The sequence below is a fragment of the Camellia sinensis genome, chromosome 8, assembly GCF_055761805.1.
Source record: "Camellia sinensis isolate YWXY chromosome 8, ASM5576180v1, whole genome shotgun sequence".
NCBI lineage: Eukaryota > Viridiplantae > Streptophyta > Magnoliopsida > Ericales > Theaceae > Camellia > Camellia sinensis.
In genome coordinates this window covers 8269106-8397545 of record NC_138968.1, presented here as the reverse complement: position 1 = coordinate 8397545, position 128440 = coordinate 8269106, and the positions used below count along the sequence as shown (strand labels likewise).

Sequence of the window (128440 nt, the reverse complement as noted above, 5' to 3'; positions counted from 1 at the left end):
ATTTGCCTCGGGTAGCCATGGCTGTGGTTAGATCCAGTTTGAGAGGACGCCCTAGTTGTTTAGCAATAGTATACAGAACCTTGTCTTGGAAGTATTCAATCGGAAGCTCCGGAAACCTAACCCACACAGCGGTTGTGGTTTCAAAAGCTTCCGATGCCTTGAAATCAGGCTCCCACTTGCGAACAGTTAGATAATGGTCGAGGATAACCCACGGTCCACCCGAATAAACATGGGCACAGTCCTTTTGAGAAGAAAATTTGAACAAAAAGTAGTTGTTTCCCAAATCTATGGCATTGAATTCATCTTGTAGGGCCCATAGATTTCGCACTTTTGTACAGAGTAATCTGTACCCAATGGTTTTGCCCAGAAGTCTAACAATAAGTGAGTTGGTCCAAGGTTGTCGTATTTGTTGCAAAAGTTGCTTTGGAAGAAAAATTCTGGGTATGCCTTGAGGTACTGCCTCTGGTATGTCAGTGTCCCTCTCTTCCGCTTCCTCCTCTGGGGAGATTGTGTCCATCACGTCATCAAAGTAAAAATCTTTGCTACTAGGGGCTGCAAGTGCATCCTTAAACGATTTGGGCTTAGGGAGGGCAAGGGTGTCATCCTCAGGGGAGGGAGAGATTTCACAAGTGTGGCCTGGGCAGTGAGAAAATGGTGGAGCAGAAGTGGAGGCATCAATTGTCTCCATAGCTTGAGCGCCCATCTCGTCCTTGTCCTTGATCTTTTTGGTGCTGCGAATCAAGTGATCTTGTTCTTCAAGAGATTTGCTGTGTGGATCGGTAACACTGGTCTCCATGACTTGTTTTCAACATTAGATAATTTGGCAAGATATACATTCTGCACAAGCAGTGACATTGAATAATATGGTTCATGTAATATTAAACATAAATAATTGAGTAAAATTTTATTGATAGTTGGATTCTTTAATATTTACAAAAAAAAAAAGAAAAAAAAAAAGAGAGAGAGAATAACATTGAATAAAAATTTATTGGTAGTTGGATTCAATAATATTTATAAAAAAAAAAGAATAACATTGACAAAAAAAAAAATTTAATAGTTAGATTCTTTAATATTTAAAAAAAAATTAAGAAAAAAATAGAAGAATAACATTGAGTAAAAATTTATTTATTCTTTAGTTCGTATAAGTCCAAATTTGATAATAATGCAAGGAGTATTTGTGGAATTTCACATGGTTAATCTCATCCCTATCTCTCAAAATAAACATGAATTATTATTAGTCTATTGGTTATCAAGCAAATACAATTTTTCGTAATCTCCTCACTAACAGTTCCCTCACTAACAATCTCCTCCATCCTACCTCTGAAAACAAATGGGGCCTTATAGCTATGCATTTGATGATAGTACCAACACTTTCACTTGCAAGGCTTCCAATTATGCCATCATCTTTTGCTCCAATCTCGCTTCTGGGTACGTGAATCTTCAGTTTTTTTTAAAAAATGTTTGAAATTTGAACCTATCTTATAAATTTAAACTTGGTGGGGGTGCACTACAATGAATTTGATCCACTAATAATATTATAATAACCACATTTATGCATTACCATATGATATGTTTTTACTATGTGGGTGAAAGATAGTGGTGTGCCCCGTTAAACCAATATAATAGTAAATATAATTTGATACATAAATACTATCATTATAACATTATTATTGATCCACAAATTTCAAATTCTAAATGAGTATTTTTTTTTTTTTTTTTGAGTTAATTACTACTTCAAAAGTTATAATCAACCATTGCACTTTCTAAATTTTTTTTCCTTCCTAATAGGGAAAAATTTAACTTGGCATGAATGCAGGAAGAAGAGATCAAATAGTGCAATGCCAATACCAGCTCCACCAATGGTCCAATTTCAACACACTATTAATATAGAGATCTCAAACATGGTTTCTTCCTCAAACATTCTTTGGCCCAGTCCATTAATGTCAATAATCATTATAATACTCCTCTCCTTAAATTTGTTCTAACAAAAATAATGTTATATAAACAGAATTTGTATATAAAAATTTCATCTAGTATGATATGTCACTTTTATATTTATACTTATTTGTAAGTTAAAATGTCTATCATGGTTCGTAATTATAAGAATACTATTATCACATTATTTTGGTCTTAAATTCTATTTGTATATCATTTTTCTCAACTAAAACATGTATTTTCTCAGTGCATTGTTCCAAGATTCTTTTCTTTAATGCTGTAACCAAAAAAAATATATTGAATTTTTAATTTTGTTTCCAACAATAAGAATCTCACTCTCTTAACAATTGTGGATTATAGAGTAGCATTAAAAACTTGTAAAACATCCCCCCTAGATTTACCCATGTGATAACATGGATCTTATTATCTTTTAAATAGATTAATAAATGATATGCAACAGTATAGTTGGTCGGTCAATATGGTGAGTGTTTGAAAAGTTATTATTTTAGTTTTTAACTATTTTAGTTGGCTAAATTGTGTTTGGAAAAATTATTGAATTTTTTTATAGTTTGATGTGATATTTGTAAAAGAAAAAATAAAATAATTATGAATTTAATGTGATATTTTGTCTTATTAACCATTTTATCTTTTTGTAAGTTTTAACCCAAAAAAATAAAAAACAAAAATCTAACTTACCAAACACCCCATAGTCATTCCCTTCTGACATACTTTTTATAGGCGCTTTTTCCTCTTTTAGGCCTAAAGGATGAGATAGGGGATTGGGTTTTTGATCTTTGGCCTAAACTTCGGGCCTATTCCAGTCAACCCAACTTTATGATTTTTAGGTCAAGTTTGACATGTTCAGGAAAAGTTAAAAAATTAAAAAATTATTCAAAAAATTAAAAAATTAATACTATTCACCAAAAATTAACAATTACGACTGCACAATTCTCAATCTTAATTTTTTCCTACAAACTAATTTTTTCAATTTTTTATTACATATTTTTTCATAAAAAGTCAAAAAGTTAACCCAAACATCTATATTTTCTTCCTCAATTTTTTAGTCCAAAAAGATAAAAAGTATACTTATTTAGGACATTCCAAACAACCCCTTACTCTCCTATAGCTCCAGATATCTTAACAAATTTGTTGAGATAGTTCATTGGCTATTTAATAATTTTTTTTTTTTGGACAAATTTAGCTCCACTTTTGCCTTTTTCTTTTTTGGGTACTATTCATTGAAAGAATAGATAGTAAAAGATTTTTTTAATAAAATAGAAGTTTGTAATAGAAGCATGGTGTATTTAAAGAGAGAGTTGTATAAAAAATATTTTTTAAAAAAATTAATTATAATTTAACAAAAAATTTGTTGAGTCTTATTTTTTGTATAAAGGATGCCAATTATCCAACCAATTTATGCCTAATCAAAGGCAGCCCCAGGTCTCTTATAACTTAGAAATCTTCTTGACATAGTCCAAGAATCAACCTTTTTTTTTACTTCTTGGCCAAAGGTGTCCGACATAGTTGCCTTGTTTCAGTCCACTCTTTAATGCTGCATTTAGTTGAGAAATTTCGAGAGGGATTTAAAAAAGAAAAAGAAAAATATGTGTGAAATTAGGTATATTTTATTCACATTTCACTTAATTTTTTCTTTTCCCTTTCCAAATCTCTTCTCAAATCTTCTAACCAAACACAACCTAAGAATTTTAAACCCCAAAACCCATTCCATTTTTGGAGCAAATACATCCCCACTACACATTCCACCCTTCCTTGCTGTAACAAATGAGGATACCATGGAAACTGATTGGAATCTATTAAAAGCATATTTAACAATTTTTTTAAAAGAAGGCAGTTGATTATTATAACTATTCTCATTTTATTTAATTTGTTCTAACAAATTAGTTAATACAATAATTATTTTAATATTAAGATAGACTCTTTAAATAGTTTGTTTGAATGAATTGGTAAAATAGAGAGTGATGTTAAAATATATGAAATAAAAAAAATGGCTAGATAAGCAAAGTGTACTTTTTTCTTTTCTTTTTTTTAAATATTTTAGCTAGTTAAAAATAAAAAGTAGTTTTGAAGTTTCTCCTAGCTCAATTTGTAGGAAGTGGATTTGAATAGAATTTCAAAATCCACTCTAGGTAGCACCAAAAGACTGATGCCGATCGACGTGGTATACTTGAGGCGATTTCATTAACGCTAAACTCCAAAAGATTGATGTCGATCGACGTGCACCGCAGTCACTCCATGAACCATTAGTATTCAGCTTTTTGGAGTTCATGCATTGGCTAGGGTAAGGGCAATTTGTTAATCTGATCGACCAAGCATCTAAGCCCGATGTCGATCGATCTGTGCCACAGCCACTCTATGAACCATTAGTTTTCGACTTTTTGCAGTTCATGCATTGGCTGGGACAATGGCAGATTTATTAATCTAATCGGCCAAGCATCTAAGCCCGATGCCGATCGATCTGTGCCACAGCCACTCCATAAACCATTAGTTTTCGGTTTTTTGCAGTTCATGCATTGGCTGGGGCAAAGGCAGATTTATTAATTTAATCGGCCAAATATCTAAGCTCGATGTCGATCGATCTGTGCCACAACCACTCCATGAACCATTAGTTTTCAGCTTTTTGGAGTTCATGCATTGGCTGGGGTAAGGACAGATTTATTAATCTGATCGGCCAAGCATCTAAGTCCGATGCCGATCGATCTGTGCCACAGCCACTCCATGAACCATTAGTTTTCGACTTTTTGCAGTTCATGCATTGGCTGGGCAAGGGAAGATTTATTAATCTGATCGACCAAGCATCTAAGCCCGATGCCGATCGATCTGTGCCACAGCCACTCCATGAACCATTAGTTTTCGGCTTTTTACAATTCATGCATTGGCTGGGGCAAGGGCAGATTTATTAATCTGATCGGTCAAGCATCTAAGCCTGATGCCGATCGATCTGTGCTTCAGCCACTCCATGAACCATTAGTTTTCGGTTTTTTGCAGTTCATGCATGTCACGACCCAAACCCGCCCCTATGGGTTTAGTACCGTAACCGGCCAGTAATTCGAGATTACCGAAGGCCTGCTTAACAGTAATACAGTAAGACAGAGTACAGGGGCTTGGCGGAAGCCAATACAATAATTAAACAATATCCAATGAGTTGTGACAGTCTGTATGCCAAAAAGATTTTTCATGCATTCATACATTCACAACAGTACAGGCTATACAAGCATTTACAGACATTCAGTACAGGGACCTAATCCCTTGATAACAGTACAAGACAGTGGATAACAGTCTATACAGTAATACAAAACAGTAACAGGGACAAGCGGGAGAGAAAGACACCCCAAGCCATAGCATGGCGAACTCGGAACCTCGCAGTAAGGCACGGTGGTTGGCTTGACAAAACTGGAATAACCCTGACGCCTCTAGCTTTGATCCGGTGCCTGTACACCTACATATATATATGAGCAGTGAGCTAAAGCCCAGTGAATAACATAAAGCGTAAAGGGGTTTAGAATGAATGTCCTTACAGTAATGAAAACAGTTCATTTCAATCAGTATTTCAGTTGCTCAGTACAATAAACAGTCATATGTGGTACATCCACTAGCATATCAGTAACAATAGGTCTTAAAAGACCGAACAGTAATGATGGCCATAAGTCAGTAAACAGTAGTGGCTCCACGAGGGAACCGACAGAGATCTCTGTAACAGTAACAGTAAACAGTAGGTGCTAAGGATGCCACAGTACAGTTCAGAAATAAAGGACATACATTCATTCAGTAAATATTACCAGTTCAGTAAACAGTTCAGTTCAGTATTCAAAAGATAATCAGTTGAACATATCTTTACACAATTGTTACTCACAGAGTTCTGGGCTACAGTAGGTTAGAGCGTCTCCTCGAAATGCCAACCCTATACAGTTAACAGATTGAACACACTCTAAGTTTCACAGTTGGGAAAGGTAATAATTAAATCCCTAAATTTGCCTCGGTGTGTTCTACATCTATATCCTCATTAAGATGTCTAAAACTAGGCCTAAGAATGCCTAGGATGAAATGAGGATGCAAAGATGCAATTAGAAAACATTTTCAGAAATTTCAGTGAAACAGGGTCCCGCTCGAGCTCAGATTTCCCCGCTCGAACATACAGGCAACAAAGGTCCCCGCTCGAGCGTCCATTATACCGCTCGAGCGGACCAAAAAGTACTGGATAGGGGAAATCCCCGCTCGACGCCCGCTTGAGCGTGTCACCCAGTCCTCCGCTCGAGCGCCCAATACTCCGCTCGAGCAGACTGTTCTACAGTGCAAGATGCTGGAAGCTCGATTTTCCCGCTCGAGCGGACGACTGAAATCTGGAAATCCCAGATTCGAGCTCCAGGTTCAAAACCAAGCTCAGATGCATAAAATTCGATCCTCTTGGGCCAATTTTCTGGAAAACTCTTTTAAACACATAGAATACCATGTTTCAAAACTCAATTTAGGAAATCAAAGCCCAAGGGTGTTTAATTCAAACCCAATTTCCAACCATTCTTCAAGAACAACATTCAAACATGTCATGCATGAGTTTTAAACCAAATTAAAGCTCCAAAGCTTGTTCAAATGAGCTCATTTCTTTTCAAAACCAGATGAAAACATGGTCTATAACAACAATATGAGCATGCATGTACTAATGTCCATGTAATCAACCTCAAAATGCAACAATACTAACATGCATGCATGAATTATGCTCTATTTCAACATACTAGAACTAATTCATGGCTCAACTTTCAATTTTGACATAAACCATGCAAGAATCAAGCTCAAATACATCAATAAAGGTTGAATTCTCTTACCTAAGTCTTGTATTTAGGATAGAGAAGCTCAATTGTACAAAACTCCTTCAATTCTTCAAGATCTCAAGCTAAATCAACAAGAACAATTCTCTCTCTCTCTAACTCTCTTCTTTGGTCGTGAGGCAACACAAAGGCTGATGAAATGTTGTTTTAATCAAATGCATTAAGTGTAATAAGCCTCAAAAGGTTTGAGGTAGTGGGCCACTACAAGGCTAGTTTGGTACATAAGTCCAACTTGGCCAATTAGCTTATTTTAATCTAATTTAATCATACCGAATCACTTTTTCAATGAATATACCATAAAATTACATAAATTATGTTGATCATAAAACACCAATCAATTTTGGATTCAGCCGCCGATAAGGCCTTCAACTTACAGTCTAAACATATAAGCATGAACAGATAATCATACAGTCAAACAGATAAGATGCAATCTAACTAACATATACTCAATCAATTCGGTTTCCAATTTCAGTCAGCCAGTTCCGTAGTTTATTCAGTTCAATTATCAGTCATAATCAGTCTCGGTTAACAGTAATTAGCAGTTAATCAGTCATTAATCGGTAGACAGTATGAGGGTTGTTACAATGCATTGGCTAGGGCAAATTTAGCAATCTAATCGGCTATTCAACGAGGATAAATTAAATTACCTAGTTATCTAATTGGCAAGTATACATGAACGTTTTATCCAAAATAGCAAAAAGCAATACCATTCATCAATAGCAAAATTAAGTACAAATAATAGCAAAGTACAAGAAAAATTTTCATTAGTAAATTGGGCACAAATTGTAACCATTTTACATGTGAAAATACCTAACAAAAAACTTAAACTGTAGCAATACATAGAAACTACTGAAGCAAAAAGCTGTAACAAAAAGTGTCGCCCTAATTAATTCTCGGAGTCAGACTCCAGCGGCTCAACATCCACTTGCTCGTATGGAATCAGCATAGGCAATGTCACATCAGCAGCAGTAAGGGTTTTGAGCCAGCCGTGTTTGAATCCCCGATTTTCAAATTTGGGGACTTCTTCCACATAATTGTCTAGAGCGGCGCTTTGCCCGGCCTCGTACGCTTTGGAAGCCTTGGAGTCGGCTTCTTCCTTTGCCTTCTTCAATTCTTCTAATTCAGCCTCCAGTTTGGATATCGCCCCTTCGGCTAACTTGAGCGCGTCTTCACTCGCGTCTGCCCTCTTCTCAGCGGCCAATCTCAACTGGTCCGCATGTCGCACCCTCTCCATCTCGGCCTCGGCCCTCGCGGCTTCCATTTTTGCCCTCGCCGCTTCGAAATCGGCCCTGCTCCTCTGGCCCTCTACCTCCGATTGTAAACGTCCGAGTCGTTCGACGGCGTCATGCTAGCGACAGCCTATCTCGGCTATTCTCTCGACTGTTTGCAAAACAGAAAATTAAAACCAAAACAATATTTGCATAAAAGGGAAAGACAAGGTCAAAGTATATACCAGGAGAGCCGATTAAGCAGCTAGCGCTATTGCCAGCAGATCCGGCTCCGCCCGAAAAGCCGCCTTGTCAGCCAGCAATGAGACGGACGTAGCCACTCTGAGTGTGACGGCTGGGTCTTTAATTGCCAAAGCATCAGAGGAGATCGGCGTGTTTTTTATCTTCGGTTGAATGAAAAAAGGCACAATCACATCTGATTCCTCTAAACGAGGTCGTTTGTTGGCACGGTTTTCTTTTGAGCCGGCCTCGACCTCAGCAAGACGCTTCTCTGCCCTTTGCTCAGCCTCTTGATTAGCCTGCACAACCACCTCGGGCTCGACACTTCGGTTTTTTATCATTTCCTCCTCAATAACAGGCAAGGAGGGCTGAGATTCGGCAACAGGCAGGGAGGGCTGAGATTCAGCGGTAGGTGGCACTTCAGATCGAATGGCCTCTGCTCTTCATCGCGCGGCCATCCTTTCCGTGTTTTTCTTTTTAGCAAGTTGTGTTAGGTTTAACCCAGCCATGTCTTCGGGGTATGCGCTGGGAAGGTCCTCTAAACTGTTAAAAACGTCGTCAAATGGAAGGTCCCCTCGGCCCGAAGTGGACGAAGGGTCGGCTGAATTGAGGTCGGCTTCCTCAAAGGCCAACTTCAAAGCCTCGTCTACTTCCACTTTGGACTGATCTGACTCGGCAACCTCAGCTACTTCTGCCCGCTCTAAATTGGACCCCTCGAAACCAACTTGCCGCAAGTTCTTGAAGTCGGTCAAAATAAGAGCGGTAAAAAACTCTTCACCCTTCGGAATTGGGATGTTTTCTGCCACCGGGAAGGTCGTATATGTCGGCTCGTAGTGAAGCAGAATGTGGGCTGCCCTCTCCTGTTTCTGAAGACTCGGACGATCGAAATATTTGAACGCGACTTTGATTTCTGAAAGAACGACGTCGTCGGCTGAAGTCAGGACTTTCTTTAAATCGTTTCCTGCACAAGCAAAACCATGAGGTCTCAAACTTGAAGCTTTATAAATATAACAAAAAAAATAAACACAAGAAGATATACGGCCACCTGGTTTGCCCCTCCATCTAGGAATAGGATCGAGGTGATCCTCGCCTTCGCCGAATTCCCAGTTACCTTGGACAACGACCATAACATCATCGACTCGCTTCCCATAACTGGAAAGCATAGTCACTAATTGATGGTCGGTGTCCTTGGCCCTAAAGACATAACGTTCATGCCGACCAGAAGACTTGGCCAAGGCATAACGATGCTGAATAGCAGGAATGACGAGGTTAATCCTAAGGCGACGGTTTAGCTCTATAATCCCCATTATGATTCTAAAAAAGTTGACATTGGGTTGGGAAGGGATTAGACCCCAATGGCAAAGCACAGCCCTAAGGAATGGGTAAAGGGGAAAACGGACTCCACCCTCTGCGATTGATAGGAGAGGGAAGACGATCGTGGTTTCATCAGCCCTCTCCATATTGAGGGTGTCGTCTGTCACGAGTGACAAACGGACGTCATCAGGAATGGAAAAATGGCGTCAGAAGCCAGAAATTCGATCCGAGGAGAGGAGATATTTTAAATGTTTTGCCATTTCCTTCAGCCTATGGGAATATGCTAAACCAAAAACAAACCAGAGAAAAGGATTCAAAGCAGAGAGAGAGAGAGAACTTACAAAAGACAAAGAGGATAGTGAAGGAAAGGAAGTTGCAGAGGTAATTCGGAAGGCAGTCCAGAGATGAGCACCTAAATATGTGTATGTATTTGAAAAGACGTCGAAATTTTAAATCACAATAAATAAAAGTGTACGATGGGGCGAGAAGTTGAAATGATAACTGAGAAGCGTATGCTCAGATATCTGCGTTGGAATGAGGTCAGCTGCCGAATTTCAGCTCTGACTTTTCGAGTTCGAAACCAAACACGCCAACCAACTGTCGTTAGTGGAGTGCTTGGGGGGCAATTATGGGGGCCGAATATTAGGAGTCGTAAAGAGGCCGAAGAGTTGAACTTGGAGAGTCGAAATATATATAGCACTCAGCCCCATCTCGCACGTTCAAATCCTACCCTATTCGGCCAAATAACCGGTTGAGCAAGGGGCCGAGTGAAAAGCGGTTTGCTACAAAAGAAGCCGAATGGAGAATTGAAAATGGGCCCAATCTCGAGGCCCAAGAAAGAAAAGATAAAAATAGAAGAACATCAGCCAAAAAGAGTATGAGAGAACTAGTATGCTTAACTTAAAATACAAGCAATCAAGAGAGTATACACTGACTTATCCGTCGGAGTGCTAATTCTGGCACCCCTAACCGGAGTGTTCATTCCTTTTCAGGTGGCTAGCTGAGAATCACGAGCGTCCCCCAGGATCGAAAGAGTATTTCCAAACCACTTTCCCACAATTACATATTTAAAAATAACAATAATCTCAACATTTATTGATTTCTCCCAATTCACAAGCCTTTTTGACTTATCTCATAGTTATTGTAACACATTTTTCAACTTCTCTCATACACTATAGTTAGTGATAGGATTATTAAATTATTTTTATAGAAAATCTAAAAATAATAATTTGTATATTAAAAAAATATCTATATCTATCTATATATTATATAAGGAAAAGACTTGTGAGAGTTCCATACTCTCATTCCATAATTGTTAATTTTTGTAATTTTAAAAATATTTAAAAATAATTTTATTGGCTAACCAAATAATTATAGATTTCAAAAAAAAAAAAACCTAAAATTTTGAATTGCAAGCTCCTAAAATCTCTCTCTCTCTCTCTCTCTCTCTCTCTCTCTCTCTCTCTCTCTCTCTCTCTCTCTCTCTCTCTCTCTCTCTCTCTTCCCCCTCTCAATATTTCTCTCTTTTCCAATCCCATCTCATAATAAAGTAACTATCCATAAAAAAAATAATAATAAATAATAAAAAAAATTAAAAAAACACAAATCTCATCTCATAACAAAGTAATTATATATTTAAAAACATAAACATTATAGATTAAAAAGAACATAAAATCAAAATTGCTAATTTTTGTAATTTTAAAAATAGTACTATTGGTTAACAAAATAACTATAGATTAAAAAAAACTAAAATTGCTAATTTTTGTAATTTTAAAAATATTTAAAAATAATACTATTTGCTAACAATGTAACTATAGATTTTTTTTTTTTAATTTGAATTACAAGTTTCTAAAATCTCTCTCCTAATATTTATCTATTTCCTAAATCTCATAATCTATCTGTACTGTATATTATATCAAAGTGATTTTTCATCTTAGAGGCCTTAAGTGTTTTAAAACCTTAAATCTAATTTTTTTTTAAAATATATAAATTTCATACAATTTTCTCTCTCCTCAAATAAATCTAATGAAAAGAAAACTCTCTCACCTCCCATAAAATGTATACTATTAAAATATTTCGCAACTGATCTAATCTATATAAATCTAAAATTAAGCCTAACATAAAATAAAAATTAAACCTTATATCTAGATTCTTTCTCTATTTTATAATTAAACACAATTTTATTCCCAAATAAATTTAAGCATATCTGTACTATATATATAATTTTAGAAAAATCTCATAATTTATTATTTTTTATAATGATTCCATGATTTATAATTTAGAAAAGAAAAGATGACAAAAATTATTCTTATGCACTTGATGTTGGCCGAAAGGTACCACATTGAGGCTACTTAAGTTACATTTTTAGTCTTTCAATTTTATTTATTTGGTGGAGATGATGTGTTTCATACACTTGTACAGATTTGGCAGGAAATATGAAAATTCAATCAAAAAGGCGCGCGAAAGCAGATTCTCCGTGCGGGAAGTGAAGAATCCGAGCCAACCAGACCACCGCACATGCGGCCCACATGGGCGCTCGAGCGGCTCACCTAGGGATGCGTGCACAAAATTTTTGGTCTGTTTTGCTGAGAATAAAAGACAGAAAAATAGCCAAAATTAGGGTTCGAAAAATTAATTCAGAGAGAAGGGAGGCTAGGGTTCTAAAAAGGTGATTATTCTACCAAAGCTTGAAGGACACTTCCATGGAAGTTTCTTCCTCATCTTCTTCCTCTTCCCACTCCTCCATGAGTGGCTAGTCGTCTTTTCTAGGGTTTTGATGAAACTCTAGCCATGTAATAGGATTTTTCATTAGCTTTAATTGTGAATTGGTTTGAATGGATGTATGGATGATTTAGAAGTTTTTAATATTTGTTTCTTTCATCTCTTCAAGCATTTTACTCTCTATGATTGTTTAATGCTTTGCATACATTAGTTTTCTTTGTGTTTGTATTCAAAGTACGAGACGAGTCATGCTATGAGAGACAGGTCGTATTGCTACCATAGTTAGAGCAAACGACTCGCACTACTCAGGATGATTCGTGCCTGTATGTTGAATGCGATAACCCTCTTGATCAATATTTCAAACTTATAGTTGTGAAATATTGGGTAGTTCAAACCAAATCGCAATGGTTGGCCAATGTTAAGTCTCATTCATGTTGTTAGTGGTGAATTCTCTGCCCTAGGATTTTTTCCCAAAAAATTAATATCTCAAACCCTAATTTTAATTGTCAGTATAATTCCTCAATTTCATTTAATTGCTATTTAGTCATAAAATCAATCCGATTTTTTTAATCAAAATTAATTTAGGAATTTTGCGATTGAATTAATCTAATTTCACATTTGTCCCTATGGATCGATACCTGGACTTGCCATTATTCTAATAGAATTTGGTATAGTTTAGTGATTTATTTTTGGTGTGTGTAATGACCAACCAAATTTTGGCGCCGTTGCCGGGGACTTCTGGCGAAATTAGTTAATTTAAAGTTACATTCTTATTTTAATTTTTAGTTTTGGATTTTATGCTTTCATGTTGCTAAGTGCGCAGAGCGTTTGAAATTAGAACTATCACTAAAGTGCAAGCGGAGTGCAACCAAGCTTTAAAAATAAAAATAAAAACAAAAACCGCAGCACTAAAGTGCCTAAACAGAAGCAAACACTCGCAAGCAAAGCACCAAAGTGCTAAAAAGAAAGACAAAAGCTCAATTAGAGGTTGGAGACAACGTCTACACGTCAAGCACCCGCAAGACGAGTAAAGCGTTTTTGTTAAACCGCTGTAAGTATTTCTCCTTTTGGTATTTTGTTTTCGTAACTTAGTGCACAGAGTCGAAACTTTTTGTGTGTGTGTGGGTAGTGTATGCACGGGCGCCATTCTTGTCGCCCTGAATTGTGGAGTTTGGACCTTGAACTAGAAAGGACTCTTAGGAGACTTAGGGCCTGTACCCGTTTTCCTAGGCTTGAATATTCATATTCATACATTGAGCCATTAGAGATGGCAAATCCAGATGTCCCGAATGTGCCTAACCGGACCCTTAAGGATTATTTCACACCCACTGCATATACATCACCATCATGCATCCAATTACCCAACACCACTACTGCTCATTATGAGATTAAGTCCAGCACCATACAAATGCTCACATCATTCCATGGACTAACTCATGATGATCCTCACAAACATTTGAATGAATTTCTGGAAATTTGCTCAACAGTGAGGATCTAGAATTTCACAAATGAGGCCTTAATGTTGCGATTGTTTCCATTCTCATTAAAGGATAAAGCCAAACACTAGCTAAATTCCTTACTTGCTAATTCAATCACAACTTGGGACCAATTACAGCAACGGTTCTTGGAGAAGTACTTTCCCATAGGTAAAACCAACCAACTTAGGCAAGCCATCACAAACTTTGCTCAAATGGATGGCGAGTAATTCCATGAGACGTGGGAAAAACTTCGAGACCTTCTCCAACAGTGTCGCCACCACCAAGTACCTGATTGGCAACTTGTTAAAACATTTTATTATGGCTTAACTAAGCCGCACCGCCAAATGGTGCACTCATCCTGTGGTGGGACATTCATGTCCAAAAATGATGCCGAGGCATGGCAATTGTTTGAGAACCTAAGTGATAATTCATTTCACCATGCCTCTGCAACCCAGCAAGTCCGGCAACCAGTAGTTAGAGCCCCGAAAAGAGGGGCCATTTATGAGGTCGGGCAAAACCTAAAGTTAGCCCAACAAGTAGAGGCACTGTCCCACAAAATGGACCACTTATTAACTGCGGGACATGCCCCTACCCAGCAAGATCAGCCTCAATTTCACGAGGCATGTGTTATTTGTGCGAGCCCTACTCATGACTTGAGTGAGTGCCCTTCGGCATCACAATTTCCAGATTAGTCCAAGAGCGTGTGAATATAGCTCAAGGATTCTCCAACCCGGGTAATGACCCATACTCCAATACATATAATTCAGGATGGAGAAATCACCTCAATTTCTCATGGAGACCTCATTCACAAGGCACTTCTTACAATCCTCTACCACCAAGGCAGAATTTTAATAATTTTGCCAACCAATCGTCCTACCGACCACCGCAACCTTATCGACCCCCGCAACCGTACCAGCAACCACAACCCCCGCATATTTCTCAGGGCAACTCTGCCTTTGAGACTCAGGTCTTGGAAGTTCTCACAGAACTTAAGGGGTTAGCATCGGTAGTTCACTCCCATACTCACTCTATCACCAAGCTAGAGGCCCAATTGGGTCAAATGGCTAACAACATGAATCGAAGAGAGGAGGGAAAATTACCAAGTCAAATTGTGGCCAACCCTGAAGGACAATACGACGCAGAGAGTTCGAGTAGGAATGGAAAGCACCATGAGCAGGTACAAGCGGTGATTACTTTGAGAAGTGGGAGGGAGTTAGAGCCACAGTCAGTTGCATCTGATGCAACTAGAGCTAAGAAGGGTGACCATGGTGGTACACCCAATAAAAGCAAGGGTAAAGAGGAAACACTTAAGAGGGATGACTTAGTCCCTAACACTTCACATGAGCCCAAGGCACCATATGTGCCTAAGGCACCCTTTCCCCAATGCCTTGATACACCGTCCTCTTTTAATAAGAAGGCGGCATCTATGGAAGCAATGATGGAGGTCTTTAAATAGGTAAAAATCAACCTCTCCCTGTTGGAGGCGATTAAGCAAGTACCCTCCTATGCCAAATTTCTGAAGGACCTTTGTACGTAAAAGCGTAAATCTAGGACACACGTGTCCCAAAAGGTCCTACTCACAAAGCAAGTAAGCTCCATCTTGTTGAATGACACACCTCCTAAGCTTAAGGACCCGGGTGCCCCAACCATTGCATGCATTATAGTGGACCATTTCATTGATAGGGCCTTGTTAGATTTAGGGGCTAGTGTCAATTTGTTGCCGTACTCTGTGTACGAGGAATTTGGGCTTGACGAGTTGAAGCCCACTACTGTCACTCTTCAATTGGCTGACCGGTCCCTCAAAGTGCCACGTGGCATGATTGAGGATGTGCTAGTGAAGGTCGATAGGTTTTACTTTCCTGTTGACTTTTTGGTTTTAGCTATGGAACCGGTAGCCAATTCTAGGAAACAAATCTCGGTGATCTTAGGTCGACCTTTCTTGGCTACGGCCAATGCATGCATTAATTGTCGGACGAGGGTTATGGAAGTTTCATTTGGTAACATGCAAGTGAAACTTAGGGGTTGTTTGGGATGTCCTAAATAAGTGCACTTTTTGACTTTTTGGACTAAAAAGTTGAGGAAAAAAATATGGTTGTTTGGGTTAACTTTTTGACTTTTTATGGAAAAATGTGTATTAAAAAATTGTATAAATTAGTGTGTAGGGAAAAATTAGGATTAGGAGTTATGCAGCTGTAATTTTTGACTTTTGGTGAATAGTGATAACTTTTTAAATTTTTGAGTAACTTTTTGGCTTTTTGACTTTTTTTCAACTTGCCAAACTTGGCCTTAATGTTTTCCAAGCATCCCAACAATCCATTGAGAGAGAGGAGTGCTTATTTGTGGATGTTGTGGATAAGATTATGGAGGAAGCTTTACCCTCCATTCTTGTAGAGGACCCTCTAGAGGCTTGTCTAGCTCATTTTGGGTTTGAGAATTTAGATATTAACGGGTCGGTTGAGGAGGTAAAGGCTTTACTTAATGCTTCTTCTACACCGAATTTTCCTCCGTGGAAAGCCCGATTTGAGTCACTTCCTCCTCTGTCAAGGGAGCCCGCCATACCATCTTTAGTCACACCACCTACACTTGAGTTGAAGCCACTCCCAACCACACTCAAGTATGCATTTTTAGGGCCCCAGGATACTTTACCAGTCATCATTGCATCTGACTTGACTACAGAGTAGGAGAGTCAGTTAATGAGTGTTCTTGTGGCACATCGGAGTGCTATAGGGTGGTCGGTGGCTGATCTGAGAGGGATAGATCCCTCCGTGTGCATACATTATATACATCTTAAGGAGGACACCAAACCTTCTCATGAAATGCAACGGAGGCTTAATCCTAATATGAAAGAGGTGGTGAAAAGGGAAGTGTTGAAACTATTAGATGTGGGTATTATATACCTCATCTCGGATAGCATGTACGTGAGTCCCACACAAGTGGTGCCCAAGAAATCGGGCATCACTGTTGTTGAGAATGAGCAAGGAGAGTTGGTCCCCACATGAACCACTACTGGGTGGCGAGTGTGCATTGATTATAGGAGATTGAATTCCATGACTAGGAAAGACCATTTTCCTCTGCCATTTATTGATCAAATTCTCGAAAGGTTAGCAGGGCAGGGGTTCTATTATTTTCTTGATGGCTACTCAGGGTATAATCAAGTCCCGGTGTACCCTGCCAACCACGAAAAGACCACATTCACTTGCCCTTTTGGCACTTTTGCTTATAGGCGCATGCCTTTTGGGCTATGCAATGCACCGGTGACTTTTTAACGGTGTATGATGGCTATTTTCTCTAACATGGTAGAGAAATTTTTAGAGGTCTTCATGGATGACTTCTCCGTATTCGGGCCGTCTTTTGAAGAATGTCTCCAAAACTTAACTAAAGTCCTTATTCGTTGTGTGGAGACAAATCTGATTTTGAGTTGGGAGAAGAGTCATTTTATGGTTCGCGAGGGGATAGTGTTGGGACATATTGTGTCCCCTCAAGGTATAGAGGTTGACAAAGCTAAGGTTGATCTCATTGCAGGTCTTCCTTCACCCAACTCTGTGCGTCAAGTTAGGTCTTTCCTAGGGCATACAGGTTTTTACCGTCGATTCATCTAAGATTTTAGTAAAATATCCCGTCCTTTGTGTAGTTTACTTGCTAAGGACGTACCCTTTGTCTTTGATGAGGCTTGTCTTAAAGCCTTTGAAACATTGCAAGCTGCCCTTTTCTACTGCCCCTATCATGCAATCTCCTGAGTGGTCCCTTCCTTTCAAAATCATGTGTGATGCATCTGATTATGCCCTCGACGCCGTCTTGGGCCAACGGGTGAATAAAGTGCCCCATGTCATATCCTATGCTAATCGTACTCTTTCTGATGCTCAATTGAATTACACTACCACCGAGAAAGAGTTGCTAGCTGTGGTCTTTGCCCTAGATAAATTTCGGTCCTATCTCCTAGGTTCCAAGGTCATCGTCTTCACTAATCATACTGCTTTACGGTATTTACTATCAAATAAAGAGACCAAACCTAGATTGATTAGGTGGATTTTACTCCTTTAGGAGTTTGACCTAGAAATCTGGGACAAAAAGGGATCTAAGAATATAGTTGCGGATCATCTATCCCACATCTTTATTAAGCGCACGAGTGATCCCTTAGCCTTGCACGACTCGTTTCCGGACGAGCAACTTCTTGCGGTTTCACACGTGACCCTCCCGTGGTTTGCTCATATAGTAAATTACTTGGCAGTTGGTCAAATTCTGAAAACTTGGTCTAAGCAAGACAAAGACTAATTTTTTTTCACAAGCCAAGCAGTATTTCTGGGAAGACCCGGAATTGTTTAAGTATTGTCCGGATCAAGTGATTCGGCGTTGTGTTCCTGAGAGAGAAACCCATAGCATTCTCACCTTTTGTCACTCTCATGCATGTGGCGGCCATTTCAGTGGGCAGAAAACAGCCGCCAAGGTTTTACAATGTGGGTTCTACTGGCCCTCTATCTTCAAAGATGCCCATCACTTTTGTAGAGCTTGCGATTGTTGTCAACGCATGGGCTCTATGTCACGGAAAGATATGATGCCAATGACCCCTATTTTAATTGTTGAGATTTTTTATGTTTGGGGCATCGACTTTATGGGTCCTTGTAGACCGCCCGGAACTCCGTTCCGCGCGCAAGGGCGCGAATCGTTGTTCTTAGCTACTACAGTTCAGACTCCTATTACGATTCTGAATCTAATCTCACAAAGTGCAATGTAAGACTGATAAATCACCAAAGAGTCCACATCTGGTAATCAGTTTTAAAAAGTCAATTTTAATCAAAAAATGCCAAACATGGACTACTTTGCCAGATTTCAGAGTCACCACCTAAATGTTTTATTTTGAGAAATTTAGGAAACCCTGACTCGTGTCTAAGGCCACGTGTCCGTCATCACCAAAGTTGCCTCGGCTTGGGAACTTGGGTACGAGAGGGAAAGGTCCTGAAATGAGCACCCCCGCTTGCCCGATCAAAGATCGGCCTCTACTAACATGATATGTTGTTTTTGAAAACACATGTGTTCTTGTTCTGGTTTATTAGCTAACCTTACTATGTGATGTGCACAGCACACAAGTATAGACTAAATCACTCAATTTGGAACAAAACATCTCATGTTTGTTTTTCGAAAATGGTTTGAAAGTGCTACTCGCAAGTAGGCTAAGATGCGGATTTGTCACCCTCAAGTGGGCTTAGAAAACATGATTTGCCACTTCAAGTGGGCTTAAAAACTCGCATTCAATGAATTATTCCAATTCAAGCAATGAAGCCTTCGTCCACAGGCATTCATGCAGTTAAAACACTTAAGCAGTTAGCCTCATGGCAAGCATACTAACATGGTTACACTTACACACATGTAAGGATGCTAAAGCATAAACGCTTACCTAGTACTTCGAGCCAAAACAGAAAACTAGTTAGAAAACAATGCATGCTCCTAGCTATGCCAAGAATGCCTAATGCAACACATGCAAATGCAACTAAGTAGGCTCGGCTATTCTAAAATGTCATGTGAATGCAACTTGATAACATGTATTCAAAGAAGTATTGAAATACAATACAGTTTGAATGATGCCCCGAACCCGGTGCATGCAAGAAAAATAAATAAATGCAAACATGCAAAGCATAAGGTATGTTAATCAAAACGTGCCCTAAACTAACCATCAAAAGCTGATAAGTAAAAGGGAGAAAGAAATGGGGGTTAGAAGACATGCATCACACACACGCACGCTTATTACAAAATTCGCCCTCTCGACGGAGGGTCCGAACAATAAGCTAACTAGCTACGCTAATTAAACTAATTATTACAAACCAAACTAATTAACTAACTTAGCTAATTAATTATTACACAACCGAATTGAAACAAATAGCTATACTAAGCTAGTTGAGATATTACACAAGAAATTGAATGACTAATCACGCAAACTAATCATAAGCAGTGAAATGGCCTCGCGGGCAAGGAAAAGATGCATGCTCGGTCGGCTTCGCTTGAAAATCCACTGTCGTGCCTCATGATGCCTCTGTTTGCACTGTTTTGGACTTTTAAAAATTGTGCCAACTTTCAAGATGCTTCTGATCCACCTTATGGACATGTTGAGGGGTGGTCGGCCAAGAGGAATGGCCATCGGCCAAAGTTAATGGCTATCGGCCAATTGTGATAGCCGATCGGCAGATTAGATGGCCGGTCAGCCATTGCTTCTTGCAATTTCCCTTTTTGCTGCAACAGAGCACTAACAGAGGCATGGTAGTGTATTTGCAAGAAAATGTGTGTGCAACTACACTCTTTATCATGTCTTAAGCTCAAAGGAGTGTAGTGCTCGGCTCTCGAGCCACCAATCACGCATCTCAATGCATGCTGGCCAAAGAGGCCAAGGTGCACAAATCAATGTCAATGAATGCACACAAATAACACAAAAGACTCGATGAACCTCCACCTTACCATACATGATCAAAGGTGTTGGTGACCTAAGGAACAAGGCACGTTTCATCACTTTGAGTATGAAACGTGCGACATTCCTCGTGTTTGGATCGACGTCCAACCCAAACACAATGCAACACACACAACATGCTAACACAATGCAACGCGATAACATGCAAACACAATGCAATGCAACGACATGCAAACACAATGCAATGCAATGACATGCAAACACAATGCAATGCAACAACATACAAACAACAATGCAATGCAACAACATGCAAACAATATGAGCATGGCAAGGGCTATGTAATGCAAAACTCAATGGACCAAACCAACCTCAAACAAGCCTCATGCATGCCAAGACAATGGCCAAAACATGCTGAAAATGAAGTCTAAAAACAAATACAAGCATGCATACACATTGGTTCATAAACAAGGCATGAGGACACAACTCACAAACACATTGAAGGAGTGGGAAATGTGAGAATGTGGCAATGAAATATGCTCTGAAGTCATGTAAGGAATGATGCCAAATCATGCACATAACACAAGCATAGCATGCTAGGAGGCTCAAAGTTTAAGACTAGCAAAGAGACTCGCACCATGGCCATATCAATTAAGCCCCAAAGAGCTAAGATGACTCAAAACAGTCCCAAGGAAGGTCAAAACAATGCTAGAAACATGCTTAAACATAGCCAACATATGCTAGAATTAGAGGCATGAAGCATGGAGCATACAAGGCCAATGAGGAGGATTACACTACACCTACCAAAACCAAGCATGAGATGACTTCACCAACAAAAATTAGAGTTGTATTATGGCAAAATAACACCCAAAACACACTGAAATGGCAGCCTAAAAGCTTAGGCAAGATGGCATACATGTTGGCTCATGTTTAGGGCATAAAGCATGACTCTCCAAAAGTATTGAAAGAGTGAAGCATGAAAGAACATGACCACACTACACACACTGAAATCACATACCAAATGATGCTAAATCATGCAAATAACCCAAGCAATGCATGCCAGTGACTTGGAAACTCAAAGCTAGTGAGCAAGATTGCACTATGGCTATACAAAGCAAGGCATGCATGACCAAAACAACATAAAACAGAGCTTAAGCATGGTAAATCATGAGTAAAAGCTTGTTGGAGTTGAGCCAAAATCATGCCAAAATGATGGTCCAAAGCATGATGCATATTAGGCTAGTGAATGGAATTGTACTACAAGTGCAAGGAGCATGCAAGGGGTAACCAAACCAACCCAAAACAGAGCTAAGGCATACTGAAATAAGGCCTAAGATATGCTGACATGGAGCCAAAACATGCTAGAAAGACATGCTACTTTGATGAGCCATCAATACAAGCAAACAAGAGAAGAGGAGGGGGGGACAACCCCTCCCATTTGAGGCCTCAAAACTCACTTTCCACCACTGAAATTCCTCTGGAATTCAGTGGTGAAGAGGTCAAACAAGGGTGATCCAAAGGCCTAAAAGAGATGGCTCAAAACAAGTCCAAATAAGGCACGAAAGGGGGTAGACCGCCCCCAATACCAAAGAGGCCTCAAACAAACACTTTTAATATTTTAAAAGGAAGCTTTTTCAGTTGAAAGCCAAGCCAAAAAAAGCATGCAAATAGGGCCAAATAAGCTATGAAAACAAAGCTTCAAAGAGGTAAGAGACTCACCCTTACCATTCTAGAACAGCAACTTCTGAGGCAAAAACCAAGCCACTCAAATGTAACCTCCAAGAACCTCAGCTCAGTAATGAAGGTGTTTCACTAGGTAATTGTGTGCAAAAGTGTGAAGAAATGACACTTTTGAGCACAAACAAGTACAAATATAGAGAGAGATGAAGAAATATAGAGAGAGAGAGATATGTGTTTGTATCTCAATTTTTCAGAACCTTTGGAAAGGGAGAGGGACCTCCCTTCTTATAGAAAAACAAATCCCAAGCTTGTTGAACAAACTAGGGGCTTGTTAAAATCCCTCCATACACGTGTATAGAGGATACACCAAGTGATCAACAGCTGGCACCAGCTAGAAGAAAAATATCTGCAAAAGTAGAAAAGGGGCCTCGGCCAAAAAAATGGTCGACCGGCCATCAAACATGCCGACCGGCCACCACTGATGGCCGATGGAACGAAGGAAAGGCCGATAGGCATGAGGCCTGGCCGATGGGTTGTAGGGCTGGCCAACAAGCCACCCCATTCCCTCAGAATCAAAACCACAAGCTCTTGGTCCACAACCAAGAACAAAATAGACAAGTTGAAAGGCTCCAAGGCAAGGCGCACAGCCGAGACCTTCAGCAACTCAAAATAAACACGAGCATGGATGATCATCGAGTATTCAAGCGAAGACATCCAAGTCTTGAGGACGATCAAAAATGGGGTGTCTATAGTCCCTTTCCACTATCTTTTGGCTTTGAATACATTTTGGTAGCTGTGGACTATGTTTCCAAGTGGGTGGAGGCAATGGAAACCAGAACGAATGATCATAAGGTCATGGTTAAATTCCTCCATGAAATCATTTTTTGTCGTTTTGGGTTCCCACGTGCCATAATTAGTGACAGTGGCAAACATTTTTGTAACCGATTGTTCGAGGCGTTGGTGCGCAAATATATGATCACTCACAAAGTTAGCACCCCCTACCATCCCTAGACTAGTGGTCAAGTAGAGGTTTCTAATAGGGAGGTTAAACACATCATCGAAAAGACTGTGAGGCCTGATAAGAGAGATTGGTCCACTAGGTTGGTAGATGCTCTTTGGGCCTATCGTACTGCATATAAGACACCCATCAGGATGTCTCCATATAGGATTGTGTTTGAAAAACCATGCCATCTCCCTATTGAGTTAGAACACTAAGCTTTGTGGGCCATTGGGAAATTCAATTTTGATATGGCTAAAGCCGGTGACCATCGAAAACTCCAACTCAATGAGTTAGAGGAGCTCCGCAATGATGCGTATGAGAGTTCTAAAATTTACAAGGCTAGAACTAAGGCATTTCATGATAAACATATTTCTCGTAAGTCCTTCAAGCCTCACCAAAAAGTGTGGCTATTTAATGCCAAATTGCAGTTGTTCCCGGGTAAACTCCGGTCTCGATGGGATGGCCCATATGAGGTTATAGAAGTCTTTCCGTATGGGGCGGTTGAAATTAAAAACCCACAAGATGGTACGACCTTCAAGGTCAATGGCCAAAGATTGAAACAGTATGTGGATGGTATTTAGAAAGGAGAGATGATTGAGGTTGTCCATCTGACGGACCCAATATATCTTCCATAGTGATTACTTTGAGTCTAGGAGACTTTAAATCCTCTAAAGGTGTAATTCATTTGGTGTTAGCCGTGCCTGAACAGCATCTGACGGTCTGGTATAGCCACCTAACCGTGTTTGTAGTGAGTTCCTAGGAGACCAACTGAGATGATGGAAACTAGAGTTCGAATGGCAAAGCTTAGAACACAAAGGTTTGGAATTTTCCAGACTAGAGTCTGGTTTAAATACCCAGGGGTGTGGAGATTGCTTCAAAACTATCCTGGCTTAAACTCTGTATGGCAGCCCCAAAGGTTGAGGTAGCTTTATGCGCCTCGATTCTGGATATCGAATCGACCTAGTTTGTCACCCTATTGGAGAATAGGGAATGTTCCAAACACAGTTAGGGAGAAAAGTAGTACTCGTATTTTTTGCGTGAAGGTTATACCCTTGTTAGGCATTCCAATATTTTCTAAAGTACTATATTTATTTCGGATGTCAAATGAAGGTAGAAATGGTTTAGCATGATTTGAGTTATTCTTGGTTTTTAATTTCTTTTCTTTAATCTTTTAAAATATATATATATATATTTTTAAAAAAAAATTTGTGTGTGCTGTACTTGGTTAATTTTAAAAAAATAAATAAATAAATAAATAGGAATAAAACAAATATATATTAAAAAAATTGTACTTGGTCAAGTTTAAATAAATAATAAAAAACAAAATTGTACTTGGTCAAGTTTAAATAATAATAATAATAATAATAATATAAATAAGAAATAAAAACCAGACCGCACGAGCGGTTGAGCTGGGCGCACGAGCGACCCAACCCCAAAAGGATACTGCTTTGATGCCGCAGGAGCGGCCCAAATTGAGCGCTCGTGCGGCCCCATTTGGCACACAAGCGGCCCAGCACAAGCGACCCAGTTAAAAAAAAGAGAGAGCCCGCACAAGCGGTTGGGCTGGGTGCACGAGCAGCCCAACCCCTAGAGGGTACTGCTTTCACGACGCTGGAGCGGCCAAAAATAGGCGCTCGTGCGGCCCAAATGGGCGCACGAGCGGTCCAGCCAAAAAAAAAAAAAAAACAAAACATACAGGTTTTTTTAAATTTTTTTTTATTATTTATTTTATCTGATTTCATTTTATTTTTATTTCTATTTCTTCTTCGTCTTCTTCTTCGTCTTCTTCTATAAAAAAAAACAAAAAAACAAAATCTGAAGTTTGTTTATTTATTTATGTTTATTTATCTATTTTATATTTCATTCAAATAAAATAAAATAAAATAAAATTTAAAAAAAATCATGTGTATATATATATTTATATATTTTTCTTTATTTTGAAAAAAAAAAATGAAAAGTCTTTTAACCAAAACCTAGCCCACTTTGCTGACCCTCACTTTCCCAACTATCTCTATCTACCACCCATCTTTATCATTATTCTTCTTCTTTTCTCTCTCTCTTTCTCTCTCTCTCTCTAAACCCTACACGCCCACAAACTCCATCAAACCCCACACATCCGCAAACTCCATCAAACCCCACCATCACCAACATTCGCCCTCCTTCTTCCTCACCACCATTTCACCGCCGGCGCCCTATTTTCTCTCCGTCCGTTGAAACTCCGACGACCACCATTTTTTCCAGCAAAAATCATCCTTCTTCCTCTCTTTCTTCACTACTTCAAGGTAAATCATCCCTTTTTGGTTTCCAACTTTTTATTTCTTCTGTCAATCATGTATTGTAGTTAGATTTAGGGTTAGTTTAAAAAAAAAAAAAATCAAATCTAGGCAAGAAAATGATCGCCGCACGTGCGGCCCTCTCCGGCGCATGTGCGGTCCATGCCAAAAAAAAAAAAAAAAAAACTCAGAAATAAGGGTGTTAATAATAATAATAATTTAGTTTTTTTTTTATTTGTTATGTTTGTTTAGTTTAAATTATTTCGTTAGTGATTCTCGTTAGTTTAAGTAGTTAGTGGACTGATTTTTTTTTTTTTTTTTTTTTACTTGTTTAGTTAGTGATTTTATTTTCATTGTATGATGTAATTGTTCATTTAATTGGTAAGTAGTCTAGTTTTTATTTTATTTTATTTTATTTTATTTTCTGAATTTTTATTTTATTTTATTTTACTTTCTTCTCTTCTACTAACCTAGATTGCTTAATTTAATGTTTCTTATTTATTTCATCTTTATAGTTCCACTGTGTGTTTGTAAATAAATAAATATCAATCAATTCGGTGGTGTGAGAATGATGCGGTTTTGAGTGATGTATGCATACATGCTATTTTTTATGAGTGCTGATATAATGGTTCCACATTTTTGGTTGTGGTGGCTGAATTATTTTCTGCAGATGTGTCTTCATCATCCCGCCGAGCACCCAAACGGCCTCGCAATGCCAACATTGCATTTAGGGATGTGCCAACCGATACTTGGGCCACCAAACCCGTTGCATGTGACACATCCTTTGATGTGGACTTCTTCCGTCGCCATCAAACCACTGCATGGAGTATTCAACAACTTGAAGACCGGGGCCTCCTAGGCATCTGCACTGTCACTGAACCGGCATATCCTCGTATTGTGCGATTCTTTTATCAGCATATATACGTCAGTGACGAGGCCCCGGGAGCTCTTTGCTCCCTTGTTGACGAAGTGGAGTTAGTGGTCACTCCAGCTTCAATTGCCGAGGTCCTCCACTGTTCCATGGACCCTATTAATGCAGAACAATTCCCGGTATTCACTCGAGAACTTACTGTCCCGGAATTGGTGACCGAATTTTATGAGGGGCTGCAGGATGATGACAACAGGACTAATTTACCACGCCGCCTTCTCTTCCTTGATGTGATACTGAAAAAGAATGTCATTCCTCTTGGCCAGAAGGAAGAGCGGTGAGGGGACTTCCTCCATGCCTTACATCGATTTGGCGTCGGGTTTTAGGTTGACATCCCTACTTTGATCTACAACCAGATGCATCGAATCTTTAATGAAGTCAAAATACGCAATACTTGGGGCAATTCTACGTGGGCCCTCCCTTTTGCCAATCTCATTACTGCGCTCATTAAAGACCAACAGACATACCCACTTCAGGCCAATGAGGTTCAGCTTCCGCCGCCAACATTTTATGGTAAAACCCACTGGCGTCAAACCACTACTCGTCTGCCGCCTCCACTAGTCCTCCCCGATGCCCCGGCCAATCCTAATGATGCTCCAGTCGAGCCCGCCACCGCACCAACGCCAGCACCACCGCCATTCCGTATGACGAGGGCGCAATATCAGGCTCTTTTGGATAATCAAGCCGCCATTCAACAATCTGTGGTTGATCTCCGGACCGACTACCAAGCTTATCGGGATTACTCACAAGCGGCATTTGATGGATATCAGCAATCAGTTGCCTCTCTGCAAACTGACTTCTATGCATACCGGGATTCGAGTGGGCAGTGATTTGATCAATTTGATCAGCGATTTGATCAGTTTGATCGGCAGTTTGATCAGCATGGCACTAGGGTTCATGATGAGGCGTTCGAGACTCGGACGCTGATGCATGCCCTATTTGAGCAGCATTTTCCACCACTGCCAGATCCACATTAGTGATTTTTGTATATTTCCTTTATTTTCTTTCCTTATTCATTTTGTTTTGTTTTATTTTATTCTTCTTTTTCTTTTATACTGTACCAAAAAAAACACAAAAAAAAAAATAATAATAATTCATAGTGTGTGTTTGGGTGCCCTTGCTTCGCTGGATGTGCGCCTACGCTGTCTGGTAAGATCCTCTCTCTCATTTTCCTATCTACTGTATCATTGCTTACATTGCGGACAATGTTATATTCCAGTTGGGGGATGAGGGTATTTGTAATAACCATTCATGTTTGTACTTGCTGCACTTGATTGCACCACTTCACTTAATGTTTACTTTGAGCCAGTATGGTAATGATATGAGCATATGTTAATTCGGGAACATAGTGGCCTTGTATGAAAATGGTTTATTGGGTAAATACTCACATGTGATGTTTGCACTAGGATAATTGTTTGTGTTTGTGGTATTAGTACACTTGTCATGAATATGCCTTAATTCACATGAACACACTATCATAGCGGTGACCTCTTTATTATAATCTCTGGTGTACATCATTGATAATGGCTAAGGTTGCAGAAAAGAATAAATGAGTAGCCAAGATTCTCTAAAAAAAAAAAACTAGACTTGTTTGGGTTCATAGCCTCTTTAACTCGAGTTATTAAGCCCGTAGGGGTGTCTCTACACCTAGTGCCCTAAAACCGTCTGGTTTGGGAGTCATTGGCCCAATACTTGTTACATGGGTTAATTAGAAAGCTTAAGGAACCTAGACATTGCACAGTTAAGGAAAAATAAGAATGACTTGTTCGGATTCGTAGCCTTTTCAGCTCGAGTTATTAAGCCCGTAGGGGTGTCTCTACACCTAGTGCCCTAAAACCATCTGGGTTGGGAGTCATTGGCCCAATGCTTGTTGCATGGGTTGACTAGAAAGCTTAATAGATCAGGACATTGCACAGTCTTTAAAAAAAAATAAAAAATTGAGAATCTTGATTGCAACAGTTTAGTTTTTCTGTATATGTTGAGTGTTATTATGAGTTACATTGGGCTATTATAGTGGACAGTTAACTAATATGGAGATTGCACTTTACACCGAGGGTACTAATGATGTGTCTACTAGCATTCACAAGTACATGGGACTTTACTTTTGTATAAACTAAATTGTGGTTTTGGCTCAATAGATTCCTTCATACTTGTCCACTGTGTCTTCAATGACTCATCATGTCTTAATATCATACTGTAGTGGCACATAAGTTGGTTGTTGTGTGGAGTAGTGTGGTTAATTGTTGTTGAGCGGATATGAATATGTTGATGTTTGTGGGTATCATTTCTTAAAACCCTCACGAGACTATACTCATCCACTTGGGGTAACCTTGTGGTTTAAAGGCTTGTTGCATATGCTAAATGCAATCATGATCCCTACGAAAGTGGCTTAGAATATTTTACTTTTCTTATTTCTTTTGTTTTGCTTGAGGACTAGCAAAATATATGTTTGGGGGTGTGATGTTGGCCGAAAGATACCACATTGAGGCCACTTAAGTTACATTTTTAGTTTTTCAATTTTATTTATTTGGTGGAGATGATGTGTTTCGTGCACTTGTACAGATTTGGCAGGAAATATAAAAATTCAATCAAAAAGGGCGCGAAAGCAGATTCTCCGTGCGAGAAGTGAAGAATCTGAGCCAGCCAGACCACCGTACGTACGGCCCACATGGGCGCTCGAGCGGCCCACCTAGGAACGTGTGCGCGAAATTTTTGGTCTGTTTTGCTGAGAATAAAAGACAGAAAAATAACCAAAATTAGGGTTCGAAAAATTAATTCAGAGAGAAGGGAGGCTAGGGTTCTAAAGAGGTGATTATTCTACCAAAGCTTAAAGGACACTTCCATGGGGGTTTATTCCTCATCTTCTTCCTCTTCCCACTCCTCCATGAGTGGCTAGTCATCTTTTCTAGGGTTTTGATAAAACGTAGCCATGTAATAGGATTTTTCATTAGCTTTAATTGTGAATTGGTTTGAATGGATGTATGGATAATTTAGAAGTTTTTAATATTTGTTTCTTTCATCTCTTCAAGCATTTTACTCTCTGTGATTGTTTAATGCATTCCATATATTAGTTTTCTTTGTGTTTGTATTCAAAGTACGAGACGAGTCGTGCTATGAGAGACGGGTCGTATTGCTACCATAGTTAGAAAAAATGACTCGTACTACTCAGGATGATTCGTGCCTGTATGTTGAATACGATAACCCTCTTGATCAATATTTCAAACTTGTAGTTGTGAAAAATTGGGTAGTTCAAACCGAATCGCAATGGTTGGCCAATGTTAAGTCTCATTCATGTTGTTAGTGGTGAATTCTCTGCCCTAGGATTTTTTTCCGAAAAATTAATATCTCAAACCCTAATTTTAATTGTCAATATAATTCTTCAATTTCATTTAATTGCTGTTTAGTTATAAAATCAATCCTATTTTTTTTAATCAAAATTAATTTAGGAATTTTGGGATTGAATTAATCTAATTTCACATTTGTCCCTGTGGATCGAAACCTGGACCTGCCATTATTCTAATAGAATTTGGTATAGTTTAGTGATTTATTTTTGGTGTGTGTAATGATCAACCAGCACTCTTTCTCTAACCAATGCTTTCTTCTATTCAAAAATCTTAACCATCATACATTATACTTTTTCCAAGTCATTCATGTCTTGCTTGCCCTATAAATATTATATTCATGGAACAATAAAACTGATTTTTTTTAACTTTATTTTTATGAGACAAATTGGAGCTCCGTTTATGTTTAATCTGTTCTATTCTTTAAACAGATTCTTTTATCTTTTAGGTACTCCATTTTTTCTTCTTCTTTTTATCTATGACCATTTTTTTGTTTTTGTATTTCATATTTTTGTGTCATTTCTCTCTCCTCTCTACCAACCATTATCTGTTTTTTGTTTATAACTATTTTTTGTTGGTTAATATTGTTTTCTTAGAATTTTTATACTAAAATGGCGTGATAGGATCATTTGTATAACAAAAAAAAATGTCACTCACTATAAAATGATAGATAAAAATCCAAGCAAAATCTTTATTAATAAGTTTTTTGTATTGATTTTATGTTTGTATATTATTAATTTTTTTTATAAAAAAAATTACTTTTAATACTTTTTTGATATCATGATATGTGTTAATTGACAGTTGGTGCAGAACATTATTTCAAATGCGTATAATAGTTTTTCAAAGCTATAAATAGAAAATTTTAATTTTAATCAAATTTTTTAAACTATTAAAGGTGTTAGCCAATTATTTAATTATTTATTTTTAATATGTGCAGCTCCTCTATTCCTTTATGGTAGTTCTCTCTCTACTTCACTATGAGTTCATATGTTTTTAGAAAAAAATCATACGTAATTTAAAATTTTGAATCTTTTTATATAGGAAGTTAAAAAATAAATTTTAGAATTTAAAATGTAATTATACAAAACCATATTCTTTTAAACATAGCTATATTTATGATTAATTTTAATCTATCTATTACCTATCCGTATTTATATTATTTTAAATAAAAATGTTGTACAATAATTGAAGTTTAAAATCCTAATCTATTTTTTTTTCAAAATTTAAAATTGTTAAAATGCATATGTTGCAATATCATTAATTTCTTCATATTATAAATTTTATTTTATAAATCTTATAAGATTTGTTCAATGAGTAATTTTCAATTTTTGTAAAAAAAATTCAATATATTCCTTCCAAAAGTTAATATAGCAAGTCTACAAAATCATATTTTAAAACTCAAACTTATTAATATTTTTATTTTTATTTATTTTTATTTTCAATAAGCATGATAAATATAAATAATATCCAAATAAAATTATACATATTAATAAATATGACATTAGTTTGAATTATAATTACATCTTTTTAAAGTCTTTATTCATTTTTAACTTTTTTTTATATTTTAAATTACATGTTACGATGATTCTTTCTTATTCATTAAATTTTTAAAATTTCTTTAATTATTTTCCTTTCAAAAACCAATATAAATTTTTTTTTAAATTCATATATTTTTATTCTAAAATAGTGAAGTATTAGAACTATGTCATTTTTTTATAACAAAACATAATTTTAATTGTTAATTGTCAATACAACAATTTTAATCTATGTTTATGAGTAAATATTATAGTAAAGGACCATTTAAAACAAAACTCTTAAATTTATATATAAAATTTCATTTACGAGAAAAAGAATATAAAATTAAATATAATTATCATATTTTTAATAAATAATATGTTATTTTATGCCGTGCATAGTACGAGTGACATGCTAATATTTAATAAATGTAAACGGGGGTAAGAAAATCCAACATGGTCTAGCCCGGGAATGTAATGTTATGACCTTTTTGTAATTTATTTTCTTAAATTTTCTAATTATTTTATTTTTAACACAAAATTAATGAAATGATGCTCAATGAGTCTGCTACGTTGTCTTTTGCCGTAGCCTCAATAGCCGACGATACGGGGTGAAATTATTATTAAAAAAAAAATAAAAATAAATTACACTTTATACTTTAATATTTTAGGTTAAACTACAGTCGTTTTTCTTAAAATGTTTAAAAAAAAATACAGGCAATTTTATAATTTTAATATAATTATATTAACTTTTTTTAGTAATTTTAATTCATATAATAATTAGATTATTTTTTTATCAATAATTGGTTAGTTACATGAATAAAAAAAATAATATATTCATATATTTTCAATTAGAATATATATATATATATATATCTTTATTTATTTTAGTGTATTTATCGCCTATATTAATTTCAGTCGCTTTAACATTATTAAAAAATGTTAATATAATTATGTAAAAAATATAAGACTAATATTGTATTTTTTTTTTCAAATCTCAATGACTATATTAAAATTTATTTTGGTCTATATTTTTTTAATTCTAACAATCAATCTCTGATATTTTGGTCAAATCACAATATAACCCTTTCATTAATTTGATATTAGATTATTTAATAAAAATTGTCATAGAACTCTCATATGATAACCTTTTTTATAATAAAAACATAATTTCTTTATTTTTCTTTTCTAATTCTCTAATATAACCCCATCATATTTCCATAATCATTTTTCTCTACACTACTCATGGCCATTGCCCCTCCCTATCATCGCGACCCACATCCTTTCCCCACATGCTTTTTATTATCTATTACCACAATTCTTTTGCCAGATAATTTTATTCCTTATTATCAGCTAATGCCATCAATAAATGGTGGAGAAATGATGAAATAGATTGAAGTAACATAAAAAGTGATGTAATTACAGTATAAGAAAAAAATTACAGTTGATAGATATAAAAGAATAAGAAATAAAAATGGATTTGTATTTTTCTTTCACTAAAAATACCTTGTACTAGGGTCGTCCCATGACAATTTCTACTAACTAATTAACATTAAATTAGGGAAATTTTATTTTCATACCCCTAATTATCTCAATGCATACTTAATAAAATATTATTTTAATGACAATTATATTTTAAATTAAAATGATCATAATGAATTTCCACTAGCACCCAAAATATTATGAAAATATTCTCTGTACACATTTTTTAAAAATGAAAAAAATCTTAATATACACATTTTGAGTAAAAAAAAAATCGTAATTTTTTCATTGTTGTCACTTTGCTTGCTACACACCCTATACTCTTTTATTACTTAGAAAGAAATACTCTCATAACAACTCTCATATTGTTTTAATCTCTAAATTTATACTCCATTAGTGATGAAAATGTTAGTTTTTCGTACAGAACTTTTTTTCCCTTTTCCTTTTGCGGTTTTCAATCGAACAATCAGTGCTGAATTATTTTATTATATTCGGATATCAACTGTCGAATTATTTCATTACATTCAGACATCAACTGCTGAAAGTTTTTTTTATTTTTTTTCAGAATAAATTTATCAAACTAATGACTTTTATTTATGAGTTATTAAATGTATAATTTTGAAAAAACAATGCCAAAATCCCCAAATCAAAAAATATTTATTAAAAAAACAAAACATGAGGGTTTTATAGCAATGGAATGCACAGAGATCTAAAAATAGTAAATGCAATAACAAATTGGAAAGATGCCTCATCTTCAACAATATTTTGAAGGGTTTTCAATGGTATTTTTAATAGAGGTTCAATAGGGTCTTCAATGGAAGATTTTGTCTTACTTCACATTGTGATCTTGAATGGTCTTTACGTGGGTATAAAATGGGTCTACAAATCTAAAAGTAAGGTCACTTAACAAGTGTGTGAAAATAAGATTGAGTGGTGTATGTACAATGATTATGAGTGAATGGTATAATTGTAACTTTTAGTGTGTAGATTGAAAAAATTAATTAATAATTAAATTAATAAGTATGTGTATTAAGACAAGATATGTATTGAGGTAATTAAGTGATGATTTATAATGATCTAAATAAGTGTATTTTTTGACTTTTTATGAAATATGGATTGCATATGGGTTGGATTTGAAGTGATGTGTTAGAGAGGTGATTTGACTTAAATAAGATGATATGACTTAAATAAGATAGTGACTTTTTGACTTTTTTAGATCATACCAAACAAGACCTGAGTATGTGAAAATAGAATTTCTCATTAAATTAACGAAAGGACAAAAATAAAATTAGGTATGAAATGGAAGGGTATAAAGTGTAATTTACCGTATTTTGTTATCCATCCATACTCCCCAAAACAGCTCCTTGTTAGAGCTTCCGGATTCCAATTGTGAGAAGAGAGAGAGAGAGAGAGGAGAGAGTTGCACAGCAGCGACAAGTCGAGAACAAAAAAACATAGAGACAGCAAAGAGTGATGGTGGGGGAGATGTCAAAAGGACTAGTGGCGACTCAGACACAGAACCCAGTAGCTCAATTGCAAGCCAAGTTCAAGGAATTGGAGGCAGGGTTCAAGGCATGGTTGGCCAAGCAGTCGTTGCCAGTGGAGGCCGCCGTCGTCACCGCCACCAGCGCCGCCCAGGGTGCCGCCATAGGTGCTTTCATGGGCACCCTCACCAACGACGTCTCTTCTTCTTTCCCCACTCCTCCTCCTAATGCTGCCTCTATGAATCCCCAAGCCATGGCCTCTCTCCAGCAAGCCCAGGTTCTTTTTCCATCCTCACCCTTACCCTCCTAATTTTTCATATATTGCTTATTTTTCGTGCATACCTATATGTGTGTATTCTATTGCTGGCTTCACAAATTAGGTTTTGTGCCGAGTTAGGGGTTTTTTGGGGGGGATTTTGGTTCACTACAATGCTTGAAAACTTGAGTAAAAGCTTACTCAAAATTTTACTCATTTGAATAAAAATTTGAGTAAAAGCCTTATTTGGTATAAACCACTCCGGTGGACATATTCAGATTTAAGTAAAAGATTCAGTAAAAGAAAAAAATTTAATAGATAATAATAGAGAAAATAAAAAATAAAAAAAAAAGTAACGTGATAATCAAAGCTGATACCCATCCTCACAAGGAGGATTAACAAGCCAAGGACGGCAAGTTCCCAAGTTTGACTTCCCGCCCCATGTAAAAGATTCGGTAATTGGAGAGTGGTAAATTTGAGAGCCACTAAATAGCCTTGAAAATTTTGAGTAAACATTTGATTTGGGTAAAATTTTTAGTAAAATTCAATTTGGTGTAAGTTTGGGACAATGAGTGGAGGGTGTTTTGAGTGATTTTTATCCAAATTTAAATTTGATATAGGTTTGAGTCAGGGATTGGAGATGCTAAGTTCTGGATTAATTTGCTGATTATATAATTTGGGGTCCTGTGCTTATATCTGTTAAAATAGAGCAAACTTGGTTTTTGGTTGCTTGTTTTATGGGTCATGATAAGGATATTTCTATTTATCTGTTCATTTGTTGAAGAATCATTTAGGGCTTTGTTTGGTTTTATTTGGAATTGTATCTCATTTTGAATGTGGAATGGATTCTTCTATTAGTCAAATTGAGAATTTTCAGGTCTTCTAATCTAAGCATACCCTGAATAAGTTGATACGTAGTGCAAGCCTTTGGAAGTGGAATTAAGGCCCTCTGGTTCTTATTCTAACATCCTGTTTCTGGCAACCCAAATTCAGCTTTTTGATGATGCAACTACTGTTTAATGTAGAAACTTACTTGATGTGTAATTAACAAATGGTTTATTTTGTTTATAGGCCCTCGCAGGGGGTCCCTTTGTACAAGCACGCAATTTTGCTGTCATGACAGGTGTCAATGCCGGTATATCATGTGTCATGAAAAGAATAAGAGGGAAGGAGGATGTGCAGTCTAGGTAAGCTTACTTGAACCTTTTCTTTCCACCTTATTGTTCAGGATGTTTTTGGCTTACAGCTTATTCTTCAAAAGTTTTATGTAAAATAGCGGAAATAAAAACTATTGTAGTCATCTATTTGCATATTGGTGGAAGATGTGGTTGGTTATTACTATTGATATTCAATGATTGATGCTAGGAAAAATGTTTTGATTTGCAAAAAGAATCCATGAGAATCCCAAAAAAATAAAATATAAAAATAGATATATTATAAAGAAGAATAACAGAAATTGTAATGGTCTGGTCTGGTCTGGTCTCTAACATATGAATTTTCTTGCAAATAATAGATATTGAAGTGCACTGCCAAATTTGTTTAATTGCAATATTTCATAACATATGGGCATTAATCTACCTAAAAAATATTCACCCAAAAAAGTATCTACCTAAAAAATAACTAACAATTATCATATCCTTGACTGTCACAACATCATCAGTATTTGGCTCCTTAATATTTGGATATTAGTCATTGGGATTATTGCATTGCAAATTTTTTTTGGTACCACATGATGAAGGACATCTATAATTGTTTTGGGCTTAAAGCTTATTCTTTATGTTTTTGTAGTACGTGCCAACCATTTAAAAGGAGCAATTCTAATGTAAAATGGTTGTTAAAAGTAGTCATCTATTTGTATAATGGTGGAAGATGTGGTTACTACTACTATTGAAATTCATTTATTGATTGTAGGAAAATAGTTGTGTCACAGAGAGGATGCATGAGAATCCAAAAAAACAAAAAAAAAAAAGGTTTTATATTTTTTTAAATGTTTTTGTAGTACGTAACAACCATTTAAAAGGAGCAATTCTAATGTAAAATGGTAGTTAAAAGCAGTCATCCATTTGTATATTGGTGGAAGATGTGGTTACTACTACTATTGAAATTCATTTATTGATTATATGAAAAAAAATTGTGTCACAAAGAGAATGTAGTTAGCAAGTAGGAGAGGTAGCAAGTAGTTAGCTTCTTCACACTTTTTTGGTGGAGAGGCTAATTCATGTGACTGGAACCTACACCGAAATGCTTGGGGCAGATTGCACTTACTATCACACCAATTCATAAATATTCTGATAAATAGGAACAGAGGGGAGCTGAAATTGCAACGGTCTTATAACTAATTTATGAATTTTCTTGAATATGATAGTTGCTAAAGTGTACTGCCTCATTTATTTAATTGCATTGTTGCATAACACTTTGGCATTAATCTACCTAAGAAATAATAAACAATTATTGTATCATTGACTGTCATAACATCACCAGTGTTTGGCTCCTTAACATGTTTGCATATTAGTCATTGGGGATGATTGCATTGCACATTTATTTTGTACAACATGATGAAGGGCATTTAAGTTTCAATAGAAATGGTAGAGGATTGGCGGTGAGTGGGCAGGTTGAGAAGCCCTCTGGGAAGTTATGGTAGGGACTGAGATGGCATGAAAACACCAGAGATGGAAATGGGGAGAGATAAGGTGGCAGAGAGAGTGGCAATGGAGACTCTTTGGGCTTGCCGGAGGTGAAGTGCACTGTTCATTGCATGCATGGAGGTGGCCACATTCCTTGGGTGAGGACCAGTGGCAAAGCTATCAGTGGCCCAGGAGGGGTGGTCCCCGCTTAAAATTTTCAAAACTATCATTTTGCAATTTGTCCCCTCTTTTCATGTGTGCCCCTCAAAATTTTTATAACCCCTCTTTTTTTAACAAATCCTTGCAAGGTGTATCATTTAAAGCTATGTTTGGATTTTGAATTTGCAAAGGGGTTTTATTTTCCCATACTCTTATTTGTCTACTTATTTGAGATGATTTATGATTGCAGTATGGTGGCAGCTTTTGGTTCTGGAGCCATGTTTTCATTGGTGAGTGGCTTGGGTGGCCCGAACCAGGCAGCCAATGTAGTCACATCTGGCCTCTTCTTTGCACTTGTTCAGGGTGGACTTTTCAAGGTGATAATCTAGAGATGAAATTCATCAACTTCAACAGCACCCCAGTTATTACCATGTGTTTACTTTGAAGTCCATTGCTATAAAGAAGGCCAATGCATGCTGTGAACATGTTAGAATCTGCATAATTCTAGTGTTGGTGCTATTTATGGCGAGCTATATGATATCCAATGGCACTGCATATGAACTGACATACTGTCTGTTGACCCCATGTTGTTATGTGTTCAGATGGACATATGTAAAGCTAAAATTTACCACATTAACATGGCATTTTTGACATTAGGGGCAGGTACTCTGAACTGTTACACTTCTAACTTTCAGGAGTGGTGTGCTGTACTCGTGTGCATGACACTTGTCTCCACTTGTGTCTGCCATCTGTTTGGACATTTGTAGAGGAGTCTGCTGTTATAACTTGAAAATTGTATTGATGAACAAGTGAGTTTCACCATTTGGTAGCAGAATTTGTTGAAAACTCACTTTCACTTTTCTGACTGTCACTCCCTCAGGTTCTTCCACAAACTGTAGCTACTTGAACAAAGAAAAAAACTTTAGTTTAAATAAGTTTGCAAAGACGGACATATTTAGTTATGTGCCATTGGCAAGGTTTTTGGAGATGCTGTCTCTGATTCTTTATGTACATCTCCACAGATTTTCAAAAGCAACATGATATAATCAATCTATTACAATGTGATGGTAACATGCTGAACATTAAGGCTTGGACAATGCTTGAAGTTATTGTATTCAATTGCATTATTTGGGTTTGACATGATTTTGTGCATCCCTTCCTAAGATTAAATCCCTAGCCAAGGAAGTCTGCATGGATTTCTGATTTTTTTTTTCAATATTTTCCATATAGAGGAAAATATGCATGGATTGCTATAAAAAAAATTAAAATAATTCCTGAATATAGGGAAGAGGAAAATGTATCTAATCTATATGAAGAGAGCTATTCATATTTAACCTTTCATACATGGAGAACCTGAATGAATGTCCTGGTAAAGTAAGGTTTAGGCAATTGTGTATGACATGAATTGATTTGTCTATGTCATTGTCCATGGCCTTCTCTGAGCCAGGTGAGAATGTTGAGATGGTTCTATAATTGTTTTGTGTTGATATACTTACCATGCTTAGAGCATTTTCCGTGTGGTCATGCAGCTAGGGGAGAAGTTTTCTCAACCACCAGTTGAAGATGTGCTCTACGTGAAAACGAGAAGCATGTTAACCAACCTTGGCCTCCAGAATTATGAAAAGAATTTCAAGAAAGGCTTGTTAACCGACACCACTTTGCCTTTGCTCACCGATAGGCAAGTAGTTAAGATTCACCCATCCTTTACACTTTCATTTTAACTGTATTTATATTTTGATGGTATTTTCCACGGTGATATGTTTCAGTGCTCTTAGAGATGTCAAAATCCCTCCTGGACCTAGGCTTCTCATTCTCGATCACATCCAGAGGTCTGACCCATGCGCCCTGTGAACTAATTTTATAACAGTAGTTCTACATACACAAACAAACCATAGAATGGATTACAGAACACTCACAATGGTGTGGGTCCTATACTGTGTGGACTCCACAGTTGGCCCCACCCCTAGTGAGTGTTCTATGAAGTATCTTTTTCCATGTTATAATCTATACTCGCGAACACAACTCATCTGTGACTGGATTTGTGTGTTTAGGGAGCCTGAGCTGAGAGGAAGTCGAGGCAGAAACTAATTTGCTGCATTGAACCGGGTGGTTACAAAAGAAATATTTCATTTATCAGGGAGAGCTTTTTATGTTTTGAGATTTTTGTCTCAGTTGTCGTATTAAAATTCCAGTTACCGTTATGTGCTTTTTTAGAAACTTTAAAGACAGCTTGTTGTAGCTTTATATTGAGCTTCTGCATAATTTAAATAGCCATGGCGCCATAAGTGTTGTCAATGTTGGAATGTGGAAAATTGTGTGTGTTTTCTTTTGTTTTTAAATATTTAAATGGGTACGAGTGTCTTTTGTTCATTATTCTGCACACATGTCACAAATTGTTGTTTTGTTTGCCCTTCAGTGTCTATAGGTGTATAGTTTAAAAGGTAACAGGAAGGGAAGAGTGTTGAGAAAATGAAATGTGCAGGGTTTCGTACTTGCGGATTGCTTACTTGTGGCTGTGGATCGCCCTTGGCGCATATTTACTGTGGAAGTGCTTGTGTGAATTTTAGTGCAAGATGTTAGCAGAAAGGGAAATAAGTGTTTGTTCCAATCAATATGTTTGTGTGTTAACAAAAAAATCTGTCAGATGTTTGTGTCATGTTTACTATGTGAAGACTCTACTAGCAAGGAGGGAAAGAGAAAAAGAGGGGGAGGGGTCTGGCCAGACGGTATGAGAAGGGAGAGAAAAGGAGGGGTGTGTGTGGCCTAACACAAAGACACTATAAGAAACCTTAACATCTCTCAATACTCATTTTCTTCTTAAATTAAGAAAGGTTTAATATATAAATGTGGGTTTCATTTTTATCACCATTTGTCATATAACATACTATCAATTTTTTTGGGTACATGTCATTCTGTGTTCTATCAATTTGTTTGTACTTATTTTTATCAATAATACAATTTTGGGTACATGTCATTCTGTGTGTTAATTTGTACTTATTTTATCAATAATACTTCTGTGTGCTATCAATTTGTGTAATACAATTTTGGGTACATGTCATCATTCTGTGTGCTATCAATTTTTACTTATTTTATCAATAATACTTCTGTGTGCTATCAATTTGTACTTATTTTATCAATAATACAATCAGAAGTTATATAGTATGTATATTATACTAGTAATAATAATATAATTTTAAAAAATAAGAAATTACATGTTTATTTATCTTTCTAAAGTTCGAATCTTAGATCCGTCGTTGTCGATGCAATAAGATGTTATTTATTATGGAGAATATTTTCAGTTCATGATTAAAATGGAAGATCAAATTTTCAGTTCATGATTAAAATGGAATATTTTCAGTTCATGATTACTCACAAGATGTGTTTTTTGAATTAGGAAACAATAGGTTCAGATGCAAAAAGGAAATGAAAATTAGTAGTGCCATGGACCTAAATATAAAAATCAAGAAATTATTCAGAGATTCATTTTAGACGTGAATCTCGCACATAATCAATTTAATTTTGACCACACATATATAAATTCTGGATCCCAACGCTAGCTTTTTGTGAGTGGAAAAACACACTGAAACAGAGAAAACCTATGAATTCACTCATGACTCGTGAACCTTGACACACAACAGAATTCATGGGGATTCTACTGGAGACAGCGAACTCTTCTTCTCCTACCTCACATAATTATATTCATATATATGTATACATGGTGGTGGTGGTGGTGGTGGTGGTGGTCATTGAGGAGTGGAGGGGAGTGAGATGGAAGAAGTAGTGTGGATAAGCTTTTGAGCGGCAGAGAGCTGATCCATCAATGACAAAATGCGAGTTCGATAGGCCCGGTCCTGATCGACAGCCTCCGCCTCAAGCTCCCCGAGTTGGGAGCAAAGCCGCTCTTCCGCCTCCTCGGCCACCCTCAGCCTCTGCCACGTCCTCTGAAGCTCTAGCCTCATCTTCTCCTCCCTCTCCACGCTCTTCCTCAATTCTCTCTCCAACTCCTCATTCCTCTTCTTCAACACCACCTCCTCCTCCTCCTTCGCCGCCAGACTCGGAGGTTGGCGGCGATGGAGCTTCGGTTGCTCAGGTATCACTGCCAGTGTTGGAGCCATTTTCTATTCTCTCTCACTAATCCAGGATTCTTTCTTTGGAATGGTAGATGGAGGGATGTGGTGTGGGACTTTTATAGGCCCAATTTGAGTATGTCCAGGTTCAATGTACATCTGCATGGAGAGTTCCCTATTGCACTTTTGCTTGCTTGCTTCCTTGCTTGTGTATTTTATTTTCATTGACTAATGGGTTTCATATCGTCATTGCACATCCAATGCGTTGGAATAGACATTAATAGTAGTACCTAGATAATTAAAAATAAATAAATAATTCAAATTTTAAAATACTTCTATAAGGATAATTTAAAATTGTAAAATGTGTAGTAGTATTTGTACTAACTCAGTCTTCATGTTATATAATAGAATAGATACAACTTGTTAATTTTGGAAAAAAAATTATTAAGACTCTAACAAGTCTCATAAATTACATGTTAATTTTTAATTTATTATAAATTCAATCATAAAAAACTCTACTTCCATTTTCATGAAATCACAGGTGATTTAAATTGTCAAGTTATATTTTTATCTATTCGAATAGGTGTTTAGGCCCCACCATTGTTAATGATTTAGGCACATCTCTCCAATTAGACTATATATCCTGAAATGATAAAATTTATGAATTAAAATGATGAAATTGAAATTTTAGAATATTTTAAAATAAATAAATAACACCAATCTCTCTTGCAATTTAAAAAGATATAGTTTTTTTTGAATAAGCAAGTCATATTATAACTAAAAAAGAAAGATATACAATAAAATTTAATACACATCTTTCGTAGGAAGAACAAATATAAACAAAAACAAACTACTTTCTCAAAAGAAACAAATTAAGCCTATAGAAGACAAACACAATATACACAACAAATGATTCAAAATTTCCCCCTAGCACTCTTCAATTAATGAAGTTTTGCTTTGAGTTTTCTTCTGTTATCCTCCTTTGTAGTCTCTCCATTACTGGGATCACTTAGAGATGGACTCCCTCTACTTTTTAGGCTCTTTATTTGGCACAACAACTCTTGATTTAATTTTCCATGTCCCAACTCTCCCATATCACATGATTCAAGGACGTCAAAACATTAGATGTTGATGGGGTGAAATGCTACGTCTCTCCCTCTTTGTTTATCACTTTCGTTGAACTCTGCCCACCATCTCTCCCCTTTTACTTCACCACTTCCCATTTAGTTGGAATTTGTATGTTAGTCTTCTTGACCGTTCACTCTTGTTTGGAAGATGGAGGGTTCAAGGTCTTTGGCTTATGAAGGCACAAATTAGTGGTATAATCAAAAGTCTTATAAACATCACACATTTGAGGCTTCCATGAAACCATAACTTGAATCTGACATGGGTCATCATAACCAAGATTTATTTTGAAAGACTCAAGGATCTCTTTATTTGCTAGCATTTCAATACATATTCTCACAAACGTAAGTATGCATCTCTTGAACATAGGCTCATCCAAATAAAGAGGAGTTCCCATAATGCTAGCAAGATAACCCAAACCTTCTTCAGTCCAAAGCTCTAAAGGAACATTATACAACTTCACCCACAACGACACACTAAAAAATTCACACTTTGTTAGTTTTAGTTTAGATTGTCATTTTTTAACAACAATCAATCTAGCCCCAACGTAATATGGGCCATCTTTCAAAATTTTGTCCATAGCCTCTTCACTATTTACTTTAAAAATAAAAGACCCATTATCAATGGAGCCAACATCCTCAAGCAAATTTCTCCAAAGTTTCTCTGCCCAAGTTTTCACATAATGGAAAGAGAATCTTTTATCAATGAAGTATCCAATCAAGGCATTTTCCCAATGAGAAAAGTCTTTTTTTGAGATCTCTATAGGGACATTGTACATGCCATCTACTAGGTTCTCAATTTTATGGGCACCTATTTTATACTTCATTTTTGACACCTTGTTAATCTTCTCTTTAAGTAAAGAGCTCCAAGCTTATAAAGGCTTACCTAATATAGCAATTGTATTACCATCAAGACATTCACCATTGCTAGATTATATGTCTTTCATATGTAGTTCAATCAAATCCTCATTTCTACAAGCTTACACATTTTCAACACTCTTTCGTTGCTTGGTGCCAAGTACTTCTCTCCTTTGATCAACATTAGGTGAGCCAAATTTATTTGACATTATCATTTCATTTGCTGCCAATAGGGACATAATGGTCAATTTTGGCCACTGCTCAAGATCAGTTAGCACTCTATTTGGTGTGTTCCATGCATTAGGTGTTTGATGCTACTTTGATGATTGCTCAGTTAAGGCTTGCATTTTCACATTCAATTGCAACCATGATGTACCAAGATCTCCATACAAACATAGATCAACACAATTACGCTTGATTGAGCTATCCTTCGATTCCACATCCCTTAATTCCCTTTTGTTTTCATTTGAGGGCCCTTGCCATGGTCCCACAAAATCTCCAAATATGAGACATTTGGGGGCTCCTCGGATGCGTGTAGACCTGCGGGGGAGTACATCAGGCATCTTATCGGTAGATATTTGAGCATCCACCAGATTATCAAACTGATTATCAAACTCTAACAAAGAAACCTTGGTTGATTTGCACTTAGCAGATTTGCTTTTTGATTCACTCTTTGTTAATTTGCTCTTACCTAGTTTGCCTTTCTTCATTGATAGCTTACTGCTCGCTCTCTCTCTATCTCCCTCTCTTCCCTTAATCATATTATGACTTCTCAGTAGTAGAGTTTACTGAGGCATTTTGTCAAACAGGTGGAAGGTAAGACTAGCAAACACTTTGGTTAGCTCTGGTTGCATGGGGAACTCTCCACGTTGGGGTCAGCTTGTCCACTTTCAGCAACAACTAGGATTAGCACTTAGCAACCCAAAAGTGAACCAGCAGGCAGCAACAGAGATGGAGTCTGTTATGAAACCTGTATAGGCTCAAGAGACGGTCTTTTGAAAAAAGTGTCTAGGGAGCTCAACTATGGACTCTGGATGGATGCTCTCTCTTTCTCTCTCTATGTGTGTGTGTTTTGATTCTCTAACTTTGAAGACCAGAGATGGGGAAACAGACCAAACCCAAGTCTAAAAAACCAGAAAGCTATGGTAAAGGGAAAATCACTCCAGTCCAAATCGCGAAAGTAGTAAAAAAAAATTAAAAAAATAAAGATACAGTAAGTCACACATTTTTTTTGTATAATTATATTAAATTGTAAATTGTTTTAATCTTTTTTCATTAATAATACTTGTGGATTATTTATATTTTTTAAAAACTTCATGCTTGTCAATAATAATAATAAAACAATAGATTAGGATTAAAAAAAAAAAATTGAAATTAAGCTTGCTCATTTGAAGTTCCCTCGTCAGACGCGAAGAAGCTCTTTCCCGGCCAATTTCCCTCTTTGTGCCATTTTGAACATTTTAATCCCATTTTAGGGTGTACTTTTATCTTTATTCCCAAAATAGGGTAAAACGGTTTTTGTAATGCCGTTTTTTAGAAAACGGTTTTCGCAAAACCGTATTCATCGATTAAAATAATAATAAAATTTGAAAATGAAAACCGGCTTTTCTAAAGCCGTTTTTGATTAAGATTTTAATTATTCTGAATTAATTAAAAACGGTTTTCGTAAAACCGTTTTCCTATTAATTTTTTTTTTATTTATATTTTCAACATAAATACTTTTTGTTCAAAATTTTTTTTTTCATGAAAACCGGTTTTAGAAAAGCCGTTTTTTAAAATTAATTTTTTTTTAAAACCGGTTTTAGAAAAGCCGTTTTTTTAAATTAATTTTTTTTTATTTATATTTTCAACATAAATACTTTTTGTTCAAAATTTTTTTTTTTCATGAAAACCGGTTTTAGAAAAGCCGTTTTTTAAAATTAATTTTTTTTTAAAACCGGTTTTAGAAAAGCCGTTTTTTAAAATTAATTTTTTTTTAAAACCGGTTTTAGAAAAGCCGTTTTTTTAAATTAATTTTTTTTTTATTTTCAACATAAATATTTTTTGTTCAAAATTTTTTTTTTATGAAAACCGGTTTTAGAAAAGCCGTTTTTTAAAATTAATTTTTTTTTATTTATATTTTCAACATAAATATTTTTTGTTCAAAATTTTTTTTTAATAAAAACCAGTTTTAGAAAAGCCGTTTTTACATTAATTTTTTTTAAATAAATATGTTATGACCAAAAATACTTTTTAATAAAAAACGTTTTTAGAAAAATCGTTTTTCACATTAATTTTTAATTTTTTAAAATTTATATTTTCAACTTAAAAGTGGTTTTAAAATATAAAGTTTTTACATTAATTTTTTTAAATTTAAATTTTCAACATAAATATTTTTTGACGACAAATATTTTTAATAAAAAATGGTTTTAGAATTTTTTTTTTTTTAATTATGTTTTCTCATGTGGGAAGGTTGGACTTGGGCATGAAAAGATGAGTAAGAGAGCAGCAATTTCAATGCATTCAAAGATGGGTTTCTTTAGAAAATTACAGCACAAATAAAAATAAAAATTAAAACGTAATGCTTGCTTTGAGTTTTCTAAAACATTTTTTAGAAAATTCTATTTTCTTATTTTTCAAATTTTTTTGTTTTTGTTGAATTTTTTAATATTTTAAGTTTTTAAACATACCTAGCATAAATACACTAAATGCCAAAAATACAAACAAACAGAAAAAACGAATTTTTGTAGTTCAAATTTTTTGAAAAAAAAATTCCAAAATCACTTTTAAAAAATTTTCAAAATTTCAAAGTGTTTACAAAACCCACCCTAGAGTGGGAATAAATATTTTATGTTTTAAATATTTATTTATTTTTTTAATGTGCACTATATTTGGGGGCTTTTCCCATATTAAGCCAAATTATTATCTTAATTCCCAAACTAGGCCTAGTTTGGACGGAATTTCCAAATTAGGCTAAAGCGCTATTACAAAACACGCTTTCACTATTTGGGGCTGAAAATTTGATGAACATTGAAAGCTTAATACAAATAAAAGTGTATTTCTCCACAAATAAATTTTGTCAACATTTTTGTAATAAAACTTAATACATAATATAAGAAGTCACTAATTTACTAAATACTCATACATGCGTGAAAACAACATAACTGAAGTTGCAAATCTAACAGTTTTCAGTTACATAGGTAGTACAGACATAAGTCTCCCACAAAAATACATTCTGGACACCATGAACTGAACACACAATACATACATCCTAGACACGATGAACTGAACACACAATACATAAACATAATAGTTAGACAGACAAATATTACGTAGACAATCTGACAAACTCATTAGGGAAACACTTAGTCTAACACAGACATTACATATTAATGCAAGTTGTTATATTGCCGAAGTGTAGACATTAACACCTAATTCGCGCTTAAATCGACAAGTGGCTCAGAGTCTGAACAATCCGAAAGCTCAGCGTCAGAGACAAGTTCAGGATCCTCCATGATACCCTTGATAGCCGCAGCATTTGGTTCTGTTCTGTTCTTCTGGGCATCCTTCTTAAGTATGAGTAGCTGCATATCGCGGGCCAATCTACGACCCATTTGAGAAATCTCACGTTGTAGTGTTTGACATAGTCGATCAACATTATCAGGATCTTCCTTTTGGATCTCAACAGAACGTGCTTTTGGCACCTTCAGTCGTCTTTCCCGACATAATCTTTCGTTTTGCACTCGCTCCATAAATAGTGCGGGCCACTTAAGAAGTCTAGCCTTTGCATAACCATATCCTGTTTGATTTTCTGATGGATCCTCCACCAAACCACATGGATCTCGATAGTACTTGGGCATGACAAAATGTCGCTTCCCAAACCTATCATGATAAGCACAAGAGGCATCCAACAAAGGAAATGGTGGTTCATCTTCAGCATCGCCATTTCCCCTTCCCCCTCCTCTGCGTGAACTTTCACCCCTTTGCAAGTTCCTACCACCTCTGCGACTCCCACTCCCTCCCATGAACCATGTAGCCATGCTAATTTTTTAAAACAAATGAATGATAATTTCGTAGGGCGAAATAAGTTGTAAGGTTGTGTCTTCACCTTTAGTTGTTTATATAGTTGGTTATGAACAGCTTTAGCAAGATGCCTCTGCATGGCAGTCCCACATATACGAACAAGGTATGAGTTGTCACTAGAATGGAAAACCAGACTAAATCAAATATTGTGTGCCAAGTCATGTGACTTGACAATGCATCTGCATATACTGACAAAGTAAGGGTATGCTCACTGTAAGGTAAATCGGTGAATTCACTATTGCCATGTGACTTTCTGAATTCAGAATCTCACATATATCAATAAAAGATGAGTTGCCACTGTAATAAAAAAAAATCGAGGCAAAAATCGAGAAAACCAAAGCCTGTGCACCAAGTCACATGACTTGACAATCCATCTGCATATACGGACAAAATAAGGGCATGCTCACTGTAAGGTAAATCAGTGAATTCACTGTTGCCATGTGACTTTCTGAATTGAGAATCTCACATATATTAATAAAAGATGAGTTGCCACTGTAATAAAATAAAATCGAGAAAAAAATCGAGAAAACCCAATCCTATGCACCAAGTCACATGACTTGACAATCCATCTGCATATACGGACAAAATAAGGGCATGCTCACTGTAAGGTAAATCAGTGAATTCACTGTTGCCATGTGACTTTCTGAATTGAGAATCCCACATATATCAATAAAATATGAGTTGCCATTGTAATAAAAAAAATAGAGGCAAAAATCGAGAAAACCAAAGCCTGTGCACCAAGTCACATGACTTGACAATCCATCTGCATATACGGACAAAATAAGGGCATGCTCACTGTAAGGTAAATCAGTGAATTCACTGTTGCCATGTGACTTTCTGAATTGAGAATCCCATATATATCAATAAAAGATGAGTTGCCACTGTAATAAAAAAAAAATCGAGGCAAAAATCGAGAAAACCAAAGCCTGTGCACCAAGTCACATGACTTGACAATCCATCTCCATATACGGACAACATAAGGGCATGCTCATTGTAAGGTAAATCAGTGAATTCACTGTTGCCATGTGACTTTCTGAATTGAGAATCCCATATATATCAATAAAAGATGAGTTGCCACTGTAATAAAAAAAAAATCGAGGCAAAAATCGAGAAAACCAAAGCCTGTGCACCAAGTCACATGACTTGACAATCCATCTCCATATACGGACAACATAAGGGCATGCTCACTATAAGGTAAATCAGTGAATTCACTGTTGCCATGTGACTTTCTGAATTGAGAATCCCATATATATCAATAAAAGATGAGTTGCCACTGTAATAAAAAAAAATCGAGGCAAAAATCGAGAAAACCCAATCCTGTGCACCAAGTCACATGACTTGACAATCCATCTGCATATACGGACAAAATAAATGCATGGTCACTGTAAGGTAAATCAGTGAATTCACTGTTGCCATGTGACTTTCTGAATTGAGAATCCCACATATATCAATAAAAGATGAGTTGCCATTGTAATAAAAATAAATCGAGGAAAAAATAGAGAAGACCAAAGCCTGTGCACCAAGTCACATGACTTGACAATCCATCTGCATATATGGACAAAATAAGGGCATGCTCACTGGAAGGTAAATCAATGAATTCACTGTTTCCATGTGACTTTCTGAATTGAGAATCCCACATATATCAATAAAAGATGAGTTGCCATTGTAATAAAAATAAATCGAGGAAAAAATAGAGAAGACCAAAGCCTGTGCACCAAGTCACATGACTTGACAATCCATCTGCATATATGGACAAAATTCAACATACATTAATCCATTCATTAATTCAGAACATTCATTAACTTATTGCAATTTATTAAAGAAAGTCATGAACTAATAAATGTGCAGTTATAAATGTAGTTATTTCATAAACTTTAGGTTCATAAAACAAATACTTGAAATACATCCGTACGTTAGATGAACAACAACATTGTCTTACACTCCAGTAACGAAGATACGAGAGAACATACAAACATGTATGAAAGATAAAGGTGTTTGATTTCTCATTCCTCATCTGACATGTAGTAGTCAGAGAGATATTTTTCATTGTTTAAGACATTATTTCGCTCAATCACTGTCAAATCTCTGTGATTTAAGACATTGTATTGTAGTCAACTGGGCAACCTCCCTCCATTTGAGACATCATTAAAGCGAAATTAACAGCTCCCTGCCATTCAAAAAGTGTTTCCATTGCCATTCCTCTGCCAGCATGAAATGACAAAAACAATATTAAGATTTAAAAGATACTGCAGCTATAAGAACCGTTTGTGACAATATATAATTAAACTAATTTACTATTTGAAATGATTAAATACAAAAGATCTTCAAAACAGTAACAAAAACTCCCGCAGAATCAGCATCTAGAATCTTATAAAATAAGCGACAATTACAAGATAAGATAAGCCACAAGCCAGAACTATATAATAAGCCACAACTTAAACAATGTAGACTAATCCACGTGAAAACACCACCTGAACATAATGTTTGAATATACTTACCAATGCTGGTTGTTCCTAATGTCCTAATTTTCCCCCTGTTCCACAACCCCTTCCATGGGTTTGTCTCCTGGGTCTCTTACTATATACTCTCAGTATATCTTGCGCTGCCGCACGTACGACTCCCTCGCCCGCTTCTATAGAAGCTGGCTGCACATCACCAATGGCTGCAGTACAATCATTTGATACCACTTCTGGCACACCTTCACATACGGCACTAAGCTGTGAAGCGCCATCATCCGCTGCATTATTGTCATGGTCTATTGCTTGGCGTCGCCCTCGTCCTCGCCCTCGCCCTCGCCCTCGGCCTCGGCCTCTACCCCTACGTGTCCCTCTGGTAGGTGCATGGACCTGGCCCTCCCCCTCCCCGTCAATGTGGAAGTCATGGGTAATGAATGGATCAACATGGTAGGTGAAGGATATAAGTGGTGTAGGAGATGATGGTGGGGTAGGAGATGATGGTATGGTCAAAGGGTCGGGTGCGGTCAATGTCGATGCAGAGGGAATCATAGTAGACAGACATGCAGTAGACAGTGGTGCTAAGGGAGTCACCGGGGTACCAACTGCTGTCCTATATGGGGGTGGTGACCAGGAGGGGTCCAATATATGGCCATGGTGTGTGGAAGTATGTTCAGACATTAGAGGATCTACCTCAGGGGCAAACTGGGATGTGTAATTGGTACATTCAGGTGGGGAAGTCAGCGGTGTATGCATTGCTGTAGATGGACCATGAGGGGACAGGACCATGGAAGGTCCCTCACCAAAGTGTTCCATATCGAAATAGTCCGATTGATGTGCATGACGTGCGGTAGGATGCGGTGGAGGGATTGATGTCGATGGCATTGATGTCGATGGCTCAGTGGATGGCATATTCGGGTGCGGCATTGATGGCACTGTAATATCTACCCCCATATAAGGATCCTCGCCAAAGTGGCTGAAATCTAGTCGGTCACGTCGGTGTGCCTGTTGCAAACCATCGTACAATAACTCCCGTATCTCGGCAATGGCATCCGATTTTTCTGTAGCATCGCGTGTAATATGGGCAGCGTCTGCCATGTGATATGCCCTCGCAACTCTACGAACCTGTAATGTAATGGTAGCTGTGTTACATAACCATCAATGCCAAATAACAAACATATACAAACTTAAGCAAATTTTGTTTTGGAGAATATAAATAACTTACCAATCCCTCTAAAATGCCCCCGACGCCTTGGTATCCGAAGGCAACAATGTCACTCGGATTACTAAGCACTAGACGTGTATGGCGGCGAAACCATAACATGTATGGGTCCGAAGATGTAAGCACTTCATTGCTCCTCTCAGCATGGACAATGGTGTTACGTCTGTTGTTCCACTCACCAATAAATGACTGGTATTCGTTTGCCCAATCAATGCCCATTTTGCCACGCCTATCCCTAAAATGCATAGCCAAGTGGGCGTCAAAGCGATCAGGCACACTCTGAACTCGCCCAAATTGTCTAAGCACCCGGTCGGGAAGATGCCAGTCAATGATATCGAAGCATATAAGTGGCACTCGCGCCATCCATATGTCTCGACCAACAGTGCAATACGATGGGAAGCTGGCTATGATGGCATCCTCCGTCCCGTAAGGCTCCCATATGAACTGCAATAGCAATGCAATAATTTAGAGATCTATTCGTACAACGGAGGTTGACAAACAAAAAAATGGGTAAATTCACATTAACAAATTACAAACCTCCCCCTCCACCATGCGGTCGAACTGGTCCCGGAAGATGACACCGACATTAGTCGATATCACCTCATGGCTGAAGGGAACCCTCCACCTGCAAGCTCGCGGGCCAGGTGGTAACAGCTGGTCGCCCTCCCCTATGGGACGCTCGCCAGCAGCAATGTTCGACTTCCGACTAGGGGCGATCCTGCTCAGTCTCTCCCACGCCCAAACCTACAATGAATGATGCCATTATTAATTTATTACAGTAGGCAATTTAGAAAACATGGCAATTGAGAATATGAGATAAAACTACAAGTCATTGCAACTCACTTGTAACAATACTAGTGGGCCAGCTATCTCCTTCGTATCAGCCTTAGTTGCCCGACACAACATCCTATACAAGCATGCCAATGTGGCACCACCCCAGCTGTACTCCTGGATACGGTCAAAGTCTCTAAGTAGTGGCAAAAACATCATCTTGACTATATTTTGTGACTTATCGGGGACGAGGACCCCCCCAATAAGCCACAAAATATAGGCTCGAGCATAATGATGAACCGTCTCATCGGATGCATCATGTGGAAGGTGACGGAAATGCTCGGATATCCATTTCAACTTAAGTGATGAGCCTATGAAGTCTTCTTGTGTAGGTGCTGCTCCTAACAACTCCACACATAGTGCTATCAAATCAGCCAACATATTTGCTGGGTCTTTTCCTGTGACTGCGTGTCCATCAACCGGTAGGCCAAATAGAATAGCCACATCTTGTAATGTAACTGTGGACTCTCCAACAGGAAAATGAAATGTGCGCGTCTCTATGCGCCACCTCTCTACAAGAGTTGTAACGAGATGGTGGTCCAATCGAATAGGTCCAATCCGATACACCCCGTAGAACCCCGCACGGAGTAGGCAACGTAGGACTCTATGGTCCAAGGCGGTGTCCCATAAGCCTGAATCAGATCGTCGGCATTTCAATTTCGGCTGATCTTTCGCCTGCACAAGACAACGTTGTGTGTAAGAGACATAATGCTTGCACAAATGACAATTGAATTTTCATAATGAACCCATCTTCTATTAACTGAAACAGTGGGTGAGATAACCAACATTTTAGTGGTGCATAGTGCGTAAGTGGTGTAAATGTACAAAGATAAATACATACAGACACAGATTTGCAGTGTCATGACATACAAATAAAAGGCTCCATCAAACCTAATATAAGTTCTAGAATGTTTGGTACACCTGTTAACGAAGTTGGGTTGTTTCCTTTATTGTAGAGTGCAATGGGGGTTTATGTGGTTTTTAGTTAAATTAGAAGGGCATAAAATATAACTAAGCCGTCATTTCATCATTGAGATAAGAATTGAATAAGTTGGGGATCAAATGAATACAATGAAATATTACAGACTAATATAACATATAATGAATATATTTTGAAGAGTTTAAAGTCCTTTATTTTGAAATGAAAAATGTCGCTCGAACTATATTAATGCAAGTTGTTGTAGTATGAAATCATAACATATTAAGTGAATTATTTATTATTTCTTAAATTTTAAACAAAAGTGAATCAACATATTTTTCTCCTAGAGTACTACAAAATTAGCCAGTTAGTAAGGATAATTATTGAGTCATCGAAGAGTATCATGTGGTGTTATTTATTTCATGTTCCCAACTACTTACGTGATGACAATTTTGACAAGAAATAAACAGCTGGTCCTTCGTTTGCCATGGCAAAAAGACAAAATAGGCAAAAAAGCCAATAACACAAAATGTTACATCTAAACAATATTCATTTCATTTTATCTTTTATAAAAGCCAAAAAGCCTATCCCAAGTGAGGCTTTTTAGACCCAGGCTAAAATAGCCAAAAAGTTAAAAAGCCAAAGAGTCAACCCACATCCGAAATGAACCCGTTCATGTGTTTATTTGGTACAGTTTGTTGTAAGTTAAAGGTCAGCAATAAAAAAGACGCCGAAAGCATTATTTTGCTAACATTATGGTAATTAACTTTTTCAACTTATTTAAAAATAAAAGTTGCAACAACAGGGCAATACGCAACTCTGAAATTATAGTTAAAAAAAAAAACTGCAAACAATTCATGTAAATTATTCTGAAAATTGTCTCATAAAAATTGAAAAAGTCAATGTGGGTTAATAGTGTGAAAATAGTTCGTACCATGAATTCCAACAACCAGCGGGTGGTTCCCGCTGTTACAACACTTAACTATTTTTGAAAGGGCAAACTCCACCTAGATTTAAAATTTTTTATTGAAATTTATCAAATGAAATAATGTTGTTCAAGTAAGGAAGTAGACAGATCTACTTTTCCACACTCCGATGGTACTATGAGTCACTGAAATTGGATTATTTAAAAAATTTTTGAGTAGGTAATGGGTGATGAACTAGGACTTCTGATTGGATGATTATATAATATTATTTTGTGCTATAAGATTATGAATTCAACCTCTATAAAAAAGAATTTTGTTAGTGATATTTATTTATTCTTTTATTTTAGGAATTGTATTTAAAAGTCCTTTATATTAAAAGTCCTTTGTGATGATTATATAACCAATTTTGATGAGTTTTTTTTTTTTGGTTAAGCTAGCGGTCCATTTAATATAATCTTCTTCGTTCTCTCTCTATGGACAAACATTTACAGTTTCACATTATATTATGTAACAACTACAGTGTTTTTGTAGTATTCAAATATCGATTATAAGTAAATAATTCATACCGACTGACGCCATATTGTATCAGCTCGATGCTGATGAGTCAACAATGGGATCTCCTCTGCTAAATGAGTCATAGACCTGCACAAGTTTTCATATATGAAATGGATATCCGATAACAAGAATTTTGACAACAGTACATACATATGCTGACAAAATTAGAATACGACCTGACAGTATATTGCAGGTATACAAACTGCAACAAGTTAGGGAAAACAAAAAGAAAGGGTTGCCTGGAAAAATTTCTTGATAACTAAAAAACAGTTCACCACCTAACAAAATATGGCTACGCAATGAATATTACATGCATTTATATTGTTGATTAGTAATTCATTTCACATTATTGTCATAGGAGATAAGGTACACATGGTACCCGTGAGTTTAAAGATATTGTCAGTGCGTTGTCACGTCAAGCTTTATGACATGAAAACCCATGCTTTAAGTAGATTTCAAATCCACTACTCACACTTTTTACACCAACTAAGCATTTAGCAATATGTACTAAATTTAAGACACATGATTGAATTGATAAAATGGTCTTCCCTCACGTAATGAATTTTTGAAAACTAAAAAAAAAATTCACGACGTAACAAAATGTGGCAACGCATTAAATATCACATGCATTTATATTGGTGATTAGTAATTCATTTCATATTATTGTCATAGGAGATAAGGTTCACATTGTACCTATGTGATTAAAGTTACTGTCAGTGTGTTGTCACGTCAACCTGTAAGACATGAAAAAACGTGCTTTCACTTTAAAGGAGTTGTCATTTGGACAGGAAAGAAGTACGAAAGTTTGAAGAGGGTTTTATGTAGATTTGAAATACATTAGTCAAAGTTTTTACAAGAACTAAGCATATACGAATACGGAGTAAATGTCCGAGAAATGATTGAATTCATAAAATAGGCCTTCACCCACGTAATGGATGTTGGAAAAAAAAATTAAAAAAAAATTAGTTTCCCACATAAAAAAATGTGGCAAAACACACATTCAATATAAACTGCATTTATATTGGTGATTATCAAGTCATTCTGTGAATATTTGCATTTTTGTAACATTAGATAAACTGGTGTCCATCGAGGTCAGGACACAATCGACCATCAACGCACCAAAGTCTGCACAATCCAGTGCACAAAGGACACTTGCAACAACTAAAGCAATTAAAGAGATTTGCCACATTTGACCAAATCTATGTCATTAGTAATTGAAGTCGTAAATACATTATCAATTCACTGAATACTGACTCCAATTCAAAGAAAGTAGCGTGGAACTAATATGTAAAGAAGACAAACAACTACTGTCGAATCGATCGGATTCTCGCTGGACATTTTCTCTTATCATGCCCTCTTTGCAAACACAAACTACAATGGTGCAATCCACTTTGTCTGGAAGTATCCATTTCGTTGTGTATGCGGCTATGTTGAGGACGACCCGTTTTAACTTCACGTTGTCGAGCTGGAATAGCAAGCAAAGTTGGGTAATCATTGTCAGGCCAATATTGCTCGTGCGGCATGGGCCTAAACTTCTGCGCAAAGATACGCTTGTGGACTTCCAACCTATACTCTGGTGCAACGAAAGGAAAAGGGTCCTCGCCCAAGTCTGCTGTCACAGCAAGCATGTGGGAACATGGCAAGTGAAATAATGTGTACTTCCCACATGAACAACTCGGTGGTCGGAGACTAACTATTTGACGAGCACCACCCCCCATCCCATGCGGTGCTGTCCTCACCTCATATTCCCCTATTCCCCTGCAGGAAAAATGTATGTACGTGGATGAATATGCATATATGATAAAATTATGACACAACATCAATGATCGACGAGTGCAAAATGTTAAAGTGTAGTGAATTCGATGCATCCAATAAAAATTACCTATTAATCGGTACCAACATATGCACATTCGCTTTAGCTTGGTGCTCGTCAATCCATCGTTGAACATTAGTCGTGTACAAGTGACCCCGATTACTTGCATTTTCAGCAATGGTCCTGCCCTCGTCAAAATATTTCACGAGCCGATAAAAAGTGATCTCAACTGATGCTGTAATGGGAACACTGCGTGCGCCTTTCAATACACCATTGAAGCCCTCTATATGGTTTGTCGTCAATATGCCCCAACGACAACCACCATCATGGCACAATGTCCAATGAATAGGGTTCATCCGTCTAAACCACCGTTCAGCATTCTTCTCGAGCTTGTAGATATCGTCCATAATCTTATTAAACTTCCGCACTTGCCGTGCAGAACCAGCTCTCCACACAAGATCCTTGGCTACTGTATTGCCGAATTTTTCATTGAAATTGCTACATACGTGTCGCAAGCAATACCTATGGTACCCTCTTGGTTGAACTGCTGGATTGTCCCAAATTCTGGACAGGACACTAAGCAAAGCTGTGTGTCGATCGGATATCAATGTGACCCCCTCTCGGTCACGGCACACATGTCGCCTAAGCAGAGTAATGAACCAACCCCAACTCTCGATCATCTCCTTGTCAACAACGGCAAAGGCAAGAGGTATAATCTTGTCCGCAGCAGTCACTGCAGTGGCCGCAACAATCTTCCCTTCGTATTTCCCGTACAAGTGTGTGCCGTCAATGCATATCACTGGACGACAATACTTGAAGCCTTCTATTGCAGGTTTAAATGCCCAGAACACATAGTTCATGTACATTTCAGTTCCGATTGAGGTAGAGTGCAAATTCGGAATCATGTCCCACATGACAACTGTGCCTGGATTGAATGACTGCAATGCAGCCATATATCTAGGCAACCTTCGGTACGACTCGTCCCAGTCACCAAACACCATTGCAACTGCCTGCAAGCCACGCTTTCTTATACGATATAGTGAACTGAAACTTCTCCTTCACGACCTCAATTATGGTAGCAAGAGGCAATTCTGGTGATATCTGCAAATATAAATTATATTTGAATACATTACAGTCATAATGAAATCCTGAAAACAATAATCTATCTACCATGGCACTTACCGCAATTTGTGCCTTGATGAAATGAGCAATGACCTCGGACTTGAGGTTACAATTGTCCCTATTCATTCTGGGGTACACACACTGATGCGGCGCTTCAAACCTTCTAATTTGAAAGAAATCTTTGTCTTTCAACTTCGTTGCCCGAACCCTCCAGTTGCAGCCGTGCTTGCACTCGGCCACCCAACTGTTTCCTTTGGATTCTACAACCCTGCATTCTCGATTGCGCTTCAGGTTATACAACTGAACAGCGTGCACTAGTCTTTTCTTATCAGTAAATATCATTCCTTTCTCCAAATGAGCAGTTTCGAAGTCCCACAATGGCCAACGTTCAACAACATCACGGCTAGTGATGGAACCATCATTGTCCAAATGCAAATTATGGTAGAAAGGGATATGGACATTTGTGTGTACCTCCTGCATATCATGATGCCCTCCAACTTCATCATCGCCGGAGTCATTGTCTGCACCTTCCCATGCGACATCCAAATCTTCCACGGAATCTTCATCACTTACTCCAACCTCGTCAGACAATGGCACTGTATCATCGGAGTATGCATAATTTTGGACAGCCGTCTCCGGTGTACGTTGAACATTACAAACCGGTGGACATTCTTCATTCCAGTGGGGATATGGGGTTGTAAGAACCATCGGATTATACGTTGTCGGAGCACTTGGACCTGCTCCGGCACTGTAATAACCATCTACGTTCTGTGATGCATTTAATTCATTGTAACTCTGAGAATGATTGAATAGAGGGTAATCTGCAGGGAACATGTCTGCAGACTGTGTAAGTGTATTGTCAGGGGATTGCAATTGTGTCAACATTTGAGTGAATGTCCCACCCACCGGAAATGGCATCCCTGTGCTACCAAAATTGCTCTCCTTCTCCACATAGATTTCCAAAAAATAATCAGGGCCTAATTTATGTGGGAGGTCTAAGACATTACTTAAGGTCTCATTATCTTTGATTGGCAACAACCTATACTGCCCCCGACATGGGAGTCTACATTTAAACTCTAATCGCATTATTTCCCCATGCATACCAACCTTCGGCACCATCATAGCCTCCAATTCGGACAATGTTATCCCCCTGTACACATTATACAACCCCTGAGGTTCGATGTCGTAGGACACACCTTCATCGCGATTGCTCAAAATCTTTCCACCCCAATAGAACATAATGCTCACAACTTCCATACCTACACTTTGCATTCAAAGTAACTCAATTATTTCAAAATAATGAAGTAAGCACATTTGAGACCAAACACCACATATATTACACAGGAGTGCCTTTAGGCATGGGTCTTTTGGCTAAAAATCACCACAACAATTAAGACCAACCAAAAAAGATTTTTTGAGACTTTATTGTGAGAACAAATTAGCTACCAATTGTGCTCGTAGTATAAAATCCATTAAGGAGCAATGCACCGATTGTTTATTTTTCCATGCCTACTGTTACAAGAATTTCGCAATTTATTTAAATATACTTTTCTTAAAATGGGAAACCCCTTTATCCAACTAAGCATGCAAAAAACTCAACATGTTCAAGTAATTAACTATTGAGAATTTATTAACATCAATCAAAGTTTTTGTTTTTTTTCCTAAATATTTTCAGACACTTTCAAATCCTTTTGTTGTTTTTTAAACTTTTCGAAAAGTTTAAAAAGTTTCCAATTCTATTTTCATTTCCAACCTAACCGAAAGAACGTAGGGAAACGAAATTTTGATCCTATTAGAGAAGATTATTAAAATTATCACATTTTAATAACAACATTTGATTTCTTTAACATCAATTTATAACCCAAGTTTGACATCACATAAGCACACCCATACAGTACCACCGAACAAAGTACTACCCAAAATTAACAACAAACAAAGAAAGAAAGAAAAAAAAAGCTTAGTGGGTTGGGCTAGGCTGTGGGCTCGATTTAGATCTGTTGTTATTGCATACGATGTAATGGGTTGGGCTAGGCTGTGGGCTCATACAAGAAAATTGTGGGCTTATTGTAGGGCTTGGCCCAAACGGGCCAGACTTCTATATCTAGAGGCTCTGAATTATAGAATTTTCCTTTCTTCAAAAAAGGTTTGATTCCCTTTGTAGATGTGGGCTTTTTCTTTTTATATGTGTTTTGAGGATCTTTCTTGCACATATTTATAATTTTCTTTTTATGTACTAACAAAAAAGTAATTAAAATACAAGGAAAAATATGTTAAGTTTGTTGTGAAGTTTTCTCAAACTTATTATATTATTATTTGAAGGCATTTGTTATTCCCAAACTTGTAGAATTATGAATTTTTTTATCTTGTTTTTTCTTTTTTTTCTTGCCATTTCTATTGACAAATTTAAAATCGAAATCTAGAAATTAAAATTAAATCTTCTAAAATATAGCCCTCCATTCCTCGGTCATTTGGCATATTAATTCCATGTTGATCACTCAACAGGTAAAGTCTCAGAAAATTATGAAGTCCAAGTGTCCATCAATGGCCGTAGGGGGTTCGAGGACAACAATGTGATGTTCAATCACCAAAAACTCCAAGCAACTCATTGTTATCCTTTGTTTTTAATCTTTCCTCAACCCACTTACAAAAAAATATATATTTTTTGATTGGTATCCGGCCGTAATGACTGACTAATATGATCTAAAAAATACATATATATATATATATATATATATATATATATATATTTGGATTGATATCCGGCCGTATTGACTAACTAATATGAGAGATCAATCCCAACGCAGGATTTATACAAAAAATTACTTAGTAGTTAACCTAACTCTGATACTATATTAAAATATGTAAGAGAGAGAGAGAAAGAGAAATTTGTATCATATTAAATGTTGTAATAATGTATACAAGATTGCTTCATATAGAAGGAGATAAATCTAAGTATAGTAATGAATATAATATGGTATGTATAATAGATAAAATATATAGTTACTATATTTAACAAGTAGAATATTGACGATGTTAACTTTGATAAGTAAATTACTCTATTGCCCTTCATGATGTAAAATGAATTACTTAACTACCCTTGCCCTGTCTTTCCCTTGACAGCAATACAGCCACCATAGGCCCCTTACAGTAATTGGTCTCAGAGGTATTGATGCAGGGAAGGTAATGAGATGAACATTCGAACACAAACAACAACAACAAATTTAATAAAAAGATATTCTCTTTGGTAATAATACTAATTCTCCACAATAAATTGGTTTTTTTTTTTTTTCTAAAGTTTACAATAGTTATTTATAATAGAACGAGGTTCTAATTAAGCTAAAAGATAAATTGAAAAAAACAATATGTGCTCATCAATCTTAAATCAAAGGAATTATAAAAATTATCAAATATGAAAATATTTGCGTTAAGCTCAAATCTAAAAATTACAATGAAAAATACATGTTATGAACAAAAAAAAATCTAGTCCCAATTGGATTCGTTTAAATTGAGTTATATGTGAATCAATTATTTTCAAAACTAGCAAAATTACAAAATTGAAGACATAAACATTAAAAATTATTCAAAATTCATCGTATGCCATGACGAAGCAATGAATATTGTTGGCCATGTCATTTTTCATATTTCGATCAAATTTCACATGATTCTAAAGACATGCCGTATTACGTCTATTAATGTTTTAACATTTATCTTGTTTTTCCTAAATTTCAAAAATTCTATAGCAAGCATGTATCCGATATGCATCAAATTCTCAAGTTAAGAATTGTATTTGCCGCGTATATCAATTGATGAGAGAGAGAGACGTGCGATATACGTAAGTTCTAGAGAGAGAGAGAGATTGGAGACATATTTGCATGGGAGTGTTTCTTACCATATCCGGAAGTTGGGCAGAAACATAGGATAAATATTTGTGTAATGATAGGGTAGGGATGCATGTGTGAATAGCTAAGAAACAAATAAAGAGTTGAATGAATCAATATAAAACGTGGCCGATAATACTCTTTTGACTATTTTGTATCTATCTATATCTCTATAGGTTTGTATGTGCACTTGTCCCTCTTTAACACCCCTACCTCTGTTCTACAAAAACCAATCTCTACCATCCATTTCTTTCTCTTCTTCTATCATCGTAATCCACCTCACTTTCCTTTCACATGGATTCTCTCTCTCTCTAATTATATGTTTGTATGTGCACTTGTCCCTCTTTGACACCCTAACCTGACTTTTCAACTAGAGCAAATCATTACCAATCATTCCTTTCCATTTTATTTAAGCTAATCCACCACACTCTCATTGACAATCCCTAACTCAGCAATTCTCTCTCTCTCTCTCTCAAATTAATTAGAAAAACTGTCATTTGTTGTTGATTATCTTGAGCTTTGTTCTAAAAGAGAGAGAGAACTGAAGAATCATCTTTGCACTTCTCTCTCCTATATTGGTTGTGAGCTTATCTTTGCTTCGCTTCTCACACCAATTTGTATCTGTGAGAGAGCTTTCTCTTTCTTTGGGTTTCTCTTTTGCAGCTCTTATTCTTGATACATTTATATAACTACATTTGCACATGTAAGCTCTCTCTCTCTTTCTTTTCCTTGAATCTCTATTTCAATCACATTCTGTATGATAAATCTCAAGACATACTTCATTTTGAAGGTGGTTGTTAGGTCTTCAATAAGATATTGGCTTGTTATTAGGAAGAAATGGTTCGAATCATCATGCTATTCATCTAAATATAGACATTTGATTGATTTATTCATCATTACAGCTCCTAATATTCACTAAGTTTTCGTCAATCTTACAAAAATTCTTTAAAATATCATAGAAACTATTTTCATATATATGATCACAACCTATCAAATTAATTTGAAAAATTATTCACAAATATCATTTTTATATCATGGAACTGACGAGAAAATTATTCAAAAAATTCTGCCGTTGTTGAATGAAAAGTTTACAACCCTAATTTCGAAATTTAAAATCCCAAATCTGAAACCCTAATTTCAAAATTTAAAATCCCAAATCTGAAACCCTAATTTCGAAATTTAAAATCCCAAATCTGAAACCCTAATTTCGAAATTTAAAATCCCAAATCTGAATCCCTAATTTCGAAATTTAAAATCCCAAATCTGAAACCCTAATTTCGAAATTTAAAATCCCAAATCTGAAACCCTAATTTCAAAATTAAAATCCCAAATCTGAAACCCTAATTTCAAAATTTAAAATCCCAAATCTAAAATGAAATCCCTCGCGATACAAACCTGAAGTGGGTGTTTGATGAAGGTGTTCCGCCGGTGGTGTGCTTCCTCTTCGTCGCCGGTCTTCTTCGGCTGAGAGAGGGAGAAGTCGTCGGTCTTCTTCGGCTGAGAGAGGGAGAAGAAGATGGGTTGGATCAAGTCGTCGGTCTTCTTCGGCTGAGAGAGGGAGAAGTCGTCGGTCTTCTTCGGCTGAGAGAGGGAGAAGAAGATGGGTTGGATCGAGTCGTCGGTCTTCGTCGGCTGAGAGAGGGAGAAGAAAATGGTTTGGATCAAACACGGCTTTCGTAAGGGAGGAGAAGGAATGAAATGGGTTTTCTAAAACCGGTTTTCATTAAAAATGTTTTTGGTCAAAAAACGACTTTTGTAAAACCGTTTTCAAAAAAAAAATTTTACTCAAAAACGACTTTTGTAAAACCGTTTTTTATTAAAAAAAAAAATTTGTCATAAAATATTTATTTAAAAGAAATAAATGCAAAAACGGCTTTTCTAAAACCGGTTTTTATTAAAAAAAAAATTTGACCAAAAAATATTTATGTTGAAAATATAAATTAAAAAAAAATTAATGGGAAAACGGTTTTACGAAAACCGTTTTTAATTAATTCAAAATAATTAAAATCTTAATCAAAAACGGCTTTAGAAAAGCCGGTTTCTATTTTGAAATTTTATTATTATTTTAATCGATGAATACGGTTTTGCGAAAACCGTTTTATAAAAAACGGCATTACGAAAACCGTTTTATCCTATTTTGGGAATAAAGATAAAAACACACCCTAAAATGGGACTAAAATATTCAAAATGGCACAAAGAGGGAAATTGGCCCTCTTTCCCTCTTTCCGAACTGACCGCTCCATTGCTAAACCATCCCCACAGAGACAGAGAGACAGAGAAGGCGTTTGGTGTATGGACCAGTCGATTTGCCCAATTTGTCATCAATCTGTTCCGTCCTTCCAACTTCAAAGGTATATCTTTGTTTATATATCAATCTGTTCATATCTCTCTCTATATATAAAAGATATATGTGTGTGTGTGTGTGTGACGTTTGATATCGAGTTCTGCAATGCGTATATCCACTGTTTGAACTTTGTATTTTGAGAGAAAACTGTGAATCGATGATTGCAGGCATGCCAACAGCCACTTCGAGGATGAGGAACTCGCAAGGGACATGGAATTGGCCCAACAAATCGCTCTTGCTCCCCCGAGTCCCCCCTTTATTGTAATTCTGTCTCTCTCTCTCTCTCTCTGTTGCTTTATGTATTTCTGTGTGTTAACATATGTATATAATATTCATATACTTATTAATATAATCTAATATGGAGACAGCTTTAGTATATAATATAATATAGTATGTATATAATAGGAGCTTTAGCTTTCGGCTTGTCCCTTCTTTCGGCCGCCCACTTCCTTTCGGTGTGCCTTTTTCTTATTTTAGGCTTCTTTCGGCCGCCCACTTCCTTTCGGTGTGCCTTTTTCTTATTTTAGTGATGTATACCATAATGATGTTTGTATTCAGCTCTCCTATATAATGGAGCCTCCATTTGGTTTGTAATCAGAGTGTTAATAATACAAAAACCCCTTTCAATATTACTCTCTCAACTCTCTCAATTTCTCTTTCATGGTATCAGAGCACAGGTGTGTTTCCTAAGTCTCTGCATCACATATCTTGTTCCTGACAGATTGCTGCGTACCTCGTCCTTCCCTAATACACAGATTGGACAGTACCATCACCTTCGTCTCTTCACGACGAAGCCAACGCCACCAGATTCATCATCATCTGCCGCCGCACGCGCCTCCACGCGCCGCCAGAACATTCGGCCACGCGCTCACTCGGTTCAGACGCGCTCCACGCGCTTCCTACACTGTCCGGTGCTATTGTGCGCCCCGGCCTCATCTGCTAACGTGAGCCGCGTGTTTCTGACGTCAGCCCTAGCTGCTTCCGTGCGCCGTGTGTCTCTCACCTGCTAACGTGCGCCGCGCCACTCTCTGCTAACGTGCGCCGCGCCTATGACATCAGCCCTGCATCATCTTGTTTGACCAGCTTCGTTGACTAATCCATTTTCGGCCTTTCTGGTCATATTTTTAGTCAGTTCACTCATTTTCTGACTAATTTCGACCTTCTGAATTCACTGGTAACCTCAGTTTTTTTAGATTCTACCTCATTTGTGCTATTTTTCTCTCATGGATCGCCTAGACTCCACTACCCACCCTATTTCCGCTATTCTTGACGGGACTAATTATGTCCTATGGGCACAAGCTATGTCTGGCTTCCTCAAAGGAAAGAAACTTTGGCGCATCATTACTGGGGATGTGTGCAAACCTGTTCCAAAAACCACAGATTCCACTGCCACGGACTCCGCTGCCAAATATATCGACCGACTGGAAGATTGGGATAGTAAAAACTATCAGATCATCACTTGGTTTCGCAATACTTCTATCACATCTATCAGCCTTCAGTTTGGTCGGTTCCAACTTGACTCTGCTTCCTCTCCTGCCAAAGCCATCTGGGATTTTTTACACGAACGCTATCAGACTACTGGCCTTGCTCACCAATATCAGCTTCTGAGTCATCTTCACGGTATGCGCCAAGAAACCACTCAAACCATCAATGATTTTCTCTCCCAAATGTATTATGCTTGGGATCAGCTCGCTCTTTCTGAACCTCCATGGGACTGTACTAAGGATGCTACCTTGTTTACTACTTACCGTGACCAACAGCGCTTGGTTCAGTTTCTCATGGCTCTCACTCCTCGATTTGAGCCAGTACGCGCATCTCTCCTTCATCGAACTCCTTTACCTACTCTTGAGCAAGCAATTTCAGAACTGTTGTCCGAGGAAACTAGATTTGGTACTCTCCATCCGCACCCTGTGTACTCTGTTCTTGCCACTCCCCAGATTCGAAGTTCTCCTTCCTCACCTTCACCACAGAGGTCCAATGCCTGCAATTACTGTCACAACCGCAATCTTCCATCGACTAATCTTCTGGTTAATTGTCCAGTTCGTCTTTGTCGGTTTTGCAACAAGACTGGCCCTGGTCATCTCTAGCAAGATTGCTTCCGCAATCCCGCCCGTGCCTCTCGCAATGGTCCTTCCACCGGGAATTTTTCTCGCAGCCACTCTCACCGTTCTGGGACTCCGTTTAAACCAATACCTGCTCAACGCACTGCTGCTGCTACCTCCGAGGATTTACCTTCCTTTGTCCCTATAGACCCTTCCACTCCAGTCTTCTCTCAAACCGATGTCGCAGCCATGTTTCAACATTTTTCGCAGAATTCCGGTACTCCTCCATCTACTGCTTTATCTGTCACCGCAGGTAACACTTCTTGGTACTTTGATTCCGCTTGTTGTAATCACATGACCTTTGACCCTACTATTTTTACTCCTTTATCTTCTCCTCCTCATGTTCCTTCTATCCATACTGCTGATGGGTCTCTTCTGTCTGTCAGTCATGTTGGTTCTGTTTCAACCTCTCACTTATCTTTATCCCATGTCTATCTTATGCCTGCTCTTACTCTAAATCTTATCTCCATTAGTCAATTATGTGAGCATGGTCTAACTGTTACCTTTTCCCGTACTGGTTGTTTGGTGCAGGACCCTCGGACGAGGCAAACTCTTGGGATAGGCCGTAAGCATGGACGTCTCTACGAACTCATCCATCTTCATGTTCCAGATTCCTCTCAAACCACAGCTCCTACCACTACCACTACTACCACAACTCCTACCACTACTACCACTACTACCACTGCTACCACTGCTCCTCCTTTATCTCCTTTTCAGCTTTGGCATTGTCGTTTAGGCCATCTTTCTGTTGGTCGTTTAAAATCTCTAATTTCCAGTGGTCATTTAGGTCATGTAAGTTCTGATGTTTTAGATTGTGTGTCCTGTCAACTTGCCAAACAACCTGCTTTGTCGTTTAATAAAAGTGACTCTGTTTCTCTTGCACCATTTGATCTCATTCATTCTGATATTTGGGGACCTTCTCCTACTCCTACTATGGGAGGCGCACGCTATTTTGTTGTTTTTATAGATGATTTTTCCCGTTTTACCTGGTTGTTTCTTATGAAAAATCGCTCTGAGCTCAAACAACTTTATTACAATTTTGCTACAATGGTTAAAACTCAATTTTCTAAAAATATTAAGCTTTTTCGCTCTGACAATGCCATGGAATATAAAGATTCTGACTTTCTTTCCTTTCTTCAGAGTCATGGTACTCAACCTCATCGTTCCTGTCCCGGTACGTCTCAACAAAATGGACGTGCTGAACGGAAACATCGACATATCCTTGACACTACTCGAGCTCTCCTTCTGTCTTCCTCTTGTTCGGAACATTTTTGGGGCGAGGCAGCTCTCACTGCTGCTTACACTATCAATTGTATCCCTACACCTGTCATTCATAATCACACTCCTTATGAGCGTCTGCATGGCACCCGTCCCCCTTATACCACCCTTAGGGTCTTTGGATCTGCCTGTTTTGTTCTTCTCCAACCTCATGAACGTACCAAACTTGAACCACGTTCTCGCATTTGTTGCTTCTTAGGGTATGGTATTGAACACAAGGGGTATCGTTGTTGGGATCCTCTCTCCCAGCGCCTCCGTATCTCTCGTCATGTAGTCTTTTGGGAATACAAAATGTTTTCCTCTCTCTCTCTTCCGTTTGTCCGTTCCCTCACCCTCTCTGTTTTTTACTGACCCTTCCACGGATCTGTTCTCTGATGACCTTACTCCCTCGCCCTTACCAGCCTCTCCACCGCCCCTACCGGCCTCTCTCGAGACTGTCTTGCCTTCTGGTCTGTCCCATGCCCCTGCTCACTCTGATGGTCCTGCTCTTGCTTCCTCGGGATCCTCCTCTCCTGGTGAATCTCTCCCTCTGGCTCCTTCTGCCTCTACTCGACCACACCGGGTAACCCAACCTTCTACTCGTCTTCGTGACTTTATTGTTGGTTCTACTGCTTTTTCCACTTATGAACCGACCTCCTATCGTGAGGCTCGCTTTAATCCTCTTTGGCAGCAAGCTATGACTGATGAATTGCAGGCTTTAGACAAAACTCACACTTGGGACATTGTTGATCTTCCTCCTGGCAAGACTGCCATTGGTTGCAAATGGGTCTACAAAATCAAAACTTGTTCTGATGGATCTATTGAGCGCTACAAAGCACGCCTTGTTGCAAAAGGCTTCAACCAAGAGTATGGTATTGACTATGAAGAGACGTTTGCTCCTGTTGCTCGTCTCACCTCTGTTCGCAGCCTGATTGCGGTTGCTACCTCCCGACACTGGGATCTTTATCAAATGGACGTGAAAAATGCTTTCCTTAATGGTGTTCTTCTTGAGGAGGTCTACATGCAACCTCCCCCTGGGTCTACTTATCCCCCTCATAAAGTCTGCAAACTTCAGCGTGCTCTGTATGGTCTCAAACAAGCTCCGCGCGCTTGGTTTGCCAAGTTCAGCTCCACTATTCATGACTGTGGTTTCACCTCCAGTTCTTATGATACTGCTCTTTTTATCCGCAACACTGCTCAAGGGACCACCTTGCTTCTCCTTTATGTGGATGATATAATTATCACCAGTGACGATCTTGATGGTATTGTATGCCTTAAACAGTTTCTTAGCCATCATTTCGAGATGAAAGATCTTGGTCCTCTCAGCTATTTCTTGGGTCTTGAAATCTTCCATGATTCCACGGGGTCTTTTCTCTCTCAGGCTAAGTATACCTCTGATCTTCTCACCCGCGCTGGTCTTACGGATTGCAAGACTGCCTCCACTCCTCTGGAGCCTCAAAGTCGTCTTACACCTCTTGATGGCACTCTTCTCTCTGATGCTACCTTATATCGTCAGCTGGTTGGCAGCCTTGTCTATCTCACTGTTACTTGTCCTGATATTGCCTATGCCGTTCATATTGTCAGCCAGTTTATGTCAGCTCCTCGTACCCCTCACTATGCTGCATTAGTCCGTATCCTTCGCTATCTCAAAGGTACCTTGTTTCATGGACTTCATTATTCCGCCCGGTCCTCTCTCCAGCTTCGTGCTTTTTCCGATGCTGATTGGGCTGGGGACCCTACTGACCGACGCTCTACTACCGGGTTCTGCTTTTTCTTGGGTGATTCTCTTATTTCTTGGCGCAGCAAGAAACAATCTCTTACTGCTCGCTCCAGTACCGAGGCCGAATATCGTGCTCTTGCTGATACTACTCAGGAGCTTCTCTGGCTTCGTTGGCTTCTTGCTGACTTGGGTGTTTCCCCCTCTGGTGCTACTACCCTCTTTTGTGACAATCACAGTGCTCTTCAAATAGCTCACAATGATGTTTTTCATGATCGCACCAAGCACATTGAGATTGACTGTCATTTTATTCGTCAACACGTTACTCGTGGTACTATCCATCTCCATCCCATCTCCTCTGCTGATCAACCTGCTGATATCTTCACCAAAGCTCATTCTCCTGGCCGCTTCGTTGAACTTGTCTCCAAACTCCAGTTGGTTGCTCCTCCTTGAGTTTGCGGGGGGCTGTTAACATATGTATATAATATTCATATACTTATTAATATAATCTAATATGGAGACAGCTTTAGTATATAATATAATATAGTATGTAATATAATATAGTATGTATATAATAGGAGCTTTAGCTTTCGGCTTGTCCCTTCTTTCGGCCGCCCACTTCCTTTCGGTGTGCCTTTTTCTTATTTTAGTGATGTATACCATAATGATGTTTGTATTCAGCTCTCCTATATAATGGAGCCTCCATTTGGTTTGTAATCAGAGTGTTAATAATACAAAAACCCCTTTCAATATTACTCTCTCAACTCTCTCAATTTCTCTTTCACTGTGTATATGCTTATGTGTTGAGCCTGTGACTGTAATTGTATAATGCTAGACAATCAAAGTCTTCTTTTTGTAGATAATCAAAAGATAAAATTGAAAATTGTTACTTCATTTTTCACCAGCTAAAGTACAAAAAGGTATGCTCTTTATTGCTCTTTATTTTACCTAGACATTCATACAAACTGTTTAAACAACCTCCCAAGGCTCTTCGAATGTAGCTAGCTTGGAAGAGAAACGTTAAAATAGCTATTGTAATGGCTAATGGGTTTAGGATTGCTATAATAACCAATGTGCCTGTTTTAAAGAGCCTGTTGGAGATGCTCTACAATTGTAACTTTATTATAGGAAGATGTAAATTTGATGCGAGAGCCTAGTGTCACGGACTGGGCGCTTGTCATCCTCCCGAGAAGATAGCTCCACGAGTGGTACTGCATAGCCCGTGTATTATACCCAAGGACCAACCCAGGAGATGCGATGAAGATCTACCCTGCCTGTCTTGCCGCTCACAAACTAATGCGCTTGCAAGGTGCTTGGTATAGTACTCGCACTGCCAAATGAGTCGGTACGTGACATGCTACCACCACCAGTCCTTGACGGGGGGGACATTACCCTGCCTGCCTCCATGCTTGTCCGTTCCCTTACTCACGGGAAACCCGCCCCGCGCGGACACCACCCTTGGTGCGGACCCCACAATGAAGGTGCTTGGTGTAAGTCCCACGTACCGTCCCCATCACAGTGGCCCTAGGCTCGCTCTGATACCACTTGTCACGGATTGGGCGCTTGTCATCCTCCCAAGAAGCCAGCTCTACGAGTGGTACTGCATATCCCCGTATATTATAGCCAAAGACCAATCCAGGAGATGCGATAGGGATCTACCCTGCCTGCCTTACCGCTAACAAACTAATGCGCTTGCAAGGTGCTTGGTGTAGAACTCGCACCCCCAATGAGTCGGTACATGACACTAGGTAGAATGAATGGGTGACGGGATATCTCCAATGGTCTAAATTTGACACTGGATCTGCTATTATGATTTTACTAAGGTAATTCAACGCGTATGTAGTTTAAAATAAAAAGACTAGATTTTAATTTTTCTTTGAAGTTGGACTGTTGGATTTTGTAATTTGTTGGGTGCCTGATCATAGCAAGATCGTTGGAGGAAAAAAAAAAAAGGCAGAGGATCCTAATCCATTACAAAGGACCTTCATAAAATGCCACTTTGAGAGATAGAGAGCTTTGTGGAGCTGTGACACTGTCATATGTTCTTCTTAGTCTATTGATGGTTCATATATACTTGTTATTGCTAATCCTGACACACGCTAGGAAACCAGAATTTGAGATTTAAATAGATTTTGTAATTGACAACTAGATCCCCAGTGATGTATAAAGATATTCTAAAACATTAACCCAGATTTGAATCTCCTGACAGAATAAGAATGGACAACGGAGCATACTTGGAACATGTATTAGCTCAAGTTTATGCATATTACTAAATAAGTGCCACATCATATGGTTGTCTCTTCATACTTGTCAATTGTTTGTTTGGCTCTTTTTATCAGAATCTGCAGCTCAATATACTCACATTAGTTAATGACAAATTAGCAGAATAATCCAGTGAAGAATGACATGCTATGTGAAACTAGTGCTCAACAAAGCCATGGAAGTAGTACCTCGAGGTGTGATGGGAGGGAAAGTGATGATGGAGAAAGTAGCATTGATGAAAAGATCTATTATTTAATCAATTTACAGATTAGAGCGTCCTTCTACAAAGTTGAAGCTGGTTTGATGGCCTTGTTGAGAAAATGTTTGGAATTAGATTCTGCAAATTCGACTAGTATATTGTCAGGTTATGTTGATCATTTTCAGAGCATTGAATCAGAGGACATAGGCTGGGGCTGTGGTTGGCGTAACATCCAGATGCTCAGCTCGCACTTGCTTATGCAAAGACAGGATGTGAGGGAGGTTTTGTTTGGTGGTTCTGGATATGTTCCCGATATTGCATCACTCCAAAGATGGCTTGAAATCTCTTGGGAAAGGGGTTTTGACATGCTTGGGTCGAGTCATTTCGATCACAAAATTTATGGCAAACAAAATTGGATTGGAACTACCGAGTGTGCTGCACTTTTTCGTTCTTTTGGGCTTCGTGCCAGGATAGTGGATTTTGACAGCAAGAACATTAAAACAATATCTTCTGCTTCTGGTTTGCGAGATGGGGCATCAGGAATAAAAATATGCGGGCCAATGGACAGATATCTGTCTAGAGGGGATCCTAATATCCCCCAATCAGGTTCTAGTTGCAAAGATAAATCTAGTTATTCTAGTATCTGTGTGGCAAATGATATGGGTACTTCTATCTGTAGCGATGCAGTTAAAAGGTCACTCATGGGTCATCAAGTTCTCATTGATTGGGTTTGGAATTACTTCTCTGACAATAAGCTCACTACATTGGGCAATGCTCGCGTTATTGTCAGCGAGAAAGCGTATGTGACATTTAGTTACTGGCTATAGCCTTCTTGGCTACTTCATTTTCTGAATGATTCCCTTTTTTTATTGGATTATATAAATTTGAGATTTCCTTTTTTGGAAATGTTAGACCATCTCCAATCCTTCATCAGACTTTTCATCAAATTTGATGAAAAACTGATGAAAACGGTGCTCCAACCATTTCATCAATTTGGTATCAAACGAAAGAAGCAGTACTTTTTTCATCAAATTTTTAGATGATTGTTGGGCCGGACGTTTGCCCAAACATCCTCCCGGACAACCAGTTTTGGGATGAATTTGATGAAAATTTACTCTAGATAGACAACCGGCCCCAGCCAGATTTGATGAAAGAGTCGAAGTGCATCGTATCAGATCAAAATTTTACTCAAATTTGATAAAATATCTGATGAACGATTGGAGATGCTCTTATAACACCAGAACAAATACATCCTTCACTGTGTTCTGATCTGTTGAGAGCTACAATGAGCAGGCCCTTGTACTTCCAGCATGATGGCCATTCACGAACCATTGTTGGGATTCAAGTCAAACATCAGCACAAGGGGACACAACAATACAACCTATTAATCTTAGATCCTGGTCATGTAAGTGTATCCATATTCATTTATATCTGTAAGTTACTTGGCTTCTTATATGAAAGTTATGCTGCCTTTAAGGCTAGTGGTGTATATGTGTTTGAAATTGATGTTATGTATATAGAAACTTCTGTTACCCTAACAACAGGTTAATCTTGGATGTTTTACAATGTTTAGTTACATCCTAACTTGCTAGCTGGAATTAACATTGCAATCCAAAGATCATGAAACTGAGTAACAGAGTTGGGTGTGCTTCACAAACTGCTATATAGATGGCTAGGTCTATTGTATAATTTTGTTCTGCACATTTTGGCTTTACAAAAAGACATTGAGATGTGAAACTTTTCTATTTGTCTAGTATCTACTGTCTCATGAATTCCCTTCATCTTACCATTTTTTGTGTGCCTACGTACAGGTTCTGCATAATGCATATTATCTGCCTCATTGCTTTCATGTTCTATCATTTATTCAATCATTGCTATATTGGTAAAGGAATAGGTTTGAAATTTCACATAAAAATTTCATGTATTCCTGTATTCACAATTTATGGGACATTTCTTTATCTAGCACTAGGAACGAACCAGATACCCTATGCTGGGGTAGTATTAACTTAGTTGGATTACGCCCGGCCTTGAAAAACTAGGTTTTTTTTGCTCAGATGATATGTCTGTAACGAAGTCTTAATGCCACGCCAGGTGGTGATCCACTTTATATCTCTTATTCGGGGTCTGCCCCGTTCTCAATTGTTTATAGAGATCGGCCTTGTTCAATAAATGTCTCAATCAAGTCGTTGCATAGAAGCAGCACATTCTTTATAATATAATGCTGCGTATGAAATAATTGCTGTATACGAATTTGCGACCATGCCAGGGGAGGGGAGGCGTTCTCTTCCGAGATGATTTCTTGATGTATTTTCCTTTTAGTCATTTGAAGTTTTAAGGACTTACTAGTGGACTCCTATGGGATTTGGAAAAACTCAAGACTATAGGGATACAAATTTGTTGTCTAAGCATTGATTGATTCATATAAGAATCATAGTACTTCTTTTCTTCTTGTGACCAAATAAAGCTTCTTGTGGAAGTATACTAGAAATTTTATACATTGCCTAGTCAGAATTGGTTGTAGATTTGAAATTTTTAATGCATTTGGTCGTTTTTGTTTGTTGCCATATAATTCATTGTTTTAATTTCTATAGCTGTGGCTCATCTATTTTCTCCATGGATAAATAATATGTTAATACATGTCTCTAAACAAATTGCCAGAAGTATTCTAGAAGTTTTACTGTCTACAAAATCACATTTTTTTTTGCTTTCTCTTGGCCCATGCCTACAGAAAACTGCAGCTCTGGAAAAATCACTCAAAGAAAATGTCGGATGGCAAAAGCTAATAAAAAGAGGTGTACACACATTGAAGAAACCACAGTACCAGGTTATACTGCAGTTGAAAAACTTTTACTTTTTTGCATTTTGTTATTTGATAAGTTGGTTTGGTTGATGCTTTGTATTTGTTTCAGTTGTGTTATATTGATCTTGGAATTGCCTACGGCGTGGAGATAGAGCAGCTCAAGACCTTAGACAGTGTCTATGTTGAATTTTAGACTATATCTGAAGTTGTGCAGTTTTTTTAGGTGCATCTGCTTCAATGCTTTATTTGTCTGGAACTGAAACGAGTACAATTCGCATCCACCATGTGATAAGACAATCAAGATACAAAATGAAAAACATTGGGCAAACATCATGGAGTATACACTGTATAAAACTTTGTAAGCATGTGCGTTTGCGTGTGTAGGTATTTAATTCTCGGCGAAGCTCTGGAAGCTGTAGAATCTTGAACGAGGTACCCATTTACATGATTTTTATAATTTTGGAAAGTTCATGGGCAATGGTCACCTGTGTTGTTCTAGACAATAAGCTGCCATTGCTTTTCAATTTTGTTGATTCCATCTATGGAGAGCTGAATTCACACTGACAATTGACTCCAGCTATGGCGAGCTGGATAATTGCTTGTACCGTGTCAAATGTGTGACACTAACAATGAAGTTGAATCCATAGTACCCTCCAGCCAAATATACAAATTCAGGTTAACTGTCTGTTTATTTATGCGGAAAACATTTTCTTGGGAAAACACTTTCCATTGAAAACATTCTTTAGAAGAAATCTTTTGTTCAGTAGCGGCTCTAAAAAATGATGGTGTTAGCAGTTGTAAGGGTGGTAGGGACAAGGTGGTGGTTGTAGGGTGATGGCAGCTTTTGGTAAGACTCCATTGTCTCTTTACACATTTGAAAAGCAATCTAATTGACTCCATTGCCTCTTTACACATTTGAAAAGCAAATTAGTTCATTTTTTATTGATTGCAAAAAAATATTTTCCATCGTGAATGCATAAAATATTTTTGACCGAAAAAAGCTAGTGTAAATGAGATCAAATATTAAATAATACACCCTATTGTCGCCTTCTCTTTAATGCTAGGTCGTGTAGCACATGATTGAAGAAAATATATTATATTTTGATACATCAATTTTTTCTTTATTTTTTTAGACAAATCTTGATTCATCACTTGGACCAGATCCTTAATACGAGAAAGTGGTAAGGAAATGTGTACCTAGGCATTAATTGACTATTTTTTTTTCAGTCAGACTTAAATGATAGTAAGTTGTTGGGTCAACACCCACATGGCTTGTACATAATTATTAATCTATTGATTATGGCCTGAGGCAAATTTTAATTATATATACATATATTATCAGATGAGTTTTATAATTTTTTTTTTTTTTTTTTTTTTCATTTCCTATTTATGTGTATATGTTGGTAAATTTTACAGAACATCATCTCTTTATAATGATCGTATTATGGTGATTTAATAGTCTGTTTAAAGTTGAAGTAAAATTAAGTCATGTAAACGAAGGTATGTGATTTTATTGTCACTTTTACTTTACGTTAAATTTGATCCATTGATATATATTTTTTGACTTATTGAGAGATTGTTATCATTATCGCAAAATCATAGCTGAGAATTCCTGTTACATTATTTGTTATGTAGATTGACATGAAGAAGGGGGAAAAACTTTCAGGTGAAATTCACCTGACATCTCATTTAAAAAAATAAAATAAAAGCTAGTTACTGTATCTTTGTCATTAGAAGGTAGGAAGGTAATAGAAAGTTAAATGCAACAATAACAAAGGCGTAAGGGTGTTGGAAATTACCAGCTTGACGCCTTAGATCCAAGGAATGTTTTAGATAGATGTGAAAGTATGAACAACAACACCATTTTAATACTGTTAACTAGCTTTGACAACATTAGAACTAAAGATGGTTTCATATAAGGGTCTAATTTTCGTTTCAAAAAAATATAATAATAAGGGTTTAATTTATTGATTTGAACCGTTTATTTCATATAATTTATTGACAAAATATTTATATATAAAATTAGATTGATCGAACATGGAAAATCAAATGATTGGATTACATTTGTGTTTAAAAAAATAGACTATTTATCTCAAAATTATATTTACAATCTAATTTTATAAGATAAATATAATTCAATTATGTAATTATTAATATGTGATTAATCTTTTTTTTATATAAATTATATTTTCGAAACGATTTAGTCCCCATTTGGGAAATTGGTTGGGGCTAAAAAAGTATAAAAAGATAAAATAGATTAAATAAGTTAATAAGATAAAATATCATATCCAAATCATAATCATAATCATAATCATAATCATTTTACTTTTTCTCTCACAAAAAAATAAAAAAAAAAAAGGTCAAAAAATTCCTTTCAAATGGAATTAATTTAGCCATGTTAAATTAGCTAAAAAAATTATTTCCAGACAAAGACGCTCAATGAGTTCATCCGCACATCCCCAGTGGGAATCAACTAGAGATAGCCATCACCTTTGAAATACTCTTATCTGAAACTTATAAGGTCTGTTTGGTTTAATTTAAAAATAAGGATTTGAGTGTGAAATTATATTTTGAATTTTGAATTTTTGAAACATAATTTGAAATGAGAAAATTTATTTTGTTATGAGTTTTGAAAAAAGTTTTAAGATGATTTGTAGTTTTTTTTTAATTGATTGATGTATAGAATGTGAGAGAACGTAAGAGGAGAGAGGAGAGAGGAGAAAAAAAAATAATTAATTGATTGATTAATAATTATTATAAAAAAAAAGGTAGGAGTTTTGAAAAAAATTTGAATTATACTTTAAAAATATATTTAATTAACATGTTTAATTCAAATCATGATTTAAAAACAAAATCATGATTTAAAAAATGAACCAAATGTTGCTGTAATATGTTTGAATTTTAAATTTGTATAGAGATTTATAAAGAGAAAGAAACCTCTGTTTGGCAAGTTAGTTTTCAGGCTTTTTTGGCTATTTTAGCCACAAAAAACAAAATAGGCTATTTTAGCCATAACAAACAAAACATCACATTCAACCCATAATCATTACATTCTTCTCTCACAAAAAAAGTCAAAAAAGCCAAAAAGCCAAAAAGTCTTTCCCAAACCAAGCTTTTTAGCCCAGGCTAAAATAGCCAAAAAAGTCAAAAAGCCAAAAAGTCAACCCACTTCCCAAACCAAGCCTAAGAAAGATATCGTGAATGAAATAAAAGATATTTAAGAAAGATATCGTGAATGAAATAAAAGATAAATATTTTATGCGTATTTTTTTTTTTTTTTTTTTTTGGCTCTTCACAAATTTAAAATTTTAAAAATCTCAAAAAACTAAAAGTTTAAAAATAAAAAATAAAAATTGAGAAACTTAAACGTGAAGAGTAGCAGCATTAACGTAGTGGAGTGCTGATCATCCATATATAATAGTTTTTGGATAAGTATGGTCTGGATTGGATCGGATTGGAGTAAAATCAGGATCAATTCGTTATTTACGATTCTTGAAAAATTGGAACCTGTTAATGTACCACTAAACCTAACCCACTACACCCACTCAACTCCACTAAACCTAACCCACTCTACCTACCACCTCCACTTCACCCCCTACCAGCACCACCACAATCTGCTACCTTCTCTTCTATATATAGGAGTTGTAATCAATATACACAACAATCAATATATACATATCAGTCAATAATAATACATCAATTCATAACATGGTATCAGAGCTAGGTTAACAACCTAGTCATTCTGCTTCACCGGCGGGCGGCAATCTCGCCTTGGCCGCCCGCCGGACCTCTACACATACCTTCTCTCCCGCTGTTTTGATTCAGAGTTAGCAGAAGCGTCACATATTGATCCACACACTGCCATACACACAGACACCACAACACACACATGGGCTGAGGGCTCTGGCTCTCTTTCTCTTCAGAAGGAAGCTGTCACTCTCTCAATTTCCAGATCTCATTTTGAAGCAGTCCTTTGTACACAACACTATAATCAACCACCCTGCCCCAACTTGTTCTTCTCATCCATCTTGGTCACCTACACCAAACACTCTCTCTCTCTCTCTCTCTGTGCAATGGCTAAACCCAAAGAAGAGAGAGACGAGCCACGGACTCCAGCAGGCCGACTCTTCTTGCGTCCCGAAATGAACCAAATCATCCATTGCCTCATCGGCGTCAAAACCCCATCAACATCGATTCAATCAAATCGGAAATCAGCAACTCCGTCATGATCAAACACCCCCGATTCTCAAGCCTCATGGTCCGAGACGGCCACGGCCGCGAACACTGGAGAAAAACCCATATCGACATTGACCGCCACATCATCATCATCGACATCTCTCTCGCCTCCACCACCGGCCAACGCGTCGTCGCCTGCCTCATCTCCGCCTCCACCGTCCGCCTCCACAGTGTCTTCTACATCTCTCACAAAGGGGTGTGTCTGATGAGCCACAAGTGAGGAGGTGGCTAGGTAGACCATGAATACCGTGAATCCACTGGGGCGTGTCCACTTTTGCACACTTCTCCACTTCTTTATTTATTTTTTAATCACCACCATTTTTAATCACTCGATCTCCCTCTCTCTCTCTCATGGCATAGAATGAGGGGCTTCCTCCATCTCAGCCACTTTTGCTGCCTTTTGCTTCTTTTCTTTCTATTTCTTTTTCTTTTACTATTTACATCCACTTTTGTCCCACCGCCCACATGCACTTTATGATTCCTTATTCCACCCATTTTTTTTTTTTATTCCACCCACCAGGGCATGCTTTCCCATTAATACCTTTTTTCTTATTTTTTTTTTTTATTATTCTTATTATTCTTCCAAAAAAAAAAAAAAAAAAAACAAAAACAAAAAAAAAAAAAAAACAAACAAACAACCATTTCAAATTTGCCCAACAACCCATATTTTATTCATCTCAGGGATCACTCCGATCATAATTTTACAAAAAAAAAAACACAAAAAAAAAAAAAAAAAAACACAAAAAAAAAAAAAAAAAAAAAAAAAAAAAAACCAACAACAACAACAGCTTTGTTTTCTTTTCTGCAGCCGGCCATCAACCGACCTCACTTCTTCGCCTATTCCGCCGGTCTCTTCTTTTTGCCCCCGTCCTGAGCGGCCCTTGCCGGTGTTGCCTCCGTGTTTCCCACTCCACTAGGCATGATCAGTACTCCCTGCTCCTCCACTGCAGCATATGGCGGCCCTCCAAATCGGAACATCACGGTGGCCTTCCGCTTCAGCTCCTTGTTTTCTGCCCTTAGCACGCTTATCTCTGCTCGCGCATCCTTATACATGCGTTGGAGCAGAGCCAGCTGGGAGTTTAAATGTTGCACCTCATTTGTCCTACTCTGCAGCCGGTTCGACAAGTTTGTGACCGCCGTCATGCTTTCCACACATGCCTTCAGAGTATACTGATTGGCCTCCACATCCGACTGCACAGCCATTTTTTGCTCCACCGACTGCATCGGAAAGTTCAACGGAGCAAACCCAGTGGTGTTTGGTTGAGGTTCACGGGACACCGCACCTGCTATCTCTCTTGTGGACTCGTTGAGGTCGGGAAAGAGAGTAAGTAGACCACGGGACGACGAAGCCATTTTCTCTCGCAACAGAGTGTTACAGACTCTCTCTCTCAGCACAACAGTGTTACAGCCTCTCTCTCTCAGCACAACGCAGACTTCTTCAGAGGTTTCTCTCAGTTTCTTGTCTGAGCCTCTGCCTCGGCCTCAGCTCCGTCTTGGTTAAATAGCCGAGGCAGCCACGCGCATCGCGCGCCTCTTCTCGCCGATAAACTGGCACGCCTTTTCATGGCACGCCTTTTGATGCATTCGGGCACGTCTTTTGATGGCACGCCTTTTGAGGGTGCGGGCACACCTTTTGAGGGCACGACTTTTGAGGGCTCGATATCTACATCCATGTATATTTTTTGGGCAGCCTATATACACACTCATACAGTGTCTTCTACACCGGTCAGCTTTATCAATCCCTTTGTTTCAACCTCAAATAGGTTTCTATCTTCACACCTATTTGAGTTTGAGGGGGGGTTATACCAGTATCATGTATAAGTCGCTCATGGCGCACTCCCTAAGTCGCCTCCTCGGTGCACCACTACAACTTCTACAACGGTCCGACATGACCCCGTAAACTGTCTTCTACATCGGTCCGACATGACCTCGTAAACTGTCCTGCTACAACGGTCCGACATGACCCCGTAAACTGTCTTCTACATCGGTCCGACATGACCCCGTAAACTGTCTTCTACAACGGTCCGACATGACCCCGTAAACTGTCTTCTACACCGGTCCGACATGACCCCATAAACTGTCCCGACATTGATTCCGGTCAGCTTCTACATCGGTCCGACATGACCCCATAAACTGTCTTCTACAACGGTCCGACATGACCCCGTAAACTGTCTGCTACAACGGTCCGACACGACCATACCGTGTCTCCTATCCTGTTTTGTTTTTTATTTATCAGTTTACTTTTCTGTTTTGTTACTCTCTTCAAACTCAAGTTGGTTAGTTCCTATCCTCCTTGAGTTTGAGGGGGGCTGTTAATGTACCACTAAACCTAACCCACTACACCCACTCAACTCCACTAAACCTAACCCACTCTACCTACCACCTCCACTTCACCCCCTACCAGCACCACCACAATCTGCTACCTTCTCTTCTATATATAGGAGTTGTAATCAATATACACAACAATCAATATATACATATCAGTCAATAATAATACATCAATTCATAACAGAACCAATTCAATCCGTTTAAATCATGGAATCAATCCGAACCAATCCATTTAAATACTGATTAGATCGGTTTAGGATCACAGATTCACATAATTAAATAACAAAAAAATATATATAACACTTTAATTTTATAAAAACATAAACATAGCGCTATATTAGTTCCACAATAGCAACATGTCTTTCTATAATTGCGACATACTATTCTAGAATTTAAACAATCATAAGAAAATTGGTTTCACTATAAATATTTAGACCATTACAAATTAAAATTAATAACTAACAAACAAAAGTAATAAAAGAAGATATGATGCGGGTTTAGGTTTGAGTTTAGTTTTATATGGAATAAGAGAAGATACTATGGGGGAGGATGTATAATAAAAATATAGACTATTTGTATACGGTCCGGATCGGTTCCAATCCGGAACCGTAAGGTTCAATTCAGAACTAATTCATGGATTACGAATTTTTAATTCTTCAATCCAGAACTGAACCACGAATTCAAAAAATCAATTCAAACTTATCAAATATTACTTATTTAAACACACTTTACTTAAAACTGTGAGCATGGTTAATCGTGTCATACAAACTGAAATGAAGAAAAACCTTTCTTTCTTTTTTTTTTTTTCCCTGGCCTGTACTTCCGGAAAATTGTTGTGCTTATCTTTTGAAACAAGTTATTCTTTCCTCTTTATTAAAAAAAGAGAAAAAAAAATTATATTCACATAACAGAAAAATAATTAATGAAAGTTCCGGAAAGGTTTGCACAGTCACAATTTTATTTCAAAATCTATTCCTTAAAATTCATGTGTGAGATATATGTAAACAGAAATGTTTTAGGCCGCAAATTCAAGAGCTCTAATAGCTCATAATTTTATTTCAAAATCTATTTCTTAAAATTCATGTGTGAGATATATGTAAACAGAAATATTTTAAGCCTCTAATTCAAGAGCTCTAATAACTCTAATTTAGATATGAGTCCTACATGATAAAATATTTTGATCTTGTGTTTGTTTTTTTCTTTTTTTGTGATTTCTCAACACATTAAAATTGATTTAGCCTCCGTTTGGGAAGTGGGTTGGCTTTTTGACTTTTTGATTTTTTTAGCTATTTTAGCCTGGGCTTAAAAGCTTGGTTTGGGAAGGACTTTTTGGCTTTTTGGCTTTTTTGAGTTTTTTTGTGAGAGAAGAATGTAATGATTATGGGTTGGATGTGATGTTTTGTTTGTTATGGCTAAAATAGCTTATTTTATTTTTTGTGATTAAAATAACTAAAAAAGCCTATAAACCCACTTGCCAAACAAAGGCTTAGGGCTCGTTTGGTTTGATTTTCTGAAAAAAATTTGGGAAATTTTCTCTACAAATAAGTTTTCAAAAATAACCAAACCAAACAAATTTTCCCAAAAAAATTTCCCAAAACTTGTAAACCAAACAAGTTTTCCAAACAAATCTCTCTCTCACACACATCAAATCAATCACTTTTTCCAAAACTCTATCTCAAAATAATTTTCCAAAACATCTTTTAAAAAAAACCAAACCAAACATGTTTTCGTACTTTTTATCTCTAAAACACATCTCTCAAACACAAACCAAACATACCCTTAGTGTTTCAAATTTAGAACTACAAATCAATGCTACATAAGTAAATTGGGAGGGTTGGGTCCAACTTGGCTTCAATTGGCTGAAAAGACTAACCCCAACGTTTTGCTTCGGTGGATATTCGTTTGGGACTAGATTTTTTTTTTTTTTAAGTGATTTTTTAGTTTTTTAGGTTTTTAGTTAAAATAGGAGGTGAAAAAAATTACTTAGAATGAATTTTTATTTTTTTACAAAAATATGTACAAAAAGTAGGATAAATGGAAATAATTTTTGATTTTTTTTATATTTGTTGGCTTTAGTGATTTTTTTTTACTTTTAGAGTACAATGGCCTTGTTTGAGAAGTTGACTATTTTAGTTTTTAGATATTTTAATAGGTTAAAATATTTATATTTTGAAAGAATGTTAGATTTTTTTAAGTTGAATGCGATATTTATGAGAAAAAAAAATGAAATAATTATGAATTTGATGTGACATTTTGTCTTATTGACTATTTTATCTTATTTTGTCTTTTTGTAAATTTCAGTCTAAAAAAAAGTCTATTTTTAGCTTCCCAAACAAGGCAATGTGTAATTGTCAAACGAGACCTAAATAGGCATTTTATTAAAGATTTATTTTTTAAATTATATTTATTTTTTATTTTTTTATACATAAATTAATAGTCATAATACAGCTCCTAATTTTGCCCCTCCTATTTCAATCTCAATGACATGATTAAGATCCATGTAAAATGTTCTCATACTCATTTCTCTCATCTTTAGCTCCCTTCTAATTTTACTTCATTGAATCATTGTTAATAATTTAGCTAGTTTGAGATTGATTTTTTAGTGATTTTCTTATTAATTTTTTTAAGTAAAATTTTTTTTGAGTTTTTAAAAATGTTTCATACTTTTAAATTTTACTTAATTAGACTAATAAAAAACGTAGAACGAAAATTATTTGATAAATAGTCTACTAAAAAAATTTAAAATACATGACTTTAAAAAAATTTCCTACATTGAACAAGTTAAAAAAATTTTAAAAATTTGGCTCCAATTAAAAAAAAAAAAAAAGAAAGAAAAAAAATACCAAACCACGCCGAACATAGGGAATGCGGTGAACGTGAACCCAAGAGACGAGCCATTTGCTCCAATATATTATATCAAAAATATTTTATATCACTAATTTAACATTATTAAACAGACTACTAATAATGTGGTGAGACGTGGATCTCGTATTGATATGATAATTTGGTCTTTAATATTTTTCTTTTTTTCTTATACTGTAACATCATTAGTGCTGTTTTTAATAATGGTGTATTAAGGTCAAGTTTGACAACCCAAAAATAATTTATTTTTTTATCTTTTTTCTATCACGTCACTTCTCTACTTTTTGCACATCTTTTCGTAAAAAGATAAAAAGTAAACTTATTTAGGTCATCCTAAACAATCCCTAAGGTTGGTTTGGGGTGTCCTAAAAAAGTATATTTTTTGTCTTTTTATGAAAAGATATGCAGAAAAATAGAGAGGTGATGTGATGAAAAAAAGATAAAAAGATGGATTATATAGTGTACCCCAAACCAGCCCTTAGAGCATCTCCAACGGTTCACCAAAATTTTCATCAAATCTGAGTAAAAAAGTAACTTTTTTCTTATTTTGATACGGAGGGCTCCAATGGTTCATCAAATCAAATTTTCATCAAATCTGCGCCGGAACAACCGGTTGGTCGACCGGTGAAGACAAATTTTTTTTTTTGAATTATTTGAACCTTTTCAGTGAACTGACTGAACTTTTTTCCGGAATGATCGGCTGGTCGATCGGCAAGGCAAAAAAAAGTTTTTTTTGAACTGTTTGAACTTTTTTTTGAACTGTTTGAACCCTTTAGTGGTCGACCGGTTGGTCAACCGGCCAGTCAACCGGTTGGTCTCCGCCAACGGTCAGGAACAGTGATTTGATGAAATGCTGCGCCTGTTCTCATTTTGGTGAAATGTTTAGTGAATTTTCAATTTGATATTGATTTGGTGAAACCATTGGAGCTCAAAAAAGTGACTTTTTCATTAAATTTTAAATTTGATGCCAAATTTAATAAAGCATTGGAGATGATCTTAGTAGTCTGAATCGAAACTGATATTATATTTCCTCTAATTTATTTGAGAGAAGATTCATTTTATAATATAATTTAAAATTCTTCAAGTCATGGCTTGATGATGATGCAAGTTGGCATCACGTGTGTTTGTAGGTGGAATAATGTTATATATATTAATTATTATATTAATGGATAATGTGATATAATTTAAAAAAAATTTAATAGTTATAATTTATAAAATAAATAAAATAAATAATAATATTATAATTAATGTTGATATATTAATGTATATAGCAGTACGGTTGTATGTATAGATAGCATTGATAAGCGTTTTTCAAAAAGTTGTTGGGGTCAGGGCCATTGGAGATAAGGTTCACAAATCCCAACAGCTTCAAAACTTTAAAAAAATTATTTTTTGCTTGCAGTTTACGCCTGAATGAATACATATATAGGGTTATTGACCAATTACAGTAATTGATCACATAAAAAAAAAAAAAAAACACGAGAAAAAAAAAGAGAGTTATAATCAGAGACAGAGAGAGAGAGAGAGTAGAGAGAGAGAGAGTCTGTATACAAAAGAGAGGGGGGGGGGGGGGGTGAAGCATTGGAGTGTGTTTTTTCAGAAATAGAAATGGAAATGGAAATAGCAGCAGAGCAACAATGGCAGCAAGCGGAGGAGGAGGAGGCGGATGTCGCGGCGGACGCGGTGGCTTTGCAAGGAAGGCGGCCTCGGCTTCCCAACACCACCGCCGCCGCTGCAAGTATTGGTGAGAGTAGTAATGGTGATGTAATGGTGACCTCCCCAGAGCCTTCCAATGGATTTGGAGACGGAGAATATCGACAACAGGAGCTTCCAAATGGTAATGGTGATGGTAATGGAGGAGGAGCTTCTAAATGGAACGTTTACTTTGACAATGACCAAGGTACATTTATTTATTTATTTAATAGCCATTTTATGTATGTATGTATGTATGTATGTATGTTATGAATATGTGAGTCGGTCTTTCTTGCGTATGGTTGAATTCATTCATTCATTCATCATGATCATCATATTCGTAAATTGAAGTAGGGTTTTTGAAACAACAAAACTATAATATAAGAAGATTTCAAATTACAGCAATGCCCCTTAGACCCTACTGCCTCAGCTTTCTTTTACTAATTCCTTGCCCCTTCCTCTTCCCCCTCATCCCAAAATATTTCTTTAGTATATATGTATTGAACAAATGCAACCTCTCTTCCATTCTCAATCTGTAAAGAACGAATAATGTTGAATCCAATTCCGCCATCTCACCTAAAACGTGTTAGGGAGGGTTTCTTTTATGGCATTTTATGGTGCACCCCACCCGCAGGCTTATTTTTAGAGTGGTCGTGACAAGGGACATTGTGTAACTAATAATCGTTCCCTCACAATGATGCTCCCATGACATGACAACCTGACTCTAATACAACTTATTGGACTGAGTTCCACCATGTTACCTAAAATCAATTGCTATTATGTTTTTATGGCATTCGATATCGCATCTACATGTATGTTTTTGTAGCGGTTGCAGGGAGAGGTACCTAACAAATATGTTTTGAGATTTGCCCTGGGGAGCCCACCTTCACCGGTTCTGCTTGAAGTAAAAAAAAAAAATTTCACCTCCTCAAACATGTTTTTGTGTTAATATGTGCATGTTTGTTGGAACATCCGCATTCAAGCAAGGGATTGATTGTTGGTGTTACTAAGATTGGTTGATTATACTAACATTCACATATTCTCCGTGTCGTGATTCTGTGGGTTACTTTTCAGGATATTGTTACTGTGAAAGTCAGTAATATGCAAGTAATTGCAGTAAGAGTCTATCTCCCTCAATTGGTGAATGTGATGTGACCTAGAGGCTAGATCTTTAATAACACCAAAATTATGTATACCATATTGTCACTGTGGTCATTTGATTCACCCATGCTTTCTTATTCAAATTGTCACCTAAAACTGCAAATTTGCAATCCATTTCTAGATATATCTATGCCATAGTTTTGATCGCTAAATCTCATGGTCATATCCTGATTTTTTTCATATAAATTTACAGGCTTTTACTTACTAAACATAGCCAATGTTTGTAGCATGTATCTTGCCTGTGAAACCATCTCAACCAAGTTATTTGATTCATTCCTTTAGTATGGGATGATTTTGGTAATCGTTGAACGTGCAATAATTGTTTTCTATTTCTTTTTTTTTTTTTTTTTTTCGTGAGTTAGTTGGAAATGTGGATTATGCTGTAGGAAACAACTCATTTTTCTAGATGAATCTTCACCAATGCTCTGCTTTGTCTGGAATTTGATAAATTTCATACTTCTGTTTTGATCTGTCTAAGCTTTAACGTATTTATAAAACATAAACCCATTCTTGTATATCTTGCACCCTTGCTTGCGAGACCACTTTGAGTGCATTACTCAATTCATTCCTTAAGAATGGGCAATTTTGGTAAAATTGCAATTATTTTATTTCTTATTATGAATGAAGGAATATGGAAATGTCGAAACTGCTTTTGGACCTACCAAAGTGGAAGTCCGTGGATTGATCACACTCAGCATCCTAAGTGCAAGTGGCAATTGCATATGCCGATGCATGTCGAAACTGTAGATCAACAGGGACAATGTTTCTATTGTGAAATTAAAGGTCAGTAGATTAGATACCATGATTTCTAGAAAACAAAGTATGTGTGGAAAATGACAATTAGTACAAATTGCTGTTATCTGTTAACAGATATGGATTTTTCTATGTTAATTTTGAATAACATTGATCATAGAGATGTTTTCAAAAAAAAAGAAAGAAAGAAAGAAAACTATTTATCCTGGAGCTGTTTGGTTATTCAATTGTAGCTAGAAGATTCTTTACAGGGGCCAAAGTAATAGGTACCTAAAATTTTGTAAAAATAAAGGAGAGAAAACTATACACTTTTTATTATTAATATTTACATTTCATAAAGTAAAAATTAGGATAGTACTAATTTTGTTCAATTTTTATCTTTTGTTACTCTAAATTTATGATTGTACTGAAAACTTATGCAAAAATGCATCATAGATTGCGTCCTTGTTATTTTTCATGTTAACTGAAATTAGTTATAGATTACACTGTAACACGTGAAACATACAAGTGCACAGCTTATCTCAAGATGTTCGTGACTGGCATGTGTACCTACGAAAAAAGAGACTGTGATTGTGCATTTTAAGAATATCAACTGTTAAAATTGATGTATTATTGATTGATATCTTGTTGATACAAATGGTTCCTTATATAGATGTAGGTGTAGTGGGTTAGGTTTAGTGGAGTAGGTGAGGTGGTAGTGGTCTAGTGGGTTAGGTTTAGTGGAGTAGGTGAGGTGGTAGTGGTGGTAGGTTTATTGATAAATTTTAACAGCCCCCCGCAAACTCAAGGAGGATAGAAACTAACCAACTTGAGTTTGGAGAGAGGAACAAAACAAGAAAATACATAAAAATAAAAGAGGATAAGAGACACTGTATGGTCGTGTCAGACCATTGGTGAAGACACTGGATGGTGGTGTCATAACGTTGTAGAGGACACTGTATGGGGGTGTCATAACCATGTAGAGGACACTGTATGGTGGTGTCGTAACGGTGTAGAGGACACTGGATGGCGGTGTCAGACCGATGTAGAAGACAGTTTATGGGGTCATGTCGGACCGTTGTAGCAGGACAGTTTACGGGGTCATGTAGGACCGTTGGAGAAGACAGTTTATGGGGTCATGTCGGACCGTTGTAGCAGACAATGTTGTGACAGTTGTTGTGACAGTTTACAGAGTCTTGCTGGACCCTTGTAGAAACTAACCGGAATCAATGTCGGGACAGTTTACAGAGTCTTGTCGGACCCATACAAGAGCTAACCGGAATCAATGTCGGGACAGTTTACAGAGTCGTGTCGGACCCATAAAGGAGCTAACCGGAATCAATGTCGGGACAGTTTACAGAGTCTTGTCGGACCCATAAAGGAGTTGCACCCTCAAAAGGTGTGCCCAAATTTGTCAAAAGGCGTGCCATCAAAAGGCGTGCCCAATTCATCAAAAGACGAGCCATCAAAAGGCGCGCCAGACACGCGGTGATGCACGTGATCGACAGTGCGCGTGTCGGCCTCTTCGTCATGTTCTATATAAATCAATGCGGAGGCTGAGGCAGAAAACCTGCTAAAATCTTCTGAAAAAAAACTCTTCCTTGCCTGAGAGAGAAACTCTGTAATACTCTGTAACCAACCCGTCTCTGAAACACTCAGCAACATGGCCTCTTCTTCCCGTCCAGCTACCCAAAACATGGCCTCCTCTTCCCGTGGTCTGCTCACGCTCTTTCCAGAACTGAACGAGCCCACAAGAGAAATAACTGGTGCGGTGGCCAGTGAACCTCAACCAAACACCTCTGGTTTTGCTCCGTTGAACTTTCCGATGCGGTCGGTGGAGCAAAAAATGGCGGTGCAAACTGATATTGAGGCCAATCAGTATACTCTGAAGTCATGTGTGGAAACCATGACTGCGGTTACAAATTTGTCGAACCGGCTGCAGAGTAGAACAAATGAGGTGCAGCAGCTAAACGCCCAACTGGCTCTGCTCCAACGCATGTATAAGGATGCGCGAGCAGAGATAAGTGTGCTAAAGGCAGAAAACAAGGAGCTGAAGCGGAAGGCCACCGTGATGTTCCGATTTGGAGGTCCACCATATGCTGCAGTGGAGGAGTATGGGGGAGTGAACGTGCTCGGCGGCGTGGAAAACACGGAGGCAGCACCGTCAAGGGCCGCCCAGGACGGAGGCAAGAAGAAAAGACCGGCGGAATAGGCGAAGAAGTGAGGTCGATTGGTGGCCGACTGCAAAAAAGAAAACAAAACTGTTGGTGGTGTTTTTTTTTTTTTTTTTTTTTGTGTTTTGTTTTGTTTTGTTTTGTTTTTTTTTTTTGTTTTTTTTTTTTTGTTGTTTTGGTGTAAAATGGCGATCGGGGTGAGCCCCGACATGAATAAAATGAGTTTGGTGTGCAATTGTGCAACGCGTCTTTGTTTTTTTTTTTTTTTTGTTTTTTTTTTTTAGGTGGAATATAAAAAAAATAATAAGAAGAGAATGAAAAAAAAAAGAGTGATGCTCACTAATAATGGTAGGAATAGGAAAAAAGATATTATAAAAAAATATATATAGATAGTAAAATAAAAAAAAAAAAGTGGAACGTGGGTGGAATAAATGAAAAGCCACACCACTCAAGAAAAGTGAAAAGCCACACCAAACCCTTTGCAGCGTGATCAACTGGACAAAATATGTAGGGTCTTAGGGCACCCCACTCAAGAAAAGTGTAACGTGGGTTTGGTGGAGACATAAAATAGGGTGATGGGGAAAGAGAGTGTGTGTGAGGAATATAGGATAATAATAAAAAAGAGATATAAACAAAGAAAAGCTGGGTGTGTTGTGTTGTTCGGTGTGCGTGTGTGCAGGGCGGAGCATGTGCTGTGTGTGGTGGGTATATCAGTCAACAACATGATCAACACCCATTATGCTCTATCCCTCAGCAGCTCAAAACCTGAGAGAGAGAAAGAGAGAGCTGTGAGAGATGGTGGGAAGGGACATAGAGAAGATGATCGCAGTAGGCCTCGTTTGGGGAGCAACAAACGCCTTGATGCGCCGCGGCACACTCATCTGGGATCAAACCCTGAAAAATTCCCTTCCCCCAAACACGACCCACAACAGATTCCTCTCCACCCTCCAGAAGTGGTTGAATCTCCTCCTGATTTGGCAGTACTCAGTGCCCTTCCGTTCAGATGAAGCAACAGATTCATCAACTAGGAAGCAGTGGTGGTGAAGGAGAGAGGATTTAGGCAGTGATGGAAAGGTATGGGTAGAAAATAAGCGGAATAGGTTGAGGTCCGGCGGACGGCTAAGGTGAGGTTGCCGTCCGCCGGTGAAGCGAAAAATATTAGGTTTTAAACCTGCTCTGATACCATGTTTTAATTGATGTATTATTGATTGATATCTTGTTGATACAAATGGTTCCTTATATAGATGTAGGTGTAGTGGGTTAGGTTTAGTGGAGTAGGTGAGGTGGTAGTGGTCTAGTGGGTTAGGTTTAGTGGAGTAGGTGAGGTGGTAGTGGTGGTAGGTTTATTGATAAATTTTAACATCAACTCTGTCGATGGACATTTTGTGTGTATACATTTTAAAAGCAAGAGTTTGTAATGAATGTTTGTTTGCTACATGATTGCAGATACTAAATCCATTAATGGACTCTCTATGACAGAAAATAGTAGTGTTCAAGTTTTTTCTTCTGAGAAAAATCCTGGAGATGATGGATTAGTCATCACAGAAAATAATTTTGTCAGTCAAAGCACTGTAATTAACCATCAACACAAGCAAATCCTGAAGGATGGCAGCTTCTCTGGAAAGTCATTTGAAGAACATAACACAAACAAATCTATCAGTGATATAACAGTAGCATGTGATGATACTGAGCTAATAAAGGAGAGTGATCAGGAATTGGCAGAATTAGACGTTGAGGGAGTATTAGAGAAGCAGGATACACATGACTTGTACTGTCCAAATTGCAATTCTTGCATTACCAGAAGAGTTATTCTTCGTAAACGAAAACGCAAAATTCGAATTCCTGGTGAAGATGCAAAACGTAACAAATTGGAAACAGTAGTTGCATCTGAGTTAGATGCTATTTCTGGCCATGCAACCAACGATCAAGGTCATAATGCAGTTGATTTTTCCTTGGATGGTAGTCCAACACCTGCAGCCAATGACAACAATCGTGACAGAGAGCCAGAGATTTTCAGATGTTTATCATGCTTCAGCTTTTTCATTCCTACTGGTACAAAACTACTCCAGCTTAGCAGAAAGCTTTTTTCTTTTTAATTTTTCATATTTGTTTGCATTATCATTATTTGGATGTGATTTCTCATGGGGTTGGCAATGAAAACTGTTCTTTTTCATGGTATTTGGGAAAGTAATGTTCAGGTTCTTACTATTGACAGAAAATTTACATATCTAATTAAATTTCACAGGTAATGGTTTTAAGATGTTCAATATATTTGGAGATAAAAGGGACAAGGAAACCATGCAAAATCCTCAACAAATATCAGCAACGAAGAAAAATTGGCTTTCATCTATTTTTGCATCACGTAACGATGAATTGTTGATCGTGCCAGGTACTGAATCATCTGCTATCCTTTCAACTGTCAAACTTGATTAGGCTTGAAATATTTGTTGCTTCATCTTTTCACTAGTTCCTTTAAGTGCTTTATGTGTTAGTAAAGTTATATGCTATGATTGCTATCTACTGAGCTAAAATTTGCAATATATTGCCATATTGGAATTGGTTGTCTTAACTAGAAGATCTATTTCTTTTAAATTACTGTGGACAAGTAATTATTTTTTTCATGTTACACCTACTGTCTTATTATATAAAGATTTCCATACTGAGGTAGTGTGTTTTAAGCATACTAATTTCCTGCCTTGGAGAAATTGTAAACCAGTTAGAAGCAAATATTTCAGGCTATCTATGGTTGGGGGAATTAAATTGGGGGGGAAATAGTAGTGGAAATGAGTTGCGTGGAAATGAAAGGGCATCTGTTGGAGGTGTGGTTTGCCATTAAATAGTGAAGATATTAAAGTCAATATAATATCACTAGTACTTATAAAGAAAAGTAGAAGTGTTTACTGAAGAACTTAGCGTGACAATTATAATATTAACAATATTCTAGTGATACCCTATATATGTTCAGTAATCATAAACTGTCCCTGTGCTTATGTTTCTAGGCATACCGTTGTTTAATGTGCTAATGCAAATATTGTTGCAGCATCAAACCAAGAAGTTACATCACCTCCTCAATTGTTTGGTGCTCATGGACTTGTAATAACCGGTAGTGCTGAACCTCCAGAAGGTGGAGATGATATCGTGCCTTCTTCAACGCAAGGCTCCGAACTTCTTGAGAAAGTTTTAGCCGACAGAGGAGAGAAATTAGTTGATGTAATGAAAAAACAAACAGGTACGGCAGTTTTGCTTGTGAATGATGAATGGACCACTTTGTGAAGTAGGAAGATTGTTTGGATTTTTTTCTGAACCTAAAACCATTACAAAGTCATCTCATCTGACTAAATTTATGCAGTTTGGTTTTTTCTAAACCTAAAACCATTACAAAGTCATCTCATCTGACTAAAACTATGTAGTTTGGTCCTGCTGCACATGCTACCACAACTATCAATGTCTAATTAATGGATTTGGCATGCTGTATGCATATGATTTATTCACATAGAGATGTTAGAATATGCAATAATGGCCAAAGCTCATCTTCTAATGCATACTTGCATGTTTAGCCTTTTATCAGATGTCCTCTGGAAATTAATGAAACCGACAGAAGGATTTGTGTTCCATCTTCTGTTACTGAAGCATGAAGTACCTCATGCTTATCTTTCTCACTAGTAATGTTCCCCAAAGTTGATTGGTTATTGACGGTATTTGATAATCGTGGTTGGACAATGGTACATGTATTTTGCCAGCAGTTTGAATCATAAGATGTATGTAACATTTTATGCTGACTGTTGCATATTTTGATTGAAATCTGTTACAGAGGGGGCTGCACCGTACCATCCTGAATTAGATACTGTTAATCAGTTGAATTTATCAAGATTTTCGGATGAAATGCTACTGAATCATGAAAGTGATCATCCAGCAACACAAATTACTGGAAAAAGATCGGTGCATACTGAAGAACCAGCTGAAACTGCTGTCTTCAAACCTCAACAAGATGGACTAAAGATTCTAGTTCATTCAAGTGCAGAGTATATAACTCTTGAGAAATCACAGACAGACCAGAAACTCAATGTGGCAATAGAAAGGAAAAGTGCAGGTATAGTTTCTGATGTTGAATGATGACAGTGATGCACTGACTATAGTACAAAAGCCATGTTTGACAATGCTAACACCCCTCTAGTATAACCACATAATTTTATTGCCAAACTTCTACTTTAGCTTAGTCTGTACGTATTCTTTTTTGTAAAGTTTAAACATTTGAGAAGCACGGAGTATTGTATGTACAAGAGGTGCTTATGTCTTTTGAAGCTGCTTGTTTTTTCCCTTGCTTTAATGCTATCTGCAAAATGTTAATTTTGTTGTTCAGGACTTTGAAGTGATGGATTTATTTTCTCATTTGAATTTTTATTGCATATTGAATTGAACATGTGCAGATGATAAAGGCTCATCAATCTTGTTATTGTCGAAACCAGTTTCAGTACTTGGAGAGTTGGATATTAATGAGAAAGCGAATATTGTAGTAGATCTTCCTTCTGAAAATGGGCAGGTCAAACTTCCCACCAAATCTATAGTTGAAGATAAAAATGAGCAACTCAAACTAAATGGTAACGGTATGTAAGTGAAATTTTGTATAGCTTGTCCTATAAACTACTTCTTATTATATGCACTTCTCTTGTCCTTCTGCCTTGCAATCTCCAACTGTTGATAGCATGTGCCACCAGACCTTGCAAAAGTAATAGTAAGTACATATTTTATTTTCCTCACTTTCTGTGGTTACAGATTGAAATTACTGGGGGTACCTTGGTGAATGGTGTTGTTGGGAACATGTTGATGTCAATTTTCAACTACTCAAGGAATGGCCTGTTAGAATATGGCAGTTACCATTTAGCAACATATGAAACTATAGTAATTCGACGGACGTTGCCAAAGCATGCTCCCTTAGGGTTAGGTTAGGGGTGGCAATTTCCACCTTTGCAAGGTACACTGGGGCTGGGTTTCCTTTCGGGCTAGGCTAGGGGTGCGGCACTTCGAACCTAACCTAGTTGTATGCATAATGTTTCATTTACCTTAGATTGCAAAGAAAAATTGAGATAATGTCCTTATGCTTGTCTTTTTTAGTATATCCAAGTAGCCAACTATTACAGATTTAGTTTTTGAAATGATTAGCATATGTAAGCCAAAATCAGGCCAAAATCAGGCCAGTAGGGGAGGATGATGGCTTTTAAAAGTATTCTGGTGAGGCAGGAAACTGAGTTGACCCTGCTTAGGGATCACTTTGAGTTGCAATGTTACCTTAACCCAAAACTAGACTCATTTAATAATTTGTACTCTGAATGTTACTTGTGTAGTACAATGAGTCTATGACATCATGGCTAGTATCATTTAATGTTCTTTTTAAGTAAGCACACTCATCAGAAGCTTCTTTGGTGCTTTTCCATGTGCCTTGTAATAAGAAACATTTTGACATGATTGAAATTAATAGTCATGTAATGTATTGCAATTTATGTTAATGTCATATGAATTTGCTTTCCATAGAATGGTGATCAGGGCTTTTCTATCTGCACAATTTCAATAAATTTGATAATGTTCATGGCAAAATTCAGACATGCCTTTGCTTGTGAAGATAACAATACTTTACATTGCCAGATGCAGCCTATCCCTCTGGAGTTTCTTCGCATGCCATCATTGGCACCAAAGTGGACATTCATGTAGAGGAGCCCTTGAAAGCTGATACCGACGCCCTTACTCTATCTGTACAGGATGTTTTATTGCGTCCTGAAAGACTAATCAATACTACTAAAGATTTGAAGGATATGCCAGCAAAAACCAGTGCAGGTAAGAAATTTTCTTGTTTTCTGTTTTTTTGTTACACCAATGTATCCCTGACCCATTTTTGAGGTGAGACCATTCGCTACAAATATGCATAGTCATCTGCAGACAATGTGTATTGGGTAAGCATGGAGAGAGTTGATAGTTGAGATGTTTGTCTTCTGAGGGTATCTGAGGATATGATGTTCTTACTTTTGGAGGTCTCTAAAACATAAGTTTGTTATATCCACAAATAACTACATAGAATGTTTTTTTCACAAGAGAAGAAATAATGGTAGAAAGAGTTTTGGGGTGTTGAATTGCCTCTGCTATCATCCCCTGGTATTATTATGTTGTTGCAAACCACTTTAGTGATCAAAATTTTCAAATTTGATTTTTGTAATAACAGGAAAAGCTGATGATATAAATAGTAGTTAAAATATATCATCAACTGATTAAGTTGATAGTTTGTTATTTCTTATTAAAAAAAACTAATAAGGTTTGCATAGGGTAATTATGAACTTACTAATTGAACAAAAACCCCTTTTTTTCTTCCCTATTCTCATGTAGTACTAATAAATTGTGATATTTTCAGCTGAAGCCAGTCGTACACTACTAGTTCCAAATGAAAAATTCAGACCCCATAATCACAAATGGGTCATAACTACACACTTGACTCATAACCAAAAAGTACAAAATGTCGTAACAGGAGGAGCATATGCTCGTAGGTTCTGCGTAGGGTAACTGTTCTTTGCTTGAAGCACATTCTACTAGCCTCCCCACAAATCAAATGATTTTGTGATTGCTAAACTAATTTTCTCTTATCTTCTTTTGTTTGCAAGACTAACCAAATTCTTCGTCCCATAAAGGTCTTTATTATTATAAAGCATGCTCTTATTCTTTTTGTCTCGTCCATAATATTTGCCTACTTTAAACCTTATTTGTCAAATTGTTGTCTTATTAAAATATGTTGCAGGCAGTGACACAATCATTATCATAAAAGAAGGGCCTGTTGAACCAGCAGAGCCTCACGAAGCACGAGATATTGTTGCTTCAGCAGCAATAGGGCCTTCACCACATACTGAAATTACTGAAGCTAGAGGTTTTCAAGGATTGGATGTAATAAAAAGTATTGTGTATGGTGGGCTGATTGAATCAATTACAAGCCTAGGTATTGTGTCGTCTGCAGCAGGTGCTGATGCCGCCACATGTAAGTGTTAGATTTTTCTTTCAGCCGTGCTTAGGCTAAAACAATTGATCAATGATTAGAGTTAAAACAATTGATCGATGATTAGAGTTAAAACAATTGATTGATGATTAGATTTTGTTAGGTTCCTATTCATGATATAGTATGAGGTATTTGTAAATTGTTAATTTCTACTATATATACAATGGTTGCCTTGAGACTCAAACCTGCCAAGCTTTTACTACTGCAGAAAAGGTGGGCAATTATCAACTTCAGGAGAAGAAATTGCAGTTTTGGTTTAAGTATTCTTGAATTAGGATGATAGTTGGTAATTGCTTTGAAAGATTGTACATATCCGAATGGACATGAAAAATTTTACTCTTTTAACTTAATTTTGTACAAGTCACTACTGCAAAATGGTTAATTTGGTCACAAGTGAGACAGGATGTTCCCTCTGTAATTTTTCAAAAAATGCATGGGTTTTATTTAAAATGGGTGTACTACTAAAACTATAATACTGATACACTAATAGTAGCCGATCCTAATCTACTTTTCGGTAAATCACAAGAGTAAGTTAATAATTGACACCTTTTTTTTGGTTTGATAGATCCATAACTTGTGACTAAAAGATAACATTAATAACAAAAAGCAATTTGAAAAATCGCCGAGCTGAAAATTGGTATTCTCTGTTCAGACACCTGTGCCTAACGTAATGTGCATCTTTTTCTGAAATCTTTTGGGGAAAAAAAAAAAATTGCTGAAATTAGCAAGCATCTGAATCAAGACACTTTTTACTGATCTCCTTCTGTATTGATGATATGACATGGTGCTCTTGTTTCATATGGGATTACCATGACATCCTTTCTAGGGTTGTTGCCTTTGTATTGCAAAAATTGTTTTAAAATTTTCCTTTCATGTGCTTATATGTTGTTCTGTAACTGTTTATTTTCTTTGGGTCTGTGAAATATGCATATATCTTGGTGATTAATATTTGTCTTCTATTATTGCAGCAAATATTTTGGCTTTGGGATTGGCTAATCTGATTGGTGGACTATTCATCATTGGTCATAATGTGAGTTTTTGTTGTGCTTTTGCCAATGTTGCAATCAATAAATGTAGTAGTCATTCCAAAAATCATAGTAGTCGCACTTGTCAAATAAAAAATTAGGTTCATGTAGAAATGCTTTTGTCAAGATGATTGGAAATTAGGTGAGTTTTGCAAAAATTATGATTAATTCATGTTCTTTTTCCAAGTCCACGTATCCTTAAATTTGACGTGTAGGAAAGTAGAGAGGTAATATGATCCAAATAAGTGCACTTATCTAAATAAGTGCACTTATTTAGGGGATGCCAAACAAGCTTTTGATGCGTCCGACATCTAGATATGCATCCACACTCGACACCCGTCCATGCAACATAGCATGTAACAGGACTGGTAATTTTTGGTTCTCTCAAATGATCTTATTGTTGTTTTTGTTCCTCACTGTACATGTAACGTTACAGCAGATATTATAGAGAAAAAACATGGTTGGATTGGAACCCTAGTAGTGATGATGTGTCTTGGTAAAAGTAGTAACTTGAACCATGATATGTCCATAGAATCTGTTTATTTTAACCTATATCCATGTTACTTCCATCTTGAACTTACATGCAATCTTACAGCTGTGGGAGTTGAAAAATGACCGTTACGAGGGTGTTTCTTCCCATCAAGTAACTGAGAGACTAGACAAGTACCAAGAACTACTGGGCCGGAGAGAAAATTTCTTGCTTCATGCAACAGTCGTCATCTTATCATTTCTCATTTTTGGCTTACTGCCACCTGTCATATACGGCTTCTCTTTTCGCGAGAGTAACAACAGAGATTTCAAACTCATTGCAGTTGCTGTAGCTTCTCTTCTGTGCGTCACTATACTTGCTACCGGAAAGGCTTACGTTCAAAGGCCACTGAAGGCTTATATAAAAACAGTAATGTACTATGTTATCGTCGGGTTTATGGCCTCTTGTGTTTCTTACGCGGTAGGTGATCTAATCAAGGAACTCCTGGAGAAACATGGGTTCGACTCTGGTGATTTAGCTCTCACCCTGCCCATTCTTGAGGCAACATCAAAGCAGTCAGCATGGGAATCCTATTAATTGGTAACAAATTTTGAAAGCAGAGTTGTTTCAGAAACTTGATTGAGCAGTGTGGCAGTGGGTCAAATTAACCATTTTCCTGCAGTGGTGTTTCATTTTCGCTCTTTTTTATTTATATTTTCTAGTCATTTCCTAGGGCGACAGCAACTTGTAAGAGAAACAAAATTTCGTTGAAATAAAAGAGAATCAAATAATTCAATGCATGTTGCAAAAATTTTTATACACGTACAATGTGGATTACATTACAAACAAGGCCATGGTTGTTCGGATCGACATAACCTTATAATTGGATTAATAATTCAACAAAATATATTACTTTTTGATTAAGAAAATTAGGTCTAAATTAATTGACCACCAAGACATAACTATTTTAATTGGCTGCTAAAACATGACGATTGGGTTAGGATACAATATGTAAAAATAGGAAGAGATTCAGACTAATCGACTAAATTATAAACTGGATAAAATCTTTGTCAATACCTCATAATTTGGGGTGCATTCAAACATAGATTAAGATACACAATTTAAAAAGAATAATGTTATATGCATCAATTAGTGTATTAATTAATATACCAATTGATGATGTAACATAATTTAAGAAATTTTTAATATTTATAATTTGAATAATAAGTGAAGTCAATAATAATGTCATAACTGATATTGATACAATAATTAATATACTAATTGGTGCATATAACACCACTGATTCAAAAATAATAATAATCACATAACGTACAGTCATAAAAATGTTGATATCATCTACTCTAATCCATCCAAACAAACATAATCCTAATGTACACATCTACAACAAATCAAGCTAATCTCGTCATTCTCTCTGGAAATTTACGAAAAGAATAGAGATTTTATGACAGGAAAGTAAAACTTTGTGATGTCTTTACACCCATATTTAAGCTACTCGTACCATTGTGAAACGGAAGGGTATAACTTGAATAGTTTCATTCCTGCTCAATCTCCAAAATTATAACTTTTGGAAGGTGTAGGCTACAATGGTTTACCACACTTTCTAGTACATGAATAAGTACCACAAGACTCACACAGATAAAAAGTTCGAAAAACAATTGTAACACTACAAAGAAAGTGTAATGTTCACACTGATTTCGTAACCCTAATGCTATGTTTGGTTGGGAGATTTGGAAATGAATTTGGAAAAAAAAAAAGAAAAAAGTGTGTGAAACTAAATAAAATATAAATATATTTTATTCACATTTCAAACCAAAATGAGACAGAAGACAGTAACGTAAAGCACTCAAAAAGAGTAATGGCATAATCTGTTTGAACATTTGTACACTAAAATAGAAAATGATAATGTTATGTGCCAAAATGTTAGTATGACACACCTCAACATCCAAGACAAATTACACATCACCTAAATGACAAAAATAAAAAATAAAAATCGAAGCTATGTGTGAAAACATCAAGCATAACTGTCACAGCATGTATGATTGACCTTTTAGTTCAAACTTTAACAACCAACCTACAGCTCAATTGTATGCAATCAAAGGTCGCGCTCACAAACAGCATTGATGGTCTACAAGTATAAAGGTGAAAAAGTTGTTACAAGTAAGAATGGGTTGAGAAAGAAAATTTTCCTAATTCCTGATCCCATATCCTCAACTCAGTGTGCAAAAGAATCTCCATTCACAAATTCTTAAGAATGGGATTGTGGATTTAGTTCTGGCTTACTTTTACTTTTCTTCATTTTTGCTTTAAACCGAGATTTTGCCAAAAGTGTTTCTACTGTGTTTGCAAAATTCCCAGCTGCCATGATAATCAGAAGGATCCCACAAGTGGTCACCTGCCAAATCAAGTTAGGCAATCCATTTAGTGCTACATGACAGTAAATTACTTGAGCATATATACTGAAATGTAATTAAGAATTTAACCTGGAAAGCTCAAGCACGTCACAAAAATAAAAGCCATGAAAATAGAACTCCAGCGGGTCTGCTTAATACTATAAGATAGTTCTTACCTGCCACTCCGAAACAACACCAACCAGTGCAGTTTTAAGTAGCAACATTCCAACATATGCTTCAAAACCCTGAAATCAGTGTACACACAAATAATGGTAACTTTGATTTGGCTCAGTCTTTAGGGTAATTCTTTAATTGGATTTGTAACAAATGAAAGAGAACAATTGATTTCCAAGGCCTAATACTGAAGAAAATATTTGGTATTTCGGAGGACTACTACTGAAGAAAATATCTTGTACAACTATTGAGCAAATGCAAGGCCTTGAGCCTTGAGAAGCCATAGTTAATGACATTGATGGCAGGCCGTTAGTAATTTTCTTTTGAAGTACTTCATTGTCTTTTTCCAGCAAAAGATTGAGCTACTAATGATCATCATGCAAAGATTTATGGATTATTTCCTTTTGGAGAGTATAATACCTCTTCTTTCTAATATCTTGATATGTACACTAGTCGTTCCACGAACTACATAGCGACAAGTGGGCCAAGAAATTTACAAAGAGAGAGACAGAAGGTTATGAAAAGAAGAAACTGGATACACAAAACTACAAAATTCTCAGATGGAAAACAAGAAAGAGATTAATAATATGACTACAACTTCTGCAAGAAATGAAAGAAAACACTTGTATATGTTTGTCTGTAACGACGGGTATGATATTTAATGAAATAAATTCCTTTCCGTAGAAAAAAAGTTCGGTAAGTTTTTGTGGGAAAAATATTTGTCAATTCAATAATCTTGATTCAGATCACTTTCATGTTTGATTCAAAATGACTAGAAGCACAAAGCATATATTAATACAATCATCATGGCCATGATCCCCAAGACAGTCATTTGTATAAGTTGAATCACCTGCAATATGAATAGAATGGGTGCCAACAGCCACAGTTGACCTTCGACTCCAGCAGTTTCTCCCCAAACAACATCCATTCTCCTAGCCTATGACCAGCAAAAGGATCAAAAGGTAAGAGCCTCGCCAGACCTTTAGAGAAAAAACATCAGCAACCTAAAAATTTCTGATAATGCCCACCAAAATGAAGTTCCATTGGCATTTTGGTGGGTTATAAAAAAACTAACATGCATCAGCTAAGATTGATATGCATGGTTATTTCAAAAGAACTCATTAAATTTCAGCAAACCATGCAAGAAGTCAATGCTTCAAAAAGAGCATGGACAGGAAGAAAAGAAGAAAATAAAAAGGTTTTCTCTAGTTGCACCTTGCCCAGTGCAATACGTGTGTAGAGTCTTTGCCGTTGATATCTATTTTGTAGAAGCATTGCAACACCTTGCATGATGGCCCATTTCAGGAACAGTTGTACCCCTCTCTGCACAATACATGTACAGTCTCAATAAATAAAGAAGTAAACTAAATTTCAATATACAATTCAAATATAGTAACCTGCTTCTGGGCACAATCAGGTTCCCTTTCTATCTCCCAAGTGAGACTGATAAGTGCCATAGCCATAGCAAAGTAGTGATGGTATATCCACCTACAATAACACAAGTGTCATGAATTAAGATGTCCTGTGGTTGTCTATTAATCAAGGATGGGGCAGATGAGAATCACAAAGAAATCCACTGCATTTTCACATTGTCATCTAAGTCATGAAGCAACTTGGCAAATTAAGTTAATGTAATGAGGGACCAGTTGAATAAAAGAGCATGACATAAGTTAAAACTATATTCAACATATTCCTGGAATTAGAATGTAGTAGCACATAAGTATCAATATAAGAGAACAAGAGACCACCAGAAATATGCAATTCAACAAAGTTTAATCCCTCTAGTTAAAGTCAACTAGATGAATTCTTTTACAACATACAGCTCCATCTAGAACCATATCCTCTATTCTTTTGTTATTGACAACCACATTTTTTCTCATACACTCTGCCCTCACTATTCTTGTTGTAATCGCAGTGAATCTTAGACTACAGAGTAAATGGAATTCATTTACCGTAATATCATACTATCTTTACGCATGGAAGTTACAAAATGATTCTTCTGGCACTAACTCTATTTTATTTCATAAATTCATTGCCTGTAAAATTTTTAAGTCCCTTTTCTCCCTGAAAGGTACAGTACAGGAAATGAAAATTACTAACGTCTAGCTCTATGATAAATTAAAAGAAACACATTCTCAATCAAAATAATTGACCTGGTGAAGGATAAGAACATAACCATCTGAGCAACTAAATGCATAAAAAATCATATCCAATTACCATGGGCGAATATCACTTCCATTCACTCTAAGAATGTTCTCTCGCAAAGCCAAACCTGTGTAGAGATATAATAACCAGGCCTGAAAAAGCTATGCTCAGTATGGTTCAAAACAAAAACAAAAGCAAAATACAAAAATAAAAAATAAATCAGATGAAGAAGAGGAGTTATACAAAGACTTGTGTCCACATAAGTACCTGGTAAAGCTGAACTGGCAATGCAGGTAAGCACCCGCCCCATATCCATGTCCTTAACACAAGTAGCAGTGATGGGAAAAAAAGAAACAGAAATGCAGTTCTATCCTGTCCACAATGGCATAAAAAATTATGAGAACAATTATATTATAACAAGATGAAAATTATTTGTAGAAAAATTTAATGTATAAAGAGAAATAGAGAATTGTATAGATATTGATTGTATTATTGATTGTTATATTGAATGTTATAATGATTCCTATATATAGAAGAGTAGGTGGTAGATGGAGTAGGTAAAGTGGAGGTGGTAGTGGTGTAGTGGGTTAGGTTTAGTGGAGTAGGTGAGGTGGTAGTGGTGTAGTGGGTTAGGTTTAGTGGGTGAAGTAGGTGATAGGTTTTAACAGCCCCCCGCAAACTCAAGGGGGATAGGAACTAACCAACTTGAGTTTGGAGAGAGTAACAAAACAAGAAAATACATTAATACATAAAATAAAAGAGGATAGGAGACACTGTATGGTCGTGTCAGACCATTGGTGAAGACACTGGATGGTGGTGTCATAACATTGTAGAAGACACTGTATGGTGGTGTCATAACGTTGTAGAGGACACTGTATGGGGGTGTCATAACGTTGTAGAGGACACTGTATGGTGGTGTCATGTAGAGGACACTGGATGGCGGTGTCAGACCGATGTAGAAGACAGTTTATGGGGTCATGTCGGACCGTTGTAGCAGACAATGTTGTGACAGTTGTTGTGACAGTTTACGGAGTCTTGCTGGACTCTTGTAGAAACTAACCGGAATCAATGTCGGGACAGTTTACAGAGTCTTGTCGGACCCTTGTAGAAACTAACCGGAATCAATGTCGGGACAGTTTACAGAGTCTTGTCGGACCCATAAAGGAGCTAACCGGAATTAATGTCGGGACAGTTTATAGGGTCATGTCGGACCGATGTAGAAGACACTGTATGAGTGTGTATATAGGCTGCCCAAAAGATATACATGTAGATATATATATCGAGCCCGCAAAAGTCGCGCCCTCAAAAGGCGCGCCCACTTTATCAAAAGATGTGCCCGACAGAAATCATCGAGCGGCGAGCCATCAAAAGGCGCGCCAGACACGCGGCGATGCACGTGACCGACAGAACGCGTGTCGGCCTCTTCGTCAGGGTCTTTATAAACCGAAGCGGAGGCTAAGGCTTGGAAGCATAACAAACCAGTTGAAACCTCTGCATTCTCAGAGAGCTTGTCTCGAAGAGCTGCAAATCTTGAAACACTCTGTAACCAACCTTGTCTGACAGTACCAATCGGTAATCGCTGCTTCTCTGAAACACTTAGCAACCCAAAAACATGGCCTCTTCTTCCCGTCCAGCTACCCAGAACATGGCCTCTTCTTCCCGTGGTCTGCTTACTCTCTTTCCTGACCTCAACGAGTCCACAAGAGAGATAACCGGTGCGGTTGCCCTTGAACCTCAACCAAACGCCCCTGAGTTTGCTCCGTTGACCTTTCCTATGCGGTCTGTGGAGCAAAGAATGGCAGCGCAATCAGATATTGAGGCGAATCAGTATACTTTGAAGTCATGTGTGGAAACCATGACTGCGGTCACAAACTTGTCGCACCGGCTGCAGAGTAGGACAAATGAGGTGCAGCAGTTAAACGCCCAACTGGCTCTGCTCCAACGCATGTATAAGGATGCGCGAGCAGAGATAAGTGTGCTAAAGGCGGAAAATAAGGAACTGAAGCGGAAGGCCACCGTTATGTTCCGATTTGGAGGTCCGCCATATGCTGCAGTGGAGGAGCAGGGAGTAGTGATCGTGCCCAGTGGAGTGGGTGCGGGAAACACAGAGGCAGCACCGGCAAGGGCCGCCCAGGACGGAGGCAAGAAAAAGCGACCCGCAGCAGAGTAGAGAAGCAAAATCCCGCCTGTGGATGTGGTTGTTTTGTGTGTGTGTGTTTTTTTTTTTTTTTTTTTTTTTTTTGTTTTGTTTTTTTTTGTTTTGTTTTGGTGTAAAATGCTGATCGGGGTTGATCCCCGGCATGAAGAAATGACAAGTTTGTAAAATGTTTTTTTTTTTTTTTTTTTTTTTGGGAGTGTTGTGTTGAAAAAATAAAAATAAAATGAAAGAAAACAAGGGAGAAAGAAAATAGATAAAAAAAATATGTATAGATGGATTATATGAAAAATATCAGGGTGATTGTTTCAAAAATAAAGTGGGGGTATGTAAAAAGGAGGAAAAGTGATTTGGAAAAAATAAATAAAAAATAAGTGATTTTAAAATCAAATGGAGGAGAGTTTGAGTAATAGAATATAATAAAAAGAGATATATATATATATATATATATAAAGTAAAGAAGGTGGGGAACAACATGATAAGGGTGTATTTTAAAATGATAAATAAAAGAAAGTTGAAGACAACATGATACCGGTGTGTATGGATGTGATAATGAGAGTGAAACAAACTTGGTGAGTGTGATTAAATAAATAAAAGAAGAATGGGTGTGCTTTCCTTAGTGCTCCTCTCTCTGCCTTCAAAGTCGAGATTGGTCTCTCCAAACGAAGGCTCAACATTCAAATCATTGTAGTCCTCTGAAAAGGTTCTAACCATGTGCCACAAAATTGGCCCCACCATTATTTGCCTGATAGATAGATGGCTGGAAGCCCTTGACAACACCAGCACCACATATGGACAAATGCATACACACACAATCACAGCGCTGGCACCACCGATGAGTATGGTGGATAGCCTCCTGTGGGCCATCTCTAACACCTCATCATCTCTATAACCAGATACTGATATTAAACAGAATGTTAATATAAATATCAGCAGCCCATAATCGTATCTTGCTTTCATTCTTGGAAAAAATCTTATGAATGTCACTACTGCAGCTAGTATGAAGACGAAAAAGCCCAAGTAGTATGGGCTCACATATTTCTCCAGAAAAACTAGCAATTCGATGAGCTCCAACGCCAAGAGTACTAGCAAGCAGTGTTGCAAAACCCCTATTTACACCCCTTCCAAGTGTTGCACCCACAGAGAAGTCAAAGACAACAACAATAGTAAGAACAGCCCACATTGCAGAGACACCAAAACCATCATAGAGAGGGTCACAGTAGTAGAACTAAAAGGTTGAGAAGGTGGTTGATCTTTGTATGTAGAGAAGTCGCCTCTGGTGGCGGCGAACTGGAAGCTATATGTATTGATAGAGATGACAGCGGAATAGGTTGAGGTCCGGCGGGCGGCTAAGGTGAGGTTGCCGCCCGCCGGGGAAGCGAAAATACTAGGTTCTAAACCTGCTCTGATACCATGTAGAAAAATTTAATGTATAAAGAGAAATAGAGAATTGTATAGATATTGATTGTATTATTGATTGTTATATTGAATGTTATAATGATTCCTATATATAGAAGAGTAGGTGGTAGATGGAGTAGGTAAAGTGGAGGTGGTAGTGGTGTAGTGGGTTAGGTTTAGTGGAGTAGGTGAGGTGGTAGTGGTGTAGTGGGTTAGGTTTAGTGGGTGAAGTAGGTGATAGGTTTTAACATTATTAAGAGATGGTTTAAGGAATTGCTTGATTGCATACTGAGAGTAGATAGAATCAAAATATACACACCATAGAAATAAGAGTCAGATAAGCACAGAAGCATCCTCCACGTATAACAATTAACAAACCTCTCACATTGTTAATAAAACCCATTCAGCCATTCCTTGGTTCATTCAATCAAGAACACCACCAGATGGCGGAAGAAAAGGTCCACTATATTTCTCTTCTAATGCCTGAGGCTTTTGACCACCATTAGCCAATGAAACATCAAAGATATATCTCAGAAACACCCATACGAAAACAAATCTAACAGCCTCAATCATTATTCCATGACATGGGATAAGGGAAGAACATTTACAACTGCATATCTTTTTCTTTAGGTAAAAACAATATGTATCAGAAAAAAATCACCCCAACATAAATCATTTACATTTAGCACACTGTTGGCCAAAGAATAATGAGTGTGCTTATTTTTCCTACGAGTAAAATTATTAAGGGTAAATTACACTGACACCCCTTAAGGGTAAATTATAAGTAAAATTATTTAAGGGTAAATTACAATTCACGATTCACGCAACCTGTTCACATCGATTACCCACTTAATCAAATTGAATCGTACGATTCTAATCGTAAATCGTATGATTCTAATAACAAAGCCTTAATTCCCTTCAAATTCTACAACATCACATTACTTTTTTTTCAAGACCCTACGCTTTTATTAACCTCAAAAGGGTTCCCAATTTCCTCTCTAGATCCTTGATATAAAATACCAAGAAACATAAAAAGATTTAAATTCATTTCATAACCCATACATATGGTTCTGTTGAGATCCCTTCGCATTTTCAATTTTTTTTTTTTTTTTATTTTAAAAAAAAAATCTTTGCAAAATCTTCATTGGTGCTTACTGTTGTAATGGAGCACTCAATTGCCACTAATAACCCCTCCGATGTCAAAATCAGAATATCTTTACAACCCCCCTTTATTCACAGAAATGACAGGCATTTAACGATTCTCATTTCCTCCAATTCATCAAGTATCAACCCAGAGAGCCCTAAGCAAACCAACCCGTTCATGTACTCTGCACCATGTGACTTAACACAAATATTGACTTGGGGTTACAAAGCCCCTTAAGCAGATAGAGCAATTCCCCAATATACTTTTGTGTTTCATTTCAGCTTTGAATCAACTGCACTCACTATTGATGGAGCATGGCCTGACTTGCCAGACTTAACAGGAGTCATTTACCTATACTTGACAAAATCCAAAACAAAATTAGAAGTGACTTAAAAAATTGGAAGTTAAAAGCCCGAGCAAATGATATGGACGCTCCAAATGGTTTGTAGATCATCCATCCACAGGGCACGTTAAAAAATTATATTAAAAAAGAAAGAAAGTATCAACAAGGCTCCATTTGTTGCAATGAAATCATCACTCGGGGGAACAAAATTCACCAAATAACTTAATATAATGTTAATATTTCCAAGCAGAAAAGAAAAAAATGAGCTAGAAAAGGTAGGGCAGCATACCCTGAAGCTATTGTACTCCTCTTTCACTTTCAATTGAACATCCTTCCTAGTGGCACGGACATTAATTGGACCGAGAAACATACTCAAGAACCGTCCTGCCGTCAATCAATAGCAAGTTAATCATCACATCTTTCGAATGCAATTAACAAAAACCCCATTCATAAAAAAAATAATAATAATAAAATAAAAAATAGATAGATAAATGAAATGAGTAAACACAACACAGAAAGGCACCATGAGATTTCCTGGGAATAAAAGCGGCCGCATCTCCTTCACTCAATATGTAGCTAGATCTGTATAATTCTTCTTCCAACTAGAGAAACAGAAAGGAAACTGTAGTGTGAGTATATCATCCAAAATCTCAATAAATAAATAAATAAATAAATAAATAAAACTTGTATTCTATAGAGAGCAAGAGCAAGAGCAAGAGCAAGAGCAAGAGAAAGAGAATGAGATTTGGAGTAGTTGTTACTTTGTCGGCCTCTTTGGGATCCAAATTGCCATTACGGACTAAGGAGGAAATAGAACAACGGAGGGTGCGAATAGCGGAATCAAGAGCGAGGGCTCGCTGTCGCAGGGCTTCGTCTTCGCGAGTCGTTCTTGAAATCAACGAAGAAGCTGAGTCCTGTAACTCCTTGGCCGAATCGATCAGTCTCGAAACTTCTTCGCCGACTGCTCTATCTGAGTTCGAGTTCGACTTCGAATCGCCCATCCCCGAGGAAATCGATCCAGATCAATTCACGCCTCGCCTACCTAGGTTTTACGTGTATGTGTATGTGTATGTGTATGTGTATGTAGAGTAAAAGAATCGAGAGAGAGAGTGAAGCGCTGGTGGTGCTCCCGAAGAGACTAGAGTTTATTTATTTATTTTTAATATTTATTTATGGAGTATGTATTTTGGGTTGGGTTATTTGTTTCCTGAAATGTGAAGCAATAAAACCTCTGCTCTGCTACTGGACTGGAGTAATTATAATTATGGATTGTTTTGAAGTGCGATTATGTGGTGTTTTACGGAGAATATAATTAGTAAAGAGGATGAAATTTATAATTATAATTAAAAAATATAATATACAATAATTAATAAAAAATATAAAACAAATAATTTTTCGTGCTACTGGTGTTTGGTTGCGGGTCACCTAATTCACTTTGCCTTCGCCCCACGGCAACTGCCACCTTTCCCGGTGTCTCACGTACACCATCTCCCAACCATTTTTTTTTTTTTTTTTTCAATAATTTCTAGAACTAGTAAAAATCATTTTTTTTTTCTAAAAAAATACACCTAATATATCTCAAAAACATTATCTCAATTCAGATTTTTTTAAAAAAATTGTCTCTAATATTTTATCGTTTAACAATTTTGTTAAATTTAAATAAAAAAATAGTTATTGAAGTTTGATAAAAGATTCAATTTATTTTTCATTTGATGAAACTTTTCAAAAAACTTGATTAATATAAGTTTGATAAATTGATTGGATCTTATTTTATAAATTTGATTAAGGATTTGGTAAAAGATTAAAGATGCACTTAGGTAAAATAAATCAAAAATCAAAAGTCAAAAATAAAATTAGTCACATAATATTATCGTTATATTTAATATTTACTCATTAGATGAGATTGTTGTAATTTCTCATATATATATATAATATATTTTTTTGTTTTAAAAATTTGTGTAAGAATATTTTATGCAGCAAAAATAATGACACAAGCAAATTACAAAAATTAATTACTAAAAATTAAAGAGAGAATTACTTTTATTTGTTACCTTTTTTATTATCAACTTTTGAACCACTATCTAAATTGTTACATCAATAAACTAAAAAAATGATGATATCGAATGCTAAAATATATCTTTCCTAGTTTATAGATAATCTGACTTATTTAAGATAAAAACTATAAATAAAAAATTGTAATAAAGCTACAAGTAACCCAAGAGTTAAAACAAACTAAAAACTGATAATTAAAATGAAAAACAAAAAATAAGCTAAAAATGATAATATGGAAAGCTAAAATATATCTTTCCTAATTTATAGATAACCTAACTTATTTAGGATATAAACTATAAATAAAAAATTGTAATAAAACCACAAGTAACCCCAAAGTTAAAACAAACTAAAAACTGATAATTAAAATGAAAATCTAAAAGTAATTTTATAATAAAAGCCATGCTGATGCAAACTCATTTTACTTTCATTTAGTATGCCTTCTATCCTTCCACCATATGTAATCATTTTTAATGTTAATTGTTGTTAATATATAACACCAATCTATCATTTTCATTACGAAAAGAAAGAGATAGATAGAGAAAGAGAGAGTACTACAATTTAGCATCTAAAACATCTCTTCACATCATAATCCAATGTCATCTGTGAAGGAGCTTCGTTAAACCCTCCCCGTCTATGCATACCATTGATCACCGGTCGCAGGTTCACTCTGCCCCTATCGATTGATGACTCCCCCTTCCCCATATCTTTAAAAGAAGACTAGATATAAACTATATTTTGGGTCTTTATAAAAATAAAAATAAAAATAAAAAAATCTTCACATAGATGTATAGTGGGGAAGTTGAATGAAATTAGATTCTTCAAATAAAATACAAAAGCAGCATTTCTTAGAACTACTCCACATCAACCTGTACACTGAAATAACAGCCCAGCAATAGCAGAAAATTTGAGTATGACAGTTTTGGCTGTGGTTCTTATTTGTCAACTTTGCGGGTAAAGGCAAAGGCAAAGGTAGTATACAAATTTAACACATTTAATTCCTACGAACACTCTGAATACAAGAGAACTAATATACACAAAAACATAAAACATGAGTCCAAACTCACGTGTAAGTTATGAGACGACTCTTCCATTCTCATCTGTCTCCTATCCTCTGTGCCTTGTTGAATCCACGTCACCAGCTCTCTACTCATTTCTCCTCAAAGTCAATGTCAATTATTTCAGGTTCAGACTTTGAGGAAGATGGATTACTGCCTCCACGACCTCTCGAGAAGAAATCCCCTTGTGGTTGCCATACAATATTTCCACAACCCGTGCAGCGAACTACTTGGCTCTTTAAACCCACAAACTGCCTCTTGCAAGCCGGACAAGCTCCCTGCTCAAATCAATTAAAACAATATGCCAAACAGTTCGGTTATGTAGATTTTTCCATGGCCACAATGGCTTCACTTAATCTCTCAAAACCCACACATTTGAACACATATTATGAGTACTAGTATTAATATCTCACTGGATATAGTAAGTAATTTATGAGAAAGTGTGTGCGCTCCATAAATTCAATTGAGGAACCAATATTACTGGAAAGCATTGTAGAAGAGTTGTCAGTGAATTTAGAGCAAGCCAGCTGCGGCCTGTGAGAATTATAATGTATTTCACTAAACTGGCTACAAACATGTGAGACCGTCACCAACAAAATGCAACTAACAAGAAGTATAGGAGAGGGGCACAAATACAATCAAACATGTCTGACAAAAATTTCTAACGAAGGGTGGGCATGTCACACAGTTCTTAAAAAAAAGTGAATCCTAGCTGAAGCCAAGGACGGAGGGATATTTGGATGTGTTATGAGGCAAAACCAAAGACAAGCAAGAGTTGATTTATTGAATGCTGAAAGAGGACTTAAGCTTATATCCAATTGCCCCATGTGTAATATGAGATGGTACATTACATTATTACCAGCACAGCTGCAAATCAACAAAATTAAAACAACAATAATTTATCAATACAAAAACACAAATGTCTATGAAAAGTAATGGCAGCTTGTTTTACCTTAATGACTAAATTATTGGCAACTGTTCCAATGAGAAGAGGACCCGCAAATGGCAGTATCCATGTTGCTAATATCAAGAAGCGAAACAGCCATCCAGATAGTGCAAACCAGATGAAGAATATTGTCTACACATATAAACAAATACAAAGTGAGCTTACAGAAAATTGCACAGCCAGAGACTACAATATATGAAAATTGAAATACTTAAATGTAATTCATGAATATTAGGCTACCAGTATTAGTTTCAAAAACAAAATTAAAATCATTGCCTTGTCTATTCCCCACTTAATATACTCACTGTGGAATAGGTGCTCCCTTTGACTAACATTTACATAATTAATATTATATATCACACTTGCTGATTCAATCAAACTCAAATTCTCACTATAGCAGCCAGAATAGATTAGAAATCTAATCCAAACTATTGGATGGACCTATTGTTCTCTATTAACTTTAACCTACCAAAAAGTTCATTAGACATGATGAACAACATCATGCCACATAGTTCAATCAATAAGTGCACAGCATGCAACATGAAATTGGGTGATACTCACAGCAAAACTTTTTCCAATAGGAGTGTTTGAAAAGTCATTAAGTTGCTTCCTGTACTGCAAGAACAGAGAAAAAAAAAAGAAAAAAGAAATCAGACAATTAATAAAACTTCTCTTTCAGCAACACAAAAAACAACAATTCATCTTCTAGCACCAACAAATAACAAAGCAATACAACTAAACTAGGTTGCCAAATTTATAAAATAGAAAGAAAAAAGAATTGCCTAGAGACAAAAGATTGTAGTAGGATAAAGTACTAACCAAAGTATGAATAAAAGTATAATTATTGTAGACAGCTAGGAGGCACCAAACCACTAGAATTGGGTTGGGTGAAAGCTAAGGCGGCCTAAGAGAGAGAGAGAGAGAGAGAGACGGCCAACGGAGGTATAGAAAAGATGAACCAAAGCTTCTAACCAAAAGAAGGTGATTGCTTGCCTAGAGACGGAGAAAGCTTACTATATATACGGGTGGTTAGGCCATGGAGACCAACTCACCACACAAGTCAAGGGCACAAAGCCAAGCAAGTACAAGAAATAGGTGATCCTTTGCCAGTGGAGCCAAAGGTCATAAAGAATATGGAACATACTCAGATTCAGAAGAGTATAGAGCACATGATAGTTTAACATCCTACTAGTGGAGATTGTGATCAACCAAGTGCAAGAGACAAGTGGCCTCTACTAAGTTTAGCATCCTACTAGTGGAGCGATCTCAATTCAACTAATAATGGAGCCAAATGTCACAAAATATGTAGGAAAATGAACACAGTATAATACATGATCTTGGTGTTCTTTCTCTAAGATTGGTCAAGTACAAATCCCTTAAGGGAGAGTAAGACGAGCAACTTGGTGAACCTTCAATTCTAACAACCAACATAGGTAACACTAGATGCAATGATCAATGAACCAACCCTGAGAGGGTCCTTACCGCCTTGTTCCCATCCCGGCATGGTGTGAGATAATGTGGTGCCATTCTAGAGAAGGAATCACAAGACGTAAGAAGAACATGCTTAGGTGTAGAGACATTCATGCAAGACGAGTGGAGGAAGAGTATTTTAGTGCCAATATATAAGAATAAAAGATATGTCCAGAATTGCAGCAACTATAGAGGAATCAAGCTAATGTGTCATATAATGAAAGTGTGGGAGAGGGTGATGGAACGCCGATTGCGAGATATAACAAAGGTGTCAAAAAATCAATTTGGGTTTATGCCCGGCAGGTCAATAATGGAATTGATTTATCTTTTAAGGAAAGTAATAAAAAAGTATAGAAAAAATAAAAGAAACATTCATATGGTATTTATCGACCTTGAGAAAGCATATGATAGAGTGCTCCGAGATAGAATATGGTGGGTGTTAGAGAAGAAAGAGATGACAAAAAGTTACATTGATGTGATTAGGGACATATATGAAGGGGTGGTGACCACTATTAGATCGACTGCTGGAGAAACAAATGAATTTCCTATCACTGTTGGGTTACACCAAGGATCTATCTTAAGCCCTTATCTTTTTGTTTTAGTTATGGATGAGTTGACGAAAAATATTTAGAATGACGTGCCATGGTGTATACTTTTCGCAGACCATATTGTGCTAGTGGATGAGACTAGAGAAGAAGTTAACACAAAGTTGGATATTTGGAGAAAAGCTCTTGAATCTAAAAATTTTTGGATAAGCAGAACTAAGACAGAGTACATGGACTGTAAATTTAGTAACAGTAGAGGAGAAGTGAAAATTGAGAACCAAGAACTGCCTAAGAGTGAACATGTTCGTTATTTAAGGTCGATTATTACAACAGCGGGGGGAGATTGATACGGACGTGACCCATAGAATTAAGGCGGGATGGTGTAAATGGAGAAATACATCTGGGGTACTATGCGATAAACGAATACCCACTAGACTCACAAATAAGTTTTATAGAATGGCTATTAAACCAGCGATGTTGTATGGGATGGAGTATTGGGCAACCAAGAAACAACATGTAAGATGAGTGTGACTGAGATAAGGATGCTAAGGTGAATGTATGGCAAGATTAGACAAGACAAGACAAAATTAGGAATGAATGTATTCGGAAATGGGTAGGAGTAGCACCAATAGAAGATAAGTTGAGAGAAAATCGATTGTGATGGTTTGGTCACATTCAACGGAGACCAACAGAGACAGTAGTAAAAAGATGCGATACTGTAACAGTAGAGGGGACGGGATAGGCCTAGATTAACATTGGCTAATGTAGTTAATAGAGATATGGATCTACTTAATTGGACTAACTACCATGTGGAGAAGAAGGATTCGTGTAGCCGACCCTATTTGATGAGACTTAAGACTTGACTTGGCTAGGCTCAGTTTGGTTAATGAGATACAGCTGGATTCAGAACACTCAACATTTCATAAAATCTAATTAGCTAATTTAATTGAAAACCATGCCCTAACTTGCAGATACTAGCTTTTCCTCCTACTCACCAGGAGGCTCTCACAAGTCCTTGGTTCACAGTTCTATACATAGAATGTCAAAATTCATACTGAACTCAATACACAATCAAATAGATAAAATAAAAGCATCAAAACATAGGTAGAGAGAGAGAGAGAGTAAAACAAACCCTCGGCCAATTCCGACTGAAATCGAGGGTAAAAGTCCGCCAACGCTGCGTGATCTCCAAGTCGCGGTCGATCTCTCTGGCCCGGTAGGAGGCGGATTGGGCGACCGCCGAAAGCCGCCGCGAGACGGAGTACCGACGGTCGATGCGCTCCGCCGTCTTCTTGGTCTCATAAAGGAGTTGCTCGAAGCCGTCGTTGGCGCTCCGCCACACGTCCCTCCAGACCTCGCCGGTGGCCATGCGCCTCGCGAAACCATCGAAGTCGCTGCGCCTAAAGGCCTGTACGAAGGGAGAGCGGTGGCGGCGGCGGTGGTGGTGGTGGTGTAGGCGTATAGGTTTCGAGGGGAGTAGAGGATTCCATGGCAGGCTCGTCGCCATGACGACACAGATCGAATACATAGATTTTTGTTTGGTGGAGAGAAATTATATTATATAGCTTCTTGGGGTTTACAGAAATTTTGATTAAATTCAAAATTACAAATACATCTATAGCATTTATTTAAAATACGAATTACTCAATTAGTTTAAAAATTATAAATATATTTTTGTCAAAATTTTTTATTTAACATAATTAATTAAAAAAATAAAATTTTTAACTATTCACCTATACAATAATAAAATTATATGAATTATTAATTAAAATGAAATTATAACATTATTAAAAACTGTTAATTAATTTAATGATTTATTAATAAAACGACGCATTTGTTATAAAATTAAAAAATTTAATATGCATAATGTAATTTCTAAAACTATAGGAGACAATTTATAATATAAATAAATCTCAAAAAGTGTATATATAATTTATCATTCTTTATCTATAAATAAGTTCAAATAGACTCTATAATTATAAAAGTCATATAAATATGAGTTAATATTTACAAATAGATAAACGATCATAATGTAACTAATCATTTATTATTTATAAGAGTGTCGGAAGTAGTTAATATTTTCATTTGCAATAATAATACATATGATACCATATGATATTTTTAAAATATGTACTATATATTCCAATTGTGCTCCTTTTTTATTTAATAAAATATGCATGAAAATAAGTTATACTTGATGTTATAATATGATTAATGAAATTTGACACATATATCTGTTTATGGAGAGATATGAAAGGACACAACTCTGACACCTAAATGAAATCTCGGTTTCACCCCTAGGCATTGTATTAATAGTGGTGGAAGTGATGACCACCACTTTGCTTGCTTTCATTTTTTTAAAAAATATTTTTAAAAAAATTTTACTTTTTTATTTTATGTGTTTTTATTTTTATTGGTTTTTTTTAATATTTTAAGTAATTTTTTTTATTTTTTAGACATACCTAACATAAATATACTTAAAAAGAAAAAAAAATTGTGAAATTTTTTTTAAAAAATTTACCAAGGGTTGGTTTGGCAACCTTAGAAAAAGTTAAAAAGCCAAAAAATTACAGAAAAAAGTTAAAAAGTCAAAAAAATACACAAAAAATTAAAAAGTTATCACTATTTACAAAAAAATATTAAAAAATTAACATACAAATATTAATACAAATCAAAAAATTGGCCCAAATAATGGTACTAACCCGATGAGTTCAGTTAGTGACAGAAAAAAAAATTTATAGTAGAATATTCACTACATTTTAATAGTAAAGTTGGGCCCGTGGGGGCTACCATGGGTCCCGTTTTGATAATCTGAACCGTTCAATATGTAGAACTCGTCTAGTACTATATGCCTATAAATATCGAATATCACAAATTACATGATCAAATCAGTTTTGTATAAAAATGGATGGTGTTATAGTTAACAGTTAACAAAAAAAACTAACACGATCAGATAGCTATCGATATCTAATCAACGTGATTTTTTACAAGCGTATAATACTCGACGAGTTCTACACATTGAATGGCTCCGATTAGAAAAACGGGACCCGTGATAGACCCCACGGGCCAAACAACACCATCCAATTAAAGCCCGAGAATGAGACAATATTTCCTCATCTACTCACCCAACCGGCTTCTCTGCCAATCCGTACGACCTCCTACCCTATCTTCTCCTACACACTTATTTATATAATTTTTTAATATACATTTTTTCATAAAAATTCAAAAAGTTAACCCAAACATCCATATTTTTTTCCTCAACTTTTTAGTTCAAAAAGACAAAAAATTCACTTATTTATGACACCCCAAACAACCCCTGAATACCAAAAATATTTATAAAAAAAAAAAAAACGAGAATTTAGTATATCTTTCTGTATTTTTAATTTTTTAAAAAAATTTTCACAATTTTTTTACTTTCTAGATATATCTAAGCCTCCGTTTGGGAAGTGGGTTGGCTTTTTGGCTTTTTGGCTTTTTTGACTATTTTAGCCTGGGCTTAAAAGCTTGGTTTGGGAAGGGCTTTTTGGCTTTTTGGCTTTTTTGAGTTTTTTTGTAGGAGAATAATGTAATGATTATGGGTTGGATGTGATGTTTTGTTTGTTATGGCTAAAATAGCCTATTTTGTTTTTTGTGGCTAAAATAGCCAAAAAAAACCTGCAAACCCACTTGCCAAACACAGGCTAAGTAAGGTACATCTAAAAAATTTAAAAAATATATTTAAAATTTTCAAAATATTTACTAAAAATTAAAAAAAAACACGAAAAGCAAAAAACTCAATTTTCAAAAAACTTAATCGAAAAAAGTCAAACCAAACACACTGGTATTAGTAAAATTTTGATTAAGAAAACAATTTTACAAAAATAGAAAATATTTTAAAATATTTTCTTTCCTAAATAATTTGTTTTCGTCATATCAAACAACATAAAATATAAATGTGTTTAATTTCAATTTTTTAAAAATTGAATTTTTTATTTTTTAAATATTTTTATTTTTAGTAAATATTTTTAAAATTTTAAGAAATTTTTTTACTTTTTTAAATACATCTTACTTAGATGTATATAAATAGTAAAATATTTGTGAGAAAATATCATTAAAAATTAATAAATATACAAAAATATAAAAAATATACTAAATTTTTGTATTTTTTTTATTTTTGGTATTTAATAATTTTTTTAAAAAAAAAGTCATAAATATTATATTTTTTAAGTGTATTTATGTTAAGCGTGTCTATAAATTAAAAAAAATTACTTAAAATAGTAAAAAAAAATCATTAAAAATAAAAAAATAGGAAAAACAAAAAATGAAAATTTTTTAAAAAGTATTTTTTGAAAATTAAAACGTTTTTAAATATATTTTCTGTCAAAGTAAAAAGAACCACGTTGTACCCACCAAGATACAAAGGGTACTTCAACACCACAGCATCTAAAGTCAGCAAAACCGGAAAGCATTGGTAATGTGGTCGTGCAACATTCCGGAATTGCTTTCACCCTGTAAAATCTATATCAAGTCTCCAAAAAAAAACTAAGCTGCAAGAAGACAAAATACACAGATGCAAAATTATAGAGACCAGAATCAGAGCATCTGATTCAAGTTTCAACATTATCTTCCCTGTTCCAATATACATTTCAAGTGCAGGTCTAGAACAGAAATACATGAATCTAAAGCAATTAACACCATTGAGCAAACATGCCAAGCAGCAGATATATAGGCAATTCATGTCAAACCAGCAAAAGAAAAGATTGACAGTGAGCATACAAGCAGAATGGTTTGTTGGTGCTAGACTGCTAAGTAGATTAAGATCATGCATAAAAACCCATCTCCACACAAATAACACCATTCACCACTCAGCGTGGAGTATTATTATATTCACTCAACAGCAAGCAGTCCCCACCACCAAGGCATTGTCAAAAGAAACTTACACCAACCTCAAAAGTAATCAAGTTTAAAATAATTGAATAACGACACAGTCAAAAGAGTTGGGTGGTGCCTTAATCTTACAAGGATCCAGGATGATGGAACACAAAAAATCCAGACAATGGTATAAACGAGTAATAATCAAAATCCATACATTCAACTGATATTGTAAACACTACCACTACTGGTTCAAAAGAAGTCCAGCAAATTAACTTACGATCTGAAAGAGCAAAAATTAAAACAAAAATTCCACTCATCAACATGGGCAAAAACTAACTATTTCTTTTCTTCCTTCTCAGCCTCAGCAGCCCTCTTCAACCTGGCACCAACATGGCGTGTATTTGTGCGCTCCACACGTAGCTTGGCATAGGCCTTGAATGATTTCATCTCATCTGTGACCTTGACAAGCTCCACTGTTGGCTTCTCGCGCACAATAGGCATGGAAGAGCCTTGGACTTGGGTGGCTGTTGCCAATTCCTCAGGAGCAGAATCACCAGCCTGCAGTCAAAGTAGTTACATAAAAGGTGTTGAAATATAAACTAATAGCAAGCAAGTCCTACATACCAAAGTTCAGTCAACCATATTAACAGTACCTTGAACTTGCGAGCACGTCTTGGGAAGACGACCACCTTGGCCTTGTATGTCTTCAGCCTCTGGACATTAGTCTGGAGACCCTCCAGGGAACGGTTCCTGCGGCGATGATCAACAGCAATGCCAATGGTTGGGGCAAGTTTCTTGGGAATACCTGCTGCCTGATAGGTATAGAAAAGAGAAGGGGTAAACTACAAAAGTATATCATTTGCTGAGATTTTAGATTCAAAGGGATTACCAGTTTTACAACAATTGTCCAGTTGATCCAAAAGTGAAATTGAAGGATTTTATCCGAAACTAACTACAAATGTATAGCTCATCTCCAATTCTAGAGGCATAGCTTTTAAATATAAAAAACATTCATAGTTGTTACCAAAACATTCAAGTGAAGAACATTCACATACTAAAACATTTTCTAAGTTTTAACTTTCTTGCCTCCTTTTAGTCAAGATCTAAAAGAAACTTAAATATAACAGGGAAAGCACGTTGAACTAATCATCCTACAGATAGAAATGAAACAACTGACCTTGCGCTCCTCAAGTCGCGGTCGATCTCTCTGGCCCGGTAGGAGGCGGATTGGGCGACCGCCGAGAGCCGCCGCGAGACGGAGTACCGACGGTCGATGCGCTCCGCCGTCTTCTTGGTCTCGTAAAGAAATTGCTCGAAGCCGTCGTTGGCGCTCCGCCACACGTCCCTCCAGACCTCGCCGGAGGCCATGCGCCTCGCGAAACCATCGAAGTCGCTGCCCCTAAAGGCCTGTACGGACGAAGAGCGGTGGTGGTGGTGATGCAGGAGCAAGCATCCTCTAGTGATTTTTTCCTAAAATTTCCTAGAATACTCTATTGTGTGGTTGAGATTTACTGGCAAGTTACATCAATTTTTATGATGTGACTTGATGTGACTTGCCAATAAATCTCAACCACACAATGTAGCACTACTAGAAGATCCTTGGTGGTGATGTAGGCGTATAGGTTTCGAGGGGAGTAGAGGATTCCATGGCAGGCTCGTCGCCATGACGACACAGATCGAATACATAGATTTTTGTTTGGTGGAGAGAAATTATACTATATAGCTTCTTGGGGTTTACAGAAATTTTGATTAAATTCAACTTTGGCCCCTTCCTTCTTTCACTTTTTGTAATTGTTCTCTTTCATGATGCATTTTACTTGAGTATCACTTTATTCTTTATCGGCCAAATTACAAATATATCTATCACATTTATTTAAAATACGAATTACTCATTTACTTTAAAAATTATAAATATTTTTTTGTTAAAATTTTTTATTTAGCAAAATTAATTAAAAAAATAAAATTTCTAATTGTTCATCTATATAATAATAAAATTATTTGAATTATTAATTAAAATAAAATTATAACATTATTAAAAATTGTTAATTAACTTGATAATTTATTAATAAAATGACCTGTTTGTTATGAAATTATAAATTTTAAGATACATAATATAATTTCTAAAACTACATGAGACAATTTATAATATAAGTAAATCTCAAAAAATGTATTTATAATTTATCCTTCTTTATCTATAAATAAGTTCAAATTGGCTCTATAATTATAAAAGTCATATAAATATCCATATGATATTTTTAAAATATGTACTATATATTTCAATTATATTCCTTTTTTATTTAGTAAAACATGCATGAAAATAAGTTATAATTGATGTTCCTTTTTTATTTAGTAAAACATGCATGAAAATAAGTTATAATTGATGTTATAATGTGATTAATGAAATTTGACACATATTTCTGTTTATGGAGAGGGATGAAAGGACACAACTCTGACACCTAAATGAAATCTCCGTTTCACCCCTAGGCATTGTATTAAGGCCTCGTCTGGAACTTCTTTTTTAGTTAAAAAGTCAAAAAATTATTAAATTAGTCAAAAAATTAATAATTCATACAAAAAAGTCAAAGATTCTCTTTTCTCTCTATTTTTTTACATATATTTTCGTAAAAAGTCAAAAAGTCATTCCAAATATACTAATTTTTTTTAGCTCATATTTTAGTCAAATAGCCAAAAAGTTACTAAATTAGTATGTTCCCAAACGAGGCTAATAGTGGTGGAAAGTGCTGACCACCACTTTCCTTGGTTTCATTTTTTTTAGAAAAATTTTCAATTTTTTAATTTTTATTTTTTTGTGTGTTTTTTATTTTTACTAATTTTTTTTAATATTTTAAATATTTTTTTTTACTTTTTAGACATACCTAACATAAATATACCTAAAAAGTAAAAAAATTTAAAATTCACTAAATACCAAAAATATAAAAAAAAATACGAGAATTTAGTGTATCTTTTTGTATTTTTATATATTTATTAATTTTTTAAAATATTTCTTCATAAATTTTTTACTTTTTAGATTCATTTAAGTAAGTTGCATCTAAAAAAGTAAAAAAAATATATTTAAAATTTTAAAAATATTTACTAAAAACAAAAAAAAAACACGAAAACCAAAAAACGTTTTCAAAAAACTTAATCTAAAAAAATCAAACCCAACAGACTGGTATTAGTAAAATTTTGATTAAGAAAACATTTTTACAAAAATAGAAAATATTTTAATATATTTTATTTCCTAAATAATTTGTTTTCGCCATATCAAACATCATAAAATATAAATGCGTTTAGTTTTAATTTTTTGAAAATTGAATTTTTTATTTGGGTAAAACACCAATAAGTCCTAAATGTTAATGTGTTGAACCATTTGGTCATACCTTTTATTTAGTAGACTAATAAGTCCTGTTTGAACGTTAATTACGTATCTACCCATTTAATTAACACATGACCTTTTGTTGGTAGAGGATAAATGTAAGATTTTAGTAATGTTGTTGTGACCAAAATATCCAAAAAATTACTATAGCCCTTTTAATGTGTTTCCATCAGTAGCAACCATCAGTAACATTACGGTGTGAGTTTAGATGGGTATATATGCAAACATCAGTAGCAAACATCAGTAACGTTGTTCAACAAACACAAACACAAAACATCAGTAACGTCGGTGAACAAACATCTGCTTCGTTACCCCCATTAACATCGTCGTCGTACATAAACACTGCAAGTTACGCCAACGATTCAGTCATCCCTGGAGTTGCTAATGTTGATGATGTTGCTAACATTAATCATGTTGATGATGTCACTGAAGTTGCTGATGTTGATGATGTTATTGATGTCGCTGATGAAGGCCAAACGTTGTCGTTGCGATGTTCATTCCGGAAATACCAGTCGTGTACATTGTGATGTATGTATGTATTCGGAAATACCAGTCGTTGTCCATGTTGATGTTCATTGCGAATACACTGCAACGTTGATGTTCATTGCAAACGTTGATGTTCATTCCGAACAAACATCATTAGAACAAACATCAAACATCTCCTTTTCCCAAAGCTCTAACCCGAACATCATCAAGAAACATCAAACATCATATACAATATATCAAGGACAAACATTGAAAAAGTCATCAAAATGAAACATTCAGAGCATCTCCTTTTCCATTTATCAAATAAAGAATAAACATCTCCTTTTCCGAACATCAAACATCATCAGAACAAACATTTAGAACAAACGAAACCTCCATCTCTGATGATCTAAATCAAGGATATCCCAAGCCTACCGATCTCTCTCTACTTTCTCTCTGTCTAGATCCTCCGCCGATCCACACCGATGCAGTACCACCGCCGTGAGATCGTGAAAACAATCGCTTCGCCACCGCTCGTCTGCAACGTTTGTTCGATCCGACATTATCGGTGGCGACGATCAAGATCTAATACAATGTTTGTGAACATCATCAGAACAAATATGGGCAAAAATAGGCTCACTTCGTTAGTCCTTAAGACATTTTGGGTTGTGTTTGGATGTTGAGATTTCCATGGAAATGGATCCAAGGACGTTTGATGTTGTGAAAATGAAGGAGTTGATGGGGTTGGGTGTGAACAGAGTGTCTTTGGGAGTTCAGGCATTTCCAAAATGGACTTAGATTGTATAAATGGTGTTTGTATAGAGAAAGAAACAACCATTACAAATATGGGCAAAAATGTAAATTTCATACATAATATATCAAAAATATACATCATATCAAAAATAAAAAGGACTAAATGATTTAAAAAAAAACACTCAGGACTAACTAGAGTAACATTTACTAAAATGGGATTTATGAGTAATTTTCCCTTTTTATGTTTAGTAAATATTTTTAAAATTTTAAACAATTTTCTTATTTTTTTAAATACATCTTACTTAGATGTATATAAATAGTAAAATATTTGTGAGAAAATATTTTTAAAAATTAATAAGTATACAAAAATACAAAAATACAAAAAATATACTAAATTTTTATATTTCTTTTTTTATTTTTAGTATTTAGTATATTTTTTTAAAAAAAGAATCACAAATATTTATACTTTTTAAGTGTATTTATGTTAAGCGTGTTTAAAAGTTTTAAAAAATTACTTAAAATATTAAAAAAATTATTAAAAAATACGAAAAATTAAAAATTAAAATTTTTTGAAAAGTATTTTTTGAAAATTGAAACGTCTTTAAATATATTTTCCGTCAAAGTAAAAAGAATCACGTTGTACCCACCAAGATACAAAGGGGACTTCCACACCACAGCATACAAAGGGGACTTCCTCAATTGCTTTCTCTCTGTAAAATCTATATCAAGTCTCCAAAAACTAAACTGCAAGAAGACAAAATACACAGATGCAAAAGTATAGAGACCAGAATCAGAGCATCTGATTCAAGTTTCAACATTATCTTCCCTGTTCCAATATACATTTCAAGTGCTTAAAGGTCTAGAACAGAAATACATGAATCTAAAGCAATTAACACCATTGAGCAAACATGCCAAGCAGCAGATATATAGGCAATTCATGTCAAACCAGCAAAAGAAAAGATTGACAGTGAGCATACAAGCAGAATGGTTTGTTGGGTGCTAGACTGCTAATTAGATTAAGATCATGCATAAAAACCCATCTCCACACAAATAACACCATTCACCACTCAGCGTGGAGTATTATTATATTCACTCAACAGCAAGCAGTACCCACCACCAAGGCATTGTCAAAAGAAACTTACACCAACCTCAAAAGTAATCAAGTTTAAAATAATTGAATAACGACACAGTCAAAAGAGTTGGGTGGTGCCTTAATCTTACAAGGATCCAGGATGATGGAACACAAAAAATCCAGACAATGGTATAAACGAGTAATAATCAAAATCCATACATTCAACTGATATTGTAAACACTACCACTACTGGTTCAAAAGAAGTCCAGCAAATTAACTTACGATCTGAAAAAGCAAAAATTAAAACAAAAATTCCACTCATCAGCATGGGCAAAAACTAACTATTTCTTTTCTTCCTTCTCAGCCTCAGCAGCTCTCTTCAACCTGGCACCAACATGGCGTGTATTTGTGCGCTCCACACGTAGCTTGGCATAGGCCTTGAATGATTTCATCTCATCTGTGACCTTGACAAGCTCCACGGTTGGCTTCTCGCGCACAATAGGCATGTAAGAGCCTTGGACTTGGGTGGCTGTTGCCAATTCCTCAGGAGCAGAATCACCAGCCTGCAGTCAAAGTAGTTACATAAAAGGTGTTGAAATATAAACTAATAGCAAGCAAATCCTACATACCAAAGTTCAGTCAACCATATTAACAGTACCTTGAACTTGCGAGCACGTCTTGGGAAGACGACCACCTTGGCCTTGTATGTCTTCAGCCTCTGGACATTTGTCTGGAGACCCTCCAGGGAACGGTTCCTGCGGCGATGATCAACAGCAATGCCAATGGTCGGGGCAAGTTTCTTGGGAATACCTGCTGCCTGATAGGTATAGAAAAGAGAAGGGGTAAACTACCAAAGTATATCATTTGCTGAGATTTTAGATTCAAAGGGATTACCAGTTTTACAACAATTGTCCAGTTGATCCAAAAGTGAAATTGAAGGATTTTATCCGAAACTAACTACAAATGTATAGCTCCCCTCCAATTCTAGAGGCATAGCATTTAAATATAAAAAACATTCATACTTGTTATCAAAACATTCAAGTGAAGAACATTCACATACTAAAACATTTTCTACGTATTAACTTTCTTGCCTCCTTTTAGTCAAGATCTAAAAGAAACTTAAATATAACAGGGAAAGCACGTTGAACTAATCATCCTACTGATAGAAATGAAACAACTGACCTCGAGCTCCTCAAGAGAAAATCCCCTGCCAGCCCTTAGCTTCATATTGTACTTCAATGTCTGCCCATGAACTATGGGACGTAGTGGGCCAGCTGTGGGCCGAGGGAAAATCTTTACAGCCTTCTTTTGTCTCGCTGAAAATGGGAATAAAAGACAATAATCGCAAACGTTGGCATAAAAAAAATTACTATAAAAATTTAAAAATTAAAACATACTAAACTCAACTTGCAGAACTAAAAAGAACACAGATCAGCATTGTGGCATCCTTTACTGTCTTTTTTTGTTAAAGACAGGATCTGCTTACCATTTCTTCTTCTGGTTTTGCGGGCTGGCTGGTTGAACCAGGTCTTCACATAGTTCTGCCAGTGCTTCTTGAAGTGCCCATTGGGCACAACATTGTTATGCTTAACCATGGCTTACCTATAAAGTAGTAGAATGTATAAAAATCACAACTCCAATAACAGCAAGCCAATTTCATTCCAAGTGATTAAAGTAAACAAGGTCGAAAAAGGGAAAAGGTAAATTGCTTGATATACAGTACACACTTCAGATGTGTGGCACAAAATTTAGGGTTACTTAGATGCTTGGTTTGGGAACAAATTATCTTAGTAATTTTTTAGCTTTTTACGAAAAGATGTGCAGAAAAGTAAAGAGAGTGAGGTGACAACTTATAATGACTTTTTGCCTAAAACTTCAAGTTGCCAAACAAGATCATTGTTTAATTATTTAGTTTGCCATGATTCACATGCTGCTATAACAAAACAAATAAAAATAGAAGGCCCATCCATGAATAACTTGATGATATTATGCATTAATGATTATTCACATTATTTTCACCCAACAAATAAAATAATAATAGTAAATTGTAATGAATACAATCTTTCCTTTTTCATCACTCCAAACGGCACAAAAAAAGATTGTTATCGATATTAGGACGTGATCTAGACCTAAAAGATAATTATAATATCTTGAGGTCAAGGTTTTAAAAAGCGGCCGCATACGTAACGGTTGTGGTGGTTACCGCCACCCGTTACGGCCGCTTTTGCAGTGTGATTGAGATTCACATGTGTGTCGGCCGTAGCGGTTGTAACAGTGCCGTAACAGCCGTAACGGTCGGTTACGCACCATTACGTAATGATTCCGAACTCTTCTTTCGAAAAAACACACGAAAAAGTTGAAAATGGGGAAAGAGTGATAGAGAGAGAAGAGGGAAGATAAAAAGGGAATATGAAGGAGCAAAAGATAGCGATAAGGAAAAAGGAAGATGAAGAACATGTTATTGATTTGTTGAAGCTGTAAGACTTATGCTATTTTATTCAGCTGCTATCACTCAACCATTTTGTTTGTGCGTGTATATTGTTTGAAAATAATAATAATAATAATAATAATATTAATAATAATAATAATAAGTGTGGTCATTATCTATTTGGCTTGATTAAAATATGTATATATATATTTAGACTCTTATTTATTCTTTTACTTTTGTCAATGTTTATCTTATATATAATAGTTAGTGATTGATTTTTTGTATAATATAAAGTCATTAATTATTATAATAAAATGAAAAAAACTCAGTTTATAGTGATTTAAAAATATGAAATATACTGGATTATACTTAAAAATTTACAAAAATTGATCAATATTTATTTTAAAACCCATCATGGAAAAAAATATGCGTATCGGTAAGTTTTTTTCAAATTGTGCGAAAAATAAAAAATTCACGGTTTCGGCTACCGCAACCGTTACGCTACGGCCTTTACACCCCACAATCACAACCGCGCCACCGCCACCGTTACAGCGACTGTAACCGCTTTTCAAAACCTTGGTTGAGGTGCAAAATATTAGTTGAGGTGCAAAATATTTGCAAGCAATTCAAAGAAACGTGTTTTACATGTTGATCAGGAATGCTGTTTGGAATAAATCATTAAAATTATAGACGCAGTTTGAAAATATAAACAGCATTTCATTGGCCAGGGCATCCATGAAAGGGGGAAAAAGCAGCAAAAACCCACTAACAACCCCACAATGACATGCTTACAAAATCAACCATACATATTTATAATGCAAACCACACGAAACCGGTGAGATGTTCAGTCGAGCCACATGAAATTACAGAACCAAGATTCAACAATAGCAACACTATTACCGTGTATGCACACTGAATGCAACTTGCAAGTTAACACCAAGGAAAATGGACAAAATTTGATTTGCTCAATTACAAATGACAACAAAAACTAAATATTTCTCAAATTGCAAACAGAGAAATATACTATATCAAATGATAAAATCAACCATACATATTTACCATGAAAACCACACAACTGGGGACAGGTTCAGTCAAACCTCAAGATATTCAATATAGCAGCGCTATTAACATGTATGCACATTCAATTCATGTAAAAACCAAGGAAGATGAACATAATTCGATTTGCTCAACTACAATAGCTTCAGGAAAATGACAACAAAAATTACATATTTCTCAAATTGCATACAGAGAAACATAATAATAATTCAAATGAAAAAACAACATATCTAAAACCCTAATCAAAACACTTACACCCCTAACATACAAAAATCGATTTCCAAAGAAAACAAGACAAACAAAACAACTACATGATTTCTCAGCGAAGGTAACTAGCTGCATAAAGCTCAACCGATTACGAGCCATTATCATCTTAAAACTCCATAGACAACAACAAAATTGATGAACCATTTGCATATAACAGAACCAGAGAGAAGTGCACAGATCTCAGAAAAATACTTACAACAACGTCGCCAATGAAGCTGAGCAGAAATGGCGCAGAGCTTCGCTACTGTACTGTCTCCCTCTCGACGATATATATATAGCAGGGCGAATGTTGTCTGCTTTGGTTTCATATATAAGGGAGGGCACCATGAAAAACCCTAGTTTTAAGGTGGGCTTTGGCCGGATTAAAAGTGCTTTGTACGTAACCCAAGATGCCTTGAGAATTTACCCATACTGTTAAGCCCAATTCCAAACTTTGCAAATTTACGTTGGGCCTGAACTGGGTTGGGCCTCGGTGAGCTTCAATAGTATTTTGAACATGAAAATAAAATAAAATAAAATTTGGCCAAAACCCTTTCATTAAACCTATTTTTTTTTGGGTAAAAAGAACAATTCATAAATTTCTTCTTCATATACTGCCTCACCTGGGGCCCATACTTGATGGAGGATACAGAAAAGAAAAAAAAAATTACTTTTTTTTTAGACAAACTTGTCCTTTCATATCTATATAATAAGGGAGAAGGGTTTTTGAAAAATGTCAAATTTATCTTACAAATACATTTTGATCAAATGGTTTAAATTGTCTCAACTCAACTTCAATGGTTAAGATGTCTTTATTTTCCGCCCAAATGCTCTTTGAGCATCAACGGTTAAAATCAATTACCATCAAGATCTAATGGTCAGAAAATCTCTCTCTCTCTCTCTCTTTACCTGCATCGAAACCCATCCCGTACGACGACCACCGACCACCTCCTCTCCTCTCACCCTCCTCTTTCGTCTCTCTCCCCTTGTAAGGTAAACTAGAACTTCCAACTTTTGCAATTCACGATGTTTTTGTAGGTTTGGTTGTAAAGTTGCAATTCATGATTTTTTTTGCTTGAATCTGAATATTTTTGTGGGTTTGTAAAGTTGAATCCGGATATTTTTGACATGTGGGTGTTTGGTTGGGTTGATTTTGAAATGAAATGAGTTTTCATTTTTGAAATAGATTTTGAATCTGGATATTTTCATTTTTAAAAGGTTTTGGGTCTGAAATGGGTTTCACTTGATATATATACATGTATA

General features: G+C 36.5%; 9 protein-coding genes across 22 annotated transcripts; 3 read left to right on the top strand and 6 right to left on the bottom strand.

Moving 5' to 3' along the window:
• Positions 1-33636: 33636 nt before the first annotated feature.
• LOC114314863 (chloroplastic import inner membrane translocase subunit HP30-2) lies at positions 33637-39164 on the top strand. Its single transcript, XM_082881982.1, has 6 exons — positions 33637-34107; positions 35158-35273; positions 37120-37246; positions 38399-38547; positions 38636-38698; positions 38921-39164. Exons 1-6 carry the CDS (start codon positions 33820-33822, stop codon positions 38955-38957), a joined length of 780 nt encoding a protein of 259 aa, XP_082738108.1. The 5' UTR covers positions 33637-33819; the 3' UTR covers positions 38958-39164.
• A 5054-nt stretch (positions 39165-44218) lies between these two features.
• LOC145788680 (uncharacterized) lies at positions 44219-74290 on the top strand. Of its 8 annotated transcripts, XR_014339024.1 has the most exons (8): positions 62905-63050; positions 63211-63304; positions 70502-71379; positions 71874-71985; positions 73309-73404; positions 73490-73603; positions 73765-73812; positions 73958-74290. XR_014339024.1 is itself a non-coding variant. In XM_082884670.1 (7 exons), the coding sequence occupies exons 2-7, from the start codon at positions 62992-62994 to the stop codon at positions 73571-73573; spliced, it is 1323 nt and encodes a 440-aa protein (XP_082740796.1). In that variant the 5' UTR covers positions 44219-44344; positions 62920-62991; the 3' UTR covers positions 73574-74290. The 8 variants fall into 8 exon arrangements, 6 of the variants coding, with proteins under 6 accessions (XP_082740796.1, XP_082740800.1, XP_082740799.1 ...); XM_082884670.1 differs by adding an exon at positions 44219-44344 and having other exon boundaries at positions 62920-63050; positions 73490-74290; XM_082884674.1 differs by adding an exon at positions 68979-69039 and having other exon boundaries at positions 62900-63050; positions 70505-71379; positions 73490-74290.
• Positions 49083-62441, bottom strand: LOC145797490 (serine/threonine-protein phosphatase 7 long form homolog). 2 transcript variants are annotated; one of them, XM_082884667.1, is made up of 8 exons: positions 62095-62441; positions 54580-54620; positions 53898-53973; positions 51499-52161; positions 51193-51399; positions 50659-51099; positions 49479-50558; positions 49083-49181 (listed from the first exon to the last, which is right to left on the bottom strand). In XM_082884667.1, exons 3-7 carry the CDS (start codon positions 53967-53969, stop codon positions 49494-49496), a joined length of 2448 nt encoding a protein of 815 aa, XP_082740793.1. In that variant the 5' UTR covers positions 53970-53973; positions 54580-54620; positions 62095-62441; the 3' UTR covers positions 49083-49181; positions 49479-49493. The 2 variants fall into 2 exon arrangements, with proteins under 2 accessions (XP_082740793.1, XP_082740792.1); XM_082884666.1 differs by lacking the exon at positions 54580-54620.
• Positions 54935-56704, bottom strand: LOC145797491 (uncharacterized). Its single transcript, XM_082884668.1, has 2 exons — positions 55769-56704; positions 54935-55644 (listed from the first exon to the last, which is right to left on the bottom strand). Exons 1-2 carry the CDS (start codon positions 56698-56700, stop codon positions 55191-55193), a joined length of 1386 nt encoding a protein of 461 aa, XP_082740794.1. The 5' UTR covers positions 56701-56704; the 3' UTR covers positions 54935-55190.
• Positions 74291-83439: 9149 nt separating the features above from the next.
• LOC145788604 (membrane protein of ER body-like protein) lies at positions 83440-97889 on the top strand. Of its 6 annotated transcripts, none has more exons than XM_082884662.1 (11): positions 83440-84706; positions 86287-86442; positions 90012-90617; positions 90811-90954; positions 91606-91794; positions 92377-92655; positions 92993-93163; positions 94212-94394; positions 95344-95577; positions 96564-96625; positions 97216-97889. In XM_082884662.1, the coding sequence occupies exons 1-11, from the start codon at positions 84415-84417 to the stop codon at positions 97684-97686; spliced, it is 2787 nt and encodes a 928-aa protein (XP_082740788.1). In that variant the 5' UTR covers positions 83440-84414; the 3' UTR covers positions 97687-97889. The 6 variants fall into 6 exon arrangements, with proteins under 6 accessions (XP_082740788.1, XP_082740786.1, XP_082740787.1 ...); XM_082884660.1 differs by having other exon boundaries at positions 94206-94394; XM_082884661.1 differs by having other exon boundaries at positions 92993-93169.
• A 1074-nt stretch (positions 97890-98963) lies between these two features.
• On the bottom strand, positions 98964-108200 carry LOC145797489 (uncharacterized). Its single transcript, XM_082884665.1, has 10 exons — positions 107621-108200; positions 107383-107461; positions 107149-107243; positions 102087-102191; positions 101892-101971; positions 101072-101162; positions 100890-100997; positions 100525-100611; positions 99677-99745; positions 98964-99502 (listed from the first exon to the last, which is right to left on the bottom strand). The coding sequence occupies exons 1-10, from the start codon at positions 107858-107860 to the stop codon at positions 99356-99358; spliced, it is 1101 nt and encodes a 366-aa protein (XP_082740791.1). The 5' UTR covers positions 107861-108200; the 3' UTR covers positions 98964-99355.
• Positions 108201-109699: 1499 nt separating this feature from the next.
• LOC114314858 (uncharacterized) lies at positions 109700-114532 on the bottom strand. Its single transcript, XM_028261378.2, has 4 exons — positions 114060-114532; positions 111474-111527; positions 110919-111044; positions 109700-110244 (listed from the first exon to the last, which is right to left on the bottom strand). The coding sequence occupies exons 1-4, from the start codon at positions 114453-114455 to the stop codon at positions 110059-110061; spliced, it is 762 nt and encodes a 253-aa protein (XP_028117179.1). The 5' UTR covers positions 114456-114532; the 3' UTR covers positions 109700-110058.
• A 3328-nt stretch (positions 114533-117860) lies between these two features.
• Positions 117861-121217, bottom strand: LOC145797470 (large ribosomal subunit protein eL13z-like). Its single transcript, XM_082884611.1, has 4 exons — positions 121206-121217; positions 118959-119180; positions 118435-118593; positions 117861-118339 (listed from the first exon to the last, which is right to left on the bottom strand). The coding sequence occupies exons 1-4, from the start codon at positions 121215-121217 to the stop codon at positions 118118-118120; spliced, it is 615 nt and encodes a 204-aa protein (XP_082740737.1). The 3' UTR covers positions 117861-118117.
• A 2314-nt stretch (positions 121218-123531) lies between these two features.
• On the bottom strand, positions 123532-127606 carry LOC114314885 (large ribosomal subunit protein eL13z-like). The gene is made up of 5 exons (XM_082884658.1): positions 127395-127606; positions 124934-125049; positions 124630-124763; positions 124106-124264; positions 123532-124010 (listed from the first exon to the last, which is right to left on the bottom strand). The coding sequence occupies exons 2-5, from the start codon at positions 125040-125042 to the stop codon at positions 123789-123791; spliced, it is 624 nt and encodes a 207-aa protein (XP_082740784.1). The 5' UTR covers positions 125043-125049; positions 127395-127606; the 3' UTR covers positions 123532-123788.
• Positions 127607-128440: the final 834 nt, after the last annotated feature.

What these genes read in the sequence shown, in the direction of transcription:
- LOC145797489 (XM_082884665.1), bottom strand. Translation starts at nt 107,860, where the DNA reads ATGGGCGATTCGAAGTCGAACTCGAACTCAGATAGAGCAGTCGGCGAA. An exon ending in CTGATTGTGCCCAGAAGCAG is followed by an intron (nt 100,998 to 101,071) that starts GTTACTATATTT and finishes TGTATTGTGCAG; the next exon opens with AGAGGGGTACAACTGTTCCT. An exon ending in CCATTCTATTCATATTGCAG is followed by an intron (nt 99,746 to 100,524) that starts GTGATTCAACTT and finishes CACTGATTTCAG; the next exon opens with GGTTTTGAAGCATATGTTGG.
- LOC114314863 (XM_082881982.1), top strand. Translation starts at nt 33,820, where the DNA reads ATGGTGGGGGAGATGTCAAAAGGACTAGTGGCGACTCAGACACAGAAC. An exon ending in CCTCTCTCCAGCAAGCCCAG is followed by an intron (nt 34,108 to 35,157) that starts GTTCTTTTTCCA and finishes TTTTGTTTATAG; the next exon opens with GCCCTCGCAGGGGGTCCCTT. An exon ending in TTCAGGGTGGACTTTTCAAG is followed by an intron (nt 37,247 to 38,398) that starts GTGATAATCTAG and finishes GTGGTCATGCAG; the next exon opens with CTAGGGGAGAAGTTTTCTCA.
- LOC145797470 (XM_082884611.1), bottom strand. An exon ending in CGCGACTTGAGGAGCGCAAG is followed by an intron (nt 118,594 to 118,958) that starts GTCAGTTGTTTC and finishes TATACCTATCAG; the next exon opens with GCAGCAGGTATTCCCAAGAA. An exon ending in GACGTGCTCGCAAGTTCAAG is followed by an intron (nt 118,340 to 118,434) that starts GTACTGTTAATA and finishes CTTTGACTGCAG; the next exon opens with GCTGGTGATTCTGCTCCTGA.
- LOC114314858 (XM_028261378.2), bottom strand. Translation starts at nt 114,455, where the DNA reads ATGTATTCGATCTGTGTCGTCATGGCGACGAGCCTGCCATGGAATCCT. An exon ending in CTATTGGAAAAAGTTTTGCT is followed by an intron (nt 111,045 to 111,473) that starts GTGAGTATCACC and finishes TTATATGTGTAG; the next exon opens with ACAATATTCTTCATCTGGTT. An exon ending in CCAATAATTTAGTCATTAAG is followed by an intron (nt 110,245 to 110,918) that starts GTAAAACAAGCT and finishes TGATTTGAGCAG; the next exon opens with GGAGCTTGTCCGGCTTGCAA.
- LOC145797490 (XM_082884667.1), bottom strand. Translation starts at nt 53,969, where the DNA reads ATGACTCATTTAGCAGAGGAGATCCCATTGTTGACTCATCAGCATCGA. An exon ending in GCCCACTAGTATTGTTACAA is followed by an intron (nt 51,400 to 51,498) that starts GTGAGTTGCAAT and finishes CATTCATTGTAG; the next exon opens with GTTTGGGCGTGGGAGAGACT. An exon ending in GGGGCATTTTAGAGGGATTG is followed by an intron (nt 50,559 to 50,658) that starts GTAAGTTATTTA and finishes ATTACATTACAG; the next exon opens with GTTCGTAGAGTTGCGAGGGC.
- LOC145788680 (XM_082884670.1), top strand. Translation starts at nt 62,992, where the DNA reads ATGGACCAGTCGATTTGCCCAATTTGTCATCAATCTGTTCCGTCCTTC. An exon ending in GTTATTGTCAGCGAGAAAGC is followed by an intron (nt 71,380 to 71,873) that starts GTATGTGACATT and finishes TACAATGAGCAG; the next exon opens with GCCCTTGTACTTCCAGCATG. An exon ending in TAATCTTAGATCCTGGTCAT is followed by an intron (nt 71,986 to 73,308) that starts GTAAGTGTATCC and finishes CCATGCCTACAG; the next exon opens with AAAACTGCAGCTCTGGAAAA.
- LOC145788604 (XM_082884659.1), top strand. Translation starts at nt 84,415, where the DNA reads ATGGAAATGGAAATAGCAGCAGAGCAACAATGGCAGCAAGCGGAGGAG. An exon ending in TGAATTGTTGATCGTGCCAG is followed by an intron (nt 90,955 to 91,605) that starts GTACTGAATCAT and finishes ATATTGTTGCAG; the next exon opens with CATCAAACCAAGAAGTTACA. An exon ending in AGGTGCTGATGCCGCCACAT is followed by an intron (nt 95,578 to 96,563) that starts GTAAGTGTTAGA and finishes CTATTATTGCAG; the next exon opens with CAAATATTTTGGCTTTGGGA.
- LOC145797491 (XM_082884668.1), bottom strand. Translation starts at nt 56,700, where the DNA reads ATGGTGTTTGGTGACTGGGACGAGTCGTACCGAAGGTTGCCTAGATAT. An exon ending in ATGTTGGTACCGATTAATAG is followed by an intron (nt 55,645 to 55,768) that starts GTAATTTTTATT and finishes TTTTTCCTGCAG; the next exon opens with GGGAATAGGGGAATATGAGG.
- LOC114314885 (XM_082884658.1), bottom strand. Translation starts at nt 125,042, where the DNA reads ATGGTTAAGCATAACAATGTTGTGCCCAATGGGCACTTCAAGAAGCAC. An exon ending in CAAAACCAGAAGAAGAAATG is followed by an intron (nt 124,764 to 124,933) that starts GTAAGCAGATCC and finishes TCCCATTTTCAG; the next exon opens with CGAGACAAAAGAAGGCTGTA. An exon ending in GACGTGCTCGCAAGTTCAAG is followed by an intron (nt 124,011 to 124,105) that starts GTACTGTTAATA and finishes CTTTGACTGCAG; the next exon opens with GCTGGTGATTCTGCTCCTGA.